Source organism: Apteryx rowi, unplaced genomic scaffold (genome assembly GCF_003343035.1).
Source record: "Apteryx rowi isolate R43461 unplaced genomic scaffold, aptRow1 scaffold_84, whole genome shotgun sequence".
Classification (NCBI taxonomy): domain Eukaryota; kingdom Metazoa; phylum Chordata; class Aves; order Apterygiformes; family Apterygidae; genus Apteryx; species Apteryx rowi.
In genome coordinates, this window is record NW_020451138.1 from 2442986 (window position 1) to 2587164 (window position 144179).

At 38.6% G+C, this 144179-nt stretch overlaps 3 protein-coding genes across 3 annotated transcripts in view; 2 read left to right on the forward strand and 1 right to left on the reverse strand.

Moving 5' to 3' along the window:
- The first annotated feature begins 26984 nt into the window (after positions 1-26984).
- On the forward strand, positions 26985-117649 carry KCNQ5 (potassium voltage-gated channel subfamily Q member 5). The gene is made up of 13 exons (XM_026090009.1): positions 26985-27069; positions 43499-43625; positions 64635-64810; positions 65233-65358; positions 73172-73282; positions 75080-75175; positions 79023-79117; positions 81341-81367; positions 90368-90588; positions 102684-102792; positions 109845-109976; positions 111604-111730; positions 112144-117649. Exons 2-13 carry the CDS (start codon positions 43508-43510, stop codon positions 113083-113085), a joined length of 2280 nt encoding a protein of 759 aa, XP_025945794.1. The 5' UTR covers positions 26985-27069; positions 43499-43507; the 3' UTR covers positions 113086-117649.
- A 2312-nt stretch (positions 117650-119961) lies between these two features.
- DDX43 (DEAD-box helicase 43) lies at positions 119962-140320 on the forward strand. Its single transcript, XM_026090013.1, has 16 exons — positions 119962-120313; positions 120997-121052; positions 121432-121549; positions 122969-123076; positions 123598-123679; positions 125336-125492; positions 125569-125687; positions 125970-126080; positions 128199-128340; positions 130845-130945; positions 131701-131788; positions 133151-133278; positions 134764-134873; positions 135547-135685; positions 136494-136581; positions 140207-140320. Exons 1-16 carry the CDS (start codon positions 119962-119964, stop codon positions 140318-140320), a joined length of 2013 nt encoding a protein of 670 aa, XP_025945798.1.
- A 3579-nt stretch (positions 140321-143899) lies between these two features.
- Positions 143900-144179, reverse strand: part of CGAS (cyclic GMP-AMP synthase) — a 5471-nt gene continuing 5191 nt past the window's right edge. Inside the window, exon 5 of the mRNA XM_026090014.1 lies at positions 143900-144179. This exon is cut by the window's right edge and continues 81 nt beyond it. Within this exon, the coding sequence (XP_025945799.1) occupies positions 143918-144179 (262 nt within the window). The 3' untranslated portion in view covers positions 143900-143917.

Below are 144179 nucleotides of genomic sequence, written 5' to 3' on the forward strand. Positions count from 1 at the left end.
CTGTATTTGCATTGTGTTTAGAAAAGTGTATGTAAAGGAAAGCAAGGGGAAAGAGAAAAATTTTGACGAAGAAGCTAATGAAGGAACACGGCAGAGAATTGAATGGACATCAGGCTCATGTTTGAAGTCCTGATGCACATGCATGAGGTCTCATATTTCTGTCTAGGCTTTCATAGAAATGGCACACCTTCTCAGAAGCTACACATCTATTCTGCCTGCATACAGCAAGTCAGATATATTTGGCACATGTCACATTTCTTGAATCCAGCACTGGGTGCACAATAGATCCACGCAGTATTTCCAGAAGCATCAAGCCTGCTGTAACTGGGTGATGCAGCACAGCACCTGAGTGCAATCTGATGGCTATTTCCATCCAGAAATCACAGATTTGACTGCAAAAAAGGTGGAGGTGTCTGAGCTGTCAGAGCTACCTGTTATCTATAAATCCTAGACCGGTTTATGAAGACCTCAGAATTTACATGCACATAATCTGGCAGTAAAGTGTTTGGTTCAGGTTTCTTAAAGTTCATAAAAACTTCGAAAGAGGTTTTGTAAGAGTTTATGCCTAGATGTATGTTTGACTAGACAGTATCTACTCTAGCAATGTTTTAAGAAGAATATAGCAGTTTACCATATTATTTCACCTCACTGAGTACTTCGGCAATGATGTATAGCCATATATATCATATTATATCACAGAAAATATGGTCAAAAGGGACACTGAGAGTCCATTCTCCTGCCCCCCCGGAACCTTAACAAAACATTTTTTCATGGTGTATTTTATATGTAGATGATTCGATTATTTTCTTACAGTATTTGAATGGAAAGCTACATTCGGAAGCTTAAAGTGCGAAATTTTGAAGGCACATCCAGCTGACCTAACTGGCATGAAACTCCCTTCAGTATAAGTTGTATCCCACCCTTCCCCACATTGAGAAATAGGTGGTTTCATCCATCTTTTCACTGCAACAATATCATGATAAATCTAGTCAGCTTTTGCTCAGAAAGCTGCAGAGCATGAAGAGGAAGTCCCAAAGGAAGGACAGCTCCCTCTTCTTTCTCTCCAGACACTCTGCCCTCCTCTCCTAGACTAGTTTGGGCCCTTCTGTCTTCAAAAGAATAATGGACTGCACTCACATTCGTAGACCTGAACCTGTTTATTTTTCTCTTTGTATTTCTGAGGAAGTACCTGTTAAAATGTCCATGAAATGGAGTGATATAAAAAGTCTGATCTCATAATATTTACATGAAGTAACATTGTAATAATAACACTAACTGGTGTTAAAAGAGAAATGGAAGCTTTTTAGTCAGTTATAGCAGGAAAAGTTTTATGACAGATGAAGAAAAAATTGTGCAATAATATTCAAGCAACCTGGAAACGTGTCTTTAACTGACTAATAAATCAGGGGCAGTTAAGCTTTGCATTTTAACAAAGCTTTGTTTTCTATATTTATATGTCTATGAAAATACACAAAGAATTAAAATACATGATGCCTAAACAGAAAAGAGTGATGCTTCAGACAGGATTTGATATCAATGACATAATGCAGTTCATTTCTGTAATGAAAATACCCACTGGCATAAAAGCCAGTGGTGCCAAACTGCAGTTAAAATTAGACCTTACAGATCTTGTTTCAAGTGTAACTGACTTGACCTGATGTGTGCTTTTGCATTATAATACATGGGTGAATGTTTTGCAATTGCTTTGGGAATAACAAGCTTTAAAGGAGGAGTGAAAAACTCAGGTTTGGGGTACAAAACCTCAGAAAAAACTGTTACGTTTATTTCTAAATTTAGCAGCTGCATGAGCATTTGAATGCTGCAGATGAACAACAAAGTATTCATTTGTTTCTAAACAGTTTGTTTTCAAGCTGTCATATGGTACTCCAATAAAATCCAGGATTTGTATTGATAGGATGAAGGCATTTAGATCATAGAAAAATATTTTAAATGACTGTTGAATGATCATTTTCAACTGGGCTATTGAGTCAATGATCCCACATTTGTTTCTTTCTTCTTTTCGTCTGCATATATTGAGTAATCCTGACTTTATTTTAGGCATAGGGAAGTTATCTTTCCTTGTGCATATTCAAAGATGGAACTGAAACAGCTGTTGTGTCTACAACCAGTTATTCTAAATGTTTCCAGCAATGAGAAGCGTTTTCTACCAATCATTTCTCCAAAGGCAGAATCAAAGTATGTGTGTTTTTAGGGAAAATCCATTATGGAAGTGATGAGAGATGAACAGTGCTTTCCCAAACATGTGTGTTGAGGTACGTGGGGCTGTACCACGCATATCCCCACAGTTGCATGAGACTCTGTCTCCCCATTTTTAAAGTTCTTCACAAGACAGGAACTTACCTTGCTATTTATACAGAGGGCCATCATCATCAATGCATGAATGCCGGTCACAAGTATAACTTCATGTTAAGCCTACGTGATAGGGGACAGTTATTCCCATTTTACAGAGTTGCACAAAGGGATTTACCCAAGAAGACGTAAAGAGCTTCTTTCAGGCAGATACTGAGATTGGACCAACTGGTGTATAATCCAATTACTTGAAAGATGAAACTGTTCTTCCCTTTCTCCTTTTTTAGATTATAAATTGAAGTATGCAGTTTGTGATGGTGTAATAGCTCAAATAAAAGCTGAAAAAAGATTACAGTATGCAGGTATATATCTTTGCAAGCAGCAGGCAAGTGAAGTCAGTGCTCACACACTTCTGTGCTAACACAGTTGCCACTACTTACTGCTACAGCTACAATAGTAAAATGGTTTTGATCTACACTCTTTTTGCATGTTTGCATTATCCCTGAGTACTTAGCTTTTGGACTGAAGTTTTCCCTTCTTGAGATCTGTTCAAAGACTAATCTATAAAGATTTTTTGTTTCTTTGTTATTGGCAGTGTTTTTCTGCAAGTAAGGAGGGGAGACATTTGTGTGATAGTTTTAAAAGAATTTTTCTGTTGGATTAGAAAAGTTTGATCACAATCCTTTTGATTAGGTTATTGTGGAAAGCAAATATAGTCCTCTGATTTTTTCCCATAATTCTCAGGGCCTAATTCTGATTTTTCTCTTAGGGTAAAATCAACCTCAATGAATTTAATTCTATTACTTCAGTCACAAAAGCAATGCTAATATCAGGCCTAAGGATGACTTTTCCTCAGGAATTTAGTTTTTATGGTCCTCAATCTTCTGAAAATTCTGATTTGACTTTTAACAGTGTGCTTAGCTCTATCACCCTAATGAGAAAAATTCTGTCACTGTGCAACTTGCTTTTGCAGTCAAATGTTTATAGCCCATCAGAAGCAACTTAGGGCACACAATTTTCTCTTTCAGTGTTGTACATATTTCAATTGGTATGAATTTCAGAGGGATAGTTTAAATGCTGGCATTATCAGAACTGATTTTTTTGTTGTTTTTCTTTAGGTTAATTATATACATTTAGAAGGTTATATATAGCATTCTGTCCCAATGGGAAGCTTAAAACTTCAAATATGAAAAAATATGTTCTCTTAGCAATCTCTTGACTCATCAGCAATGCACACATAGTATTTCCCATCTTTTTCTAGAGGTACAGTTTTCCATGGTTTATTGAATGATTTAGTACATGACAACCTATCCATTGGATAAATGCATACTTTAAACTTTAGCAGTGTCATAAAAGAGTTCTAATTTATTCATTCATCTTTCTTTAACTGATTACTATGTCTGTATTCAATTTTATTCATTTATCTAAAACGCTAGCAGGTTTGATCAAAATTAATTAAGATGATAGCTGCTCATTTCTCTGGACTGGAGTTTGTCGAGAGTAGCTAATGGAAAGAAAGCTTTTTACAGTTTTTAAAAAGTGGGTTCATGTGTACAGTATGTGCTATGTAGAAAAACCTTTAATAGTGCAATACAATGACAACATGCTGAATCATAGAAACAGAGTTAATGGGGGCAAAGATGTTCTGAACACTGTAATAATGGTGTTGGGCTGATCTTAAGGGGCATTTTTACTTGTAAATTAGTCCTTTTGTGTATATATGCTCACTCTATTGGTACACACAATACTTAATATCTTTCGCTCCTGCTGTTCAGAGTCATCAAAGTGAAAAGATAATGGACAATGAATTTTATTTTATTCTGTGCATGACCAAGATGTGTGCTTGCTTTATGGCATCTACTTAGATAATAAGGTCAAAGGAAATATAATTTGGTGGGTAAATTACTCTCCTGGAGTTAACATACAAGGCGAAGGGAACCTCTATTAACTTGCTGAGGCAAGTATGTACTGTCTGCATTGCCATTTAGAAATAACTAATCGCACTGGATCCAGACATAGAGAAAAATCTACAGTTTTATTTTGCATATATTTTTTCCCGAAAGTAAAAAGGTAATTACAAAATGAGGTAGTTAAGTGAGATCTGAAAGAAGTACAGGACTTGGCTCAAATTTAAAATACGTAACTTAGTAGTAGTATACATGTGAATGTCTGTAGGCACATTAAATACTTCATCAGCTGCCTAAAAATAGGTATCTTGTGACATTTGAAATATCCTAGAGTATCTTAAACATCTGTGTGACATTGGATGGTATGACTCATGACCTCCGGGAGACTTACAACCTTCTGGTGCAGCAGCTGGAGGCTGAGCATAGTTCATGCTATCTCACGTGACACTAGCACAGAATCTTGTCCAGGTGTCTCAGCTCCCAGTACAGTTACTAGACCTAGTCAACATAGTCAGTTAGCCTGAAGACCAATTTGGCACACCTGAAAGTCTACTTCTAGGTTGGAAGTTGTCTAAACATAAGCATCTAGTGCCATCTTAGATGCTCTAGGGTATCCAATACATTAGCATGGCACTAGCATGGGGGTCCTTGAGCGTAAAGATCAGCTCTGCATAATTTGGATCTTTTGCACATGCCTAACAAATTAGCATACATTTATAGTAATTGAGGTGACATCATTTTGTACTTTCATTGCCATATAACGATGATACCTGGATCATGCCTGTACCTTCTGATCTTAATCATACCATTCAAGGTCTTGATGGTTTATTTTTAAATTATGGGTCTGAATTGTCTCTCACTGACATACACAGAAAAGCCCTAAATTGAAATCTGACTAGATATGACAAATTCTGCCGCAAGATATATCTTTTTGCTGAGTCATCATTTTTGAACCATCTGTCAAAAAATCTTATGCTTAAGAAAATGGCCAGAAGGAATCTTTTTAAACTATATCAAATGCAAAGGATCATGATTAATAATAATAATTGTCAGACATATAAATTCCAATTTATATATCCACAGATATCCACTTATGAGTGAATAGTCAAGACAATAGTCAATAGAGAGGCTTCTCTACAGTAATTCTACACTGGCACAGGATTTAAAAAAAGGTGGGAGGAATTAGGAGAATTCAYAGAAAGATCTATCAATGGATATTAAGTACGAAAATACTATCCCTGGTGCTGGAAGTCCCTGAAGTGCAAGGGAGGCTAAGGACGTATTCTGCATCTTTCCCCTATCCTTACACTCTTGTGTAGACAGCTATTACTAAGAGCTTTCAGACCCAAAGGGCAGATGGACTTTGGCTGTGGCACACTATTGCTCTTATGCACAGCACAGTTCGTGTCCTGATTTCTAATTTTAATATCTAAAATTTGTCAAATGAATCTCATCCTAAAAGTAACTGCTCTTCAGAGGACCCTAGGCAGCTAACCTAGGTGTCTGTGTCATAGATGCATAAAGATACTTGAGCTGAACCCTACAGACACGAACAGAGAAAAACGTAGTTAAAATATGACTTCAAAATAATTGAATTGGACATTTTATATTTTAATTTGTGGCAATAAAAATCAAAACAGCTGCTAGTGAAGAGTGAAAGTTGCTGCAATAATAGGTGATTCCTATTTTTTGCATGCGTGGAGTAGTATGCCTATTGATTAGAGTCTTTATTCTATGAAACTTTATTCATTCAAGTACTCTATTGAGGTAATGGAACCATTTATATAAATGGTGGACCATGCCTCAATTAAATAAGAAAAAAATGTATTTAAAAAGCTCAAGAAAGCATTTGGTACAGACACCCATTATACAGTTACTGTGGTGTGTGTATAACCAAAGGTTTTCAGGCAGTAATATTTAGTGTCAGACATGTGGAAGCATTTGCTAAGTTTGTGACTAGCTTTATATTGATTTGCATATAGGACCATATTCAGTAATTCAGTGCATGTGAATCATTTTACACTTTAAACCAAAGTTCAATTTGTTCTGTATTTTTACATTTTTGTGGTGTAAACTCTTCCCTGCAGTTATATTTATTAGCTATCACAGCTGTGATGAATGATCAAGAAATTTCTTTATGGGTGCTTCAGGATAAAAACAGTATTGAATAAATCATTAATGTCCATGCTAAGTCCAAAAAAAGCAAACAGATGAAGTATTTAAGAGCCATATGAATGAAGCCTTGAATTATTTAAGTTAAATTTGTCATGTTGTCATCCTATCCTTTTTCTTTCTTCCTTCCTATCTACTTTTTGTAGGAAATACAGGCTTACCAGTGGTCTATGCTGCATTCATACAGTAGTGTGCACAGTTGGATGCAGCCCACTGGTGATGCTATTTCATGGGAGGTGCAACAGCAGAGCCCCTCTCTTGTCATGTAATCAAAAGCATGTCACATCTCCTGATGTTAGTGTGGGGTGGACAGTAGTCCCCTTACTATTGTGGATACATCTATTCCTGACGTGATGGATATGTCCAAGGCCTGTACTTTGCAATTACCATTGGCTTATTTCTAGCTCTAGCTGACGCTGGTGTAGGTGTAAGAGGACAGAATAAAGACAGTACTGGTGCAACAAAAAAATAACTCAGACTTTACTAAAGGAATGTACAATGCCAACTTATCTTCTAAAAGACATTGACTAAAATCTTAAAAAGAAGTGGCATACTGCAAATAAGCAAATGGGCAGATTTGCCTTAATGTCTATTCTTGTTTAACTACTTTTAAATCATACTTAATTACTGGTCTGTGTAATAGTATTTCTTCCTCTAAGCTCTTTTTCTTTGCTGTTTCCTAGCAATTTAATATGATGACAAACCTCCATTTTTTATTGGGCAGATTAAACTTTGCAGAATTTTATTTAAATTGACAAAGTTATTATATGTTATTATAAGAACTATATATAGAACTCACCAAATTATGGTTTGCATCAGTAATATAATAAGCTTCTGTTATGATCTGAAGCATTTAAGAGATGTTGTGATTTTCTGAGATGTCAATTGCTGAATAAACAAGCCAGTTAGGAGGGTTCCCTAGTCTAACAACTGTTATGAATTTCACACCATGCAAATAACTCTGCAGTTCAAAAGGGTATCTCCTCTTTGTAGGATCTTTCTTTTTTCCCAAAGACAGCTTTAAACTTTGTTGTGATTAATAAGGATTACCTATGTATGGAATTCTCACTTGTAGATTTGACATTATGAATAATGTGGAAATAATTCAGTGTTGTCATTTTTCAAAATTTTGCAYCTCAGAATGAGGGAAAATTCTAAATTGCTTCTATTAGAGTGGTTCCTCAAGGTGTAGAAGATTCTTTGGAATGGGACGAGGCAACATCAGTTTTTGCTAGAACAGAAATGGGTACCTAAGTAACATCAGGTGGAACCAAACCAGGTCAAAGAGGGTGTTAGCAATAATTGCATAGCCAAGAGCTACTTGGACTGGGACAATTCTGGCCTCGCACAGAAGCAAAACTGCTGCCATCTTTCAAATGATGAAGTAGGTACCTAATGACATTAAGCAGCCATGGATTAAAGCATTCTTAGATCAAAATTTTATACAAAGGCACTAAAACACCATGTGAGACATATTTTAGGTAGGGTCTTTTAGAGAGGGGGGAGGGGAATCTGTGGTCATCTGTGTTTTGAATGCTAGAGAAAAAATACATACTTTATCACTGAAATTTCTACAAATATTATATGTGCATACAATGCAAGGAATTAAATGTGATTGAGTGCTGATTACACCACACCATTCAGAGTGCTTTTTAAAATATGATAATATAATTGAATGTTAATCTGTGTAGAAGAGGAAAGGCACAAGTATGCCTGAAGTCATGGAGAAAGCATTCCTGGCCCTATAGACAACCACTGACATGTTTTTTTCTTCTCACTTCTCTAGAAAAAAAAGGGAACTCTAAATACATTTCTAAAATCTTTATTTTGCTGTATAAAAGATATCTTATGGGGAAAAATGTGATTTGCAAATGCCCTGGTATTTATTTTTACAAGTTTCATGCAGGGCTATTTGAGAGTCTCCCAGGAAATTGGCTAGAGAGCTAAGAAGTGCTGTATCAGTAGTACATGCTAGCTTGTGCATGATAGAAAGAGGGATTTCATAGGAAGTAGTAGTTTTTAGACCTTTTATCTGCAGTTTTGGTTATATGTTTGCTGTACTGCCTTGAAAAGTCAGCAATTCATTGGGAAGAATTTCTCAGGATTAGCAAACACAAGATATTATGTTTGTTCCATGTCTTTTGAAGCCTTTTTTTTCAAATTCTAGGCAGGCATAGGGAATGTGCTGCAGGATTTGAACTCCCATATCGTCACATTCTTTAGGTTTTCTAGATAGAGTTTTTCAGACCTTTTCTCACACACCACCACTGAACGTTTCTTTTAAAAGACACATGCAGTCACCTTCACGGTTGAAAGAAAACATATTTGACCAATGAGTATTTTGCCGACCTGCATCTAAAACAAGAAGTATGTACCACAGAAAGGGTTCTGTTAAAAGTACCTTAGCATAAAGGATGGCTTGGATGCTTGGCTCCACTAGTGCAGTAAAATTACGTCTGACATCTGTTTAATACAACTACATGGAGCTTAAAAGTGAAGGGCAAGCCTGAGGATTCAAGCTGACGGAAACCTGCTGCCAATGCAGTGTGTGTGCTCATGGAGTTTATTAGTCTTGTCAGTTGTTATTACCTTTTCATCTGGATCCTGTTAACTTAGGGTTTGTATTTAACTCATGGAAAAGATCCGCTTTTGTTTTCTTTGTCCAGATATGAGAAGTCTTTTGGCATGCATCTTCAAAGGCATTAAGTCAGTAGCATCATGGAAATTTGGCTATGTTTTGAGCACTTGAGTAACTCTAAAAATTAGACTAGGTTATTTTAACAGACTATTGTTCCACAATCTATCTTGTCTTTCTTTCTTTTTCTTTTTCTTTTTCTTTTTATAACTTTCAAGTCACTTAAAGCTACTTTGGTTTTATTCTGAAGTTCAGCAAAAGCTGGTTCTTGGTCTGTGGAACTTTGTGAGTAATTTCAATGTTATATATCAGCTAGTTACATAAACAGTACATGGAAACGCAATCCAAACAGCTGAGTTCTGTGCACATGGAAGAATACCACTCCATAACAGACAACTTCTCTTAGATTTATTTTCTTAGAACAAAATAAAATAATTAAATATGCTTATGTGATAGAGAACAAAATAGTAGAAGACATTGATTTAACCTCTATTTCTTTTTGTTGTTGTTTTGCTCTGATTCAGTTACACTTGGTTGTTTATATCTTGTTGGATGACTTCCTCGCCATGGACCATTGGCAAGTGCTCCTCCTGTCATCGAATCTTTTTGTTTCTTCCTTGACCTTCCTAGAATTCCTGACAGGAATAAATGGAGCTTCACCCAGATGCCCTAAATAAAAGTTATGATCAGCACCCACCCATGTTCCCAGAAAGCTCTTCCCTGCAGATTCTCGCTACATGTTGAGTATCTTTATGATTTCCCTTTCTGAGCCCTCCATTCTCTTCTTGTTATTATCTTTGTGATTGAAGTCACATCGTCTTCTCTTACTATCAAATATATTCTTAGGTTTTGCAATATGTGAAAGTTAGCTGTTGTTTCATTTATTATTGCTGTTATGCAATATTATATAAGAAGATTAGTAATGTTTCACTAAAGTACTTTTTACATATTTCCAAATGCATCTTTTTTATATTTTCTGTCAATAATCATTATCATTCATTCTTTATTACCACTACTATCTCACATAATGCACTGCCTTCAGTTTCCTTCAGTTCGTTTTCAAGACTGTCTTTACAAGAAAATGGCCTAGAGGCTTTCTAGGTTTTGATTTGTTGAGGTTTTTGAAGTGAAAAATGAAACTCTCCTTTTCACAGCCCACACAAGGGCTCAGTAAACAAAGTACTGAGCCCTCCCTGCACTCCTCCACCAGCTCAGCAGCACTGAGTATCCCCTCGTGGGGATCTCCTCTCCAGGAAGACACCCAGGTCTGGCGAATTAAGTCAATAGCCCCTCACCCACACTAATAATAACTTGGGCAGGAGCCTGCAAGATAGAAAATGAAATGGAGAAAACATTTATTTGATGTCATGAAATATTTTAGGATTGTTATTGGCTGTTAATGTCATATCCAGGCCTATGATACTCCATCGAGCACAGCTACATGTGCAACACTTTTCAGACACACTCAGAGAACCAGACCCTGCCTCCAAAAGATTACCATTTAAAGCCCGGTTTCTTTTCTTTGGCTTAATATTTTAAAATGCATTTTTTCAGTAATGGGAAGATATTTTAAACAGTACATGTCATTTCAATCATTCTTCTTAGAAGTTACAGTCTCTTAGTTATAACCAATGCCAATAATATATCACTACTTATATCATACATTATTTACTGGAGTGTTATTGAAGTGAACACTCCTATTTAACGGTAGTCAGACCACATTGTCTCTCATAATAACATTTCTTAAAGCATCTAAATGTCTTTCATGTCAAAGAGAAACTGTTCTCAAGTTACTTGGGCTAGATCTTTATGGATGTTCTAAAGTTGCAGCTAAAGGCAAGTAGGAAGATTATAGAGGACGTTTCAAAACTTGAGGAACTTCTGAAAAATCTTACTAAGTATGCAGTTGTATTTCTCATAGCTAAGCACCCTATGCTATAGGCACTTTGGAAAATGTTCCCTAAGGATCCTAGCATTTTTGCAGCCATCACAACAGGGAGTTGGCTGTTAGTTTCTGACTTGATTCTGCAGGGTTTCCATGCATGTGTTCCTTTGACTTCAAGGTTTATCTTTCATCCTTGGCCCTCACATACAGAAATATTTGCTATTTCAAACAGTGGAGGTTTCTCAGAAGAGACTGGAAGGGGTACTGAGGAAGTTTCTTCCTTTCATAAACAGAGCGGATCAGTGCTGTGCTATATTTAATGATAGGCCTGCAATGTCGTTCAAAGTAGTGTAGCAGAAGCGCTAATGCAAAGAGGGAGACATTTAGAAATGCTGGCTAAAATACTGGCCTCAGCATCTGCTTAAGACATTTATTCATTGAGCATCAAGATGTACATCGTATAATCCTCCATTTCTTTTGGATTCAGTTCTCTCTGTAGGCTTGCAAGGACCAACAGGAGGGAGAAATGGCTCCTCCGTGTTTTGGTATTCAACCGGTGTCATGTGACCTCATTGATTTTCAGTATATACCCTGAGCTTTGCTTATGGTGATGTGCAACATCTCCTGAGTTCACATTTCAGTGAAATTTCAATGCTTTTTCATAACAATTTTTAAAATGGAAGACATACTGGTATCTTTTTAAAATGCAGATTTCCTTAGGTCCGCAAAGAATTTCATTCTAGGTGTCATGATGAAAATAAACCTGATAATTGTTCTGTAACAAGTTCTTAGAGAACTTTATTTTTGATATTGTGCCATATCAAATTTTGATGCCTCCCARTTCCATGTCAGTTCTCTTCTTCTGCCTGAAAAATCTTTGATGAAGTCAGGAGCAGCTTTTGCAGACATATGTGAGCTAGCTTATATGCAGTTAGCTTGGGTAATGAGAGAAATATAGTTGTGCTGGGCTGGAGCTCAAGTATGAACTGCTCAGACTGTCTGGAAAGCTGGGTAAATTATTGGACAGTTAGCCTGAACTAACCTCTATGCTTCTTTGGCTGTATTTTGTCAGAACTCAAGCTAGCTAGTTTAAAGCTAACCTTGGCATGTCAACATACGTTACAGTCTCACCATGCCTTCACACCTTTAAATGAAGTGAAGGCACATCCTTGCTATGGCTTACTTCACCAAATACAACGTATTTCTCAAACACCAAATTTGTTGCAAAAAGTGATGAAAAAGGAACCCTTCCAGGAAGTCTTTGTCCTATTAATGTTGATAGCAAAGCCCTTATCCATTCCAGTAGGGATAGGATGTCACCCTAAAAATGCGTGACTCTCATTTCTGTGTGCCATGGCAAGTGCAATGCAACTGAGCAAACTTCACGTGAATCCTCTCTGTACCACAACAGCACTCAGAAGTGGATTTGCTTATGTTAAGCCACTTTTCTCACTAAACCTATGGGACTGAAAAAGCTTTTCTGTGCCCTCATGCTTGATAAGGAAATGAACTTTGAAATATGAATTTATGCGAAGCTAAAAGTTTGGCCATTTCCTATACCACTTTAAAGATGAAAGAGAAGAAAGAAAAATAGAGCGTTTCTGGCTGACAGATTAAACCATATTGATTAGGGTATTTTCACAGTTAAATGTTCAAGAACTTGCTATGAACTATGCTGTGTGTCTCAGTTACTGAAAATATGGAAATTGCTTCAAAGTGAATGCATCCAATTGCTGATTAGTTACAATACTAGAACTGATGGCTTGTTTATCCAAATGTTATAAATTCTCTGGTTTTCAGTTTTCGTTTTGCGGTAGCTTTTGCTTCTGCTATATAAATGTGGTTACCAAAATGTGGTAACTATATAAATGAGGGACAGAGCCTTTGGTGATACTGATGCAAAATATACAAACAACTTCAGCTAAACATAGCTTTACCATGGTTTTGTTATATAAATGTCAAATTGAAATTAAATGTTATGGAAACATTTCTTTTATCTTTATGAACTCAACCAGCTGCACAGTTACAGTATTCTCAAGTACAGTTTACATTTATGATGTTGTTTAAAACTATCACATACATTCAACATGCACAGAAGAATTTTTTAAAAGCAAGCTGTTTGCATTTGTTCAGTAATTACCTATGGTCCAGTTTCCGTCTTCTCATATGCAAGAGAAGTTTGTGCTAACCTTAGTGGGAGTAGGAATCACTGCAGGTGGTAGTAGTGGTCTGATTTTTCCAGGGTCTGAGGAGCTGAAGATTTCTTATGTATTGCTGTGTGTTGCACAGGACACACACTGCATCACCATTTTGTACACCGTGGCTGAGTTTCAGTATGGTACATTACAATATACTGTATGCAGTATATTACCCAACTGGGCAAATTTTTTTTCTCTTGGATATTTGACAGTGCACTTGCAAAGGTTTCATTTTTATCCCTTTATTTCTCCACAAATTTGGTTTGAGGCTTACCTAGTAGTTGAAATAATGAGAAAAACAGGAATTTTAAAATACGGTTGTATTGTCCCACTAAAATCCTCTTACTGTGCAGGTTGCTAATGAGTTTTTAAACAGTAGTATCCCTTTATGTTATCATATCAACTATACTGTCCCCGGAGGTGTGAAGTGTAAATATTAAGTACTTTATAGTTAAAGCATTGGACTAGCTCAGCCTCATAGTATAAACTGTCTCCAGTCAACAAGACCAGTTGTGAAGTTAAAGCAGACAGCCAGGGAGTACTGCAGACACGTCACCTGCTTGTGAGTCATGAAAAAGAAACACCAGTGTTCATCAGTGCTGCCAGCCTGCCTGGCCTGATGTGCACTGGGTTCAGTGGTCAGCAGAGGAGAATTTGGAAATCTGAGCTCATTATGTCTGTATCTTCCTTAGTTCCTGGAAAAGAAATAATTCTATATCTGTGTATAATAAGGATTTATAAAATCAAGACTTGAATGGAGAAGAAGAACAGAAGTGGCGATGRACTGCTTCTTAAAATACAAAACAGGCAGCATTGGTGCAAGTATTAAGTAGTAGGCTCAGACCAACAAAAAGATACATCTTCATACAGTACATATTTAAACTTTGGAAATCAGGGTATGTGTATGCTAAAAGTTYGCGTGGGCTCCAAAACTGTGATTAGGCAACCTGATAGCAGCAAAGTCTAACCAAATCGCCTTCCTCTGGTTCAAGAAGCCACTGAGTGCCAGCCCGCTGGGAACAGGTGCCCACCATGTCCTTATGGGCTTCTCTTGCCACTGCTGCAAAGACTAGATAGACTTTGGTCTGGTCCATTGTGATCATTCTTTCAGTGAATAGCAAAGTGTTTTTTGTAAAAGTTTGTTCCATGAGAAAGTAGACTTTCATAGACTTTCATTACAAAGTTTGCACTTTTCTGAAATTCTGAAAAAACAGATTGTTTAAAGAAGCTTTGAGGTGCTTTATTTAACTGTTAACTGTACTGATGCATATTCAATCAGTCACAGACTTCCTGAGGCAACAGGTGACAGACTGTAATATGACAGCACAACTGAAAACATGAGAACAAATCAAAATTGTCATTTTCCCTCAAGTCTTTTTTCTCTAAAGAAATTCTCATGTTATTTTTTCCTGCTATTGTGAAACTGAATTTTTCAGAAGAAACATTAATAATACTGTCACTTCCTTAGCAAGACAATTAGAAGTGAAACTCAAGCATCAGAGCTTCATCTGGCAGCAACTGAGAGGGTTTGGAGTTTTCTCATTCTGTCCATGAAGGAAAATTGGCTAGATATTTTTGGTCTCCTCCCCACTCCTTCCTCTGAAGCAAAGGATTGTGACAACAGCTAGGAACAGGTCACTAGATACGTGCAAGCCAGATCTCTAAAATAGTACTAAAAAAAGCTTTCTTAGATGCCTAACTTTTATTTCTTGTTACATACTGAGGATCAAATGGATCAACCTGGGGGTCAGGAAAAAAAATCTTTCTGCAGATCAAATTATCAAGGACTTGGAAGGTATTTCTGCCTCTGCTGGCAGCCGCGGGCATGGTTTGCCCATCGCAATCAGCTGGTCAGACATAGTGCCCGCAGCTGCAGCCCTTGTTCTCCCAGGTCACCAAGGCACAGGACAGCTTAGTCTCTGAAAGCACAGCAGCGGCCTGCACCCTTCAGAAGCCAGGCTAAGGGAGCTCATGGTCGTTTCCCTTCATAAGCTCTCAGAAATACGTGAATATTCATTTTTAACACTAAGTCTTTCTGCTTCCCTAAGTACTYACATAAGCACTATAGTTGCTGCTGGGTACGTGTGCATTACAGCATCCTGGCTAAGTGGCCATTTTTGTGTTTCAGAATGCTCTGCAGGTATCTCATTACAAATTCCCATTCTTCATCTAAAGCCAAAAAACCTGATAAGGTAGTCAGGTCCAGTGTGTGGCCTGCTGGCCCATGGCCACAGGTGAAAGAAACACATTTTGGAAAAACAAAACACAGCCTGGTAAAAGGGTGATAATTACATTTCCGAATGAAAATGTGCTACAACTGCATCTGAATCTGAAATTAGTTATTTAATTACTGGTTTGAATCTCAGAAGCGCTCCACAAGCAAACTGGGACACCTGAGTATGTGTCTCAAAATAGTTACCCAGGCCTTCTATGTTGGAAAATACCAGCTAATATTTGGAGAATATTTCAAAGTTGGACAAGAGATAATATTTTTATAATCAAGTTACTGTTAACATACATCCTATTTCTTAGCTCAGTGACCCAGGTTTGGTGGGATTTTTTGCATTTTATGTAATTTAAAATAAAACCCTCCAACAAATTAATAGGAATATGAACAAACAGTCAAGTTATATACAAAGTAAGCTATGTCTATTATCATAATTGTAAAATTGTAAAATGCTGGTGATGGAAATCATGGAGGTACAGCAGAGGGACAGCCGAGCCTTCTCCAGAGAAGGCATGTGCCCACTCCTGCCCCCTTCCAAAGGTGGCCCCATGTTCTGCACTCTGCACCTGACCCTTTCTGCAAAGGCACAGCATCACCTCAACCTGCCTTCTGCTACTAGGGTTGGTACCACAAAGCCTCTTGTGTCCTGTCCCTTGTGTCCTTGTGCTACAGTCTGATCCTGATATACACCTTATGTATAGAAATTCGTACCAGAAAATTGTGAGAGTTCACTAGGGCATCCCATACAACTACTGAAAACTCTTCATTTGTGTGCTGAAGCTCCAGTAAAATGACTTTACCTGTATAGTTAATGAAGGGATCTTCAGGGCTTTTTCTCCAACCTCGAACCATACAATCAGTGCTTGGAAGTACATACATTCAATCATCTATTAGACTATGCTTGTGAGTGCTGGCAGGATCAGCCTCTGTAAAAGGCAGAAAACTGATATGCTAAAGTATAAAAGTTTTAAAAAGTTATAAAGTTATTAAAAAATAAAAATATAAAAGTTATTTCTGTGTCTGTAATGTTTCTTAAAAATGCAAACTTGTTTCATGCTAATATCTGAGCATGGTGATTTTGGCAAGGAATGCAAGCCACTGTATGGTAAAATGTTGGAAAGTAAAAGCACCTTCATGTGGTGTTTCAAATAAGACAAGCAGCACCTTTAATGGGTTTAAGAAGTTCAAAGGGCAAGTTTTTCCCCGTATGGAAAATAAGTGATCACTTTGTATATTTAGCATTCTGTATAAGCATAACAGTTGTTTCAGAACCTATATTTGCTACACACCTCAGATTTTAATAAAAGAACTCAATTTTGAAACAGAAATATTATTGTTGCCAAAGGAAAGTAAAAGCATACCATTGGCACGTACCAAAGCCAGACATGTGAGCAGCAGCCGACTTCTTTGCAAACATCCCATGACAGGCAGGCCCTGCTGTAGGTGGAAAGGATGCTACAGATCCATCTTGCTGTCTGTGGTTGCTGCCGGCGTGCTTCATAGCTGTGTATCGTAGGGACTTCAGAATATTCTGTTTGATGCACAGAAGAGATTATATACCCCTCTTTGCAATCGCAGTGATTATGAGATAAAAGACCCTGAAAAATAGAGGAAAATGAGCCACATCATTGGGATTTGTCTGGAGATACTCTAACAAAGGAAGAAAAACTCATTTTGAAAATGTTTGCTACATCTTGCTTTGGTCACTCTGAGTGCTGTTCTATTGTCAGAAGAGCAGATAATAAAAAACCACAAGTTGCTTGTTGCGCCCACCTCAGTGAGGTCTAGTGCTCAACAAAGTGCATATTGCTGATTGCTTTTAGACATTAATAAAATTAAAGCATGCAAGGCAATAGGTGCAAACCCCCCCAAATTTGAGACATTTTGCTGCTTTCATGTTGATATCATATGTTTAAGCATAAAACTCCATGACAAGAGAAGATAATTGTTAAAACCAGGAATGTCTCATCATCAGTTGAACCCTTCAAGATGGAATTCCTTCTGTTAGTCCTTCCTTTTGCAATTTGAAATGCTTGTGCCATCAAGTCTGATTCTGTTAGTACTACTGCATAACAACAAGAAAGGGCACTTCAGATTCCAGGAAGCAAGGAACTTATTTAGATTAAGGAAGACAAGACTAATGATGTGGTATAAAACTGAACAACCTTGAGCTAAAGAGCAATGATTGATTTTTAGAAGTAAGTTTAATATTAAAAATGCATTATGTTGGAAAATTACTCTCCGTTCCATTTATATCCTTGTTTACTACTGGGAGAGAACTCTATGAAATTAACAGGATTTTCTTTGCACTGGTAATACTGAGTCAACTCATAATTCCCAACATGGGTCATACGTCCACTCAAGTCAATTGTAGGGTTTCAGTAAAGACTGACATGCAGCTATTAGTTAATAGGGATAAATTAAATTAGAGAATGAAGATATAGATCTTTGTACATTAAAGAAAATTTCAAAAAACATTTATTCTGGATACCATTATGACTTTTTTCTAAGTTTAATGAGCCCTTGCATCTGTGACTGCTTAGATTTCTGTGGTAGCCATGACAGTTGTTGGGGCTATAAAGTGGTATGGCCTTTTAAATACTGTTGTTATGCCTACCATTTTTAGAAATTCCATCATCAATATATGTTTTTGGTCAGGACAAATTTTCCCTTTTATCCTCATTCTCCTGAACAGTGTGTTTAAAAATATTATTATGTATTTCAGTACATTAAATAGGTGATTGACTGTTCCTTTCTTAATGAAGCTACAGAATGAAAGCATCATGAAGTGAGCAGATTAACTGGTATTTGTCATTCTAAATCTGATCAATGTATCATTTTGTATCATTACTCCCTCAGCCATCACTGACTGAGATATAGTGAAGTGTGGTACAATACACATCAGTTATATACAGGAATTTTGATGTTTCCGTTGGAAATACCTTTTTCTAACAAAAATGCATGGTTTATTGTCCTGTCCATTATTCTGGTAACATATGAAATTTCATGGCATTTACTGACAGCAAATAAAGTGGAATCCCCATACAAAGCCATGTATCCCATAGATTCTTCATCCCTATCACGAAAGTGAAAGTTGCTGCCATAATAACTGTGGGTTTTGCAGTCTGGAAAGGTAGTTTTGGAAGATTCATGTGTACTACTTTATTTACATGTCTGGAATTTTAAAAAATCATAGAAGTAACCAAGGGTTACTAAGAGGCCTTGTTGAGTGATACAATGAAAAGGACTTCCTTTCGCTCATGTACTGTATTGGTACATTTGCATGACTGTATTTGAGTGGTCCCCTCCACTGCAGAACTCCTTTAATTCTCTATACTACTGGCCATAGGACACTGAAAAATAAATTTAAAGCCAGCACTAGAGAAAAGCAAAATCCGTGATTCTACAAGAAAGAATTAGGAGAAATAAGGAGAGTAGTTTATGTTCTAGATCTCTTCAATAGGATGGCATATTTTAGATGAAAATGCACAGCTGATCCTTGGGTTATACCCACAGTATTCACCTACCATAGTCCCTGTTGGGTTCATTTAGAGAAAAATTCCTTTCTTAATCCCAAACATTGCAATTCATTCAATCCTGAGCATTTTATTAAAATATGCCAAGCAGGCACCAGAATTTGAATGATTAAATTTTCAATAGACTTGGCCTCCTTGTCCTTATCTTTAATGAAGATGTAAAATACTGCTGAAATACTCTAGCTGATCAGAACATTACAGCTCATATTTTAAATGCACTGTTTTGATAGTGTTTGGGTAAGGCCTTAAGTGTAATAATGACTTTCCATCACAGTAACTTGACATCCAGAAGTATCCTATCCTTAGTAAAAGATCTAGTAGCAAGATCTAGATCTAGAAAAAAGCTTAAGGTTACAAAAGAATTGCCAGCTTTTGACTACCGATGTATTCACATGCTTCATTGATCCTTGGATAAATTTACCTTGAAGTTTTATATTTTCTCTATGATGAAATAGATTATTAAATGTGCATTGAATGATGTGTTGCTTGGTGTCCCCTAGGTATTTAAGATATTTTATCTGTTTTTAAATACATCCTCTGTTTTAGCCATTTCACTGCTTTGTCAATGTAGGCCAAAGATAATCATTTAGCAGACACTGACTGTTCCTTTACTCCTTAAAAATATAATGGAAAAGATCAGTTTAGGTCTACAACACTTTTTTGACACTGCAGATTCAACCTCTTTCATACTTGATGTATAGCACTTATATTCTAATTTTTAGAATGAATAAATACCCAGTACAGGAATGAACAATAAAATATTGTCTGAATAAAATTTATGCAACAGAGCCTGACAAAACTCACCTTTTCAAACCAGTTGCAGCAGCAGCAAGCTCGGTTCATAAAAAAAAAAAAAAACAGTCTTGAAATTCAGCTCAAATTTCTCTATTTCTGAAAAAGGTAATGATTGGAAGACAGAACATCTAAAAAAATGGGTTTGCTACAACTTGATTATTTTATCTCAAAAATTATTCTTAAATTTTCCTACAATTTATTTTCACATTTTCAGACAAGGAGGTCACCTTATTCCATTTCTCCATAAACAGAGTTTTTGTGTTGGTTTCAGGATAGAAGGCAACACAGTATCAAGCCCTAATGTGTTACGCTCTTCCACTTGAAAAAGAGGTTGAAGTACAAGTCATTTTAAAGAAAGCTTACAGGAGAAATTTATGAGCTTTCTTCTATGGAAGAGCGCTTATTCTCCATGCAGCTTTTGTCAAACATTTTTAACAAATTGTAATAACCTTTGTCATATCTCATTTTCTTGCATAAACAAGTCACATTGAAACTATAAATGATGGAAAATTTAATCCACATGGCTTGCACTATCAAAACTGTTAAACTGGATTCTTTTCCACCATGTCAGCAGTGCATTATCTGCTTTATAGAAATGCTGAAAAGATTGCTTTTTAAGGGAGATATCATAGGACCTGCGTACATCTCCCCCTCAAGCCTGCACTAGCTGATGTTTTCACTTTCAGTTCTTTCTGAAGTTAGGAAAATGCTCTAGTGTTTGTCTTTCCATGTCCTATTGGTGAGGTTATTTCCACCCGCCTCTAGGAATTTGCTGCTCTGAGATCACAGGCAGCGTGTGGAGGTGCACTGGAGCTGTTTGGTTTCTGCCTGCAGTCCTGTCTTAGCCACGTACGTTTGCTCCACGACATAATGTGGTGTAGCAGCTCTCAGGCTGAGAGTAGGTATCCCTTCTCCCCTGCGAGAGTTTAGGGCCTTGCAAGTGGCATGTGTATGTTCCTGTATCTTGTAAAATGGTGCGGCTTCTGAAAATGACAAATTTCAGACAGGAAGGGAGACAGGATTCCTTTTAAAATACAATTTCTTCAAGTGATTGAAAAACCTGTTGAGCAAAATATTTTCCGTTAATACTGGCTCGCATTACTTATCAAGTTAGTGGTCAAAAACAGTATTTTGGGCAAGGCCTCACAGCTTTTATTCTTCTGCAGGCATGTACTCCTGCATCTCATAACCTGGTAGTCCAGCAGACATTCTTTTTCTCTGTCCCCATCAGCCTCACGACACACTGAAGCCATAAAGTCTCCCCTTCCCACAAACTCAGAGGGGTRAGAGTACCAATAGCCTGTAGCAGGGATCTTGTGTAGGGCAACCCACTTACCAAAAATCTTTCACTGTGCTTTTTGTGAGAGCTCTTCACCCAAATTATTAGTTCCAATGAAAAGTAAAACAGTGCTATGGATGACCACCTGCTTCCTTCCTTCCTTTCCAGTTCTTCCTTCCAGTTTTCACTGGAGAGTGCATCCACTTACCTGAAGCTTTAATTTGTATTGCAGCAGATGAATTTATTGATGCCATACATTCAGTATAATCTGGAGCATATTTACTTRCCTAGTGCCTCCCACAAATTTTATGTATTTAACAATTAAAAATAATTTAAAGGTGGTACATGGTATTCAACCCAGCAAGATCCTGAGCACTGGGAACAAAACATCTCCAGGACTGTTTCTGGCTGTCAGAGGGATTACGGAGGAGCTCTGCCTGCTTCGTTGTAGACTCAGATCTCCCGAATGTAATCAGCTTTCTGTAGGTTTGCAGCCATCTCATTAGTTCTGACTTTGTACCAGTGGGAAGAGAAAAAGCTACTTTCTGGGCATAGTCAAGAATAGCAAAAGCTTTCAAACACTTGTTCCCCTTACATACAAATACCAGGACAATGGCACTGCGAGTGGTTTACAAACAGCTATGGTTATAATCCTAAATAGCCTTGCTTTTATGGGGATTAAATTAGAGCTCAAATAATACTGGAACATAACTCTGGTGGTCTAATTGCCTAATTATGCCATTTTAACAGTGATACACTTTTATTATTTACAAAAGAGGTCACAAAACTGTTTGCAGATGTTTAACTTCCAATTATTTTAATTCTAGCACTAAATAATGTAGCAAAATAGCTTTTAAAGATCTTCACTGGTACATATTTTATGCTTATGATGATATTCCCTGGGTAATGTTTTAACAGTTTTTTTAAACTGAACATTTTCTGCCATATGACCATCCCTGAAATCATAAACTATAGTAAAACTCTGTTGAAAATTAAATAAATGAAGAATTGGTACTTCCTAATTAGCTAGTAAGAAAAGTTTATGAGAGGTGGATTGAATAAATATCAAAGCTTCTGAGTTATATTATCTTTCATAAATTGGCTTTTCTCCAATTAGTGTATGCTTTCAGAAGCAGGGGAATAAGATGAAAGGAGCTGCATCAAAATTGATTACTGTTGAAACAAAATGGAAGTTGCTGCTTTTGATAAAATATAAGACTATGGCAGTGCTCGAATAATTTTATGGAAACTTGCTGCCTAAGGCATATGTTTTACTKTCTGATACTGAACGCATGAGAAAAGACCATCTGTTTTTTTGAGCCTGAACAAATATATGATCCAGATTGAACCACTAGAGGCCAAATATAATTGCATTGTGTTTTGCCTTGTACTGTTGTGTACCTACAGCAGCATCCTCTTGTATAGCATGTATTATAGCACACAGTTCAAATGCTGGCATTTGAAAATACTTCCTCCTCTTTTAAGGAGCATCAGATGACTATACAGGGCTTAATAAAATCCTCTACACTTCATCCATCATCATAGAAATAGTCTGAGATAGCAAGGAACAAGTTTTGGTGCACTTGGACGACTGCGGCATTTGAACCTTAGCCTTACTGTTTTGCTTCTGCGGCRCCCCAGCAGTCTGCTCGGATCCTGGCTAGCGGCCAGCCAGGGAATAAGCGTTGCGTGCATCCTCCCTGCCTTCAGATCTTGCCGTGGAAATGGAGAGGCACTTTCACTTCATTGCCCAAGTAGCAGATTAAAATTAAAAAAGGTAGAAGGTGAATCCTGGCTATTAGTTTAATTTGAAGGAAAGCGCATCAGTGGTAAATAAACTACAGAAAATATTCCAGAACAGTTAAATCTTTTACTTTTGTTGCTAGTGTTGTGTTTTACAGCACCCAAAAGTATGCTTTTAGCTTTGCAAGGCTAATAGAAGGACTGAGCTTCTCCCCTCCTCCAAAGTGCTGACAGTCTAATTTTAGACATAATGTGCTGAATGGCAGTAAAAAAAAGTGTGTGGTGGTGGAGGGAGGAATGAGGGATAGAGGGGCAAGATTTGAAGGCGTGGGTGGATAAATGCAAACATTTTTCTTCTGTTCTTTGATAATAATTAATAACAATGCCCCATTTCTTGTAAAGCTTCTGGAAAAAATGAGAACAAAAGGTTATAGAGGTTTGGAAAAATATCTTTCCAAGACTATTCTTAGGTATTACTGTGGGGACTGTTTCTGCTTTTCTTGGATAATCTGCAAAACTTTGCCTACCCAGGTGCTAATCTAAACTGTGCACCTGGCTTTCCTGAACATGTACTTTATTTTGATTAATGCACTGCCTAACTGTACTGGTTCTCTCTCTTGACTCACTTTTCCAATTTAACAAGACTTTGCCCACACTGATCTTCTAAATCACAGCCCTGAGGAAGTGTGGCAATTCATCCTAAGCGCTTAAGGGGGAGGATGGTTTTGTGACAGCAGGACTGGGCTAGGAAAGAAAAAGGTTCAGGTTTATTCCACAGTTCTGCCAAAGACTTTCTGGGTAGCCTTAGGCTAGTCGCTTACCTTTTCTGTGCAGTGGTCTCCAGCTATGGAGACCAGCTATATGGGAACAACAAGCTTTCTTTTTTTTCTACAGCGTCTGTTTTCTATAATTGTGCTATAAGAGATCTCTTCCAAATGAAAACTTGCTTGGACAAGATCCAGTACAACTGGGCCTCAATTTTGATTGGTATTATTGGAATACAACTAAACAAGAGCAATTTTTAGTTCCTAAATGCAAAAGAGGCAAGAAAATATTATTTTAACTGATTCAGAACTAAAAAACTTCGTCAAAGGAAATGACATCCTTTTACTGTAGATTCTCAGTCACTTCTCCATTTTATTTTGCCCTCCATGTAAGCCTTAACTGGGAGAAACTGCATTTATGTCTGTACCAGTAGGACTTAATTATAGGTCTGAAGCCCTTGAGCAGCTGAAACTGTATTCTGGGAGATTTTCCATAAAAAAAAAAAGGGGGAGAGGGAGGGGTAAGATTGGTCACAAGGTGAATCATAGTCACTTGAATGAGGCTTTTATGAAAACTTTAAGCATATATCTGCTGATCTTTACCTTTCTGTGGTCTTGAAGAAAGACTTGTCAATGGCATGTAAAAGACACTGCTTTACCCTCCTAGGTACTATGAAACCATTGCTGGTTTATCTTTATCTATCTTTAGTTTTTAATAGAGCTTATATGCAAGCTCCTTTTGGATTTGCTTTTCAGGCAGGAACGTCTTTCCAGTGGTTAAGTGGTATGCGACAAAATTTGCTTCCAATATCTTATCATGGTGCACATCAAATTTTGTAATAAAAATGGACTTACATTTTCATTGAATGTAACAGATATATTACACTAAGGCACTATTGTCTTGTTGAAAAGTCCATATGTTATAAGGAGAAGTTCAATTTTAGCTCCTGAAGTGAAAGTGTGGGCTGATGCAATAATATGATACTGAAGATGATTAGGGGACACAAAGATGATTAGGGGACTGGAGCATCTCTCTTATGAGGAAAGGCTGAGAGAGCTGGGCCTGTTTAGCTTGGAGAAGAGAAGGCTGAGAGGAGATCTTATCAGTGTGTACAAGTATCTGAAGGGAGGGTGTCAAGAGGATGGGGCCAGACTCTTTTCAGTGGTGCCCAGCGACAGGACAAGAGGCAACGGGCACAAACTGAAACACAGACGCTTCCACCTGAACATGAGGAAAAACTTTTTCACTGTGAGGGTGACAGAGCACTGGAACAGGTTGCCCAGAGAGGTTGTGGAGTCTCCTTCTCTGGAGATATTCAAAACGCGCCTGGATGCAATCCTGTGCAATGTGCTCTAGGTGACCCTGCTTGAGCAGGGGGGTTGGACTAGATGATCTCCAGAGGTCCCTTCCAACCTCAGCGATTCTGTGATTCTGTGATTCTGTGATTCTGTGAAGTCTGTTTCTAGTCGTTAAAATCAGAGAAGAATTTAGGTTGGGAAGGATCTCTCTAGATTATCTAGTCCAACCTTCCGCTCAAAGCAGAGCTAATTCCCAAGTTAAATCAGGGCCTTTTCCAGCTGAGTTCTGCACATCTCCAAGGACAGAGATTTACAGCTTCTCTTTGGGAACTTGTTCCAGTGCTGAACCCCCTTCACTGTGAAATTTTTTCCTTATAGCTAGTCATAATTTTCCTTCCTGCAAATTGTGCCTTGTCTCTCTTCGCTGTAACCAAAATTAGATAGTTGAAGACAACAATCACATGTCGTGGCCTCCTCTCAAAACAAACTCAGCTCCGTCAGCCTCTCCTGTCCGTCATGAGCTCCAGCCCCTGAACATCTTGGTGGCCCTCCAATGGGCTCGCGTCAGTTTGTCTCTTGTATTGGGGAGCCCAAAACTGGACGCAGCACTCCAGACATCGTTGCTTGATCTGATGACAACATTCTTGCTAATACAACTCACTATGTGGTTAGCTTGCTTTGCCACAAGGGCACACTGCTGACTGATGCTCAGCTTGTCCACCAGGACCCCAAGGCATTTTTCTGAAAAGCTGCTTGCTTTGTCTTCAGAATAACGATTGTGTTCGTTAATGGAAATGCATCAGATTGAAGAATGTATGCATCATCTATATAGAACAGTAATTTATACACTTCTTCCCTTTATCCCTGGAAGAGATTTCAACCTCCTTCTTATCATGAAGGAGCCATTTGTACTTTATTGCAGGTATATTTCTACATTAGTTGCAATGCATATTTGTGTTGAGTTAGAGCATCTACTATCAATTCAGCAATTCAGGTTCCCAGCAATTCAGGCAGGATCCAAAGATCTGTCCTTTTGTGACTGATTGATTGGCAGCATGACTGACAAGTGTTTGAAGAAGGAAATAGCAAAAAAATTGATAGAATCAATTATTACCACTTACAAAAACTAGTACAAGTGCTAGAATATAAACTGTAGAATATACACTGCCTTGCACATTAGATGATCTTATTCGGTGTGCTGTTTGACTACTGATTATAGTCAGTTCATGGTATCGTTGGTGATACGAACTTCTCTTCTGATGCATTTCGTAGACAACAGGTTTTCACCAGCACAGTGGCAAAGCAGTACAACAGCAAAGGAACTTCCTTATCATCCTTGATATAGGCCTCAGGGCGATACCAGCTCTTCAGGCTCACATCTGTAAATACCATGTATGTGATGTATGCTGTAAGGGTCAGACATGGGATATGCAAAAATTTCTGCAGTGACACCAGCTGTTTGCATCTTCCTTGTAAAGAGATTGAGCAATGTGTCCATGCATTGCTTTGCCTGCATGTATCTGTCAGTCCCATGAAACAAGCAAGCTCATCCACACGGCCAAAATTGCAGGCATGTTTCCCAATTGGGATCCCGTGACTTGTGTAAGATCATCTAGCTTCACTCCTTTGTTTTAATTTCCTTAATTGATTGGATGATTTTAAGTTTGCTCCCAAAATGGAACTTGGTCGTTGAGGACAATGATGCCATAACTCAGCTACCTTTGAATCTCTGCTAGTTTGCACATGAAGTCTGTTGTTCAGAAGGAAATTGTTTAAGATGGTAAAAATGAAAAGCACTTGTTGTGTATGGCAGTTAGATGCAACATGAGCTTTGATAAGCTTATACAGCAGATATCTGTAGTCGCTTGTGGGGGAAATGATTTTTCAGACTGAGGAGAGATCTCTCCTATTGATGATCTTTTCTTAGAGCCACTAAGAGTAGTTGAACTGGATAAATGTACCAAAAATAACTGTGTAAACTGGGTCATTTCATGAAGAAAATCTTGGTTCTTGTGTTTTAGTTTCCATTAAGTCTACCAGAGATTGTTCCGGTGCAGCCCAGAAGTATGTAGTTTTATGAATAGGCTATTCTAATGTCCTTAATGAACTAAGTAGTAATTGAATTTCTTTTTATTAATGAAGACTGTTGGTGAAGCAGGATCAATATACATATTGAGTCAGTGTCCTAAAAAAGATACTAACAATTTTTAATGTTCTTTCTTTTTCAGTTTTCTCCTTGTGTTTGGTTGCTTGATTTTGTCTGTGTTTTCTACTATTCCTGAACACACAAAACTTGCCTCTGGTTGTCTCTTCATTTTGGTAAGTGAAACTTCTAAAGGCAGTTTTACAGATATGTTAATATACACACAAATTCTCTTCCTCACCATGAAGAGAATAGTGTAATTACTGAATGCTTTAAGAAACCAAACTTTTCATAAGTGTGGTGGAAAGTAGTAAAATAGAGGATTCCACCATATTGTTCTTTAAAAATAAGTCTGAGATGATATGAAAGCATTAATAAAACACTGAATTTCATCTTGTTCTCTGCTTGAGAATTTGCTTGAGAATTGCTGTGTTTTGTTACTAATAGTTTTTCTACTGCATTTTGGCAGTGACTGAGCATGAGAGACCTTTGATACTGCTGCTGCCATTTATAAAGTCAGTATGTAGTAAGAGGCACTTATACTTAAAATAGGAAATAATTTTGGTATCTTAGATACCAATTTGTGCTAGCTATTGGTAGATACTGACTTCTTATTGGCAGTTGCTGCAGTAGGATGTGGTAGTTTCATTATTTCTTCATAATACATGCTTTTGTAATATGTTTATCTCTCCTTTTTTCCCCTCTGAGGTAGTTGTAAATGGCTTTAATCCGTAAAAGTGCTTAACATTTTTCATGCATTGTATAAATGCCACTTTATTCATCTGCTGCTTGATGTGCCATTTAGTTCAGCAAGTGATGGCCTGAGGATAAGCAGTGGTCATTAAAATGTCACTAGATACCCAGAGTTACCATGGTTATTTCAGTTCCAAGTATACAGCAGACTGTGGCTTGTTAGGTAGTGCCTCTGCTGAAGTAACTGTTGACAAATGCCAACATTTTAATTGTCATCACTGTATATATCCAAAAGTCCTACTCATTAGAACAACTCCCTAATTAGTTATGGAGCAAGCAGGCCGACAGGATAATTGCAGTGCATGGTACGTCTCTATGGCACAGTGTGGTACTGCATCGAGGTACCTGAACCAAATGTCCCAAGAGGGTTTGGTGCAGAAGCGTGGTGCTCTGCTCCATCTCATGATCTGTTTCTTAGCAGGGCTCATTAATACAGGGAGAAGCATGCAAAATGTGGTATTCTGTTTCCTGTATCCACATTAGCCCTTCCAGAAAAGATCAAGTGGCGTTAAGCCAGCTAAAAGCAGTCAGATTTAATCCTGTAGTCGTATCTAGTTCTATTATTAATGCATTTGAACAACACTTTGCAAATAGAAGTTTGTCTGAATGTTCCATAACTAATTCTATTATCGTAATTATTATACTAATTGCTAAGATTTTCTGGTATATGAAATATGAAAATTTGATTAGTCCAAAAATACCTTACTTATAACAGAAGGTGCTTTGTGACAAGTAATCTGTTTCCCTGTACACTTATGCAAATTTCTTGAAGATAAGCCATTTGTTCTCACATAAAATCCGAATTTCCCATGAGCCGCATTTTTGTTGACTGTTTGCATGCTTACTGCTGATTTCTCAGATGGCTGATAAGCGCATTCCCCGTGGTTTGCCATGGCTTGCGCAGGAGCCTGGCTGCGGAGGAGCTTTGGGGAGTCCTGGCGTCACTCTGGGCGCCCGGTCCAGGCGCAGCAAGCCCCTTTGGGAGCCCTGAGCTGCTGCGTCAGTCTTTCCACTGGTGCCCCCAGCGGGGCTGCGCCGATGGGGAGAGGGGCTCCGGGAAATGGCGACTCTTCCTACTGCCGGCACTTGAGAAGCTACTCAGTGACTTTGTCCTTCTTAGCAATTCTGCCTGCACGTGCCACCCTTTGAATACGGAAATGACCCTGAGGAGGAAGAAGGTGGATAGTTAATCCTCAAAGCATCAATACCAGTTTTAGTAGCTTGGCCCAACATTTCTATGCTATATCCTAGTGCATTCAACAAGCCTTGGCAGGAATAGATCTGGCAATGACGAATTTTACAGCTCCTGCTGTGGGTCTCTAATGGAGAAAAACATAAACAAAGCAAAGTATGAAGTTCCAGAAGCATGCTAAAACTGACTGGTTTATTCCAGTTTGCCAATGCATGATTTACTCTCTTCTCTGCATACTGAACCCTTAGCTGATATTAGCAATGTTATCAAAACAGGCTTTTGCAAACACATACTAATAAAATACTACAATTTTACATTAACTCAGGAACAGTTGTTTGGCTGTGCCAACACATAATTGCCGTCACTAAAGTTTTCACAACCTTTTACTTGCGGTAATTTGTGCAATTCTTGCAAATGTGTCATTTAGTAGAGACAGTTGTATTAACTATCAGAGATCTATCTTAGCACTGTTTTGCTTYGTGCTTGAGATGGAAGCTATATGTTTATTTTCTAACGAAGTACAGTAGAAATGCAACAATCTCTGGAGCTGCCTGCTGGGTTTCTGTGAACTGTTTGCTTCAGAGATTTATTCCAGATGATGTCCCCTAGAGCCATGCTAATTGACTAAAAAGCTAATGTAATGCCCCTTCAGCTTGCTACCTGAGCTGCTGCCTGCACTGGAACCGGTAGCTTTTGACATATTGCAGCTATTCACAATTACACGGGAAGGTTAAAGAGAAAAGTGTAAATGAGGTAAGTAAACCTTTCCCTCCTTCTCAGAAAGGCCAGAGGAGCTGAGATTATTCTTCTGCAGTCAACCAGTTCCATGAATTTCCCTGAGCCTCACCTTACAAGAGAGCAGGAAAAATATCTCCTAAACACCACATCGTAAATACTCTTTCAGAAAAATACAACTTTGTGCAGTAACTCAATGAAAATAATTGGTTAGGCAAAACAGTATTGGCTGAGGACTTCTGAGTGTCAGCGTAGGTTAATGGACTCCTCTGGACTGCAGAAACTCCTGAGTGCTGCTCCCAGCACCAAGCCAACTCTGCCACACTGCATTTTCCTGTAGGCAGCTAGGGTTTTGGTTTTGTCGTCTGAACAAGTACTACTGTATTCCTAGTCACCTTCTGCTTGTCAGGGGGCCTGTCAAGGGAAATGCATAATATTGGCATTTCACCCTGAAAATGAAAGTTCCACAGATAGATACATTAAATATATGCTAACTATTGTTATATCAGTAATGAACTTTGTTAGATTTGTTCCCAGAAATAATAAGAAGTCTAACCAGAGGGAGAGCATCAGATAACTCCTTATACCTACTAATTACAATTATCCCTTAGCCTCATCTGTGCGCACAACTTCTGGCACTCAAGCTGTAACAGTGATATATCCCAGACAGACAGTAGAATAAAATCTACTACAACATCAAAAAAGCCACAAGCAGCTTAAGAATCCAACTAACACAGCAAGAAAATAATCTTTGGTGTATTGCTGATCTCCTACAAGTTCATTTGCTGGCACTTTATCAAATAATAAACACTAGGGAAGTAAAACTTAGGGTGGGAAGGCAGAAATCAAATCTTTTGGGGAAGATAGCCAAGAAGGAGTATATCTGGAATGGGAGGTCATTCACTCTCATGACCAAACTCTCTATATTTTAAGAACACTTGCAACTAGAGCTGTCTGAATAACTAGTTCACTTCTGTTTGTCTGCTGTCAATTCAAGAAAATAAATAAAATAATGTTGGGTTGACCCACAAAGTTGGCAAACTGAAAAGTCCAAAAAAAATCTTGGATCAGATGAAATATATCATTTGACCTGGTATAAAACATTCTTTGTGTATTTGAACATTTTAGAAGCTTTGGCTTAAAAGTAAAATTGAGACTGTGGAAAAGAAATGTAATTTTTATTTGAAGTGACAGAGCATTTCATTTTTTTTCATAATTTTCATTTTTAATCAAGATGAAGAGTTTGCAAAACTCCTGTGAATTTCTGCAGGACTGATTTTGTCAAATCTGTTTTGTGTTTTTCTCCAAGAAGGCTGGGGTAGAAAACTTTGCCCAGTTCTGTAGGATAAAGGCCTCTGAAAATGTACTCTAGGAACACATTCTTCAGGCAGAAATAGCTCCCAAGCAGATAGTGTACTGTAGGTGAAAGTAGCTTCTACATGTATTGTGGTCACTTACATGATTCCCAAAGGATAGTGTAGTAAGTGCATCTAGTAATTAAGTTCTTCCTAAGTTCATCTTTTCTATTATTATCCTGTAAAAGAAACATAGAAACACCGATTAAAAAAACATAGGGTATAGGTACCCAGTAGCAGGCAAACACATATTCAATTTCTCTGCTCTATGACAGTGAATGTGCAACTGTCTTCATCCATCTGCAGAGATATAATCGTATAAATCCTAGCTACAAAATTTTAAGGCTGGGCAGAGTGGATAAAAAAAGGGAGATGGATAGTGCTCTATTCAAAAAAGTAACATTTTTTGGTTTAAATTTATTGGCCCATAAAAAGCTCTGGAGCTTAAATCATCATACGACACATGGATAAAAGACCACCAGACCTGATCAGAGAAATGGATGACTGGCTCTGTAGGACAAGCTAGCAGTGCATGTAAGGAAAAACAGGATGATCTTGAGAGATTTCAATTATAGATATATTTCTAACAAAGAAAGTACTATATAGACCACATGTTATTGCAGCATCATTGAGTCTTCTCCTGAGAGAAACAGATGAAATGATCCCTGAGCTAAAAATCAGTGATTTTTGAGTTCACTAGAGCTTGTCAAAGCTCAAAATCAGTGTTTCTCAGGAATATATTTTCTTTCATCCCAAATCAAAACAAGGAGTTGAAATTTCAGAATTTCCACATGGAAATCTCTGAAAAATTACATCAGTCAGATATGTGAAACTGATGTTATCAAAGTCAGACTAAGAGAGGGGAATTTAATTTTACTAAGGTCAATGCCTTCATATTTCCAATCTTATTTGGATTCATATACACTAGTAATAATAAGGTGATAACATGAGAATGAAACAATTCAACCATACCATAATAAACTACTTGTTAGCTTTGAAAGAATATATTTTAACCTTATCAAAATAATCGATTTCATGTGTTCACTGATGAAACTGATACCCTCCTATTATGTATTTCGATTTCCTCAAATCAGAGTTGGCCATTGTTATAAAATTTTGGACCAGATCTCATTACAACTACATGAGAATCTTTGTTTGCAAACAGAAGACTTCTCACTTGAAATGTAAGTGCTGGATGCGCTTTCCCAAAACTAAAAATTATTAGGAGGAGCTTGTGTTGGCACTCCAAGCGAACCAACCAACCTCTAAAACAAATAGGCACACACCATAGCTATGGAGAGAGATGGAAGTACCAATGAAAATGTTTTCATAACAAAGGAACATGGCACAGCTTACAAAACTGTAGAGGTAGCTATGAAAAATCTGTTGTCAACAGTGCTGAGAATGATAAAATATACTTAAAACATATCAGAGAACAAAAGAAGTCTCAATACTGGCATAAAACTCTTAGTGATATGGTTCTGGGCTTGATTACATCATCCAAACATTTTGTCCTTTCTTTTCTTCTATTTTTCTGTGTGAAGCACAAACAAGCTTTGTAAAGAGAAGAATGAAAAATCACACATTTGAATGGGATCATTTTTCTCTTATAATTAAAAAAATGCAATCTATTATAGTTCTACTGGGAAAGTTTAAATGTTTGATGGCTGAAGATGACTAAACAGCATTAATATACATGTTCTGCAATCAGTGCAATGAAAAATCTCCTAACTGAATCACTTAAAGAAGGTAGGATAACTGTGAACAGCTACCTCAGGTGCCATAGCCTTCACCAGGAAATGCAGTAGGAGGCAAGATGGAATTTCTGAGTAACTGTCAGAGCATTTTCCAGGCAGACAGAACTACCACCGAGTTATCCTTCAGTAAGAAATCTCCATTTTTTGCATACTGTTAAGATCACTGGAGTTGTCACAATTCATTGACTGTAGGGTGAAATACCGTCCATGAAATTTTTTCTCATTCCCTCTAAATGAACAGAGTATGTGTAGAGAAAAGGGTGATACTGTGCAATGAAAAAAGATGGATGGAAACAAGAAAACCACAAGCAGTGGTGTACATAATAACATAGTACAACTCATGACCTGCTACACTTTTAACATTAAAATGACTAAATTGTAGTAAGAAAGCCAGTGTTGATTTTTTTAAACAGGCACAATATACTTTCCTGTATTTCTGTTATCTCTTTCTATATAAGAGATGTCACTTAGCTTATCTTGTCCATGAAATTTTATGGCTATATGCAGAAAGTCAGGAGAGGGGGTATTAGTTCTGTTAAGGATCACGTTCTGATTCCTTTTTCTCAGCACAGGAAGGAGTAGCATTGCTTCAGAGACAGAGAACACATTCCTAAGAGGGAGAGGAGTCTACCTTATTCAGACAAGAGCCTTCTAGCCATTCAAGAGGCCATTTTGTCTGGGAGAATACTCATGACTTGAGGATTTGGAGATTTAAGAGTGAAAAATGGGGAGGATTTGATGGTAGTGATGGGGTGTCAGGATCCAGATTAGTATGGAAATAATTCTTTGAGGAGGGGAGAGCATGTCTCCTTTTAGACTAATCAACTCATCATGCTAAAGAAGCAAGCCAGCTGTCCTTGACCTCCTTTAAGGACAAATGAGCAACATTCCTCGCACAACTGTTCTTCCATGACATGTCTTCCTTCTTTTTTTGTCAGTTTAAGTGATAACAAGGTAGCATGGGAAACCACTTCCAAGTTGTAAGTGTAATGTTTTCCATCATACTAGATGCTGCTACAATGAATTTTATTGGCTTTATGCCAAAGTTTGATAAGGATCCAAACTTGTAATAGAGATAACAAGAACTACCTTGTTAGAGTGGCCAACAAACAGATAGTTTAGATTGCAACAGTAAAAAAGGATAGATATCAAACTCTATTAGAAATTCAGACCTGACCCTTGTAAAGGCAATATTGATTTGCCAAATGGAAATGCAGCGTATGTCTCTAGAGAGAAGCCAAAGTACATGGTTATAAATAATATGTAAGGGAAAAGTCTACAAAAGATTAAATTACAAAAGGAAAAGAATGCTGAAAAAGGCAGAACATCAGTGATACAAAAGCTGTCTGGAAGTCCAGAAAATGCCCACCATCTAAGTAACTTACAGAAACTATAATCCACTCAGTCACTTTGCAAACACAGATATGACAAGCATGTAAAGACAGAAGTCACTGCAGTCTAAATGTGATGTTTCTTCAAGTGAGAGAAGAAACCTGCTCACAAGACTCAGTTTAAAAGCTGTGAAGTCAAGCAAAGAGGTAACAAAATATAGACAAATATCAAAACTATCTATAAGGATCAAGAACAGAAATACCTATAACAGAAAAATCCAAAGAGCGTTTAAAGTGCAGGTGATGGTAAATACAGAGACACAGGCATGCGCACATGCACACTCTGGAGCTGAGCCCAGTCCTGAGGACTGTGAACCGTGGGTGAGATACAGAGATGGATTAGCAAAACAAGCACTGCTCATTTTAAACTGTTAGGCCTCCATGGAGTGCCTAAGGAAAGGGTGTATGTCATGGGCAGGATAATAACTTGGGTATCAAACCTGAACCAGACAGGAATTGGCTGATTGCACCATATGAAGATATGATCGCAGGAAATGAATGTGTCGTGAAGATATATGTATATGCTTTTGAGAGGATGTGGAGGTGTTGTTGTTTTTTTTCCCCAGGAGGCCAAAATTCCATAAGCCTTGAAAAAAGGTGATAGGAAAAGCTGCAAAACTCAGCAAATGGCATCATTTGTAAAACATAAGACTTGGTAGACTGGATTTCACAGTTTAGTTACTGGAGTGAAAAGAGGAGACCATGTCAAGTTTTTCACTAAACCCAAGAAATTGAATAAAAATATCATAAGTGAACACTTGTACAAGTAACAGAAATGTTTGCTGAGATGACAGGAGTGAATTTCTTCAAGAAACTAGATGCCCAAGCAGGATTTTGACAGACTGGATAAAGTGCACTCTAAGTCCAGTTTGTCAAAATTTACCAATTGGCAGATAGTGCTTTCTTGAAATTACTTTCTGAATGTGTTTGGTGCTGGAAACATTTCAGTGTATCTCATCCCAGATGCCAGTAGGTCTCCCAGTAGTCGCAGCGCACACTGGTATACTCCTAGGGAAACCTTGTTAATGGGCTTTCTGAACTAGGAAATTGCAGCTTGAAATAACTTAAAAATAAAGAAAGCAAATAACATTTTCAAAACACATGAAAATAACTAGTGATGGCAGAARCAGACCTGGAAGAAAATAGGTTTGAAATCTCTCAGATTAAACAACTCTAAAATGCTAAGAACAAAGACTTAAAAAATATATATATATCTTATCCCCCTCCACTTTCTAGGATGTTGAATGTTACCAGTTAATTCACCTACATGTGTTCAGCAATAACAATTTGCCTAAACTCCTTGCATAGATACAAAATTAGTACCATTGCCAGAGCATAAAAGGATTCAAAGCCTGTACTGGTTCTGGCACCCATTCTGCATTTCTTTTAGACACAGCAAAAGATACCAAATTTTTCGCAAACATTTCAGGAGGAAGATTTGGGAATTGTGTTGCTACAGAGACATGTGCTTGATCATCTGCCYGTAACATGTGACATCAGAAATTTGACTACAGCAGAAAAAAATGCGTGAACAAATCACAAAGGAAATGCAAGGCTTGAATATAGCTGTGCAGAGTTTCATTGTTTTCAATACGCATAATATTTTAAAACCAAAATGAGACCATTCACAGCTGATCTCATTACAGAAAAAATGTGAAAAAGCACAAACCAGAATACAAAGATGTGTTTGGAAAGTAGAAAATTATTCTATAGTGTGTGTTTTAGTGATGTCATCTCCTTTCAGGAATTCTCTCAAAAGAATAGTTGTCCTTGACACATAAACAAATGATCTGGAGCAGAGCAGTGAATGTAAATGAGATGAGCTGGAAAGCACCATATTTAAGGATGATGCTGTAGCTGGAGAAGAGCAGGACAGAAGGAATGGGTGGAGAAATCAACACTTCCCATTGCCATTTTCGCAGTCTGAAAGAGTGTCCAGTGATCACCAGGGTGTTCCTACAAGATTCATGTCTGCCAAAATTCAAAAGCCAAAAGGAGTTTTTGGATATATTTGCCTATGTGTACATTCACATGGTAAACTGGTAACCTCCTGGTTACCTGGTAAACTGGCTCCATTTTTGTAACCTTTGTGCTTTTGAAGCTTTTTGCGTAGAACTACATGAGCTGTGCAGAAATGATTCAGATGATGATCCAGTTCCTTTGGAAAACCACAAATTCTCGATAGTATTTCTGCAGCTCGCCAAGCCAGGGATCCCCTTCATGATGCAGTACTAATTCAGTGGCTGTGCCCACCGGCACGGCTCTGCACTGGCAGGTGTCCTCGCCGACCCGGGGAACCAAGCAGCGCCAGCACTCGCCGACGAATCCCAGCCCCTTTCCAAAGCGCTGGGAGCATTTGGCATTGGAGCCATTTGCCAAACGGGCCCTTGGCAGCATGGCTGCTGGGAAAGAGGACAGGTAGGACGCAAAATCCCACCGGCGCACGGCCCCCACAACCCAGAAAGGGCTGGTGGCAGCTTGCGGGTGTCAGTCCCAGACTGAGCCAAACCTTGCACCTTCCTTCCTTAAGATACCTCCTCCTGTTGGCAAGCACCATGGTTAGCCTACGGGGCACACGCGCAGGAAGGGATGAGCTTTCGACGACTGACCCAGGAGGTTACGTGGCCGTCAGCATCACAGGTCCCCAGCTGCTGGGCCACAGTAGCTATGTGAGGAAGTGCTGCCCATGTGCTGTGGCCTGATCTGGGGAGGCAGGAGGATTTCTGTCCTCCTTCATGACCGCTGAGGAAGGCTAGCTCAGTCCCAATGCTAGGAATCAGATACTTGTTCTAATATGGTAAATACTTGTGTTTATAAGAGACGTTGAAATACATAATTAAATAGCAGCTACCTAACTCTGGTGCATCTTCTTACTGTCTGATTCAAAACTGCTGTTACTTGTTAAAAAAAATTCTGGGTTTTTTTTTCAGTAAGTGAATGAAAAAACATGACTGATATGTGCCATTTCAGGTAATAAAAACAAAAAGCTAAGGGAGAATTGGATAGCAAAAGTCCTATATAACATGTGTGGCTAATTCAAACTAAGCATGTCATTGGGATTTTTAATATTATATGAATACACTTGTACCTGTGTATTAGATTAAAAGGCACAAAATTGATCTCTCAACAATCCTCTATTAACGTAGAATCAACATGGGAAACCTTAATCATAATTTTAAAAAGCAAGTGTTGTAAAACTATCACATTCATCATAAAACTGATAAATGACAAAAATGTGCATAAGTTTCATTTCATGCTTATTGGATATTGCACTGGGAGCTGAACTGAAATCTCTGGTTGTGATTTATAGACCACTAATAGGATCTGTTCTAGGTTATGTTTTCAGATTTATGGCTGCCTCTCCCACTGTTAAACTGTAATTGGAAAGAATTAAAACATTATGTAGTTCTTAAAGTGTACATATACATGCGTAGGTATACTTGTTAGCTGCTTTCTTCAAAAATCTTAGCTTCTAATGTTAGAGCAAGGATAATGCAAATATGTCCGAATTATACTGTTATTTTGAGCAGCAAAGTATGCCCATATTACTGTCTGCTGATTTTAATCGGGAACCTGGCCAGTGTAACAGAAGTGTCCCTAGTCCTTCACCAACTTCTGCCCCACAACTATTTAAAGCTCAAACCTTCCTCAGGTTTCTCTGAGACGGAGTAGTGTTACACTTCCCCTTAGTTAATGGGCATCCTGATGATATCTGTTCAGAATAGTATCAACTATTAATCATGTTAACACGGTGACATTGTTAAATGAGTCATCCATAAATTAAAAGATGAAAAAATGTTTATTCTCCCTTTTTTCCAACTGATGTGGAAGCAATAGACACTCCTGTTTATGAGTTTTTAGGGAGAGGTGACAGTTCCTGAGCTGATATCAAATGACATTGTTCCTTCTATTCCTCCTATTGTTCTATTCCTCCTATTGTTCTCTTGTAGTGAATCTATGCTAATTTACACTAGATGAGTGTCTGCAGTGCAGCTACACTACACAGGTGCTGACTTCAGTATGGAAGCATTTGTGGGTTTATTAAAGCTTATTTCAGAGGACTCATTTGATATGTTCTAGGCCATTTACTGGGCTCCTGAAAATGTCATGTATAGACCCAGTTCTGCTGTGAGCTCAAGGCAGCAGCTCTTTACATCAGTGTGAAGCTTGTCCTGCTTTACTAGCCTTCAGAGTACATAACAATATAACTTCCATACAAGATGTACAAATAAAATAACAGCAGAGCTATTTTCTTGCGGGCAAGTTTCTAATATACAACCCTAGGCTCATATATGCATTGCATATTAACCAGGAGCCTTCTATCTCTAAGCAGAACAGTACAGAGTGCTCAGTTTTAGTCTTTTTCTCGTCACTAAAATAGAACTAATTCCGTGAAGTGATGGCCTAGAACCAGAGAAACTGATTTTAGCAGTAGAAGTGCAGCAAATTATCCATGGATTATTTTATGTTTTAATAAGCAATTATATTAATTAATGAGGAAGCTATGATAAAAAGTTTTTAGCTGTTTTAGTGTTATGCCTGAGGAAATCCTTATCATTGAAAACTACCTGAGAAGCATACTAATATAGACAATTTCAACAACTCGTGATTTTTATCCTAATTAGATAGGCAAGAAATAAAAAGTACTCACAGCAACTGGATTGTAGAAAGTATGCTTTATTTAATTAACTATCAACCCTGTACATTAGAGTCCTCCAGGACCTTTTGTTAATACAAACCTTGATCTGGATGACCTCTCATTTTCCTTTCCTGCCATGTATATAACCCTAGATTGCTCCAGTGGCAGAGCAACTAAGGCACTTGCCAATGTAAAAAGAGCTGAGGAACACACTGGCATCTGTGTTCCTTATGTCAAAAGCAACTGAATCTTTGAACGCGTGTGTTTCAGCCTTGCTTCTCCTGCGTATGCATAGCTCCCAGTGCTAACAGGAGCTGTGTGTGCAGAAATGTTTCAGAGTGAGATCAGGCTGGATGGACAGTGCTTCAGGAAGGAGGAAAGACTTTCCCTTTCTGAACCGACAACAGATGCGCCATATCAGTTATTGAGGGGAGCTACCTGTGAGCTTAAATCCCCCAAAAAGTTACAGATTGTGGTGACTGTACAAATCAGGGTGCAGGGCCAGATGCAGCTCTGACTGGAAAGGGCTGACAGTAGAGGGGAAGAAGGAAGAACTGGCAAAGGCCAGGGCATCCCTACAGTGCCTGGTGATGTTCATAGGAAGGGAAGGGTTAGGCTTTCAGTAAATCTAAATTCACTTATTAGCTCAACATGCCTTGCTGAATTTTTAAAGGAAGGTGTATTTATCAACCGTGGAGGATTTCCCCATTCTGAAGTAAATGTTGTTATTCTATATCTCATGAATAATCAAAGATTAATGTGGTTCCGTCTCATTAAACATAGGACAAAGATACTTGGAATGTATCACTTCTACAGCAAGCCTAAAAATCATATGAAGTCTAATAATTTATTCTGTTGCATATATTTTCAGTTGTGTGCCTTTTCTGTTTCAATTTCTAAGGATCTAAAAACAAGGTATTTAAAGGCCTAGATTTATGTTTACTTTTGTAATAAGCCATTCCAAATTTTTTTTTTTTTTTTAATCCTGATGTTTGGGATGAACCCTTTCAATTTTTCTCCATGGAAAACCAAGAAAATGTGGCTAGGAACTTGTGATTGTGCAGCTGCCATAGGAAAAAATAATGTCATTCTCTGGCCTGAACTAACCTTGACAGAGATTTGATGTTACATCGTGACTGAGTGCACTGATTACCAACACATTACTTATTTCACAGTGGTGGAGAATTCTATGTGTCTCTCTGGCTTCAACCTGAACCAGCCCAAAATACCAGAACAAAACTGGCACATATACATCTACAAAGAGTTTCTGTTTCAATGCATTCACATTTTCTGGGAAGAATATATTTCAAGAAAGCATTTGACCAGCTCAGACGATGAGAAGTCAGAATTTATTTCAGAATCATAATTCTATCATTTTAACAATAACCTGAAAGTCCAGATCTTACATGTTTTACATGTTTTACACAGACAAAACACCTTTGACATCAGGAAAGTTGAGTTCAAATTGATAGTGCTATCAGCGGAGTCAGAATCAGGTGAATTATCAGTGAATTGAATCCTTACCAATAATTCACAGAAATCCTACAGTGAAGCATCAAAACCAGCCTAATCCTGTGGACTTTATTCATGGTGACATTCCCTTTAAAATCAGTTGTTCTTTGTGGAAGTAAGGATGGCCAGGATATAAAAGATCATCTTGAAACATCACTATTTCAGAAAATGCAAAAATAAGTGTGAAATCCCATCTCCATTTTATTCAGTGGCTTTCCTGTTATTATACCTTATACCGTATTTTAAAGCCTTCGAGAAATTTGATATATGTAGAAAAAAATCCTGTGTAGAAAAATAAGGGTTTTTTTAAATCAGGGTAGAGAGACCATGCAATTTTTTGTAGCATTTCAGTGCACAGAGCCATATTTAATGTATCTGAGCTCACCTGCTATAGTAAGTGCCTAGTATAACTGTAGTAAACCTACAATGGTTATTTTTAAATTTTACTTAATTAGTAGAAACTTCAGTTAGTTTTGAGAGACTATCACTATGCATAAATTGTTTTAAAAAAAAAAAGTTGCTAGGAATGGTAACTGTTTTTCTCAAGGAATGAGCAAAGACATTTCACATTGTTTCTCCCAGAAAAATCTTATATTCTTCCCTCCACCCCTCGAAAAAGGATAAAATATCCTTTTGCTCTTTTTCTTCCTCTGAATATGTATCTCCATGAATTTTCCTTGGAGTACATGTATATGCTTGGGGGCGGGGGAGAGAAATAGAATTTCTGCCTGACCATATACTACAAGAGATTTTCAAATACAAGCTTCGAGCATACAGTGACTTTTTCATCTTTGTATAACTGAGCAAGCATAGAAAATAGCACTGGCTAATGGTAGTGCAGATAATGAATATCAAACTGAGTAGCGCTAATAGGAACCAGAACATTAAACTACCAAAAAATTAACACTTTTCAACTTCTATCAGCAATTTTGTGGTATTAATTTAACTCAAGTGAGGCTGTAAAATAGCCCTTCCATAATCATTAAATACTTTACGGTCTTGCCCGTTCTCCATCAGAGGCGGTCCAGCGGGCCCGCAATATAGCGGAGGATGTGCTCTTGCTGGGGTGAGTCGGCTCCAGCGCAGAGCACTTCCCAGGGTGGATGAAAGGCGCCTGTGACAATTTCAGGGCACTTGCTATGCAGGAGGTGTCCCTTAGGCACCTGTACATGCAGCATGTTTTCAGGGAAACTAGAAACTTGTAGCCAAATGAAACGTGAAGAGGTTTTAACAAGGAAAAGGTTCTATTGGCAGCAAGAAAATGTTTTGTGCTTCACCGTCTTCCCATTCTGTCTCTCTTAACCCCTGCCCCAAAGAAGTAATTTCTTTAAGAGAATCAGATGTCAAAAGGCCTGGATGCCTGCCATGAACCCCTGTAAATTCAGAGACATCATCTAATRATGTGTAATCCAGATTTAACAATTCACGCTGTGAAAGTGGTAGGTAAATGACTGAAATGCACGTTCTTTCTTTTTTTCCAGTTGGCTTCTTCTCCATTTTATTCTTGGCCTACAGAGAATTTCCTACAAGGAAATGTACCACATGGTAACCTACTAGTAAGAATTATTGGTGCTATATGCAGAACTTTTTCAATTTTACGCATAATCCTTTCTAAAATTGTGCAATAACTCTGTCCATGGAATTAAGTTGAAGTTTGCTGAAGTAGAATGAATAAAAAACCTCTAAACAATCACAGTCATTTTTCCATGTGTTCTTTTTCCAACAAAAAATACAACCAACCTTTTATTTAGGTGCATTTTAGCAAAGCGATCTCATTTTGCTTTTGTGATTTATGAATTCAATATAGGATTTACAAAATTGGAAATGAATATACTGAAGAAGATTCTAAAAACACTATCAGTGTGATGTAGTTATAACAAGCTGACATGTTTTAGGACAGAATACTATGTTTTCAAATTGTTCTGTGAAAGGAAAAGCAAATTAAGTTCTCAATGTTTCAGTGTACAGCCATTAATCATAAGCTAGTAAGGCGTCATTACATGACACAATATTAATAATACCCTTAGTCCAGGTAAATTAATGCCTGAATTGACATATGTCATATTTACAGGTTTATTGGCTTCCAGAGTTTTAGTCTCATACAGGCTAAAAACATGCAAATTATTTATTGGGAACAAATTGCAAATATTTCTCAATTTATTTGCAATGCTTTCTTACCAGCACCGCACTAGTCCTCATCCTGTAGGAATAACAAATTAATTGGCTGACAAGGAACAGCTTTCTCCTAGACATGGAAATGCATTCAGCTGCCAGATAAAACACAACTTTCATCCTCTTCTTTTTGATGAGCTGCTTAATAAGCTCCTTCAAGTACTTTTCTACTTCTTTTAGTTAACACACAAATTTTTGTTTCAGCATTCCAAAATCTGTAACGTTATGATGGCATTCCAGAATCTCTGAATTAAGTTTATAGCTCCATACCAGTATGTATGTACTATTTCACAGCATATTATAGAGATTCAGATTTCCTTAAGATGTGGAGAAGCTGAATTCTGCTCCAAACTCTATTGCTGCAACTCACTGACCTCACTGTTGTACTGAAAACAGAATTTATTCCAATAAAAATGGCATAAATACAAATAGACATTTTTGAAATGAACAGTCTTTAAAAAGTTTCCGATGTGAAAGAAAGGAAAGTCGGACAAACAAGACGAGATTTTTAGATGTTTTCATTTGCACAGGTGTCCAGGGAAAGTCGCACCTAGTTTGGACRTTCACTTGTCTTAGAAGCAATTACATACAATTGAATATAACAACAAGAGCATRCACCTTAACCTACTTTGGGAAATAAATTATTTCCTAACTGCTGCTTCTGCATTGTCACAATCTCTTTAGCTATGTATTGTTACCGGGGAGTACAATGCGGATAAATCTATAAAAACACTCAGCCTTTGGAGTAAGAACTAATTTTACAGCTGTAGATACATAACACCTTTGGTAATTCTCTAAATCACCTGTGGTCTGATCCTCAGTATCCGAAGTCACTGAGTATTTTGCTTTGATATTGGTTGTGTAGGAATCAGCCCTCTGGTCTTTCACATTAAGTAGCTGATTTTAGCAAATATTTAGTGTTGTTGACTTGGGCCCTTCACCAGGAAGCTCTGGGACCTGTTTTTACCAGGTGGACACGCAACCATTCTAGAGAACGGCAGCTCAGCACAGGCTGCTAGACACACACAGTTGTCAAATGTTTCTTGGTGCTTGAATGTTGGCTATCTGTAACAGATATTTTTCTTTTTTGCCTTTCTAGGAGTTTGTCATGATTGTTGTCTTTGGTTTGGAATTTATTATTCGTATTTGGTCTGCTGGATGCTGTTGTCGATACCGAGGATGGCAAGGAAGACTGCGCTTTGCAAGGAAACCATTCTGTGTGATAGGTGAGTGTCCCAGCTCTAGTTTATTTTAAGGTAAAAAGGTAAAAAAGGTAAAAGGTAAAAAAAGATTTAAGGTTAAAAAAAAAAAAGAAGTTCACATCCCACTGTCCATTTTGCTTCTAAATGGAAAAAAAAAAGGGAGCAGATTCTGTTCACAGTTACCCTGGTATAAATCCAGAATAGTTGTGTGACAGTGTCAACTGTCATCTGCCCAAGGCTTCTCTAGATACAAAAACAGACCCTTAATACTGGTCAGTTCATTATTCTCATATTCTCCAAAGGACATTTTTCTAAGCAGGTCATACAGCTGACATGTATATTGGAAAAATGAGAGGTTGAGAGCTGATGTCCTTGAAAATCACAGCCTCCTTGAGAATCACAGGAGCTGTATGCATTTAATGGCCATGAGTATTAGACAACTTGTATATACCTATGTAAATACCACATATATATGTGCATATATTACATGTTCTCCTTATTTAACCTTCTGTGGTCACAGATAAGATGTATGTACACTTCATTACATTTGAAAACCTACCTCGGAGCATGTATCATGCTGTCATCTGACAACTTTACTTCTTCCTCTTATCTCTGCATGAGAGTCCGGGTAGCAGCTCTGCCAGTGAGTCCGGCATAGGAGATAACAAATTGCTTCTAGAACTGTTTCAAGAGTCTCTTCCTCCTTTTCCTTGCTCTAGACATTCTCTCTGTGAATGGATAAATAAGCCCACAACCACTCAAATCCCTATTTTTAAAAAGAATCTGTAAGAAATCAGTTTCCCAGTAACAGCAGAAATCAAGGATGGCTAACCAAATTCATCTGATAATTTATTATTTTTCTAATGATTTGGGGCAAATGCTTTGTAGAGGACATCTGTGGAACTTCAGGATCTCAACTTTCCACCTTCTGTCTCAACCTCCTTCCTCTCTCCAGCCTTTAATTTCATCTGCTTGTATCTTAAATTAAATTATGAAATGGTTGGGGCAGGAGACTCATTTCCCCATGCATCTATACAGCAGGTAGMACAACGGAGTCTCACGCTCATAGCAGTAATACCCAAAGGTCTCCATGTAAACAAGGAATAACAATAACCTCGTCAAGATGAATGCAGCCCTGATCTGAAAAGAGTTGTGCAGTGCCTGGTGACGTAGCAGGCTGGCATGATGGGTAGTGCTAATATCTGAAGCACACTTTATGCCTTCTGTCTCATTCCCCAGTAAGTCCACACCTTGTCTCATGGAGGAATTCCTGTTTTGGAGAAAGGGTCTTTAGCAAGAGGTGCATGGGTAGGTGGAAAGGAGGCGCAGACTGTCTCCCCCACAGAAAGAATCATCCCACCAAAGCTATTTTGTGGCACTTCAGAAGAGTAGCATGTATCAGGGTTGGCACATGTTTTTTTCAGGAATAATGGGATATCTGTAAGTATCTTACCCAGACCCAGCCAGGCCTACGGTCGCATACTTGCCCCAACGTTCCCACACCTGGCTGAAAAGAAAGCAGAAAGGAGAGTCAAAAATCTTCCCAGCCTTTACCCGGCAACATGTCAAGGGAAAGCTAGAAATTCAGACATTCACTTTTCCTGGCATCAACAAACATGGCTACCCTTCTTAACTAAACTTGCAATTACTTCAAGATTTTTGTGGTGCACGTGAAGCTTTCCAGTAATCAGTTTTTTTTCAGCACATAATCATAAGAAAGGACCAGACTGTTAATTTAATAAAATTAACCTACATTGAACATTTAGAACTTACTGGAAGCATATGAAACATTTAAGCATTTGAACTTATTAGAAACATTGGAAACACCAGACTGTTTTGCTGCTCTCCTGAAATGCTTTTGTGTGGAAACACTAACAGTTCGTTCAGTTCAGCTTTCATTTCTCCTCCATTTCCTGTCTCTGTTCAACTGGCAAGTTTTCTGACAGTGATTTACTTCAGTCTTAGGTGTTAATTCCCAGCAAAAATGAATGAAGGTTCTTTCTTGTTCAAAACTCTGTATGTTATCACAGGGCGACTGACGTAGATTTTTCCCCTTTCCTTTAAACAGCTCATAGCTACCCTCCTACTATTTGTGTAAGAGTTCAGGCAGATTTCCTGGCACAGGCCTCAGTGAGCATTGGGGTTTACTTGACTCAATTATAGTTTTTCCTCCTTGCTCTGGAGTCCGTCTACTCTCCTGGTTGCTCCTGTGTTTATGTAGGCCATCTCTAGCCTTAAAAGCGTCTTCTCTCCACTGCCCCCCTTGAGACTCTGGTATTTGCTCGCAGAACGAACTAGCAGCCAACAGGCCTTTGCTCATGGACATCTTCCTGGGGAACTTTGTTCTGCAATACGCTATAAAGCCCCTAGTGCAACTTCTGGAAACAAACCCACTAGCTTGAATTTCTCGCCCTTAATGGCATTTCTTGCCATTACTCTGTGTCTCTCTTCTTTTACTGGTTGTTTTTTGTCCATTTCTGGACTGTAGCATCTCTGAAGGGAGTTTCAGATGTTCAGTGTCTCTCCAGATTTGATCTTTTAAGGAAGAGCCTTTAGCAAGTTATCTTGCAACTCTTGCTGCATAGGCTAAATATTTGCCTGACACCCAGACTTTCCGGTTGTTGTAGAGTGTGCCCTAGCAGCAAAGCAGGCCAGCAGCATCCTGGGCTGCATTAACCAGCCAGTTGGTTGAGGGAAATCATTATTCCCTTCCACCCAGCAATCACTGAACCATGCCTGGGATACTGCAGCCTGTTTTAGGCCCCACAGTATAGAAAGGACATCAATAAACTGGCGTGATTTCAGGGGATAGCCACCAAGATGGTCAGGGCTGGAGCACTTGCCTGGTGAAGAGAGACTGAGGGAGACTCTGGGCTTGTCCAGCCTGGCGAAAAGGCAGCTTTGAGGGGACGCAGTGAGCTCAGTGGTGAGGTCTCCTTAAAAGCATATGGCCAGTTTCAGCCTTTTTTTKTGTGTATTTGTTGAATTGTTTATTTATTCATCCATTTACTTATTCATTCTGCTTATTTTTACAGTGAAACAATAATATTTTAAAAGACTTAGTCGTTTACTATTAATTAAATTTGCCTATATATCCACAGCAGATCTGTTCACTGATTATTTTTGTGGTCAAACACAAGTCACACAGGGGAATGGCCTAAGAGCTAGAAATAATAAATTTGAGGATTACCTCAAGGGTCACATTCAGAGAGCCTTTATTTTTTTCCATTAATAACCTACCAGAAAAGCATTATTCAGGGCCAAAGCTCTGTGCTTAGGTTAGTGTGCCTGCAGTGTCACTACCCTGACAAATTAGTTCATCAAGCAACTCTGTGTGCTACTAGGTAAGGAAAGATATCTATCAAGACTATTTGTCAGTTTTGTATCCTTGTTTACCTCTGTGAAAATGGGAATAATACTGCAGTATTAAACCTTGATTGGTATTTTGTTTTAGTTCAGGATCAAGGGTTGCCTGCCTTCCCTCATTTTCTCTGTTTCTGTATGAGCCTGTGTATATAAGGCATAGAGCATACCAACATACTCTCCCACGGATACTGATGTACTTAAAGATGTATTTATTTCTGTAAGATTCTAATTTTCCATAAATCCCAGGCATATCAGTCTGAAGCTTGGATGTTAGCACTAGAGAGCAATGTTGCTGTGTTATAATGCAGACATCAGGGCTCCCTCTGGGGTCTCAGTAACTCAGATGCTGGTGGAGGAGCCCTATCCCTCAGGAGGAGCCATGCTTGCTGAAGATCCCTGGGACAAAAGGGGACATGTCTGCTGATCAGGAAGAAAGCATGGCACCCCCTTACTGCAAAGCCAGCCAGGGACACAGAAATCAATGATGAGTCCTTTATCCTTTCTCTATTGGCAATGGTTCTCCTACCATTACATGTGACCTGAAAAAATTAAACTTCTGGCCACTGTCATGTGCATTCAGTTTGGGAGGCTTCACCATCACAAAACTGAGCCATGAAAGGTCCTGCAGCTTTAAAAGCCACAAGAACATGTCTGGTTTTGTACAGCACCTAGCATCAATGAAATACTAGTATGTGACATGGGCTCCCATGCAGTGGCATGATATAAAAATAATTAGGAGTAATAAATAACAAACTGTGGGTCAGAAGTGTAAGATCCTCACTTGCATGTCTGACCTCTGCCAGGCAGGATCTCTTCATTAGGCTTTCAGAGGTCCTTCTTTCTATCCACTGTCCATGTAAGAGACTTGGGGGCTTACTGTTTGCATGAGAAAGCCCAGCAAGGGTGAGTGAACAGCAGACAAGTGCTCCTCCCTACAAATACTGGAGATTATTAGCACCAGCTAACTGCTTCCAGTGACAACAGAACAGAGGTGCTGCAGTGCATGGACTGGATCCCATTGCATAAGACCATGACACAGTTCATTAGTATTTCAAGCCAATGCAGCAAAGATGTGTCTTCTTTCATGAAGGCAGCAGCTTTGGAAATGGTGAAGAGAAGGATGGCGAGTTACCCTCAGGGGCAGGCAGAGGTGAGCGTGAGGGTGTTTTCTTGAACCAGAGGCCAGCATATGCAGGAAGACTAGTCTTCAGGTCAGCTGTGGAGGCGGGCTGGAGTGGTGAGCATGTGCTTCATAGCTGTAAAGGTGACTGCTGGAGCCAGGGCAGCAGGGGAGCTCAACCCTTGTAACGTGTAGTACAAAGCAGAACATTCCAAAGAGAGCATCATTCAGGAAAAAGAAATTTAAAAGAGTATCAAGAGTCAGACCCATGTAAGGAATAAGTAATGAAAACCCAGTGAGGTAACTCAGTAATAACAACATACTATGCTATTTAAAAACCAAGTGAAGAGGAAGAAGGTACTTGCTGGTTTGGCTAAAGATTGTTGTGTTGTGACCTTCTTCAGTGCAGGTACAGGATGGGGAAGCAGTGGAGAGGTAGAATGAACAGTGTCCAGAGGTTTAACAGTGAAGAAACCAGTGAATCTACAAAGATTAGAGAGTAGCTGGAGAGGCAAGAGGGGCTAAATGAGAATTTGCAGAGCAGAGTAAAGCCTTTTTTATGGAAAAAGACAAAGGAATCAGAGAAGAAACAGACTGCAAATGATTTGGAAGAAAGAAAATTAATGTCAGAGGGGAGATCATGAAGAAAAAGCAAAGTATATGGATAACAAAATAATTATTTCAGCATGTTCCTTTCTATTTTCAACACCCACTACCAGCTTGCACATTCCAGACCACACCTTATCATAGTGCACATATATTCCATTACAGACAACACACAATAGAAATACACTAAGAAACTATCTCTACTTTGGGGAGGAAAAGGGATATTTTAAAGGACTGAGCATTAGTTATAGCTACATTAAGCTTAACAACACACTTGGTTCTACTTAGATATCTAAGTTGATCCACCCATTTTCCTTTCCTAGGTGAAAGTATTGGATAGACCTGTCCACACTTATATTTCTATTTTCAATAGAAGGTATGGGGTTATTGTTTTTAAGTATTCTTGTAATGGGAGTAAATATTCATTTATTTGTTTTATGGGTAAGGTTTTCCTCTGTGGTCCCTGATACTGAGAGGGGTTTTAAGTTTAGCTGAAGTTTAATATTACTGTAATTTGTCATAAGTCTGGGTGGTTTAGGTGTTTGAGTTGTGAAAGGTACATTTTCCATCCAGATTACCACACCTATGTGCCTGTCTTGACATTTGGGGGGAAAGGGAGTTAATCAGTAGATTTGTTTGGGACAGTTTCCCAGACTTCTCCCTCTGTTCCTGTTACCAACTTTCCTCTTTGTCGTGGTCTTCAGTGACCTAATTCCCTTGAAATATCTCACTCATGTGACTGAAGTTATCAGCTGATCAGTTAATATTTTGTATAGCCCTTTCTAAAAAGCTTTTAAATGCCTTTTCTGAGAGTGGTTCTTGTAAGCAGCAATATAGCAATGCCCCTCTGGTACATCTGGTATCAAGCAGCAATCAGATACCTGGCTCAGCTCTGACTTTCCTTCATGTTTTTGCTGATTTATCAAGTCCAGTGAAGTTCATTTCTAATTGTGCTTCAGTAATGTGTCATATCTCATTATTTTGTAACCAGAATGCACTAACCACTGAGAAAGGGCTTCCCACATCATAGGAAGTCAACAGAGTCGTCTTTCCAGTCAAACATTTTTTTCCTATTATTCTTTATCCTCCAAATTCACTTTAATAAGGTAGTTATACCAAATGTGTTCTTTATTTTCCTGGGTTGTAAGAATCCTGCATTCCTGTGCATATCCAACAAATAGCCTTGATTCTCCCTTTTAGATTACAATAGTATTTGCTTAGCAAGCTCTGTGTTCTCACTAACTTCTGGCTGTATTATGGCCACTATTACATGTGATTTAAGAGGGAAAGAAGTTCTTCCTTGCTTTACATTGTATTTGCCCATCTTCAGTAGTCATTTAGTTGCCCTTCCACTATTGCTGTTTCCTTTATTGTGGGCAGAATTCTCTAGTCCATACATCTAGTGGGATGGACTTGAGCACACAATTTTAGTGCCTAAGCAGTATGTAAATTCTATATTCAATTTGGGGTTTTGAAACTCCCATTTGGGAGTGATTTCACCTTAAATTTGAGCCCTTAAATTTAGTAATATAACATTTTTTTCCAGGGCAACTAGACTTACTGATGGTCCAGTCCAGTGAAACGTTTCATGGATTTCAGTTAGTCCATTAGTAGTTTCCCCACAGCTGCTGCTATTTTACCTCTCATCAAGCTACAGCGTGATGGAAATGTCACAAGTTCAAATTCTGTTGAGGCTGCAAAATGAACAAATTCCTAACAGGAAGCTTAAGTCCACTATCTGTAATCAGGCTCTTGAACTTCATGGCTGGCAAACTGTTTCAGAGCATTAAGTGATAGCAGCAGCTGTTGCATATTACTGGATCTATTTTTCATTAATTAGAGTAGTAATGAACTGTCATAGAGTATTTCTGTTAAACCTTCACCAACAAATCCATATATAGTGTGTTACAAGGTCAGCTGAACCATTAATTTGTTTTAATTCAATATATTTATGCAGTGATATGTTGTGTGTCCATCACCTTAGTATTTGAACACATTATAAAGTTCAAATACAGCTAGATAGCAAAACTCTTGTCCATGATAAACAATATAAAAAGCCCCTTTCCAGTATAATTTGAACTCTGAACAACCTAATGCTGGTCTGGAATTAAGTATATGCTTGACCAAAGAGACACATCTTATCACATCTCATAATAAATCCCAGCAAAATCAAGTTCCAGCAGGAAGAAATTCCTTATTGGGGCGCTATTCTGGCAACATTCTCCTGTCAGCCTTAGTTAAACTCATTTTTTAGCCACACACTTTATTCCATAAAATACTCCAATTATCACCAGTAGAATTATCCACTAGTGTATTCTTACACTAGTGTCACAATCATTATTTTGAGTAGAGGAGCACCTACCATGAATCGGGCAACCTGACTAACATGTGTCTAACGTTTTCTCTTTTCCTACTGGGGAGGAGTTGTGGGTAGTGTCATGTTTCATTTTCACGAGGCTCGGGGTTTGAGGTTTTGGTTTGGGGGTTGAAGTTTTTTTACATCCATGTTATGTGTATCCGCTGAGATCTCTGGATCAGGGAAGTCAATAAAGCTGGTGAAGAATTTCTGATGAAATGATTTTTCATTGAAAAATATTGATTAATGGAAATCAAAAACATTCACAGAAACATATCAATGCCCTTTTTCTGAAGAAAGGTATTTTAGATTCAAGCTGGAATTTTTTTTCTTTTTTGTCAAAATTAGAAGCACTCTTTCTTCCAAACGTATAGATTAGCTGGTAATCCAGTTTCTGGTTTCTGGATAAAGTATGGTTAAATTCTGGCTCTGTGAGATTTGGAGCACGAAATTACCATCTTTCAGCCCTGTTGAAACTATTCAAACATCAATAAATAATTCTTAACTGGTCTAGAGAGAGATGCTGATTTACCCTATTACCTGGTGTTAACAGTACTCATCTGCTATGTGAGAAACTCTAATTTTGTTCATTCAATGAATTATCAGTCATTTGTAAATAGAGAATTCCTGTAGTACACATTAGAAGAGATCCACACCAGAATGGATGAAATGGCTTAGAGCACTGCAGTGTGAAGGACAGAACTGATTCAGAAAATGAAGACAGTTTGTGACTGAGAATCTGTTAAAAGCCAGCGACCTTTTGCTATAAAGAATTTATTTGTGATATTAGAATTACTTTCTTTGAAGCCTATTTAGGAAACTATTGAAGATTATCTTCCCAAACATTATGTAGTTATGTCCATCCCAGATCAGACTGATAAAGCTTAGTACATGCATTAAAATGGTTAGCAATTCTTAGTTCAGTTCAGCTTTGATGAGAAAATCTCCTGAAGTCAAATGTCACAGTCTAATAATTTAGAAATAATGAGGTTCTCTGTCCATGCTCTGTCTGCACTCATGTCCATATTCTGTAAATGAGTTACAGAGTCTTTCAAATGATTGATCATCTCTAATATTTGAATCTCAGAAAATATATTGATTGTAGAATTTCCAGTGCTGCTTATGAGCCACAAGGTTTCAGTGACATGGAAAGGTACAGTAAGAATCAGGTAAGCAGCTGACAGACCAAGAAACATTTAACATTTTCTGGTTTTAGACTTGATACATTTGATTTTTAGAGACTGGCTCTAAACTCATTGCTACTGGAGGTGCCCAGTACACAAAGATGCTCACAGAAATAGTACCTCTTTTCACTACCTTTCTTTATTTGATTTGAGATGCTCAGATCCTGCCTTACTAATCTGAATTCTCATCATATCTGTAGATAGCATAGGTGCTCATAATATCCAGAGATATATGTCAATGTTTCTCCATTCCAAAATTAAGTAGTTGTTAACATGTAGCACTAGTGTGGAAGGTGAGGAGGTAGACAGGATTGTGCCAAATATACATATCTACCTACCTCAGCATAATGGAGTCCCAAAAGCAGTACGATACTGATTTGTTCTTCAAGTTTTATCATTCTTGGCATCTAAATATATATATATATATATATATATATATATATATTTGATGATGTAAGAGAATAACATTTCAGAACCTAATTGATATGCAAAGAAATATTCTATTTTCTTGGATTCTTTTCCAGTATCAGGCTGCTGACAAATGCATTGGTTGTGTGATGTTCTTCATAACTCCCATCTCAAATAATTGTTGGCTCTTCTCCTTAGCCTGTCTTTGAAAAGAATTGCTACTGCATTGGCTGTGCAAATTTTCCTTCAGTGTAGTAGTGAATTATACTCTCCAGGCAGAAATATGAATCATTTAAAAACGTTTTCATATAGGTCCATAATAGCGTCCTATGTTAGATGTTTGTTATTTTGGACTTTTGCAACCACCTGTTACTCTGTCCTCAGCATATATACAACCTCTCATGAGATTGTGATATCACTAGCTTGTGGTATCACTTTATTTCAAAAATCAGTTTTAGTATGTCTTCTATTTTACTAGCATGCCTATACTTACTTTCCTTAGGGGTGCTGTTGCAGAATGTTGACATAAATTTCAATGTTAATGCCTTGGTTTCATACATCATACAACACTGAGTTCCAGATCTGACTATCTGAGCCATAATTACCTACACTGGCAGGTTTTAGGCGATCAAATCATGTTTTCTCTTGTGGTGTCCCAGCCACACCCCCACGAACACTGATGCAGAAATCTGAAGATGTCTAAGTGAGTTATCTGCTTGGTGTATATTGAAGGAATCTTTCTAGAATGGTTTGAAAGTCCTAGGGGAAAAGGGGAAATTTAGTGAGAGTGTTCACAGTAGGTATTGCATTGTGGGCAACTGCCTCATTCATGTTTTTCTGTAATAATTACGTTTTTACTAATCCTTGTTCACAGATTACTTTGTTCCCTTTACATTCATCCTGCAATATATGAAAGCCCTCAACATGCTGCTATCTTATAGCTGCTTTATGTCTTTCAGTCTCTTTGCTGCTTTTAGTTTAACTAGCATTATTATAATTATTAGTTATGCTTGTTTTATGTTGTGACTTTATTGCTATCTTTACAGAAGACTAGTTTATTTCTATTCGGGTCATTTGTATGTGAGCAAGTTCTCCAGGAAAAGGGTCCTAGGTACAGTCAGGTTAATAATAATTGCTTCATTTTGATTGGATGTGTTGTCATTTAGCAAAATAGGCATTTTCTTTTTTGGGGGGGATATAACATTGGTTTCTTCAAATGTAGCTTTATCTAGATAACAGCCAAGAAGCTGTTTTCTATTCAGCCTTAATTTGTTAGCTGACAGTGCTGACAGGTTAAAATACAAGTTTTGCCCGTTGTTGTGCTCAGTACAGTCAAACTGATTGCTATGTCTCTTCATCCAGCCTTGCAGCCAGCTTATGACTGATCATAAGGCTTGAAGAAATTCAGTTTTCATGGACATTTCTGTTCTTTTACATCACTGCAGAGAACTACACGTTGCCACCAGCATTACTTAAGCGACTGAAAGCCCAGTCGGCAGAATCTGATCCAAATCCCATCCAGTTTAGTGGGAATTACAGGCAATCTCTGTTTTTATGATCATGCCCCAAATGGTTACCCTCAAACTGTTTCACTAGAAAAAAAAATTGTATGTTAGAAGAAAAAGTACCTTTTTAATTCCTCATTTTTACAGATGCTGCATTAAATGCAGTAGTTAAGAAGGATTTTACAATGTAATGACATTGTTACATTGTGTAACAGTGCTACAGTATTTATATCTCAAGTTTAATACAGCTATATAGAAATATTGGCATATTTCTAGATAGCAAATATTATCTGTATTTTAACTTCCTCCCTTCCCTTCCCTTCCCACCCCCAGCACCTAAGCAGTAGGCTCCTAGAAGCTGTAATCTCCTCTTAAAGAAAGATTACATTTTTTACCTTTAGGATGGTGCTGATAACCTTCAAAAGTGAAGATCTGACTTTACACTGACTGTGTTTAAGATCTCACTTTGGGATTGCCTCCTGTTGGGCTTGGGAAAGCATTACCAGATCATGTGTTTTCCCTCTCTGGCAGGCACTGAGCAGTGCTCGTGTCTCCTTCTTSACGTCGCTCACATCAGGAAGTCCCAGAGGTGGTCACAGGGTGGGCTGTGCATGGGCCATGGATCACCACCTGGAATAAACAATATAGAGAATAGCACTGGTCTTCCCTGAGACATAGAGAGCTTCCTGCTGGCACCGCAGCCCCTCGTAGGCTAAGATAAGAAGTGCAGGTGGGCTGGTAGCTGAGGGTGAAGTGGCCAGAAAGCTCTGGTTCTGAACTGTCTGTGTAAATTCCAGATTTACCAAAACAGGAGAGTCCCAGGAGGTATTCACACTGATTGCGTAGACATCCAAAATAGTTGCGTAGGTTAGGAATGCAAGTGCTGTGTTTAGTCAACAGAGAGAGGCACATGCTCCTGGAGATGGTTCAGAAAACTTAAGGTAAGAGTACATCTCTTTCAATTAACATTTCCTTCCTTAGGCACCTACGTTAGGTACCTCAAGCAGACACTGGATATTGCTTTTTTTCCCCCTCAATGAATTTGAGAGCAGACCCTCTCTTTTCTCCTCTGCTCTGCTCTGCTCTGCTCTCCTCTCCTACAAGCAGGCTTTTCTTTTCCCTCAGAGGTATGCTCTTCTCTCCCCTACCCTTTTCAGCATCATCACTTAGTAGTTTTCCCTGCCTTCCTGTCATGTACCTCTTCACATTTACATTTTGTCTGTGCACTTCCACCCCATCCCAGGTTTTCTCTGTTCCCAGCCTTTCTGGCCTTTCCACCCCTGCACTGCTGTGTTGCCTGCTGGTGCGGGTAACATAGGAGCCCACTTTGGTGTCTCTCTGTACCCTGCCTAGTGCCAGACACCTCTGAGAAGGTTATTAAAACCTGTAGCTCAAATGACCAATTATGCAACTTTTTTGTTCATATGTTGGATAATCAGTGACTGACTTATATGGGGGACTGGAACCCATGAAAAATCTAATTCCAGCAGTTCAGGGAGAAACATCCAGTCTTGCCTTTAATTTTCTCTAGTTATTCTTTTACATCCTGTGGCAAYGAATTTTACAAGGTAATTGCATGTTGTATTTCTTTTTATCAGATTTAAATTGTCTTTTGATCTCATTTTTTATAAGGAAGGGTAAATAGGAGGCATCCAACAGGCCTTCTTATCTTTCACTAGTTTGCATACCTCTATCATGCCATCTCATATTTGTCTTCTGACTAACCACTCCTAAATTATTCAGATCGTTCCCAATACGCAAGTCTTGCCATGCCTGTAGTTATTTTGTTTTTTCTTGCTAGTAACTTTATATTTTTTTACAGCATGATCTGATGAGCATCTGTGTTTATCAGATGTGTATGAGAGAGAATCCATCCTGCTGTCTTTCCCTCCAGCTATCCTGAGGTATTTTTTTCTCCACAACACCAGCCACTTTTTTGCACAGGTCTAGTATCATCCAGCAAAAAACCTCAGATATAGCAAAGCGACTAGCAAGCACTAGTTTCCCAGTGCTTGTAAGGCTTGTTTTCCCTTGCATAAAACATTCATTGGACAGTGTAAATGAAGATTTTTGAGAAGGATCTGCTTGTTTTACTTGTGGTTTGTTTCTTAGCTGCCTTAGGGCCAAAAATAGCCTTACAGAATAAACAGTGGGTTTTTTTATTCTGGTAGATGCATATTAGTAATGTTAAAGATCAATTATTGGAAAAAGCTATTAAAGTATAAATTCATGAAAGACTTGTAATTGAACTTAATCTTAGGTTGCAGACGGTCTTTAGTTTTTTAAGATTTATTGAGATAGCTGTTAACAATGTAAAGATGTTTTCCAAGGTCTTGTTCAGTCCTCAGGAAGAGTGTGTACTCAATGGGCCTGTGAACCTTAACTGCGAACAGTACAAACAAAGGTGGAATGTGCCTGTTAATGTCATTATTCTTGTCTGAACTAAATCAAAAATGCTGACCATAACTACAATTTAAATTTCRGTGTTGGTTGAACTATTGCGATTCTCAGCCAACTGAGAAATATTTTAGCTATGTAAAGCAAAAGGTAAATAACATTATTTTGATATAATGTTTATCATCATGGCTTGACAATGTGCTGCTTGTATGCAGGAACAGCGTACGTATGCTTCTAGTTCATGGAAATATCGATGAGTAACATTACTGATCCATACTCGGGGATGAAATTATTGCTGTCATATGAACCTGGATTCAAAAATGACAAAAACGAAAACCTGACCCATCTTCCTCATTCTAAAATTTTATAAGGGAATATTAGTTGTCATGCCTAAACAATTTCCCATATTGGCTTTTCGAAAATATTCCTTATTTTTCTGTCTCCAAAATTCTTTGATGTACAGATTCCAAATTTGTTGTATTTGGTTACTAAAAAGCGCCTTTGAGTTGTTTCAAAATTAGTTTTGTTTTGTTTTCAGGGAACATATGATTACATTGTAAGGTAAAGAGCTTTACTCAGGGTGTACCAAAGGCAGACTAAGGCACCTACAAAGAATTCGATTCACTTGGAGCTGATAAAGGAGTATTCATATTTAGAGGAAGCATGGGGTAGTTCTTCTCAGCTTGGAAAGACTATACAGCTCTTTTTCTGTGGTTGAGGCATGAAATCTTCAGCCAATTTACTCTTTTTCATTAGAAGAGGCTGAAGCAATGCCACATGATGACTCTCTGAACACTGAACCAGCTTAAAAACAAATGTTTAGCAGAGGAGTGCATGTATTCATTTTTAGGTGACAGATTTTATGTTCCCACAGGCACACTTCGCTCAGTGTTTTTGGTTACCTACATGTGCCCCACAGTCTGAAATGAAATGGAGATAGGAGCCTCCAAGGAATTTTGGAAAGAAGGAATCAAAGAGAGATGTGTGCGATGAAGGGCTTTAGAAATTGGAGGGGCTGAGCCATCCAGACAGCATGGTGCGTCTTTATTTTAGGATTTAGAGGACAGGCAACAGAATGACCCAGCTGAGGGTGGGAAATAACATTACTAGATGGCTGCATGGTGAGAAGGGGCATATAGAGGATATACAACATACAGGAGGTGAAGAGAGCGGCACGCAGATGGGTTGTGGCGATAGGGGGAAAAGTTTTAGATAGCTGGGTGGTACAAAGATAGTAAGTAAATCTTGAAGGATAAATTCTCTGGACTGTCGTTTTTGACTCTTGGGATGGTGCAAAGTGGACTGAAGCCACTGGCAGTCTCTCAGGAGAATTTGCAGTGTGTGTGTGTGTGTGTGTGTGTGTGTGTGTATGCACATTAGTAGTGAGGAGCAGGGATTTCCCTCCTTGGTCACCTTTTGATGTACTATGGAGGCAGCTACCCCCAGACGGCATTTCAGGAGCTGCTGCCGACTTGCCCCCAGCGCGTGCCCCCTCGCAGGGACAGGCTCACCTCTTGGGCTCTGTGGGCTGAGGCCACCTTTGTTCACAGCTGCTTGGCAGAGCCATCCTTGCCCCTGCACTGGAGTCCAGGCAATACTCCAAATATTCCAGATCTGGAATTTCAGTATCGGGACACAGTGCTGTAACTAATCCTCACAGCATTTGCAATTTTAAAGCCCTCGAATGGATCTCTTGTGACATACTTGCTATTTGATGTAGCACTTATTTGTCATGGAATTGAAATTAACTGAAACATAACACATTTCACATTGTATTATTACATTTTATAATATTTTATATAGATTTTCTACATCATAGATAATATTATATATTATTTTATATGTATATTTTATATTTTACTTTAATTTATCTTAAACATTTTTTATCTCTTCTATTTTCTCTTTGCCAGAAGAGATAGCTTTGCGTGTTGATGAACTGCCTTTTTAAATAGACCCACTTTGGCTATGTAAAAATAAGATGTATACCAGAGAGAAGATGTCTGTATTTGCAGGAAGTCACTTTCACTTCACATTAAAATCATTTTCTTACTCAGATGATTCCAGTACATTGCAAATGAAGACTAGGGAAGGAAAGAAGGGTTCAAGAGAGTTCATCTCTTTTGATCTTTTCACCGGAGTATTGCTCAACTGATGAGTAAGAAAATCCAAGTTCCTATGCAAAGATCACTTTTAGTGGACTCTTTAGAACTGAAATCGGTGACTAACATAGCCATTTTCCATTGTTAGAAGAAAAAAAATCTATAGAGTGGAAGTAAAATCTGTGCATTTGTTTTTTTATTCATTTCAGACAGTGTACACATTTTTGTATAACTTTTTTTTTCCCTATGTGCCACTACCCTGCAGCCCCATCTTCGTGGTCTTTGACAGCAATTAAATTCAATTTTCACACTCATCTGTGTTTATCTCTGAGAATTATCTTGATACACAAAACTACTCCATTTTCTTATTGCTAAAAATATCACATTGTTTTGCATCTTGAAAAAAGATTACAAAAGCAAGGGAAACCACTGATTCTTGTTTTGCCTGCAGTGACAGTTAATATGGTTTCCATCCAGAGGGTGTTAGATATTTGGAAATGCAAAGACCTCTTGGCTAGAGTGACAACAACATCTGCAAAAATCAAACAGTGTCATGTATCCCAAGAATTTCCTGAAGATACCCTGCCAATTACTTTTACTAGTAGGTGATGATTAATCATAACCTGTCTGGCATCTGAGTAGAGAGATCAGGTTCCAGACCAGAAAGAAAAGCTATATTGAGACATTGCAGAAAGCAAATTTTGCTCAGGATCCTGAGCATCATTATTTTTGGTATATGCAAAACACAATGTATCTTGTTTTGCTTCGTGTTTTTGTTGTTGATGATGTTGTTGTTTAGGCTTTTTTTTTCCTGCAAAATTGAGTCCTTCTTCCTGTAAAGTAACTCGGCTTTTTGTGGGAGGTGCAGAACTCAGTTTCCTGCCTCTCCCAAATTGCACTAGAGATGGACAGGTGATATAATTCACTGGATGACTTTAAAATGTTTTTTTAAAGACATAGGCTAATGCTTGAGCATATCACATTTCAGAGGGTGAATTCAGGTGATCTCAAAACACTGTATGTTCCTTGAGTAGTTTGTAAAAATYGAGTTTGCAGACTTTGACAATCTTGCACATACTGAATAGTACTTTATCAACGAATAGTTCCAGTTTTTCCAATGGGACAAATTACAAAATATGATATCATCTGTCATCTCTCTAAGTATGGTAACATCCATTAGCTCTCTAAGCAGAGATTTCATTATAGGTTTAATCATAAAAGACTTTTTTTTAATTAAGATTCTGGACATTTTTAACATAAAAATATTGAAAATTCTTGATTTCTGAGGTAAATATGAATGCAAAGTCACTGGAAGTTCAGCCCATATTAGACCAAATTTTGCTGCCATAACTATGTGAAATATCCCGCTGAATTCATAGCAGTGGGACTATTGACAGAGCAAAGGAACTGCCACCTGGTAAAAACATTACAATTTGCCTCTTTTAAAATTAACTATTACAATGTGCTCTAATCATGTATTTTGTTCTTTGCCTTCTTGAACCAGTAGAGGGAGGTGGTTAATCCGTTGTTTGAAGCTAAAAGCATTTTTGCAGCCAGTTATGATGAAATGACCTTTTCCATTCTATGACCTTTCTCAACAGTGCTCAGTGGATAATGATACAATTATTTCCCTCTCTGAATAACCCTCTATTAGGGTGTTCAGAAGCTTTAAACTCTGTGAAAGTCTTTTTTTGGCTAACCTACAGGAACATGAAATACACCAAGGCCAAATAACTTAGCAGGCTGTGTAAAAAGGCTGCTGCTCCTATAGATAAGTTTGTGTAACCAGACCTTTTCTTTTAGGAGTCTGAAAAAAAGGAATCTTATTTTGAGGTACTGTTGCATGACTTAAGTCAGGTGTCAGTCTTTAGGCTCTACCTTAAACTGCTTTAAACTGCTGATTTTCATCAGCTTAGGATAGAGCCCATTGAATACACTGTTGTTATTATGAAGTTTTTACAGTGTGGCGTGCTCAAATATAGTGCTCTGGGATGTGTTAACTATATCATAACCGATGATGAGCCATCTATATAGTAGCCAAAGGCATTTTAAAATGTCAGAACATAAAACAGATGGAAGGTCCAAGTAAAGTTTCTGTGTTCAACCTTTTATCTGTTCTTGTCAGGTTCTTTAACGGGGCCCATGAGCACTTGGCATTGACACACAAACAGTGTTAACACAGTGTTTGTCAACTAAAAAACCTTCTGCTAAGATGCAATTAACAAAACTTTCATGTAATCTCAGGGGTTTTCTTGAGTCATACTAGATGAAAGATCTGAAATGGAAGAATTCATTGTTTGAAATTTAATTTGAAATGAAGTGTTCAAAACGAACATTGCACAGAGCTGCCTAGAAGATCTGCAATCTCAGATTGGAGTTAATGAGGGAGGATGCTATCTGCAAGGCAAGTAAAATGAAAAAACATTTCTAAAGACTGAATAGCATCAGTTTCATCACTGAGGAGATGCTTGACATTTTGGAAGATCATACACAAGATTTTACCTGGAAAACATCAAAGAAGTAAATGTGCTTCAGAAAATTCTGCCTTCTAATGCGTTATTGTAAAGAAGTTTGGAATTACATTGCCCTCGACTGCCATTACTTACAAAGTTTCCCAGTGCTRTGTAGCAAGTGTGGAGTAAAATCTTAGTCCCAGTTAAATTCATTGGAGTATTACTGTTTACTTCAATAAACCTGGGATTTCACCCAGAACTCTCTGGGTTTGCTTTTTTTTTCCTCATGGTTTAAGTTTTGCCATTAAAAGGGAAATATTGATAGATATTTGTTAAAGCCTTTTTAAAATACAGAAATACCATGGAGATCTTAGCCAAATTCAGGTGGAATATAGAAGGAAGTTCAGGAGAGTATTCTACTTTCTTAAAACAGGGAAAAAGGCATCTGAGGTATGGTAGATAAAAATGTGATGGAGAGAGAATCATGAAGTCCTTAACTTTTATATTTTCCAGTACAGGTATGCTTACATAAGAAAACTAAGCCAGTTTAACTTATTCAGAAGCAACTTTTAACTGGTGCAAGCTTTCCTTTGGATTCTTTGATTCCTTGCCAAGAGAGCTTTATTTTGATTTATCTTACACCTGTTCCTGGCAAGTTAAACCACACTGAAATAATTGCCTGCCTGTCTTCCCTAGCTCCAAGGGAAGCAAAGCCAAGGAGGGCTGCGGGAGGAAGGGACAGGACTGTGCTGTCAGAGCACCTGGAACGGGAAGGAGTAAGGGAAGGGGCAAATCACTGGCTTTTTTTAAAAAAAAGAGTCACACAGGGTGTTTGAGGGGAACCAAAGAAATCAAAAGGGCCAAGACCATCAGTATGAACTTTAATCATTTCTGGACCAGACTCCTAATGCTTGGGTGATCTTACTCTTTTTAAGTTCCAAGACTGATTAGCAGGAGTGCACACTGTTTTTCTAAAGGTATCTATGTTGCTGACTAGCCAGTCACCACCAGCTGAAAATAGCAGTTGCATTGCTGCTCCGATCAGAGTCAAACCCAAGCCAAACTGTCTTTGTGGTAGCAACCGGGGATATTCTTTGTTCAGCACAGTCCATGTTGCTCACAGCTATCTAGCGCACTCTGTGTGAGGTTCAGATCCAGATAAACACACCTAAATTTAGAAGTTTGCCTGTAGGTGTCTACATATGTGATATGTGTCTGTACTTCCTGTATTGCCGGTCAGGACCTAGGGCTTAGTGCAGCTGAGTAAACAGAGGTGCCCGCGGTTACATGATATGCCCTGCTCTTCAGCTACTTCTCCTGAAGGGCACAGGCCCCCACGTCTGTTAGCGTATCTGCCAGCCCTAGTGGATGTCTCAGATACCTTAGGCCATCTCAAATGGCACTGTACAAATTCAGGCAACTGAATCAAGCCATTTTCTATATCAGGCCTAGAGAGCAAGCCAGCTGAGCAGCCAGCAGGAGTCTTCCTGAGGGGTAGCTGCACTACATTTGGTTGACTTGACTTGACCTCCTTGTGCTGCACAGGGAGTTTAGACACCTGGTTCACGTGTGGATGCCTAAGTTTAAATGTCTTAATATGGAGCTGAATCCCACCCCATGTCTTTTTCTGATCTCCACTGGAATTTGTGACATCTTTAACTTCTCCTGATTGATTAGGTTATTTCTGAATTCCTACACAGACCCCAATAAGCGTTCTGCCTCCTCTGTTGGAGGGGGATTTCTTCTGTTCCACCTCCGTGGACCCATGGCTGTGGGAGCTGCAAGGCACTGGTCACTTTACGTCTAGAAGCAAATCTAGCTTTATAGTAGCCAACTATATCGTAGCCAACTCTGAGCCATCTATGTAGTAGCCAAAGGCATTTTAAAATGTCAGAATATAAAACAGATGGAAGGTCAATCTAGCCTAATATACTGTGTCTGACAGTGACACTAGCCAATAATGAAGAGTTAGGGAAGACTGTAACAACAGGACAAGCACACAGCTGTATTTCTCCACAATATTCTCTCGGCTGCCAATGATCTCTTACTTGGGGACTCCCTGAGCCAGAAATGGCATCTTTGTATTAATTAATCCTGAATTAAATTTTCTTTCATGAGTTTGTCCAGTTGGTTTTAAACCCATGGAGACTTTTAGCATTTTGTGACAAGGATTTCCACAGGTTAACATGACACTCTTTGAAGTACAGGTTATTTGCACCCTTAATAATATAGTTAGAGGGCGAAGTTGTCCATAGGTGAGTTCAGAGAAAGCCATGATGTTTGCAAGCATGGATATTTGGACCTCAGCTTACTTGGGTGGCTAAGCAGAATGAAACAAGGCTATTTCCTACTGTTTTGGAACATACTAGGGAAACGGTGTCCTGCTTGTAGGTACAACAGGTCTCTCTCACTGCTCGCTTGTGTGGGCCTATTCACTTACTGGGGCAGTCCTCATTTTCAGGAACTTCTCTTGGAGCAAAATGAGCATTTATACCCTTCACAAAAGTAGCAAAACTCACATCAGCATGAACTTGCTTTCACGAAGTTCTCCACTGGCAAATGTGGGTTTAGAATATACTTGCATATAAACATTAAAAAAAAMCCAAAATCCTAAGAATTAAACCACGTATTTCTTATAAAGGCTCTCTAGGGTTTGAAAGAAGGTCAGGAAATTAGTGATGAGGTGATGAGGAGCTTTTTCTGTCCTTTTCCACTTTCTGTATACCAGTATGTCTGCCCCAGTCATCATGAAAGATTATTATGCCTTCTCACAGTGTTCATGGGCCATCACTCTTTCTTCTTTTCGTCTCCCATTAAATGCTGGTCTGACTTAGAGGGCAGTTGGCTGATTAGTTCATGCAGAACACTCAGGCTCACAGTTTGAAGCTATGGCCTGAAGAAATAAATCCTAACACTTGCTGGACTGGAGAAAACTTTCCAGGCTGCCAGCGAGAAGAATGCATCTGAGTATCCAGCACTATATTTTTCCTTTCCAGGAAATGGTACCTAAAAGGAGTTGTGTCCAGAAACTCATTACTACATGCCTGAACCACATAGCGTTTGTTCTTGTAGGAAATTAATATGTGTGTTTGTAAGTCCAAATTCTTTTACAGGACTCTGGTCACTGAGGCAGCTTTGTTTTTTCTTACCTTTCTTTTCTTTCTTTTTTTTTTTCCTTTTCATAGGAAAGATGCTATGAGAAAAGATGTGAAGGGGAAACATTCTAGTCCATCTACTGATTTGTACAGTTTGATACATAAGACTTCAAAGTTTCTAGATGAGGCATGACAGATCCTTCAATATTGCTCCTCTTATCCATATCTTTTTAAAATTACTACCCTTGGTTCCCACCCTGGAGGCTCCCAAGGCAGTTTTAAACACCAGTCCTGACTCCTAACTCAACCAGGATTCCCAGTGCCTAGGATTCCTGCCCGCTGCAGGAGGAGTCTCTTCTTCATCCCTTCATTCAGCTCATGTACATATATGTGTTACTGATTGGTGCAAGGACATTAATGTTTTCTGTAATATATTTTTTTCAGACATCATTGTTCTCATCGCTTCAATAGCAGTTGTTTCTGCAAAAACTCAGGGTAACATTTTTGCAACATCAGCACTGAGAAGTCTTCGTTTCCTACAGATCCTTCGTATGGTGCGCATGGACCGAAGAGGAGGCACTTGGAAATTATTAGGTTCAGTAGTTTATGCACATAGCAAGGTATGTAATCCTAGCTGCTGGGTTTGTCTGGTTGACTTCTTCACGAGATTCAACATGAGTCCAAGGAAACAAATATTTAGCAGTTTTGAGTAGAATACCTAAAATTTCCTGCAGTAACATCCATTATAATAGGCATTAACACAGATATGTCAGGCCATGTTAAACAYTAACAGTTTTTAGAATATGTTGAAAATGTTGGGCTTGATATGCTGCTGTAATTATATAGACATTGGTGGAATTGCTAGAGTGTCAAGCTATAGGAGTAGATTTGGTCCATTTTTAGAGAAAATTTTCATCAGCTTCAGGGAAGCATTTGACTTTTAACTGCTCAGAATATATAGACCTTTTAAGTGCATCTTCCTTGAAATGGCATTCTGTTTAGTCTTTTAAATGGATATTGATCTCTGATTTCTTTTCTCTAGGAATTAATCACAGCCTGGTACATAGGATTTTTAGTACTCATCTTTTCATCTTTCCTGGTTTATCTGGTGGAAAAAGATGCAAACAACCAGTTCTCTACGTATGCAGATGCTCTCTGGTGGGGCACAGTAAGTATAGAAAAACAATACGCACTGGTTAACCAATATGCTACAATGCTTTGCATTTCATCCACTGTTCAGCGAATTGTTTTCTCTGGCAGAAAACTGGTCTGAGAAGTTATCTCCTCCAGCTATTCTTTTGCACATCCATATTTCATTTTTACCCATCATGCAGAGTAGCTGTTTATGAGTTTCTGCTGCAGACCAGATCACTGAACTTCCATGAAAAGAAAACATTTTGGTTTCGACCCAGATCCTTTTAATAATACAGTTTATAATATGATCCCACAAAGAGTTGCCTTGATCCAAGTGAGAGGGCTGTAAGCTGCAGTGCAGGAGGAGGAACAAGCATCAGGAAAGAAAGAGGAACAGAAAATTCTTAAATCAGCTTTGCAGTGAAAGAAAATGTATCATCAGACTATACCCTCAGGGTGATGTTGATTCTCCCTCCCCTGTACCTTGAGCACAAAAAACAAGAATAAATACTCCCATTCTGGTTCAGCAGTGTTCTCTGACCACTTTTACAGGTGTTAAGCCCTAATTTAGTTGACTATTTAAGCTCATGATTAACTTTCAAATCAATTGCATTTACTTTGTCGAAGTCTGTGGGATCTAAGCACATGCCTGACTGGTTTTTTTGAAAGAAGGAGGATTATATGAATGCTTACATGTTGAAATAAACTAGGCTTTAAATGAACAATGAGGAACTAGGTGCGAGTGTTTGATTTTTTTTATGTCATAATATATAGGTTTTTTGTTTTCATGGAAATAAAAATGCCCTATAGTGAGCTAGACCCTTGTCCCATGCTGCACTATGTGGGAGTCACTTAGGCAGCTTGGGAAATCTGCCACAACAAAGCCTGTTGCGAGGTGGCATAAAACTGCATTTTTTCCACCTCTGATGCAGTATAACAAACACCATGAGCTCTGACAATGTCTGGGGAGTGAAATGATGCCCATGAGATCATTAATGCTGACATAACCTAGAGCACTCATTAGTTTTCCTGGGACAAGTGCAAGAGCCAAACCAGCTTTTGCCACCCGTCGTCATGAGAAATGAAGCTTTCTCACCTCAGACCTCTGCTGACAAGACTTCAGCTGGACTTAGTAGTATTTGCAGATTCAGACCATGTGAAGAGATACTGTGCAAAAGCATTTCTCAAAATGCTTTGAATCCTTAAGAAATACTTTTAATGTGTTTTGTTTATATTTTGGGCAAAGGTGAAGGTCATTTCCTACTATTAGAACTTGTTTATTTATTTGAAATTTGTTCACTTAAGGGTTAATAATTTGTGACTCATCTTCCCTTGAGAGTGTGTTTTTGAGTTATCAGTGGGAGCTTAGAAAAGCTAGGCCAAGTAGCTCTTACTTGCACATCTAGAAAAATACAGAAATATTTTTGCTGAAGCTTGTTTCTTTAGAGCATCAAGGCAGACCTCTAATAAAATACATGTACTTATCCTGCAATCCAAATGCTTGTGAGATTCATATTGACTTAAGCCATCAGAGCAGGTTTTGCCCTCAGTTACACCACTGCAATTTATTCTGTGGTTTCTCTATCCCTAACTGATAGTAGAATTTGGCTCATCCAGGAGGAGTTTCACTTCCCTGAAAAAGCGGAGGTCCAGGTTTGGCCTAAAGCTTTCGTCAGCCTAAAGCAGCCGTCGTTGCGCAGCTGGTGGCTTGGGACCCCGTGGACAGGGCACTGGCTCAGGCAGCCTGAGGACGCGTGTTTTCAGCCTCTCTGTTCCCCAGGAAACACCCTTTTGTCCCCGCAGAGCACTGTAAAGATGGGGAGTTTGGGCTAAGCATGGGATCGGGCCCCCCTGGCAGCCGGCAGCAGTGAGGGGACACGTACGCGCGAGGAGTGGCAAAGTCTCAGGAAATTCAGACCTCGATTCAGGCTTGTGTCAGAGCCAAGTCCTGCTCCCTGAGCAGATCTAGCCATAGGAACGAGATCTTTGTTTGATAATTTGTTTCTCCACTCCCTGCTGACTGCTGTTTTTTAAAGAAAAACCCTGCTAAGAAATAATCACTGTATAAAATGGTGCTTAAAATATTTTGTATATTTTGAAGTGAAAATGTATGACTCATAGGTCAGATAAGTTGTGCAAACTGAGAAAATAGGAATCTTTTCTTAACATCAACAGGAAAAACAACAAATTATAATCAAAAACCTGAAAATAATCTGTATCATACATTTCTTATATTTTTTCTTCTTTTCCCCAGTGTGTGACATGAATACATTTAAATTCTTAATGTGCTTAAGTGCACAAAGTCACTGAAAATCAGTGTTCTTCCTTACCTGTTATCTTTGCCATTTTAATAATAGTATTTTTTTGTATAATATGTAAAACAGTATGTGGGAAATGCTTAACGTGCTTCTTAGTCATGGTTGTTTTTACTGCCAGAGTAACCCACATACAGATTTTGAAAAGGTCAGATTGTATGGCATTCTAGGGGAAATCAATGCTTCGTCTCATTGATTTGTTTATTTGCAAAAGTTGCTCTAACTTAAATCACAGAGTGTCTACCAAATCTCAGACTGAATTATGTGAAATTTCTGTGGAAAAAACAATGCATTGAAGTCGGTCATAAATAGCCATCTTAAATTTCATGCTTTTACAAACACTTATGCCCCCCTTGTAAGACCAGACCCAGCATGCAGTATTTAACCCATTCATTAATTCAGATTATTTGAGAGCCATATCTTGCTATGGTCATTTCACTGACTCTGTTTTTGAAGCCCATAGTTTTACACTGAAACTAAAGGCAGGATATGGTATACTAATCTGCATATGAATACAGCACTGTATTTGCAATTGCACATTGTACTGTGCAACTTGCAATTTCAACATCATGTTAATGTTACTATTGGGTATATTCTGATGGCTGGAGTTCCCCAGTGCTGCTCAACACAGCTTAAAGTGTTATATGAAGAGTTCAAGTTCAGAATTTATTTAGATAGGGAAGCTAAATTCATTTAATAGAATAAAGTAAGAAAACTATATGTGAACAAAAAGTCCATTCAAAGACTTAAGCATTTCATAACCAAGCTATGCATGATTTTTTGAGACCTGTTAGATTAGCTAGGACTGAGTGTGCCTATAGCAACATTTAGTTTGTATGTTAATTAGTTCTACCTGAAAATGTAGTTTAGATTCCTGTCTGTCTGACACATTTGATAGGATTTTTCTTAATATGTCACCATTTTCTAGTAGTTTCCAGCAGTTACAATTGGATAAAGAATGGCTGTGGCATTCCACAGTGACCTGTAAGTGAACAAAACAACTTACCATGATTAATATTGCTACAATTACTAGCTCAAATGAGTTAATACCGATGATATATTTCCCATGTAATGTGATGATACTAGGAGCAAACTTAATATTTTCAGTTAATTAATGTCAGGTAAAGATTCAAAAGGTAAGTACTGCTAACAGAACATTCAACTACATCAGAAAAAAGTATTGGAGTATCCTGGGTCCTATCTCATCTGATTGGAGGCAATTAGGTTATATAATCTCACTCATTATTGTATTATCTCACTTATTAGCATATTTATTAGCTCTAGCAATGAGATATAATAGAATAACAGTTCTGCCTTTGTGATTTTTGAGTCTAGCTAGGTGACACTGCCTTTCTTGGCTGATTTGTCCAGACAACTCATTTACAGAAACAACCCAAATGGAGCATTTTGCATCTGATATGGAAGACAGGAGTCCTCTAACCCATTTAGCTATGTAGGAGTTAGCAGTGTGATTCAGTTGCTCAAGCACAGGCATACAGCACCATGGAAGATCAGTTGGACTTCCAACCAACTGGAGAGCTGCGTATCTCCTGCCACTGGTCCCTACTGAGATGCCTGAGGGCATCTCAGATGGCACTCGAAATCTGTTTTGAGACTAGCCAGGGTGAAGTGCTAGGTTTTAGGACAGGATGTTACCTGCTGGAGGAATCTCCTTCTTCCTTGTGCAAGTCTGGATGACCGGGTCAGGCTAAAACCTAAGCATTTAAATGCTTCAAGTTAGGCAGATGAATCCTAGGCAAAGAAATTCCAACAGTTGCTTTCAACTTGTCGAGGTGTTCTGTTGCCAGCCTAGCCTAGGGAACTTGTGAAGATGTGATGGGTAGATACCAGTGCTGTCAGGCCTGCAGCAGACACTGACACAGAGCTACGAGATGCTTGATCCATGCGTTGGGGTGTTTCTCTGGTTAGCCAGGGAAAGCACCCTGCCACCCCCAGTCACCCCGGCCACAGAAGCAGGCTTCACTGGCGTGGTGTGGTCAGAACAACAGGTTTGTTTTATTGTCCTGATTTAGGCTGCAATGATCAGAGACATGGCTGCCCAGCAGGTATCCCCAGAAAGACATGATTTGCACAGTTTATTATCCCTTTTCCCATTTCTATATCCTCCTTTTCACTACCTTCCTTTTCCCCACCGCAGTCTCCTTCCAGATAATCAACCTGCCCCAAGTTACTTTTTCCCTGTTTGTCCCAGTTTTGCTACATCCATACCCAGATTTCGTATTTCTGATACTTGGCCTTACATGGTATTACTGATGCAGTTGCCTAGGTGCTGTTGGCCTTGCAAGATTGTACTCCCCAAAAGGTCCCCAATATTCTCCTCCAATTATCTTTGAACTTTGGCCATTTCTCCCTTAACCACCTGTGAGATCCAGCCATCCCTCATAATGCTATCTGTAACTTTTGTCAGCTTCTCACATTACCTGTCATGTCTGGCAATTTCTCAGGTTGCCATGGTCTCATGTCCAGTAGTTTTCCACACCCAGTTAGCTTAACCCCAGGGTTATGCCAGTCAAGGCCTAGTCAGTGGCTTAGTCATTTGCCTGCAGCCCTAACAAAGATGCTGAGGTTTATTCCTGAACCAGACCTTGAAGTTGAGTGGGAAAATGCTTTCTTAGTTGTGGACCAGAGAAATATAACAGGAAAATCAAATCTGTTTGTCTAGTGTTGAGTAAGATGATATGGCACAGTGCTGACGGCTGTATGCCTACATGAAGACTATCTTGGTCTGCTTGGATAAAATAGCTCAAAGTGAGCAGGGACCCACTGATATTCTTAATCATAGACTGATACTATCAAGTCTTCAGGACCTGAAAAGAATGGGAAAAAAAGGCTTTAATATGGTCTTACTATTTTTGTGGAGAGATTCCAAAGATATAGCCTGTGTGGCTCTTGTTTCTGGATTGATCTCAGATGTCAGATCCCAAAGGCTCAAGTTTATCTGTGATTTCTTTGGAAGATTGGTAGGTGGCAATATCATTAATATGCAGACGACACTTAGTTCTGTTTCCTTCTTGTCAACCCAAGCAGGTTGTACTGTACTTTGCAGCGTCTGGCAGAGATAGGGAGCTGGATGGAAGCCAAGGAACTGGGCTCATTCCAGAGCTTCAAACTGCTTCACAATGATTGGCCTGGAAATGAGTTTTGAGGAACTTTTATTCAGGGATTCATTTATTCAAATACTTCATTACTCTCTGGGTCTTAATAGCTTAAAACTGTTCTGCACTTGCCCTATAATGAGAAGAGCTGGGAATACCCTGTTGAGAAAACAAAAGAAAACCAAACCAAACCCTTTTGCCAGGCCGAGAGTGTGGTTGCACAAGCTCACCTCTGCCAAAAAAAAAAGGGAGATGCATTCCCATCTCCCTTCCTTACTACCCAGTCTCAGCAATGCGTTTGCTCTGACTACCTTGTGTAGGCTCTGGTGCTTGTTAGACACCTCCGTGAACCCATTCAACTCACTAAGATGGCAGAAACGAACCACACAAAAACATGGATAATTCTCACCACTTTACTGGGTTACGCTGGCTCCCTGAAGGATCCTGCAAAATCCAGGAAAAGGAGGTAGGGCAGGGAAGCAGAGAGGAGCAAGGAGAGAGAGTGACAGCTGATGTGGCAACTGGAGGCTAGTTGGCTTGGGTGCCTTGGAGCCACCAAAAATGGCCTTTATTACAGGTGAGAGCTGTGATGCCTCCAGGCTAACATTGCTAAACTTGAGACTTGTCAGCCACTTGAAATTGAAGCTACAGCCTTAATTCAGCTGATTCTCTTTTAGTCACTATGGTTTTCTCAGGATAAATTCCACCCGCAGTTTGTTCCCAACAATGCGAGCAATTAAAGGCACTGTTTACTATCTACAAAGCCCTAAATGGTTGAAATCTAATTACCTCCAGAAGACTTTGATTCTTTTGTCCTGTGGTGACCCCTGCATTAAATAGAATTGCTTTGGCCATCTTTCCTAGGAATGAACTTTGAGGAAGCTGGAAACAAAGTATTGTCTCTAGAAGGCATTTTTCTGAAGAATTCATTTCTGCCAGAATATTTGCTGAGCCTGAACTTGCCCACATTTGGTGCATTATGTAAAATAATTCTCTTTGCCCAAGTTCTGCATGAATAACAGGCCCTGGAATCCTTGGCATTTGGCCTATTGTTGTCTGTCTTTGTCCTTTAATATTGTGTGCTTGCGTCTGGGCATGTGCCATTTGGCGTTCCAGCCGGACTTCAGAAATCCACAGCTCAGTGTCTGTGCTYGTGCTGCTTGCATGAGGCGTGAGGATTTGAACTCCCCAAGAGGGAGGTACAGAGAAGTGAATTTCTTCTGCTGGACCAGTCCCAGAGTTTGGGACTACCACACTTTTCAGGCCAGGAGGTGCAGAACTTGTCTGAAGGACATTTCCTTGGGTTGGTGAAGACCCCCAGCCACATGCAAACATGAAGCCATAATTGTTTGGCTTGTTTTGCCTTTGATAAACTCAATAACAGCAACCAAACAATGTAATCCCAGTGGCATTCGGATTACGTGCAGCACTTCCGTGTGGCCTGTGTTCAATGAATTGTTAATAATAACAGGTCTCTTTTCTGGAGAACCCTCCCACACATACTGAATTCTGCCATAATCTATAATGTTGCTGTACCACAGTGGTGCTGTACAGTTTTTGAAAAATCTATATGCTGTATGCCTTTGGTTACACTCTCCACATACGAAGGAGCGATGGAGGGCTTACAGGTGCCCCCCTGTTTCTTTTTGACCCTTCCTCACACACATCTGAGCTAATATCGTCCAACAGCCTGAGGTCCTGTCTGGTGCTGTGTAGTATTCTTTGAATCTTCATGACAGTAGTGGTATAGGTGTATCTGACCTTGTCAGAAGGAAGGGGAAGGGACCAGGAACTTCTTAAGGTTCCCTCCAGCTTTTGATTAGGGTCTTTTTGTGTTTCAGAAGAGGATCAAACTGTTACAATGTGTTTATAGAAAATGCAGCTTCTTCTTGCAGTTCCTTTGACTTTGTCTTGTCTGTCAACTTCAACTTCCTTTTAGCCCTATTATATTTTTGCAGTATGATCTTTGTAAAATTTCGTATTTGTGTAGTTGTGCAAATACCTACAGTTTGTTACATGTTTTTGCTGAAAATAGGTGGAACACCTTTATAGGTACTGAAAAGGACATTTTTTCTGCCTGATTCACTTCGTTTCCATTCATTTGCCTAGACTTTGAGATCCCAGACCTTCTGTTTTATTATTTTCTAAAATTTATTGATTGCTTATTTGGGTATTTATCTCATATTTATTATTTATCTCAGTTTTATTTAGTCACAGACAGTATTGAGTCTTCATAGAAAAACGTATTCATATCAATATATTGATGTATTTTTTTCTTTTAGAAACAATTTTGTATATTTCATGTGTTGTGGTGAATGATTACTTAGTGGAAATGGTGTTTCTTGCAATGTATTTTATCTCCAGCTAATCTAACAATCACGGACTTCAGTAATTCATGATGTTCATTTGGTTTTAGATCACCTTGACAACCATTGGCTATGGAGACAAAACTCCTCTTACTTGGCTTGGAAGGTTGCTTTCTGCAGGATTTGCTCTCCTTGGCATTTCTTTCTTTGCGCTACCTGCTGTGAGTATCCTTACAAAATTTGTAAAATCTAATAGAAACTTTAGTAGCTCCTACTGCTGTTGCGATACAAAAAGCTGTCCGCACAAAGAGCAACCGTTTAATGCTCTTTTCTCTGTGACAACATTGGTGAAGTCCAAATGAAAGAGCTCTAGCTGTTGCTGTCATTGCCTGACATTTTGTGAGTCTGGCAAGAACAAAACTGGGAAATAATCCTAAATTAGATAGCATACCACTGTATAAGGATGAAATTCCTATCTTTTCTTATGAATTGTGGCTCATATATCACTGCTTTCCTTTTAGAATTTTGAAATAATTCAGCTGATATGTTTTTCTGAATTAGATTCTGCTGAAAAAAGTGGAATATTTCTAACAGGTTGCCTAGTATGACCATGTTCAGGCTACCAATTTACAGCAGCAGAAAGCATTAAATCAAGCAAAATTTAGCACAATTGAATGCAAAAATGCAATTATTGCTTTCTGTGAATGATAATAAATAGACATGACAGTTTATTTTTAATACTTTTATTAATATTAAAGAGACTTTAATGCAAATGGGAATCATCTGATGACTAAGCTCCAGAAATAACATTTCATTTTTGTGAGTGTAGTATCCAACTGTGAAAGACTGAATTTCCTTTCTTTTTTAAGTGAGTATTGAATAAGCATGAAATCAGAAGTGACATTTCTATTTTGTTGTATTACATCCAGCACAATACATGTGGAAAATCAGTATTTTAATACTGAGATTCATTATCTATAGATCATTATAAAATATGTGTGTTACAATAATACATTTGTTTTTAACCATATAGACAAACCAACATTAAAAGTCAGCATTTGCCAACAGTACTGAATCATCTAGATTGCTACATTCATTTCTTACTTTAAGTACAGAGAGTATTTTAGTATCTCTGACATATCACAATGTATTATAATTATAATACATTACCTGTTTGTGAATCTTGACATTTAATGGCAGCTACTGTAATTAATTCTCTTTGTTACCTAGTCACCACTAACAGGAAAGGTAGTTTTAGCAGTTCTACTAGGGAGTAAATCTATTGAACATGTGAAAAACAAATAACTTTGCATATTAGAGATGTCAGAACTTTTATTCCTCATGTCATATCTATATACAGGTATTCATTTTCCTAACACACACTTCTGTGTTGAATCAGTTTATTAAAAAGAGATATGTGTAAATCTTTTGTGAATTTCTAATATTACTTTATCCTGATTAAGAATCAAGTGAAAGTATACTTGCTTATAATGCAGACATGTCCAGTAGAAGTATTACACTCCTTGCAAGCTATGGAGGGAAACATTCTCAGCCTTTGGGTCTGTTCAGCAGGAGTCCAATTTATCTGAGGTATTCAATGGTTAAAAAAAAGCCAAAAGGGGAGAGGTTTCATTGTCAGCTTTTTTTCATACCCTGTAGAATGAACAAGGGTGATTATTTAGAGGGAAGTGAGAGGAAATGGTCTTAACCTGTTAAGCAAGGCATATTCTAACTTTTCTAAAAGCAAAAGCAAAAGACTGAGCACCAACATTGTGTAGCACAAATCCAAGCGATGGTTAGGATGAGCTGCCAGCTGTAGCACCACAGATGGGCTTGCTTCCATGGGGAGTCTCCTGTCTGGCTATGAACTGGCCCTCCCATTAAGCCCTGTACTGTAATAAATGTGTTTTCTGAAGTAATCATATCAAACATCATCTTCACGAAGCCTTTGCAATTGATGATGGGCATGGGTTGAAAAAGCTACCTACATAACGATAAAATGGTGTATTGTATTGCAGGGCATCCTTGGCTCAGGATTTGCGTTAAAAGTGCAGGAACAGCATCGTCAGAAACACTTTGAGAAAAGAAGAAATCCGGCTGCCAGTTTAATTCAGGTAAATATGAAATCAATGAGAAGATAATAGCAGGTGATTTAAAGTACATATGAGAGCAAGTTTTATCATTTCAAGTTGGAAAGTTTTGTGGAAATAATGTTTGATGGATTGAATAGTTTCATGAAATAACTTTGTTCAGTAATTGCCATGTGTTTCTATAATTCTGTATACAGCATTTCTGTGTGTGATTCATGAGTCCTATCCATGCCCAAGAGACCAAGTAAAGGATGTCAACTGCATGCCTTCTTGCTCACCGCAGTTAGCAAATTACTTGGAAATATAGAATTGATCCCTAGACAACCAGACTGACAGCAGAACGCTCTTGCCTATGTTACATTACTTTTCACTACTAGAGTGTTGAGAGTGCTCCAGTGAGTGATACATCTAGTGAAAATGAAGTGTCCTGTACAGAGAATTGCTTTCAATAACATTCAAATCAGAAGGTAGAAATGTAGGCTCTAGCAATTCCGAAATGTCTGAAACTGTCTGAAATGGTTTCAGCTACAATATTGACAGAATGGTGCAGATCAATGTTTTAGAAAAAAAAAATTAAGTAAAAGTGACATGGTATTTGCTAGTTTAAACAGCTGCTTTGTAGCATTTATTTTCCTTAACTTACAGTTATAGTTAATTTAGAAGGGAATTTAGATAATTGAATTTAGTAGTTAATAGTTAGTTTACTAGGTAATAGCTAGTTAATGGTTAATTTATAAGGAAAATAATCTTCTAACATCTTGATTTATTTTCTTGGGGTAGAGAGTGCTTTATATGTGCCACATATGCTGGTTTTTTTATTCTGAAAAAATAAATCCAAATAAAGTAGCCGAGCATGAATATACTAGAGTTCCATTATAAGTTCAGGATAGATGCCAATCTGTCTTTGAAGCACTCTTGGAGTTAATAAATGTTTCCAGTATTTCTTTTCGTGATTATTAAACATTTAATATTTATTAGAATAATTAATAAATACAGATCAATTCCTTTTGTATCTATTATACCGTAGAATTAATGAAACAGATCTTTTCTGACACATATACTCTAATTCTTTTATGAGATTAAAGTTTAGTGGACAGAGGAATCAGATATAACAGATTTAAGCTTTGATAAGTAGCTCATTTTATTATCATATGACAGTCCAACCGAAATATTTGTAAGACAACCTCCTAAATAGGTTAAGAGTAGCAGCTTGACCAACTAATCTCTGAAAGTGCCTCTTAGTGGGAAGAATCATCATGAACGGAAGACATTCGTGGTGGGATCCCAGGAGTGTGAAAGGTGAAGGTTGTTCAACATATTCATTAGTGATCTTGAAATTAATGTGAAATTGTTGCTGGAAATATTTGCTGATGGCAGAAGGCCTGGCAGAGTGTTGAACATGAGGTGGGGATYTGGGAATCCAAGTGTGGTCTGGATGGATCAGGCTGGAAGGATTCCAAACAAATGACTTAGTATACCGAATACAAAACTGTAGATCAAAGAAGAGTGAATTCAGGCTATCAGTACAAGGCTATATCCTAGTATTAGTGACTCTGGAAAGGATTTGGCCAAAGGTGAGAAGGACAGAGGAGAAGGAGTAAGGGGGGAAGGATCAAGAGCTTCATAAAAGTCCCCAGCATGTTACTCTAACAAGTCTTATTACAGTCCTTAGGTAAAGAACCAGAAGTGCAGTAAGTAGAAGGTGGCTGATAAATGATGATGTTGGTACAGAAATGCTACATATTAACTCAGCATCCACACTTTGTAAATGAGGCTGGGTAATTGGAGAAAGCAAGAAAACAATTGGAAAAAATGAGCCCAGGACTGGAGAAAATACTTCATGTTCGGAAATGCAGGAGGGGTCTGAACTGCGTATCATAACAATCTGTATCAGTGCCCAAGTTTTTCTAAAGGGGCTACTGTGGATATTGGTAAGAAGGTACCATAGAAATTAGTACATTGAAGTTTATCAGGATAATACCTATTTTCTGATCATTTACTCTGTAGAATTACTCCATGTTAACTCCATGTTGCCATAGATCAGCTGTTTGCCAGAGCCTAAATCTAGCTTAAAGGTAGCTAAGGTATCACTGTAGAATACTGAACTGCATAATACAGACATACTTTCCTCAGTTTGTTTAGGTCATAAGAAATATTTAGTGTGAATATTATTTGAACATAAAAGTCCAGAGAGAAAGTGCTGGAAACTGCAGGACTACTTAATGTAGCAGATGGAAACATAAAAAATATCTCTGGCTATAAGCCAAAACCAAACTGTTTCATATTAAAAATAATACACAGTGAGAATAATTAACCAGTGGAACAGCTTACAAAGTAAGTGGCACATTCTTTGTCTGCTGCTGAAGACTAGATGTATTTCTACAGGTATTTCTGAGGTGTTAGGCTCAATAGAAGAATATTTGGGTGAAATGTAATAGTTGGCAGTATACAGGAAGCCAGACTAACTGACTTAACTCGTCATTCTAGCCTGAAACATCCTGCATAACATGGTAATACATGTGATATTTCTTCATTTTATTGCAAGTTCAACAGCAGCAACAGAATGTGCCTGCTTGCAACTGAACAGTTTTTAAACCTATTGTCAGTTCAAGGAGTCTAAATTTTTAAAATACATTGGGATTAGGATTAGTATAGAATGGGGACAATACTGAGACTACTCTGGCTTTTCCATGCTGTAATTTTTGCATATATCTATTTGATGTTAACATTGCTAAATGAGAACTGGACTTTTTTTTCTCTTCATACAAATATAAATCACTAGATGGAGTGAAAAAATGGAGAATCAGGCCTAAAATTTCCATCCTTTCATCTGGGATGATACCACAAATATCAGAGCAAAGGGCCCGGAGAGACCTTTCAAGAAATACTTGACCAAGATCACTGCCTGACATCTGTTGGGTTTTGCCCCGCTGAAGTTTGTGGTTGATACTTGCCAATGTCTATGCCTATATAGCATCACTACAGCAGGACAGTGTGTTATGGGAAGGAAGGAAGAAAGGAAAGAAATCTAGGAAACTTTAAAAGGTGTCAGTGCAGATATTCAGCTAGTACATATTAATATAGTGATGCTGACATCAGGGAAACTGTACCCGTTTGTTGAACTGAGGATATGTCTTACTATCTACATGCAGTTATAAATCTAAATGGTGAAATCTAAATTCAATGCTCTGCTTTGGTCTCTCACCTTTGAGATGATTTATTTCGTAGTTTTAAACATTCAGAATGTTTCAAACCTCAGAGAATACTTCACTTTTCTTCTAAATGCTTTTTGTCTGGTTTTTAGTATTGTTTACAAAATGTATTATGACACTTTCTTTACTTCAGACTGCAAGTGTGTGGGGGTTTCCCCTATGGGATTTTCACAAATAAATCACTGCTTTGCTTATTGAGCACCTTTATGGGCTGAATATCTTTTAGTACTTCCACAAAGCTAGTAACTCTTACTTTACCATGTTATGATTCTCAGAAGTCTTGCTAGGTTTTTACTGGTAGCAATATTTACTTAGTCAATGTGATAGATCACATCCCACTCTGAGCAAAATCGGCTCTCTCCATGATCAGTGCGGTGGCATTGTCACTTCATGTTCTTGGTTCCTTTGTGCTTTTCTATTGTTTTCCCATACCAGGCTACTTGGCGGTTTTATTCTACAGATGCCAGCCGAACAAACCTGACAGCCACCTGGCGATATTATGAAAGTATTCTTCCTCCCCTCAGGCATGTATCAGTGCTATGAATGATAAAAGAAAGCCATGACTTGTATTGGTTACTAATCTGCTTTTCAATTTTTTGTTTCATCCCCTGCTCCCTCTTGCCTTGTTTTTCTTTTTTTATCATATATCCTGCACGTAGTGTGTATGGCGTAGTTATGCGGCTGATGAGAAATCGGTTTCCATTGCTACCTGGAAGCCTCATTTGAAGGCCTTGCATACCTGCAGCCCTACAAAGTAGGTACAAATATGGCAGCTGGTGCTGTTCTTGATGTCTGTTCAAGCTTTTAGAGAATTAGTATTTGTCTGTTTTGTCTTGTTTTGTCTTCTCAAGTCCTCTCATTAAAAATTTCAACTAACAAATCAGACCAGTATTATCTAGGAGCCTAGTACAGTGGGACAAATACAAATCATTTCCATTTATCTGTGAAATATATCATTGAACACAGACATTAGAAACATTTCTGCCCCCAAAATTCATATATCAAGGTTAGTATTTTACTGCTATCCGTGTTCTATACCAGCTGTGCTTTAGCAGCAATCAGTACTCACTAGTAATCACACTTTCCATTTTGAAGTTATGCTAATTCCTCCTACATGCCCTTGGTAAAGATGTATTGTTATTTGTAACAGACTTGTAGAAGAACACACCTCCTGGAGAATGCTACTTACTGCCTGAGTAAAAAAGGCTCCCTTCAATCTTGAAACTTCAGATCCTGAATCAAATTCTGGTATAAATCCACATCACTCCGTGTAAAACACCAGTTTGTCCCAGTTGAAGTTCGAAGCCGAAAGGCTGTGCCTGATCTGAGGGACCAGAGAGCCCGTCTCACTGCCACTGCACATCCCGAGAGCGCCCCGGAGCACCCCTGTGTGTCCCCCTTTCGCCTCTCCCCCAAGCCCTGGTTTCCATGGGACAAAAAACGCCGGCTGCTCTTCTGCTGCATGTGCTTGATGGGGGACCTGGGCTGGGGGGAGGGCAATGAAAAGTGCACTTTCCTCCCACTCTAGAAGTGTCCTGAGTGACTAAAAATGGACTTACTTGGAGGCTTAGTCCCTAATCATTTGCCCCATGGCACACACATCTCTTTGTCCAGTCACTTTTGTGTTAAAGATCCACAATCTTTTGAGCAAATAGACATTTGAATGGGATTTTTCCTTTTATCAATTCAAATCAATATATTTTTTAGCCCCATTCCAAATTGTCTCTAAGGGGGAAATGACAAGATTAATACAGAGCTCATTCCTTAAGTTCATTGGTATTTTTATATTCTTTGCCCAGCCTGTACCTATGTGTAAGGCCAGAGCAGCAGCTCTACCTTTCCAAGGAGGAGAAAACCCTATGGCATTCGGTATTTCCTTAGGGGAAAGGACACCTCCATTATACACACAGCCAGTGGAAGATAACCAAAAAGACCTAATGCCACAGATTGACAAACAAAAAAATACATTGATGTATTTTTTTTAATTTGTAGTTTGGGTGAGGATTCACAGAGCATTGGCAGTCCAAGACACTTCATTAGTTCAGAAGAAGATTTACCAGAAGGTAGTAAATTGATTGATCCAATACAGGGCACAAATCAGGGAATAAACAATATTAGATAAAGATCAAAAAGGAATGCAAGGAGAGCCTTATAGGAAAGCTGTGATAAGCATCCTAACTGTTGTTATTGCAGACAGTGCAAGAGAATTAGTGGTTTCTCTCAAAACTGGGTGATGAACATCCACATGACAGTAAAAAGGTAATTGTGTGCCAAAAACTCAGCCAAAAAAAGGTTTGGCTGGGTACCCAAAGCAAATCTTTGAATTTCAAAGAGTTGACAAGAACAGAGCCATAAGTAATCCATTACCATAAGTATAATTCCAAAATGCTTCAAACTAAAAGGAGCTTTTAGATTAAAAGTTACATGGAGTATTGATTTTAATAAGTGTGCAATTCTTTTGCCATATACAAACAGGTTGAAGGCAACATTTGTATAAATAAATGGATATGAAATTACGTAAATAATGAAGCTGTATCCCACCTAAAAATCTAAAACATGACTGTCCCTCAAAAAGTGCATCTAACTGTTATTTCAAATAAGCATATTGCTATGATACCCTAAAATTAAACCTTTTTATTTACTAGAAATAACTTTATCTAATAAGAGTCTACAGCTTTCTGTTATATATGTGTCAGCAATGCATTTTGCCTAAGTGCTTTGCCAACTCAGTCTGCAGTGGTATGTACTAAGCATGTTATGCATGTGTTAAAACAACTGAAAAGTTTATTTTTCAAAAGCATTGTAGTTATGAATCTTGCTTGAATGTTTTTGTGGTTGCCCTGTAATGTGTGTATTGTACATGACTTTAACATATCCACTTCCAGTTTAGTATATATCTAACATCATCTGTAACTAAGTAATGTGATTACTATCTGCATAACAAATATGTTTTTCCCTCCCACTCCCTGACCTGAAGAAAAGAACAAGGGGAAGCTTCTAGCAGGTTTGTAGTTTCTTTTATTTCTTATATCTTTTAAATCTTTCCTTCTTAAAGGGTTTTAAATGGTTCTGTACAATAGGCTCAATAAATTGTAACGCTTTACTGATAATAATGACAGATCCCATTTGTATTTAGCTTACATTGATAGGATAGCGTTGCTGAGATTTGCTTCTTTGTCTCAGTTTTTGTATGGGAAAACTAGGTGTTTTTTTATTTTTTTAGCCATGTGTTTTAGCGTTGTGGGGGAGATCTCAGGTGCAGCAGTGGCAGATAAGGAGCGATGCAGTCTGCGCAGACTCCAGCTCTGGGGAAGGACGAGGGCGCTGGGTGCTGCCGTAAAGTGGATGCCTGCAGTTCCCAGCCATTGCAGGGGAGGCTACAGGCATGTTGTTTAATCTGGGTTTGCAAACCAGCCCATCAACAGGGTCTTGAGAGCGCCACTGGGCTGCCATGTCCCAGAGTGTGGCTTGCTGGGTAAATATAGTTCTGGAGATGCATGGTCTTACGGGCACTAAGTGGCGGTGCTGTTCCCTTCCTTACTAGTAGCTCGAAGGACCGATCCTTAAGGACAGGAAAGGACGGTCTGGCTGCAAGAGAAATTACACTGCCTCCAAAACCGGAGGGGGAGTAGGCAGGAGTCTGTGCTCCAGGATGATCGTGATCAGAGAACAGTGAATACCTGTAAGGGACAAAAATCAAAAACCCAAGAAAAATTGTCAGTGAAGCGTCAGCCCCTGAAATGCAGCTGCCCCTGAGTTGTACTGCGGCTCATGCACTGCTTTTAGTTATGGCGTCATCTGCGAGGAGTCTGACACCAAAGTCCACAAAACAGGCAGTGAACATATTTATATTAAATTCGCCGTGTCCCGCCTCACTTTTCAAATCGCTGCTCTCTCGTCTGCTATTACCCTTTTTCTTGGCGTGCCTGCGGCTGTTGCTAGCGCAGCAGCCTCTCGAGGTTGCTGGCTTTGCTCCGGGCAGCAGCTCACCTGCTCTGTCTTTCGCAACGAGCAGTCATTGTCATCCTGTGATTTCTCATATACGTCGCCTCCATAAGCTTGCTAGTGAGTACCCACCTCATAAAATTATTACGGCTTGATCGAACCTTTTTGTATTCACCAGCCATATTCCCTATGCCTCCAACAATAACATTCAAAGTTACCTTCAGCTTTTTTAAAGGAGAGACTGAAGTTGGCAGTAAGCGGTTGTGCATCTCCATACATTACTGTCTCCAAAACAGTGCTTGTGAAAGGACAGTTTATTCCCAGCTTTGCCTGTGAGCACTTACAGAGACAAATTTACTTATAAGAAGTAGAAGCTAGATGCAAGAAACACCCAACTATCAAAATTACATTTCAGGCTCTCTGTTAGTGATAACTATTGTGTTTTTAAAAGAAGTCAACGATTTAGCAAGTTTTTTTCACTTTATTTTCACTGAATGGAAGACAGTTGTCTCTTCAGAAAATCTTACCTATTATGTGCTTTTACTGCTGTGTATTAGGATAGGTATAAAAATGAACTTGTTAACACAATATTAAAGATTTTTTCCAGCGATTTCTACCAAATAGCATATTAAAAACTGAATTTATAAAGTCAAGATGAACCTATGCTTTTGCAAGAGAAATACAACTGTACATTTTTCAAGAAAATCCACAATTTTAACCTTTTTCTGAGATCTTGGTCTACAGTAAACAACCTACAGACCACTCAGTGCTTTTTAAAAAGGTGTGTTTTTGTCAATGGCTGTTTATAGTTCTTRTGCTGATATATTGCTATATGTTTGCATCATTTAAAATACATGTGATGTATGTGGTCTTTTGTGGTAAAAGTGTAAATGCAAACTGCTGCAATGTACTTAGAGGTAACTGTCCTCGACTATTTAACTTGTTTCTTACTGCAATGCTGAGTGACTTGCATGGGATGCTATGTGAACTAAGTAAGCTGCCTCTTGTTTCACTCTTTAAATTGAGATGTGTTTATACTAGCAGTGCATTGGAGTGCTTTCTGAATATGCTCTTTGCTCTTTACTCCATTTTAATAACAGTGGAGAAAAACATTTCTTGCTTTAGGTAAAAGATAGTTTTTATTGCCTATTAAAATGAATTTTGTGTTTACAAACACTAATTTTTGTATTTCATCATCTATAGAGACCTACAGCCTTTCATTAGGTAACTAAATGTTGCTGGGTATTTGAGAAAGAGCTGTGCTGATGAGGCTGTAGCTTCATGCTCATTTTAATAAACACATTATATTTTCTGTTTCTCAAAATATCACATGTGTTCTAGTTAATCATTTATCAAAGTAATGGTAGGCATCTTTTTGGTGTTTTCCATGCTGCAGCTGGGATGGTTCTATAAACCAGTGTTAGAGTTCTGCAACACTGAGTGCAAGTAATATTTATTTCTGCTCAATTATACATTGTGGCTGAAGTTCTTCCTGTGCAGGGAATGAGCTCAAGACTGATGAATCTTACAACATACTGAGAGCATAAACAGTTTTAAGTTGTGTGTAGGCCACACATTGGTTCTCTGCAAAGAATGAATTTCATCCATATAGTGTAGGCTTCTTTTACCATTTTAAATAATGTGCCTGAATAAGGATTCCCTACTCAGGCAACTTTCTCTGGTGCAATATGATTGAGTTTTGCTAGCATAGGAGCTTGGGGAAAAAAGTGTATCATCTTTCCCTGCTCTGAGACACACAAATACATTATACTCTGGAATTCTCTCCATATGCTTCTATATCATATCTGTTTCTAAGAGTAGATTTAATGTAAATTGTTATCTTTGCATGCACCATGTGAAAAAGAAACAGCCAGCGATCAAGAATCTAACTTGATTTGGAAAACCTAACCCCTACCTCATAGCAGAATGCTTAGTAACATGGTCCTCTATTTCCCCTCACTCCTAGTAAGCTTTGTAGTAATAAACAGAAGCTCTTCAGGATGTACACCCCTCGGAAACATAGGTACTCAGCATCCTGCCTATTCACACTATGTTTGAGAATGCCAGCTAACATCAGGTGCATGATTCATTGACTTCCCCTTCTCAGTGCTTTAAAGTTCCTTACTTCTCCAAAGGACATCTCTTGATTTTTTTAAGTGCTTGTAATTCCCCTCCTTGCTTGTTGCCTGCAATGACATTAATACAGTGGCAATAATACCCGTTCTTTGAAGTTCATCTGGTCAGACAGTTGCAGTGTGCAGCACGCCATGGTTTGCTCAGCCCAGTTTCCCTCCTCTGCCCGGGACTTAGACTTTTGGAATGTATTATCCTGCCGAGACCTACGACAGTTGTTGAATGTTTGGGTAACGACATTTCCCCAAGTCCAAGAGGATTTTTATAGCCAAAGCAGTTGAGTTCTCTGTCACATAACTAATAATCAGCAGGGAATATTAAGATATAACATGCTAGGCAATATCAACTGTTAAAACATATAGTTGTTATTGAGAAGAATCCCCTTGGACACAGCTTTTAGAAGCTGTGCCTGCATCCTATATCTATAAGGTAGAGAAATGCGTGTGAAAACAACCATCTGCTTCAGTTGAATTCTGTTGAAACTGTCTCTTACCAAAAATGGTAATTCCTAGATCTTAAGGAGATCTTAAGGGATCTTAAGGGAGGAATCCCTTGATTTATAACTAAAGCTTATTACAATTTTTCCACATTAAAAAAAAAAATTAAAAATCAATAAAAGCACAAACTGATGATAAAAATGAAAAAAATAGTTTCTATTCATCAGAAACTGTTTTGAAAAAGAAAAAATACACAAAAAACTGAAATTCATTTTTTTCTATTTGAAAATTAAGACTATGTCTTGAAATTCTTGTTATTACTCATTGAAGGTATGAGATATAACACCATATTTCTTGGGTTCATGCTTCTAGCATGAGACTGGTGGAGAACACTTAAACATTTGAACTTCAGATGTTAGACTTTACTGTCCTATCCATTGCACTTGCATTTGTTCAATTTAGCTTAATTKCAGTAAAGTCATCTGTTGGCTTGGTAAGAATCAACATTCACGTTGATTGAAAATTATTTGCTGAAAATTGATATTTATGTTTGATTGCTGATATTGAAAGGCTGAAAAACAGATCATAAATTGCAAGTGGTGGGAAGGTGCTGCAGGGTCTGAGGCTGAAGCATGGCAGAGGATGAACTTGACCACAAATGTAATGGAAGGTAGGAGGGGAAATAGGAGAGTGGAACAGGGAGCCAAAGAGATGTTCAGCTAACCAAAAATTATAGTAAGATGGTCCATGGAAGATAGACAGAGCTATAAGTACAGGCAAGAAAAACAAAAGTTCGTCAGCACTTATCAATTAAAATAAAATCTTATCAAGTCTAGTCATTTGATCCGTTGCAGAATAGTGTTCTTTGCCCCTGCAGTGAAGCTACAGTGACCTCTAGTGTCGGTAAACACCTATTCTTTCATAAATCAATGATGGAAAAACAAAATTTAGAAAAGAAAAAAAGAGCTATAAAGTCCTTCGCTGTCAGAGGGAAGTGAATGGTTCGTGCATGTACTGATCAGGAAGAATGAGTGGTCGGATCCTACAGCTAATCTTTCAGAAGACAAAAGGTTCAGAGAGAAATCATTTGCATTCTTCCCAGAGGTTCCAGCTGTAACTGTTCTCCACTAAAACATGCTTCAAAGCTCCAGCATTATCTATATGAATATATATCAAAACCTGCAGCCTTCCAGAGAAGATTAACAATTGGTCCAAAGAGATTGCCATTGCCAAGGAAGATTGCAATAGAAAGTTACTGTGTATATAAACTAGCTGGAAAAAACTGCCAATCATATAAGATATAACAAATGATAGACAGACACAAATCTAAAATTATATATAGAGGACTGGTGACAGTTGTGGTTCTCTCAAATCCTTGTCATTTAGGTTTGATTCAGGAATCCCTGTGTTTCAGAAAGCATTTAGACATCCATTTTCCAGATTCTGTGTTTCTGCCTTCTGGACCAATATTCAAGTTAAGTTTTGGGATTTTCAGGAATTTGTGAATTTCCCATGGGATTAACAGGCTGTTAACTCAAGGCATTTCCTTTGAATACTTTGTAAAAAGAGAGGAGAAAAGGGGAAGAGAAAAAATGTAATTGGCTAAGTTCTGCAGGAGGTGAAGGATTTTTAGTGGGACACTGAAAGGTGCTAAACCAACCAACACTAAATTCAGAGTAAAGGGCCCCAAAAGCTTCAGTGGCCACTAGTTCAAGTGAAAAAAAGGCCCAAAGATGTTTGAAATGGCATAGAAGTGGTCTACAATCTCCACCTCTATTGCAACACGGCATCTTTCACTGCAAGAGAAAGCCGGGCCAGGATGCCCAAAAAATGCTTAGATTCAGTGATTCCTCCATGATTTGTTATCTGCCATGTATAGGAGAGTCTTGTGACAGTGTGCTTCCAAGGACAGTGATTTATTTCTCCTGGGCATGAATTCCCCACTGCTGCAAGCAGTGCAGGTTATGCCTGTGCCTGGGGAGTTGAGTGGGACCCAGTGACTTCGGAAACAGTCTTCAGAGCATTTCCCGCCAGTCTCAGAATAGGAACAGGGGCCCAAGAGCAAGAAACTGCTACAGCTGGTGTCTTTGGAGAAACTCAAGAGCCAAAACAGTTTCTAAAACACCCATTCTCCAGCTGCTCCATGGCTGTTTGTGGTTCAGCRCTCTCAGCATGGGTCCTTAGCATGCCATTACATTGCCATTACTACAAAGCAGGAGGTTTCAGGTGTGAGGTCAGCATTTTCAATTATTATTTTCATTCTCAGTGTTGCACTTTTGCAAATGTCTCTAGTACAGATGAAGTGTCTACTGTTCCTTTCACCATTGCCTCATTGCTTTGATTTGGAGAACTAAAGATATTCAGGCTAAGTAGCCATTGTGTATCACTCAGTTTTTATAAATGAAATGATCCTATAACCATGTGCCCAAATCATTTAAAGGCAGACATTGTTTACATCAGTACAAATTAATTGACATAAGAACATGTGTGCTTTTTTCATTTTTCTGTTTTCATTTTTAGTTTGGAGTTACTGGGATAATAAAAGAAAAATTATGACCCATACTGATCTTAATTATGGCTAGTTTATCAATTTTCCTTTCATTCTAATTAGTGCAAGAGGAAGAGAGCTGTCCAGAAAATTTTTTACTTTTAAGATTTGTCAAGAAAATAATAATTTGATTTCATGCTTGATTTGCTGTTCCTGAAATTTGAGCCCTAAGACAAGTAAATACAGCATGTGGGACACATGCATAGAGATAATACCTATAAGAAGTGCATTTTGATTGTCTTGCTCATGCTGTATAGTATGCAACAATGTAGCTAATAAATGTTTCCCTGATTATATTTTCATGAAATCATACAATTCAAAAGATTTCTGAACTGAAGTGTAATTAAGTCATAAAATGTAATTTTCATTGAAAATTAAATTTTAGAACTTGCTTTTCTTTCAAATAATAGGTTCTGAGGGTCTTTTGCATTGAATACACAACAGGATTTAGTCCTGCAGGTGTGGGTAACAATTTGCAATGGAAAGAGATGACATTTCCAGCACCATCATGTGTTTGTTTCAGCAATTGCTTACTTTGGACAAGGGAGGAAGGGGGTTAGACTGAGAAATTATACTAAAGGTATTCTTTCAGGTGATTCAACATGCCATATAGAAACACTTTTATCTAATAATCCTTCTGTTGTTGTGCTTATTTTATAGCATTCTTGAAACTTATCTTATTATAAGCGTCTCTGCATGTGCTTTGCCTACAACAAACTGCATCCTTTCTAGTCTCAGTGATGTCCGTATTCAGATTGAAATGCTCTGCTCTGCTATGCATGGAAAAGATATCTGATTATCTCAACATTTCACAACCACAGAAGTTTATAATTACATTCCATTTCATATAATTACATATTACCACTGTATTTTCGTAGTGCAGTTGGTTAAACATCTAAGAACTAAATAATACATTTTAGCATTAGTTAATTAGCTGCAGAATTCATTTCTGTGGAAAACATCTCTTAGTGACCTGCCAAAATTAAATGCAAAGACTGTGAGGGAACTAGAAAGTGTCTTAACTTAAGGTACAATTATAATTTACAGGTAGACTGTCTTTGCCATAGGTGTTCTAAAAGAATCCCCCAAATCCTACTCCAGTGCAGTAAGACTAGTGCATTGCCTACTCCGTCTCTTCCCTTGCAAGAGTAGGGTTAACCTTTGATCAAGAAGACCCTTCCCTTGTACATGTGATTGAACTTAACCTTGTAAATAAAACGTGTTTGCTTCCAAACCAAGTATCAGAGCTAATTTTTGTTTTCCCTTTGTGCCTTCTGCTTCAAGAAGAGCCAGACAAAAGCAAAAGGGCTAGATAATGAAAAATATATGCAGATAGTTGGGGTGACCACAACGGGTCCATCGTATATTTTCAGATGTGAACAAAGGTAATTTAAGCACTGAGAAGCAGAAACTACACATGCCACATTCAGCTGACTGGTAGGGGAAGGTCATAAGCACAGGAAGGAAAAAATCAGCTTACTGTTGGCCAACTTTAAGTATAGAGGCCACCTTTGATCAAGCAATTACAATCATTAGCTTGGCTGGGCTGTTGTAACTGCCTTAAAGTAGTGCCTGCTGCAAGTGATAAGCTCCTAGCTTAATCTCAGATAATGACTTTATTGAGCACACAGTGCAACATTACTTTTTTAATCAGTCATCACACTGATCACGATCGTCTCTTGGATATTTTGTTACTCCTGTTTTTGTCTTGTCCAAATAAGTGCTGTAACAAGGGATTCGGAATATGAGTGTTCACTAACAATGCATATGAAGTGTTGGAAAGTGCCACATCATGTAAAAGCACGAGTAAACTAACAGCAATATTCTTGCCTGCTTTAAAAAAAAAAAAAAAACCTACATGGCATGCAGTAATAATAAATACATTTTTTTTTGTTTATCTGTAGAGATGGTCAGAAATGCACTGAGCTGGGCCAACTAACATGGAAATAAACCTGATAAAAATTCAACGAATAAAAAGAACATTTTAGAGATTAATCTGTAATAAATGGCTTAATTTTGTTTCTATTTGTTAATTTTAATTTCCATTACAAGGTTATTTTGTCCTGTAAGATCACAGAATCACAGAATCACAGAATCGCTGAGGTTGGAAGGGACCTCTGGAGATCATCTAGTCCAACCACCCTGTTCAAGCAGGGTCACCTAGAGCACATTGCACAGGATTGCATCCAGGCGCGTTTTGAATATCTCCAGAGAAGGAGACTCCACAACCTCTCTGGGCAACCTGTTCCAGTGCTCTGTCACCCTCACAGTGAAAAAGTTTTTCCTCATGTTCAGATGGAAGCGTCTGTGTTTCAGTTTGTGCCCGTTGCCTCACGTCCTGTCACTGGGCACCACTGAARAGAGTCTGGYCCCATCCTCTTGGCACCCTCCCTTCAGATACTTGTACACATTGATAAGATCTCCTCTCAGCCTTCTCTTCTCCAAGCTAAACAGGCCCAGCTCTCTCAGTCTTTCCTCATAAGAGAGATGCTCCAGTCCCCTAATCATCTTTGTGGCCCTTCGCTGGACTTGCTCCAGTAGTGCCACATCCCTCTTGTACTGGGGAGCCCAGAACTGGAYGCAGTACTCCAGATGTGGCCTCACCAGGGCTGAGTAGAGGGGGAGAATCACCTCCCTTGACCTGCTGGCAACACTCTTCCTGATGCACCCCAGGACACCATTGGCCTTCTTGGCCACAAGGGCACATTGCTGCCTCATGCTTAACTTGGTGTCCACTAAGATAGACAGTCATTGATAATGCCTCTATCAAAGAACAATTATTTCAAATCAGTTTCATTCCCAGATGAAATAGATTCTATGAAAATAAAAGCTTGTAAGAAACTGATTCATACTGCTTAGAATTTTTAGAAATTATTTGCATATGATAGAAGAAAACAGAGTGCAGGAACTATGAAATAAAATATATTTCTCTTCTTCTCAGTCAAAAGTTAAGTTTCAAAGAGCGGGTCCGGATGGCCAGCCCACGAGGTCAAAGTATTAAGAATAGGCAGTCTTCAGTTGGGGATCGCCGGTCRCCGAGCACCGACATTGCTACAGAAGGGAGCCCGACCAAGGTTCAGAAGAGCTGGAGCTTCAATGATCGGACCCGTTTCAGGCCATCACTGCGGCTGAAGAGCTCCCAGCCAAAACCAGTGGTTGATGGTAGGAATTTTTAATGCTTTATTTTCCACTGCACACTTCCCAGGCTGCTCATGCTCTCAAACACCAGGGCTTTGAATGCGACCCATTTGGTACACATCTGGAAAACAGCACAATACTCACATTGAGGGACTAGAGTGTCAGAGAAGGAAAAGATATTAGAAAGCTTCAAACAGGATGCTGAGGTGGGTTTTTTTATATGAAATGTTGCATGGTAGCCAGCCAGTGGTGAGTAGGGAGTGACTGAGTGGAAAAGAGCATGTTGTTTGGGGTGTTACTTCTGCCCCAGACTTCCCCAGGCATTTGGATTTCTATAGCCACATTTTTCTCCACTTAGGAATGTTTTATTCTTTCCTATGGGACCCACCAACAAAAAATAGGGGGAACTGTCTATGGAAGGAGGGAGTGACACTGACAGTGTGTGAAAGGTACAAAGTGAATCAGCTGATCAAAGTAAGAAGTGGAACTTTAAACCCTTTTTATGATAGCAGTCATGCATGTTACTTCTAACAATTGTTGGTAAAAATATTCAGACAAGAGTGTAATTTAGGTATCTGCTTCCTTTTTACAGCACATATTATCACAGATGTGTAGGTTGGCAAAATACCTGTAGAACTGAAATACCCCATCCCTCATCTAAGAAAATCTTACACAACACCTCTCTTCAGGAAAAGCCTGGGTAAATAAACATTTCCTGGAGGGCTAACAAGACAAACCACCCGCGTTTGCTAAGGTCAGCGTTCCAGGCTAGCCCACCCTTGGGATAGCCTTGCAAATCCCAAGTTTGTCTGTGTTACAGCAAGCCACTGGGATGTACCATGCCATCCATCTCTTGAGGTCCTGGTTATCCAGGTGGCTCACCATCCCTTGCTCCTTTCAGGGGCAAATGGCCTGGCTTGTCTTCCAGGGAAACTGCAGCGTACAGGGTATGTGGTGCCTGCCTCACACCAATGTAGGGTCAGGACAAGGCCTTTTGCCCAGAAATGGGAAGTCAGAGACGCGGTAGGTACGAGAGTGTAGTTGAAGTAACGCTGTCTAAATGAAGGCTTCCTGTGTAATCAGTTAGATAGTATGCATATCTCCCCAAAAGACAAGCCAGAAATGACTTCATAGGTTAAACCCCTGTAACTTGCACAGCCTCTGGAAGTGAACTAACAGCAGAGCAGTTTGTTGAGCACACTGCCAGTGCCTCAGCAGTTCACATGTGTTCCAGTCTCTCAGCCTATACCTCACTCAGGAGCACATTTACTTTTTCATCAGCCCATTTGTCATAGAAGCATTTTGTAAGTGTTGGCCTGGATTTCGTGTTGTACATATTGTCATTTATAGGAACCATCTGCATGAGAAGATCATGTTCCCTGTTATTGTCTCTGCTTGATGGAAAAGGTGGCATAAATGGCATCTTGGGTATTTCTGTAGATAAAAGATAATAATAACAGTAACAAGTTCATTCCTGTTCATAAACCCTTAAAGATCTTCCAGCTCCTCAGAGCGAGTGCAAGCTGTTTCCATGTCAGCAGTTTCCAGCTATGAGTCCACCCTTATGAAAAAGGGCCAACAGATACGACCAATTTCTCATCAGTGGCAGGAGGAACAGCTTCCATTGTCCTCAGCATGTAGGTGAATGCCAAGTTTCCACTCTGGGACCCAGTCCAGCTACTTCTAGGACTGGTATCATCAAATGGATGTCCAGTATGCTCACTGCTGAGAGGCAACTCCCTGCTACTTCATGCAATACATTTGCAGCGAAAGACAGGCACTATCAACCTTGATACATTCTTTTTTCTCCATGTTTGTTACCAGTTTCACAGTTTTTATGCTTTCTGCAATTGACAGCTTAATGGAAAGGATCTGGAGACTACATATTTAGTTTAGAACATCTCACATTTTTCACTGGGTGAAAATACAGCATTTTCAGCACTTTATTCATATCTCTCAGTTGTCAGGTCCTCTAGTTTCCATCCTTGAGGTATTCTCAGGCTGAAGGATTAATTATTTTAGCATGCCGACATTCCAGCCGAACTAGAAGCCACTCTTTTCTAGATGAAGGTCTGGACTCAAAACAATACTCTTGAACCGCTCCTTCTTCTGGTGATTCTTATCTCTTTGTAGTGTGTTTGAGGGGAGAAAAAATGATACTTACAATGGACCCTTCTGACCCGAGGCTTATGTTGGGTAAGGCTGACTGGGCAGAACTTAGAGCTGTGCCAGATGCCCTGCCTAGCACGTGGGGCTGGGGAGAAGCAAGATAGTGAAATATGGACGTTAAGAACAACGCCATCAGATGTCCCATCAGAGTAAAACTCTGGAAATGCTCTGAATTATTCAAAGAAGCACAGAGTGTTTCACTTCATGCATTGGAAGGAAAGAATCTGAAGTGCCAAAAGATTATGTTAGTTATCTCATGAAAAAATAATAGCCTTTCTCCATGAACTTCACTTTCCAAAAGAGAAGACAGATATTTGCTTTGGTTTTGGTTAACTGTGTGAAATTTGGGGTTCTGAATGATTTTCAGTTAGCTCAGGTAGAGGAGGAACTACCTTGCTATTTAGGTGAGGTGCACAGCACTCTGTATAAAATAAAACAAAGGAACAAATGTACRTTATGAGCAGAGGGTTCAGAAAGAAAGCGAAATTATTGAAGTCTGTGAGAATGATCTACAGCAGATGAGTCAATGAAGCAATTTTGCAGCCTTGACTAAGTTCTGATATAGGACATGATTGGAATCTGGTCCAAAACAATCAGAAAGAGACTGCTAGAAAACCTCAATGTTAGCAGTTAGAGTTTGTCATGTAAAGGAAGATTTCTAATCCAGACAGGAGCTTATGGAAGGCAGCTAATAGGCTAACATGATGGAAAAGTCTTACTTTTAGGCTAGACATTAAGAAAAGCTTACTAACACTCCCCTGCTGCAGATTAAGATCATTGAAGGAGGCACCTTGGCAGTGATTAAAACACACAGGTATCTCCCAAAAGGATATTGGCATAGCTATCTTAGAGCAGCATGACTGAAACTGTTGCATAAATGTCTTTATTTATGGGAAGCGACAGTGCTCTGAAACTGCCTATAAACCATTTATTGTTATTGCCAAAATGGTCCTGGCAACTGCAGCAATTATTTCAGCTACATATATGCATTTGCAAATTGAATCCAAACCTGAGAAAGCTTTGATGGCTGCAGAGAGCTTTGATGGCACGGCTGCAGACACTCTCTAGAGCTTTAGAAACAGTGTAGGGGAGCTAAATAGAAACTAAGACTTACACAATCTGATTTTAAATATATGTCCACTCTCAGCTCAAATGTGGCTTACAACGGCCAGAACTCTTGTTGAAGATGAGACCTGAAAAAATTAGTGGCAATGCTACCAGGATGCTGAATTTCCAATCCCTGTTATAAATTTTAAAGGGAATTATCAGTACTAAACAGATAAAATGGAATTCTTCACCACTAGATCTGTGAAGGCATTAGGAATGGTAAATTGTTAGGTGTTACAATGTGCACACTCAGAAGGATACAAGAATCATTTACAAATGTTTTACTGAATGATGAAGAGATAAGGAACTGTGTTGTTAATAGGATTGTGCATTCCCTGTGGGGAATGGTCCCCGGCACATCCCGTCAACTGTGGCCGGGACTGTCCGGGAGAGGGAGAGTTGGCCCAAGACAAACCTGTGCTGGAGGCTGTGCAGACAGTTAAACAGTACAGGTGATCTCACGCTGTTGCCTAAGGCACTGTGCCTGTGCCTTCTTGTATTTTCTAGTGTAAATCTGACTGCAGAGACTCATCTCTCAAAATCTTTCATTTGCGGACACCTACAGTCCAGGGCTTCTTTTTTTCTGCTTGCTTCTTTTTCTAGGGAATACAGCTTTTTCTGCTTAAATCCTGTTCCAGTCTTGTACTGCCACAGTTAAAATAAAGAATAGATAGTATATTGTACATGCAGTTCTCACTAAGGGACAAAAGTGCCCTATTACACTTGTATTCTACCATCCTCTACCTCCAAGCTTTTTTTGCATTAGTTATTATGCATTTATTGCAGCCTAGAGCCATTGTGTGGCTTTTTGAATAAAACGTCAGAAGTGTTCAGCACAGGAGATATTACAAACATATTTCATTTGATTAATTAAAAAGAACTCTCTAAGGAAATATTTGATTTCTGCACCATCTCTGAACGTTGTATGCTCACATGAACTCTAGCCTTTCATTCCCTACAGAGTACTTGCATAAAATCCTCAGGGTAGAGTATATTATAAAAACCATGGAAAGAATGTAGTTGTGCATTTCAGCCCCCATGTCCTCAGTTACTACCATGTTATTTATGTATTGCAAAAATGGCAGGTTTTCCTTTCAGTAGCACAAACATCTTGACCTCGTATAAGGTTCACTTGATGTGGCAAAAGTCCTTAGTTTGRTTGCTTTTATATCTTGGTTAGCTTAAATTTGCCGATTCAAAATGAAGCTGCATGATGTCAAAATCAAGCTGCTCAATTTGTACAACATCATATGTGATGGGATAAAAAGACTTTTTATTAGCAATATATCAATTTGTGCTAGACAGGAGATTTATGTTCTTGTGATTGTTTAACTTGATTGTAGAGCTCTCATTTATTACAGTTGTCACTGTAATTAATTAGTAAGATCTTATAAAAATAATCTAACATTCTGATCAAAGCTCCAAGTCATTTTTTCATTTTGTGTAAATAGTACAGTCCATTGGTTTTGAGGAGTTATTTCAGTTTATTCCAACCGAGGACCTGGCCACATGAGTCTGTAATTTAGTCTCTGTCTTTATGGTCTGTCCTGGTGTGACTTTGTTCTCTTAACTGAGCGCTTACTCAGGGGTCACAAGTGAGCTGAGCTTCTCAGCTTCTCAGTGAGGGAGAAGAGCAGAGAGCCACAGAGAGGTATTGTTTGCATGAGTTTTCAGGTAACCTCATCAGTACTGAGTAGAGAACGCGAGTTACGAAGTCATTCTGAAAGGATACTCATAAAACTTTCCAACCACCATGTAACCCACTTGCACCAAATCTGAGATATTTTAGCAATGCTCTCATTTTTATGAAATGTTGTTGGTGAAATCCTGCCCGGCTTTGTAAAGTGCCAGACTGTTCTGTAGCTCTCCGAAGCTAATGCTGGCATCCTCCCCTCTCACCCAGAAACCTTCGCCTTTTCCAAGGGTGGGCAAGGGAGAGAGCCAAAGAGCAGAGCTGGCCTTCAGGGAACAAATGCCTTTGCCTTCAACTAAAATCCCCTTCAAACAACAGGACCTGGAAATTTCCCAGTGCTTAGGGCCTGCGTGAGTCCTTATATCAGACATCACATCAACTGACATGTGCTGTAAGGACATGTAAAGAGACAGTCAATTAGGCATGACATTTAGCCCATTAGTCCCTAGTTTAAATTTTATCATATATATCCACAGTTTTACAGATGTAACTTCCTGTATGTGGTGTGTGTAAAATAGCAGAGGTGTACATGTACATATACACTAAAAGCATACATACATGCATGAAAAATCGCTTTAGAGCAACCCATCATTTTTCTTTCTTATTCTTCTCATATGGTCAGCTACACTTGTTGGCTAATGTGCCACTATTTATAATAAGATCAGCAATTTTAACTGCAGAATTATTGTGCATATAATGAATTGTTTTTAGAAAGTCTCCTGGTTCTCCATATCATCACTCAAAATGAAAAGGACTCCTTTTTAATTAAGTAGTGGGAGCTGTTCCATGAAATATTGCCAGTACCGAAAATTTTTGAGAAGTTAAATAATAACTAAAGATAATTGAGAATTATTAGCAGGGAATGCTAAAATTTTAGATATTTGGAACTTGCATGTGTTATTTGATAACTAATACAAAATAAGCTTCTGACCTTAAAATAATTGCACATGTAAAAAAAGAGACTAGACATATCCACAATATGGAAAAAACTCTCCACCCATCCTATCCTCTATCTTTGCCAAATCTGAGCTGTTTTAGAAATATGTTTCACATATAAAATGTTGTTGGTGATATTCTTTATAATATTCTGTTTGTAAAGCTCCATACTGCACTATAGCTACAAATTCCAGTTCTGATGTCCTCTTCTGCCCCTCATCTGGAAATCTGCCTTTTTCAGGAGAAAGGAAAGGGTAAAGGGAATAGGACATGCATAGAGTACTGTCCCACTCTCCATAGATACCATCTGTATGGTGGAGGCTCAGGTTGTGCTTCACAGCCATGCACAAAGCAGATGGAGTTTTTAAGAGTCCATGCAGTAAAGCCCTGCACTTCCTATCAGAGAGGCATCAGTTTCTTTCCTGTCCTGTAAGATTTCTTTCAAACATGGAAATGGCAAATATTTTATAAAAGCTTCTTGGAGAAAGTGTCTTCAAATGCTGTCACCCTATTTTCTCCTCTCTGAATTTTACAAACACTGTCCTATACTACCAGTGATTTTTGTGTCGGTTTCTAGACAAACATTAAACATCTAATGTGAAGAGTATCTGACGAAAGTTTACTTGTCCTGTCTCCTGCCTTCCTTTATGGTTAAAAGAAAGCCTTTTCTTGCTTGCTTGCTTTCAGGACTGAGAAAAAAATACCTAATTCACTCCCTTGGGCCTCCTTCCACTGGCCTCTGTTCTGGAAAGCACGTAAACACGTGCTGCTGCATTTCTCTGTTTGCGGGAGCTTTGGATATTCTTATCATTAAATATGTGCTGAAGTTCCAACCCAATTAGTGTTGCTTTTTTCAGTTGATTTTTCCTATGGAGCTTAGCAAACAATCATGACTAAAACAATTTATGTGAACTGTTTCTTGAAAGACAGTCAGCTTGTTGCTGCTTTAAAGCAGAGGAAAATTTGAAAGGAAACCATCACTAGGAGCAGTTAAGGAAATTTGGATTCGTGGCTCAACAAACAGGAAAATAGCAAAAGTTTGTGAGCAGGTGAGAAGTTTCATGAAAGAAATTTAAGTTACTAGGCTGAGACACATTTTATTTTGATATTTTATTTTGATAAAGGGAAATTGTATGAATTATATGAACTTAAAACATGAAGATGTTTATACTTAAAATAATTTTTTGAAGGAGAAACATAATTGAGATTTTGTGTAACATTCTGTAGATTATGACATTTGGGGAATGCTATAAAATACATCCAGGATATCTCCATTTTTTTACAGGATATGGACTAAATTCCTAAATCTTGAAAACAAACACTCAGAGTGAAGAAAGGTATTTCAAAGGCAATGTAAAGCTGAGTGAAACGTGTCTATCTTGCGGGCATCCTACGCCTAGCCAGGCTGCACAGCTGACTACCTAGAGCAGCATAATAGGTGCTCTAAATTGCTTTCAAAGGAGACTAAAAGAACAAAATAATGGGAGTATTAAGTTTCCAGCATCCCTTCTTGAACAGGAGACGTCCTCTGACCTCAGTGTGGCTGTTTGCAGAGAGGCAGTTTGGAGTTTAAGACTGCACTAGTATCTGGGCACCTCTCCTATCTGACCTGTCTGAATGCACCTCCCAAAGGCTTCTGCTTCCCTTCTGCCTTAAGGTGGGATGAGCAGTCCTCCAACAGCTTTGAATTTATGGCTAATTTTACTTGCCCAGAAGTTAGCTACGCTGAATTCTCCACTCCTTTTCTTTCTGGCCACTCATGCAGAAAAAGAATACAGAAATGAGTATGCCCCCTCGGGGCATACATGGGGTGTTCTTCGCTGTGATCTTTGATGGCCAAGAGCTGCTCTGTGCTCAGACTAGACTGTGGAGCAGACTGGAGAGTTGCATTATGAATTGCTTGAACTTCACTTCTCATTTTGAACTCTGGATTTTGAATGGTAGTAATAAATTATGGCTTGGTGTAACTCAGCACCTGTGAAAACTAGGCCACCATTCATTTTTCATCTTGAGTCATGCATTATGATGACAATCAGATATGCTTTTTTTTTACCAAGTTGAAACAGTACTGTGCTGTAACATGAATAATCAGGAGTTATATGCAGACTGTCAACTTTAGGCACCTGTGTTAGTCTGCTGTGTCTAAAAGGTGGGTACTTTTCCTCAGCAGAATGATTTTTTTTTGTCCATATGATCACCCACAGCTTAAACTGTCTTCTGTACAGTCAGTGGAAGATCTAAGCACATCTGTAGGCTTCCAAGAAACCAGCCAAAGGGTCTGTATTAGGAATCATTTTACTGTTGACTATGTTAGGAGCATTTCTGTAGGCCTGTTCATGGTACCTGCACTCGTACTTATTCAATGCTAGATCATGGTTGCTAGCATATGGCAGTTCCCAGAAAACAAACTAAAGAGAAGAATATAAAATCTTTTCTATTTTGTTGAACAGGCATATAATTACTTTGTTACTAACATTGAAAGTATGGAACTACAATCAGAACAGTGTCACAGTTTTACTGAAGCCAAAGTATGTTGTTAAACAGAAAACACTTCTAAGAAATGACGTGATATTTGCAAAAATAATAAATCAAGCCTTGTGCATAAGTTTTGCACAGAGCCATATGAAATGCTGCTATGAACTTGTAAATTTTTTGTCAGTGACATACAGTGTTTCAGAACAGGGTAATTTTTAGCCGATTCGTTTGGGAGAGTCATAAACGCTTGGAGTTTGTAGAAAGAATGCATGCACACTGAGACAAACTGGGAAATATCAGCATGGACCATCATCGAGATGGGATTCCCAAGCTGTCCAAGCAACCAGCTGGAAAGGCATGGCAGGGCAGCTYTCGACCCCTCACTGTGCTGAGCTGTTCTCCAAAACATTGTGCTCACTGTGGGAATTAAGAGCTGTGTTGTCCGAAGTGGGTGCTTTGAGTTGCTCTGTTTGGCTAGTGGTAGAGGCTCCCAGAGAAGAAAGGGTCAATTGATGCTAAAGCCAGGGGGGCCGGTGAGGTTGGCGGGGCTCGGGCAGAGCACCTGCTGCCTACGGCTGCCTCTGGAGCTTGCGCACAAATAAACTGCCCCTGGAGAAATTCATCAGCACGTGAACTTTGATTTCAGTGAGTATTTAAGCTGGAGTTTTTCCCAAATTCTCACTATGTGTTTCCCAGACTTTTTCCCAAGTTGGCTCGGTATTGCAAAGAAATGTGAATGTTTCCCCTGTGAGTCAAACGAGATTTATGGCTTTTCCTCACAAGTTTTGTTGACATGTGATACTGAGTACCTGCTCAGTACTGATGTAAATTCATGTGGGAAATTGATATCAGTGGAAATCTTAGAAAGAAAAAAAAGGTGATTTATTAAGAGCAGTATCTCAGTTTGATGCTGGCTTAAATTTAAAAGAATTTTCCTATGTCTGTCTAAAAATTTTGCCAATTGTCTATCCACATGTGAGCAACATGGAAAACAACACAGATTGCACCATTCTGTTCTCCAAAGGGTTCTGCAATGATATACTACATTAAAGAAGCCCTTTCATTAATGACAATGTATTTGGCAAAGGAGCCAGGAACTGTATCAGCAAGAGAAGCGTTTAGAAACATGTTTATTTTAAACTTTCAGGTTGGAGTCTTCTGTTTCACTGGGGTTACACAGTTGTAGCTCCTGTGACCTCGGCAGAACTATTCCTAATTTACACCAGCATAACTGAGTAGAATCAAACCTGAGAGCACCACTGAAACTATCACTAGTGTAAAAAAACCTCTGTCTTTAGTATGGCATTTAAAAATGAGCTGGGAGATTTCAGCACTGCAAGAGGTTCCTGGAGAGGCTAATCAAACATAACGCCTGGGAAATTAGTTGAGTGAAATCCTTAGCACCTTTGGAGATGGACTTTTAGGTAGTTTTAGACCTAACAAAGTAATTACATAGTTTATTTTAGCTAATCACATTTTTGGGCAGGGGTCCAAACATTTGTTAGGCAGGACAGATGGAGAGACATATACATTTTATGTACTGTATAAGATAAGTAGAGTCAGTAGCAAAGCTTTTAGAATGCCAGAAGAAAAGCACTTGTATCATCATTGTAGGCATGACTTACAATACTAGTGTGGCAGGGGAGATTCCAAAGGTTTAATACAGAGAATTTCACTTTTAAAATGTAAAAATTCTTATTTTTAAGCTTAAACTTGGTTGTTTCATGTGTTACATGAAGACATTATTAACTTGAATGAAGACATTATCATTTCTCTTCCTACACTGTGTTAAGCTGATGTGTCAAAGATAAAACCTCCAGCTCTTCACAGCTACAGTAGATGTTCCTCATGGACGTACCAGCTCAGCAACAGTCAAAAAAGCAAAGATTTCCTAGAGGGTTATCTAGAAACCAGAGGAGGTTCACTTCTCCGTTTTGCCACAGACACACGGGCTTAACCAAACCACTTACTGTCAATATCTCTTTTTCTTTCTGTACAATAGTAAAAACTGCCCTTGGGCTGCTCTGAGTTGTGTCAGGGGTAGTCTTAGTTCATGAATCATGGAAAGTATAAAAGGATCTTTGCTGCCTTTTCCTGTCAGATCTGTGCCAACTGTGAACCCATTTCAACATAAGATTAAGGTCTTATAAGGAAAAAAATCAATGCCACAACTTTATTTTTCAGTTCCTGTCCAAAAATGGTGTTCAAACTAATGACCTTTAAATTTTAAAGACTCTGTTAACATTTGAGGCCATGACTTTACAAGTCATGTCTCATCAAAATAAACTATTATGGCCAAATATTAAATCTATGAAGACAGCAATGCAGCAATACCTATTCCTGAACATGTAGCTTAGTACAGTTTTGTTTATTCTAAGATAATAGTCTTTTTAGATTAAAAATATATGAAATTTGAGGCCCTTTTAACTGATAAAGTATGTTTTTCATCTTTATTTACAATCTTTGTGAAAAAGAAACTTGCAAAAAATGCACCCCAAAACATTTGTATGTGATTTTGCTTCACATTTACTTATCATAAAGCTCCCCTAAGGCGGTTTACTTGCAGTGTTTCTGGATGACTAAGCCTATGTTTTAAATAACAGCATGAATATAGGGAGAAACATAGGACTGGGAAGAAATCTCCGTTACTGAGGGTTACGGAATCCCATCTTTTTTCTCTATTATTTCGTGTGTCACTTTTTCATTTTACAAGCTCTTCCTTAGCAAGTAGAGACATTTACAAGTTGAAATACACCTCCCGTGAGTCAGAGCCACTCCATCTGGGCACCTGGGCTTTATGCAGGTGAAGGGAGGCTGGTTAGGAGAAAAAACACCTCCCCTTAAGACAGGTTTGCTATACTTCCCGTACCTTCAAGACATATGTGACATACTGGCATGTAATGTCCCTGTCCTCCTTCCTGTGTTCCCACTCCAGGGCATTTGAGGTTTGTAAGCCTTTTTGGTTGTGCATCCATCCCTGTTTCCTGCATTTGTTGAGGTACCCAGGGCACTGCTGGGAACTCTGGTTAATTTGCAAATGGTAGCGCTGTAGAGGCAGTGTTAGGAAAGGATAGAGGATCAATTTCTTTCCGGCAAATAGATTCAGTAACTTGGCTTAAGCTCCTATTGCAAAGGCAAACTGCAATATTTACATGGCTCAGAAGTTTAAGGGGGGCAGTTGATCCATGGTGGATGTCATTTTCTATTGATTTCTGCCAAAAAGATATTTCACTTATTCTACCCATATTAAAATGTTGGATCATTCCACTGCCTCCTCAGTAAACAAAATGGATCTTCTGCTTTGTCTTAAATGTCATGTTCATTCATGGTAGTAAAAAAATTACAATACAACTTCAATGTCTTTTGATTCTGCCACTACATCTATTAGCTCAGCACTTTCCCTTAAAACAGTGACTGTGATGAAAGCAAAGTTAGAGGCCAGGAAGGTACGCACTGGTACTACACTACTCATTTGGGCTGAAGAATAACAGGGCCTTTCTTCATTTCTACTGTCTACCAGCCTGCTTGGTGTATGATTCTCCTGTCTGGGCTATCCAGTCCTTTCATGACATAAGTGCAGACACAGAGAAGTGCATCATATAATTCATAAACTCATCAAGCTCTGTCTTATTTTGATTTGTAATGCCCATTTTTCCAGAGCTACTATTCAGACAGTTAGAAAAAAATAAGGAAAAGTTTTTTAAATGCTTGTTGTTTAGTCTGCTCTTGTATTTTGCAGCTGACACAACTCTGGGAACAGATGATATTTATGATGATAAAGGGTGCCAGTGCGATGTATCAGTAGAAGATCTGACCCCTGCTCTTAAAACTGTCATCCGAGCAATCAGGTGAGTGAAAAATATTGAGTGAATAAATATTTGAGATTTCTGTAGTTAATGTATTAATTACATATCAATTAATAACATGTTAAATAATTGAACTTATATAGCTATATTTGTTACATCATTAGTAGGTTTGCTAGTATAGTTAATTTATCCTTCCTTTTCATCAGTATTTTTATTAAGAGTTGAAATATTTTAACAGTTCTGTTATCATCTTTCAATGTCTAAAAAAATGCCATATGATTTGACTCAGAAGAGAAGAAGAATAATGAATCGTGATATCCAGTATATTTCCTGTAATCCAAAATACTGTAATTCATTTTGATGTAGTTTTACTGAATGTATACCACCTTGCCTGGAAAAGTTATTTCCTATTATTTGATAAGTTTGCATTTTTATTTCATTCTCATATTTCTGAAACTATCTGTCATATGACTTCTGTTATGTTGCAACTTTTTTCTGCAGGATAGTTCTATTCTTCCAGTTGTGTAAAGCCTTACCTACCACTATCCATTGAACTAAATATTACTGCAATAATTTAAAACTAATAGTTTCTTTCTCTTTCAAGAAAGTAGCAAACTGCATTGAAACTTATGAAATTAACCTGTATCAAAAGCTTAAACTTAGCATTCACACTCCAGAGACTGCCAAGGCTCTTAATCTTCCTAAATATTTTGAAGTGCAAGTCTTGACAGGCAAAATTTCCACAGTAAAAGTATAAATCAACAAGCAAAGAGAGCTCTGTCACTCCCTCTCTGCTGACAGTGAGCTTGATGTTATTACTGGGGGCCACCTCACTGGCTCTATATCGCAGTTGCATCAGTGACCTGGCACTCCTCTTAAGCAGGCAGGCAGGCAGCAACCACAAGGGATTTCGGCAGAAATCCATGGGAAAGATGATGTTTTCCTGAAGGGAGACTCTTGCATTAGTTCTCTCAGCGCAATAGGAAGAACAAACTAGCTCGTTATCAAATAATTGCATATGGTGATGACTACAGACTACTTGTATTTCCTTCCCCTTTTTCCACTGATTGCTAATGAAGTCAGATAGTAAGGCTGTTTCTAAAGTTTTCTGCTAGGCAGGACAGCTTGACAGATCATTTGCCCATGTCCATTCCAACCACCTTTCCAATCTGCCTGGAAACGAGCCCAAAGGACGTGTCAGATGTTAGGTCCGTATGCACAGTCATTGCAACTGACAACTCGAATGTCACTGCTGAGAACCATCTCTTGTCAACAGTGCTTCAACAGGTGAAAGAAATCCTTCTGCGCATTGGACACCCATCTGTGAGGCAGACCTCTTCCTTCAAATGGAAAATACTCAAATTAGGAACATCAGCCTAATCTGTTGGCTCTGATACCAAAGATCCTTGTCTGTGATGTTGCAATTTTAAACAGACTGGTTGACTCTTGGCTCAAAGGTCACCTTGCCACTATATTAGCAAGTGACACCAATAGTCATCTCATTCTTAATACTGTCCAAGTTCCTCGAGACCTCCTACTTGACATTTTAATATTAACTAAATTCATGGAGCCTCTTATCAAAGGCACTGCTAGATCATTCAATCACCTTAATCTCTTGTTGGCTCTCTTGGTAATTATCAGCTCAAATGGAAAGTCACTGAATTTGAAGGTCCTCATTGGTAAACTTCCTCCACAGAGTCCTCCATAGAAATGTTCTAATAAGAAGACCAATTTTGCAACAGCCTTTGTGTCAGACATGCACTATTGAACTGATAAGAGTAAACTTTTTAGATAATCTCCAACTTTTTCTCTGTGCACCTGATTTACCAAAGAACAATCCATTTCATCACTGAGGTTGAGAATATGAGTTTTGCATTGCCGCTTGCTATCAGTTAGCAGTGAATGTCTCCCATCTCTCTCTCCAAATGTTACGGTGTGCTTCACTAGATTGTGAGCACACATACATCCTGCTTCAGAAACATACCTTTGTTTGAGGTCTGTAAAGCAGTAATACGCAGTAACCTCCAAACTTTTGTTAAAAGCTGTGCCTTTATCTCTCAAATTTAAGAGACTGATAATTCGGTTCCTGAGATAGCTGATACTCTTCTTTCTTGTTATTCAGAGTGTCTGTTACCTGACTACACTGAGATCTATGCAAGCATCTGAAGAAGGATCTGGGACACTATATAGTAACTGTAGAATTTCAAGATGATAACATCTGTCTATATGGAAACTTTGTCCTCTGTTCCTCATTTTGAAGTTTGTTTTTAGCAAGGGCTTTGAATTGCAAAGGAATTGGGGGAGGGTTGAGGCTGCTTCTCTTTGCATGCTGGTGTACAGGAGGAGCTGGAGACAGAAGGTACACGAACAGCTTCATGGGTTTTGAATGGTGATTCAAAAGACCCAAAACATGTGAAAAGCACACACGGTTGAATCCATTCTGGCTACATCACCTTGAAAGCTGCACTAAGGGAAACTAATCATTTTTTTCCTGCTCAGAATGGAGTCCAAACTGTTTTACAATGATACAAATCTTCCTTTTGTTTGGGGGGAAAAATGAAATTAGCAGAATTAGTTCATGCCTGTGGCTTACAGAGGCAAGGCCTCTCACAATTTTGGAATGAGAAAGAACTGCTGTTTCTCTGAAAGAAGCTCAGCATATGCCCATTTCTCCCAGGTTGGGCAGCCTCAAAATAGCACAAGACAAAAATTGGGTAAGTTGTAATGTTTCATTTCAGTAATTTTAGTGAGGCACTTTAATTTTGACCTTATTTATTTACTTAATTTTTTCTTAGGACTACCTTATTGTTCAAAACAGCCTTTTGATTTTAAACAACCCCCCCCCAAACTTTCATTCTGAAATGATCAAAATGGGAAATGGAGAAAATAGCCCTTTGCTGCACACCTTTGCAATTTTCTTAATACATTGGCACTTTCCAGGAGTCGAGCTCCCAACCATCCCTGCAGCAGAACATAGTTATTGTTTGATACTAACTCAGGTTGGTATCAAAGAGCTGTTCACAAAACTCTTGCTAGCAGTATAGCAAGAGCAGAAAACATATGACAAATATGCCAAAAGCTTATGGTATATTGAGCCTTTGTGTCAGCAGCTTTTGTAATACTAGCCAGCTGGCCCTAGTCTTGTTGTGAAAAAAAGCTCTTAACATCCTGCAGTCAGAGTTCCTGAAGCCTAACAAAAAAATCACATTTTTCAGCTATCTGTGTTAGTTTGCAATTATGAAGGTATATAAAAGAGACTAAAAAGAAGGGTACCTTGTTTCCATATATTATCTCTGATCATTTTTGATAGCAAGAGGCACTAAATTCTGTAATATTCACCACAATGGAAATGATGGAATTATTTCATTACTTACAGAATATAAAATTAAATTTGAGAAGCATAAGTAAATATGCAATAGGGAATAACTGCAATGGCAGGAAGATGAACTTGCTGACCTAAGAAGTCTTTTCCATCCTTAACTCTAGTGATTGCTTAGATATATTTTCATTTGCTGTTAATAAGAAATAATAATAACGTAGCTAAATATAATGACACCTCAGAATTCCTGAGCTGATAAGTTATGCAGTAATATAGTCATACATATTTAATAGCCAAAGAAGAAAAATATAATTTGTTATTTATGTCCAGTTTTGTTTTCTTTGAAATCTGTTTCTGCTGTGTTATAAAATGTATTTTTCTTTTATCGGCCAGCATGAATTTGTTCTACGGTGCTGTTTCAGAATCCTCTATTTGTTTTAAATCATAGTATATTGGGCATTTTCCATCCAGATGGTCTTTAGTGCTTAGGCGAGGCTATTAGATGTGTCTTTGGCTACAATAGCACCACACTTGGGAGAATAGTTTGGCTTTGGCTCCTAGGCTATGAGTTAGACTCATAGCCTAGGAGAGGCTTTGGAGAGAAGACAATATTGACCAGTCTCCCTACACTTAGTGGAAATAACTCTCAACCGCCTTTGTCTGTCTTGTCTTTATACTGGATATTGGATACTGATCTCTTTTGCCTGTTGCAGTTCAACAGGAAGAAGGGTTGTTTGGGGTGAAGGGAGGGCAGGGGCAGCACAGCTCAAGCTGCGTGCTCCTGCTCCTGCCCTCCCAGAGCAGTAAGTGAGCAAACCAGCAACGGGCACCTCCTCCAGCTGTGGGGAAAGAACCCATGAAGCACTTTGATATGCTACTGTTTTCATTCAGCACAAAAGAATTTTCTTCTGCTCTCCTCTGGATGCATCCCTAAAACAGGCTACTATTTATGGCTAATTCAAACTAGAAAATTGCTTTGCACTTGTGACTTGGGTACGTTTAGAACACGGTACATCTTCTATCACATTATATTTGAGTTAGTAAACAAGATCCTGATACATGGAATACAGCGATATAAAAATATTGTTTCAAAAAATCTTGGGCAATAAACCGTTTTGTTTTTTTGAGTTAATTTTTACTTTACATTTTTGCTGTTTGGTCAGTACTAGCAGGTAAGTATTTCTAGTGGCGACTCAGTTTAGTTTAGGATGAGTCTTTTTCGCCCCCTTGTGGTATAATTAGGAAAGACATGCCAGGCGTGTTTTGTTTGCTATACRCTTGCTCTTTGTGTTAAGGGCTAGTATTTCAGATACTCGAGATATGAATAACTTTGTGCTCATTTTTTGAACATTCTCTATATAGTTGTAATAATCTTTCATGATGGGTCTTCAGGCCCATTAAGCTCAATCGCATAGTTATTTCAAGATACAGAAAGAAGATTGAGCTTTTGAGAGTAAATAACTATGAAGAATAAACAAAATGTAGTATCTATAAAGCAGTTGCTGAGTCCCATCGCTGAAAGAATTGAGATTTTATATTTTTTAGTAACTTACAGGCTTTTATAATGCCAGTCTTTTTTAACTCTTCATTTTTTGCACAGTTTATGTAAAATGTTATATATTTGAAGCAAAAAGAAGTAAGCAACAAGGGTCTGTTCCAAACCCCACTGAAGTTAATTAAGATGGTATCATGAGCTAATACCTGTAACAGAAGGAGCATAGTTACACCTCACTGATATAGCCAGGCTACTTTCAGCCCTGTGTTTGTCTTCCGAACATTATGAACAAACTGCCCTGACAACCAAAAACCTGTTATAAAGCTGCAAAACAACAATAAAGATTTTTGTGTACGCTGATTAAGAAGTTTCTATGGCTGTTGATAAAAATTAGTTTTGTGTCTCATCTCTTGTAAAAGCACCTGGTTGTGGGAAATTCATTTATGCTACTAATTCTCTGGCTCCACTTTTCTAATTGAGTTTCATGTTTTTACTTTATCAAGAGTATGGAATAAGAAATTGTGACCACCAAAATAGAGAAAATTATAATTAAAGACCAATACTTTCTTGTATGTCAACTACGTTCATTTATTCTTCATAACCTGAATAAAGAACTAGATTCCCAGGAGACTGTCTGAGCTACCAGACTATTATGAACAGAACATCTTGGCATCATTTGACAGCTAAAAGGAAAAAAATCCATATCACAGCTTCAGAGGCCTTCGGATTACAAAAGCTATTAGTCTGTGGAACTGTCTCACAAAGGAAAAGAGGAAAGTGTATCATYTGGCATATTTAAAACTTCATGGAGATAGGTCCTGAACTGTCAAGGTGATGGAATATTCCTAACAGGTCCTTTCCATTTTTATTTTTATAATCAAAATCACATTTCAAGCTCTATACCAGTGACAAGCATTCRCATTTTACACTGGAAGTTATCAGAATGGGACAAATTAACAACTTAAAGGCTGTGGCAAAAGACTGATATTATTTGGAAGAACATTTGTATATAATACAGAACTCAGTAGAGGATCAGTATACACTATTAATCTGACTCTACATAATTATTATCATAATGTACTAACTATATAAAGTATGTTTTTCCTGACATTCCACTAAAACACTGCTAATCTACCTTTATCATAGAGTGAGAACCATGTTCTGGGGTTTTTATTATCATTCATTGTCTTACAGCTGCTAAATACATAGTATAATAAACTTTTGGATGTGGAACAGGCTACCAATTTATTGTCTCTGCTTTTTTTAACAACAATAGATAGCAAATATTACCAGTTTGTGCCTGATGGGTATTCATAAGTTCTGTAACACAAACAAGAATGGCCACCATACTTGCTCTCGTGAGGTGCTGAACCTTCTCCAGTTCTCATTTAAATGAATAAGAGTCGCAGATGTTACTGGCTGACTTGGAAAATCTGGTCACTGTCATTTGCTTTCAAAATTTGTGACTGCTATTATTTCAAATTTGTGATTTAATATCAAGCTTTTAATTCTAAAAAAAGCTTCTCAGTGGACATTATATTTCCACATAAGTGTTACAGAAAATGTGTACAAGTCTCACATAAAAAATATATGCCATTCATCAATTTTGGATATTTACTATTATACCATTCCTACTACTTTGCAGTAAAATTCAATTCACATTTATCTTTACGGGAAGGTCTGTGAATAACATGTCAGGCTTTATCATTGTAGTTATTCAGAACAAGAAAACCAGATACGCAAAATACGAGGGTCATTTACTAACCAAAAACACAGCTTTCAAAGGAAGCAGATCAGCAACAAAGAAAAGGTGCATTCATTCCAAGCTTGTGAATGACATGAGAAAGCACGTGATACTAATGTTTTGGTTTAGAAAGTGGCTTAAGCACAAATGTAACTTAAAGGATATGGAGAGTCTCACTCAGGTCAGTGGGACTAATCACAGGCTTTGGTTAATTATGTACCTCGATACCTTTCAAATCAGGCACTGAGCATAAAAAAGCAAGATAGGTGCATAGTGATAAATTAAACATACTCTGCATTCTTCAAAATCATGTTACCTGATCTCTCTTACATAACAATCCAAAGGGATAACTACAATGTATTTGTACGTACAAAAACAAATTTTGTAAAAGGAATATTTCACTTGTATAAATTATTCCTGTTCTGAAGAAAATCACTGTTAAAAGAAATCAGCTGTCAATATTTTGACATTTGAATCTATTGCATTGTTTCACACCTGTTCTGAAGATTAATCTGGGAAATGCTTTTTCCCTGCAGAATTATGAAATTTCATGTTGCAAAGAGAAAGTTTAAGGAAACACTTCGCCCATATGATGTCAAAGATGTCATTGAACAGTACTCAGCAGGTCATCTAGATATGTTATGCAGGATTAAAAGCCTTCAGTCACGGTAAGGAAAGAATCATCTTTGGTCTGCTCTGCATAAGCATGCTGTTATGTCATTCACTGCACGATGAATATTGGTAACATTTAACATTTCTGTGTCATATTTGGGTACAAATTCCCATCCATGCTTCAGCCAAGCCTCTCTTTCTGTGAACACAACTGAGTCAAAAATTAAATTGTCGGTGAAAACAAGCAAAAAACCATGCATCTAAGTTGTCCCCAGAAAATGAAAGTCTGAACATAGACTATAGAAAAGGTAATCCTTTATGTATGAAATTCATTCATAAAGAAGGAATTTAGCTAGGAGGTTGCCAAAAGGCTGAGGTCAACATTGATAGCTGACCTGTCTGTTCCCCCCAACATCAGCTAATGGAGAAGCCACTACCTCTCCTGCCCTCAGTAAATCTAGCCCTGGCTTTGCCAGATGATGGCTCAGTTTTGGCCTCCARTTAGTGCCAATGTAAAAAAATGCTGTCTGTGAGCTGTGGTTGGGACCATGGAGAAACTGCAGGTGTTGGAACAAACCCTGTATTTCCACTGCTTCTCCCACTCAGCCCTTTATCAATACTCTCTGGATGCTGAATGTCTCACTTACTTTGGGAGATGAAAAATATTAAAATAATTCTTCCTCTCTATAAGGAAACAGATGAGAAGATCCAAGGGAAACATGGGATGGAACAAATACCCTCTTTAAAGCTTTTTCTTAAATTCTTTTCCTTGTTTCATGCCATTAATTTGAAATGGGCCCTATTGATATAACTTTAGTTGTGCCAGGTCTTTGTGTGCAGTCAGCAGAGGCTGTGTCTGCACTGAGAAGCAGGAACTCCCTGCACCATGCCCAATATCTTGTCCAGACTGAGGGTTTAGTCAGTGTGCGATGGTCTTAAATTCCTAATCTTCCTTTCAACGGGAAGCATGGGGCCAGCCTGTGCTCGCGGATGCAGCCCAGCCATGGTGCAGCCCTGGCTGCACAGCCCGTTTATCCACCCGGAGCCCAGGAGACCTCGGTGGCTGCTGAGGGCTGCTGGCTACAGGTGGCCCAGACGGGACACAAGTGGGAACGAAATAGGGACCCCAAATAGGAACAGCCAGGCTCCCAAACCTAGGGGGACTTTGCACTGTCTCAGCATGACTTGTTAAATAAACTGCCTTTATGCTATTCCTCCTTTTTTACTATCTGCATGTTTTTAAATGTTTATCTAGAGGCAGAGAATCTAAGTTAGATAAATCCTTTAAACACTTGATCATAATTGCCTATTGGAACTATAATGAATGGTAACCAGAACAATGAGAAGTGTTTTCAGGCTAAAACTTATTAGTTTTTGATTAAAGAGCTCCCCACAATTTTGGATTTATTACCTCATTTATTTGTTTAACATAGTTCACTAGGATGAGTGGATATAACTTTATTTTCACATAATTTCCTGCTTGATAATCTCCAAATGCTCAAAAAACATTCCATATTTTCTTTTTAATTTTTTTAATTTAATTTTTTAATAAAATTAAGTTTATACTCTTTCTCAGGTCCTCTTCTGACATACTATGATTCTAATTTTTAATGTATATATATAGTGACACTTCCATAGTATCTCAGTTTTCAGAAATCATAGCAGCCTTTAATTCTCTTACAGCGTCGACCAAATTCTTGGAAAAGGACAAATCACAGCAGATAAAAGAAGTAGAGAAAAGAATACTGCAGAGAATGAGACAACTGATGACCTTAGCATGTTAGGGCGTGTAGTCAAGGTGGAGAAGCAGGTAATTACCTTTTGTCTTGTTCTGTTGCTCATACTTTCTGTGTATTTTATTGACAGTTTCAGATGTTGAACAGGTAAAATATTTTCTTCTGATATCTGCACCATTTACATGTTGAAATAAAACATATACAAATTGTTTTACCCTGTGTTCTATGTACAGAAATGCAAGAAAGGAAATATCACGTTACTAAATTTTTCCCCCCGTTTTAGCTTGCTTATGAAAAATCTATAGCTCCAAGGTTTTCAAAGCATTATTTTTTGAGAGTCACTAGCTTCTATTTATAGAAAAATAATTATCTGATTAAGTGCCTAACTATTTTTCTCTTCAGCAGTTACATTTTCTCTTCGCTTGGATTCCAAATATTTTAAATTAGTATTTTGCATTAATGCTAACCTTTTCCTCTCCACCCGTAGGTTCAATCCATTGAGTCAAAACTGGACTGTCTGTTAGATATTTATCAACAAGTTTTACGAAAAGGATCTGCATCAGCACTCACTTTGGCTTCACTTCAAATGCCAGCTTTTGACTGTGAGCAGACTTCTGATTATCAAAGTCCAGCAGACAGCAAAGATTTGTCTAATTCTGCACAAATTAGTGGATGTGTATCCAGATCAGCTAGTGCCAATCTGCCTCGTGGCCTACAGCTTATACTGACACCAAATGAATTTAGCACTCAGGCTTACTATGCTTTTAGTCCAGCTATGCATAGTCAAGCGACGCAAGTGCCAAATGATGGACCTACAACAGTTAGTAACACATCAAACCAAATAAACCAGGCATCTAAGCCAGCAACTCCCACAACATTACAGATACCACCTTTCTCATCAATGAAGCATATCAATAGGCCTGAGCCCGTTCATATAATTCCTGTAACCACACAGGAAAATATTTCTGATGTCACCGCTTGCCTTGTTGCATCAAAGGATAACGGACAAGTTGCGCAGCCCAGTGCACCAAAGGATCTCCCATGGAGAAAAAGTTTCGATACAGAGGGAGAACCTTTGCTCTCAGTTAAACCTGTGGTGCAAATGGATTTAGGAAAATCTTTATCTGTACAAAACCTTATACAGTCCTCAGAAGAACTGAATGTACAGATTGCTGGTAGTGACTCCAGCGGTTCGAGAGGTAGCCAAGACATATACTCCAAATGGAGGGAGTCAAAATTATTTATAACTGATGAAGAGTTGGAAACAGAGGCAGGAACAGAGACTACTGAAGCCATCTCTCGCCCGTTAGTGGAAACAACTCTCTCTACTGACTCTCTAAGGACTGGAATATCAAGATCATCTCAAAGCATTTGCAAGCCAGGGGACGGTACAGAAGCACTCAGTCTGCTCCACGTCAAACTCAAATAACAGCTTGTGGGCTTTCTTCATTGGCTGGGTAATTCCTCTAGTCATACATATCATAGCATGAACTATTTTGAAAGCCTTTTTAATAAGATAAAGTCACAAAAATCAGGATGAATCTGAAAGGCAGTTGAATGAGCCCATATCTTCTAGTTGCATGAAAATGCATGTTTAAGTGATGGCTAAAATTCAAATTTATACCTACAGTACAGCAGCCTTTCATGTAGTACAGTAGGTTTAAATAATGAGTTATCAACAAAGCTAATGCTGCAGGATATATCAAAAAACAAAAATTTGAGCATTTAGACCTAGTGCCGTTTCTACAGGGCAGAAGTAAAAATCATAAGTTTTAAAGCACTTTGCTTCTGAACTAATTAAAAAATATATATATGTCCTGATTTAGATGATAGTTTATGTTTACAACAAAAAAAAATATCTACAGCTGCTAGCAAGGTACCAAGGAAACCAGTAATATGGGATTAGAAATGGCTGCCAGTTGCAAGATATACACATTAGCTCATCAGTAATCAGTTATTTTAACTCTGAAAAACAGAATGTTAATATCTGTCTAATTTTTGGTGATTTAGTGTTGTGGCAGAAGTACTTGACACACTACTTTCAGGTTGTTCTTTAAAATGAGAGCATTCTTTTGCTATGAAAAGCTCATATTCTAAAGATTGGGGCTGGCCTCAGAAGTAGATAATTTGGGTAACTGCACTAGAAATTCATGGGAACCTCTCCTTCTTCCAGTCTTATTGAAGAGCCATCATATGCATCTGAAATATTCTGGCAGGAGCATGTCAGGGAGAGGAGCAGGCACTGCCTTTATTGTAGAAACAATATTTCCTTCTGTGGCAATTTTGGCAGTTTTCCTCACTGCCACAACCTGATACCATGACAGCACTTCATAAGTCTGGGAAAGGAGGGAAAATGAGGAACTGCAATGCAGTTCCTCTGAAATGCAGTGGAAAAGAGGATAGGGCAGGGAGGAGAGAAAGGCAACACAATCAGTGATGAAAAAAAAAAGAAAAGAATATGGATTTAGATGGGCAGGAAGGGAAATGATCCCAGAGAATAAAAGACGGGAAGTAAAGATGGAAAAAGATCTTTTAAATTCCAGCCTGTCAGTCACAGATACCAAGTGCTATTTCCAAAAAGGCCATGTAGGCATTCGGAAATGGAAGCAGTGATAGGGAAAAACATCTTAAATGAACAAACTGAAGGCGGCTGTGTGTTTCGTTTTGTTTTTTTATAATAAAAGAGGAAGAGGAGAGAGGAAAAGTGTTCACACTCTTATAGCCCAACACTATAACCCAACTGTAGTCATTTCTTATGAACTTTCCAAGAAAGGACCATCAGACTCCTTCCTCCTAATACCCAAGTTTCAAAATTCAAAGCCTACACCAGACTGAGCATTGCTGCTTCATGCATCCTCTTTCTTTCTTATGCTACCTACCCTGTGCTGAGATGCAGGAGACGTGTCCATGCCTCCCTGCCCGTCCCCAGCAAGGCTTCGCCACTCAAAGAGCCCCTGGGGAGCCGAAACAGGCTTTAGCTCTTCCCAACTACACAAGGTTTCTGTTTGTTTCTTCCCCCAAATTCATACCCTACCTGCACTGCAGGCTTGTTGTAGACAACCTGACTCGGGCTCATCTTCCCTCTAGCGACAAGAGCGCCGAACATATGGGGGTGCCAGTGCCAGCTCACTCAGGGCAGTGTTTCCTCAAGGCCCAGGCCTGCTGGGAGCTTATGGTATACATCAAAAACGTCACTCCAGTCTTATTAATGGCTAAATGCTATAGATTGTATCATGAAGGACTTGATCTGTTTACTATGAAACCATTGTAATTTCTGCTTCCATATCTCTTTTACAGAAGTATTCCTGGATGTTACATGATAACCTTATTATGTAAAAGTAGATGCAAACTGCGGAGTGTGTATAGCGTGCGGTTACAGGGGGCCATGGACAGTACGCTGCACACTGTGGCTTACGCTGGAGCAAAGCTCAGCTGTTAAATTCTGAAAGACACCTTAAAGCACAGTTTCCTCACCACTAATTTGCCATGTCATTTACCACACTCGGCCTTTGCTGTTTTCTTTAACGTGCAGGCTGATCATGCTAAAGTCTGATTGCAACAGTCATTTTGTGTGGATAAAAAGGGGGTTTTCTTCCACATCTCAGTTCATTTAACTTACCTGAATGCCTGCCGTTTATCCAGACAAATCTGTATATTTAAAGTATTATACAAAATTTTAAAACTTAAAAGGTTTAGGGCTTCTTTTTCTTTTTCCTAACAGTTTTTGGTGCCTTTCTTTTCTCTTATACGAAGCCTCATGCTGGCCTAAGCATAAACCCACACTTAGGTTCAGTTAAGGAGCAAGAGATGAGGCACATGGTACCTAGATGTCAGTAATGGAACTCACCCCCCCTCTCTCATTAGGTAGAAAAATAAAGGCATCACAAATTGGACTCCAATCTTCCACCTTCATCTGCATGAGCGGATCGTTGCACCCCCATTGAGCCTGGAAGGAGTCAATGGGAGAACTTAGTATTGGCTCTGACTTTACCAGAAGCAGGGCCTTAGGTTTTGCTGATAATTTATCTCACTGAACTTGGTATTTTTGCCTTAAATGACATGCTTGAGTCCTTCTAATTTTAAGTTAATTTATTTAATACAATTTTGTGCACAAAAAAAATTAATTCTATAAATTATGTATGAAAATGTTAGTGTCTTTACAAAATCCAGAAGATCATATCTCTTCAAGTTATGATTTAAATTCCTATTTTTTTCTTTTATGCTCACCATTATTATTTTTGTAGCTGCAAGTCTTATCATATAGAAATTTGTTAACATTATATTGATAGAAAATAGAAAGAGTAGTGAATATATGAAATTCTGGAGAGGAAGAATTGTTTGTTTGGATTTTTTATGAGCTTTGCTCATATTTCCTCAAGAGTTTCCTGTTTCCGTGCTCTCTAACTACAGTGTCATGACTGTCAGTCATTCATTGGTTTCACAAAAGAAGGACCTGTCTGGCTTTTCAAGTCTTGTCTGGAGCTGCTTAATAAACTCAAGCTCATGATAGCTAATAGGAATTTTTCATGAGTAGGGACAGAAGACAACATTTTGCTCTTATTTACACTCCACTGGAGGATTGTTGAAGAGAGAATTGAACCTAAGTAAGAGCTTCAGGAATTAAGCCTTATCCAAATAACTGTTTTCTGATCAGTGTGTTTCTTGTACCTGACTGAAGAGAGAACTTAAAAGAATAGTTTTGATGATGATTATTTGTTGAAAAATTTGTATTTGCTCCTGGCTTATATGATCTATACTTTTTATTTAAATATGAATATAGTGTTTTAGCCTAGGGTTCAAGATTGCAAAGATCATACACTTTTACTCACAGTGCCCACAGTTGTTATATATGTTTTTGAGATAATCCTACTTAAAGTGACTGCTCTCATTATAGTATGGTGATGAGTAATTCACCTGCTCTTCTGTGATAAGTCAAATCATACTGAATTGCTAATGTATAGTAGAACACCTGATGTACAGTAGTATCTCTGGATTGGGACTTGCATTCCTTACTCAAGCAAAAATTCTACTGACTGAAGTAAGAATATTGCTTGAATCGGGAGCTCAGATTCAAATCCTGATTTTGTTGGGCATCTGTTTAAAGTGAAAATGGTAATATTCCAGTTATTTCCTGAGGAAACTTAATATTTAGCTGAATTTACCCATGTCACATTGACTATATAAAAAATAACGCACAAAATACTAAGGTAAAAAGGGAAGAAGGGACATTTTTTAAAAAAGCACAGAGAAAAAAAGAGAACAGTCAGAAAAGAGGAGTAAGCAGGAAAAGAAAATGTAAGAGCGAAGTGAAAAACACTGAAAAAAGTGTTTAAACACCTGAGGCTAAATTCATCCTTGGATGGCTTCACTGATTTCAATGAATTGACTACGCAATTGGGTGAAGTTCAGCCTTCATTGGGATAATCAGGCTCAGTTCCACTAATCTTATAGGAACTGAACCCACCTATACCAGGAATGAACTTGCCTCTCTGGGCCAACTTTATACTGACTCATATGTCATGCAATCCTTTTGGTTTCATTAGGTTTGAATGAGATACAGGTCAGAAGAGAATTTGTCCCAGATATTTCTGCTTCACATTTTTTTTCAAGTGTGTTAATCGACTTAATTCAAATTGATTACAACATCACACAAAGTGCTGTCRCTGTCTAAAAAGGTTAATTGGTTTTTGAAATCAGAATTGTCCACTGCAGCGTCAGTGGAAGCATGTAATATTTTCCTGTTCATTAATTTGGATTCAAATGTGGCCATTCTTTCAGCTACACATAGGACAATTCCAGACATATCCAATATCGTCTGTTATTGGAAGCATTTTACACTTCTTTGAATGTTAAAAAGCCAGTTTCGTAACAGGTTCAGAAAGTATGAAGGCTGCTTCCACTGACACTGCAATGGCATTAGCCTATACATTACAATGTTAATTGTAACTTCTTGACAAAGTTGAATCCATATTGTTGTTAATAAAAATGATTTGAAAAGTACCTACCATGTTTACTGTTTTTTTCTCTACGTTTAAAAATTGTGTGGTGTGAACACATACCAGGCAAAAGTGTTTAAGGCTTGCTCATTTTCTTCTCTTGAAGTTTTGTAAATTTTTTTATTATTTGGACCAAAATATCACAAAGGAAATTTATTAGAATAAAATGCGCACAAACCAGTCTGATAGGTTGTTTCTAATGACTGTTTACAGCAGAGTTTACTTTAACTTCAGATGCTTTAATTTCAGAGGTTTCAGCACCTCTATGAAAATTATTTTGGAAGTTATTATTAGCTTTCCTGTTAGATAAACAGGAATTTATACAGGATAGGAAATCAGGGGCCTGTGTGAGACTACCCAGGAGCAGGATTCCTAAGATAATCAACCATCTCAATCTTACTTGAGCCATAGATGAAGTCTTTTCCTCTGCACAGTCATGAAAGTGGTTCTACAACGCTACTGCACCAAAACAACAGCATTCTTCCCTCACTTTGTGGAGTCCTAATCCTACTGAGGATAAGCTTTAGTATTTGACTGCAAAGCATTAAATATACAGAGCCCGCTTCTCTGATGAATTCACTGGCTCTTTGGAGGCTTCAAAATCAGAACATGCTTCCATGTGCAAGTACAGATGACCGCTACCTCTCCTACATATGTAATCTTAGACACTGAAATTTGGAGATGCAGTCTCTAGAAAGGCAGATTTTCTATGTCAGCCATGTGTGCCCATAGGCTACATGAGTACAGCCAAGCTCTGCCTAAGAAAAAGCGCAAGATGGAGAAAAAGGCAAACGTAGGCATACTCTCCTTTTGTAAAATCAGGCAGTTTTGCTTCATCTATACATACAGATTGCATGTATCCAGTCAGTGCAATGTAAATTCCTTCCTTCCTGTTGAGTTACTCTGCTGATCACAATGGTCAGACACAGATGGCAACCCAGTAAGACACATATATAGATATTCAGCGTTCCTCTCAGAGGGCCTATAGTTACTCCTCTAGACACTGTACAACTGGAGTACAGGACTGTGCCTACAATTGTAGCAAATTTAAACCTTCAATCATTTAGCAGATTTTCAGCATAACTGAAGGTTTTTATTATTGAGTCGGCTTTGGTACATCCGGCCATGTTGAAATCTTCATTAAAGGATCATTAAAGCTTAATTCAAGATTAAATATTAAGACTCCCCTACAAAATTCGCACTACGCTGTATCAGCGCGATTAGTGCAGACACCTGACAAAATCCATCAGTGCTACTGATGTTCCCCAGCCACTCTGGGCTTCACCATCCCTGCCCAGCTCCCTCCTTCCCGCCGAACAGGTGCTGCCGCTCCCCACATGCTCAGGACCCAGTTCCTGCCTCTTCTCACCCAAAAAAGCCTCCTGCACAGCGGGAGACAGAGTGGGACATGCGGGAGGGAGGCCACGGCTTAGAAGAAGCCATCTCCTGCACACACAGGGCAGAAAGACCTTCAGGAGCTCTGCAAGAGCAACCTGACAGGCCAGAAATCACCTTTCCCCCCTTAGCTGCCTCCGTGTTGTCAGTCCTTTCGAGGGCCCCCTCCGGCTGCGGCCTCTGCACCTCCCCAGCACCTCCCTCTCCGTCAGCCTTCCGGCTGCTCCCAGGTATGGTTGCTGGGCGGTGGGCAGCCGCCCCGGGCCGGGCGCCATCCTTGCCCAACCCGCACCTCACTGCAACGCTCGTTTTTCCTTAAACTCCCCGTTTTTTCTGAAACTCCCGTACTCTGCAAGAAGGTGGTGCCAGAAACCTGGCGCATAGCTGAACAGGGTAAGGCACAGTGCTAACTCCAGCCTTCCCTCAAAACCCTTCCCAGTTTCCCTCATACCAGCCAGCCCAAGCAAGGAACCGGTGAGTGAAGAGGGCGAGCCTGGCTGTGCGTGTGGAGACTGTAAAACAGGGGAAATAATACACGTGCTGGAATATGAATGTTTCTTTAGAAGCCGTTAGGGCAGCGGGACAGGGGGGAAGACACGGCACGGCGTCGCTGGGATCCTGACCCGGACTGTTTCAGCCAGGAGGGTCGGCACCACCGGCGGCCCGAGGCTACGGCTCCCCTCCGCCACGGCCGCCCCGCGGCCAGGGCGCGGCCGGGCCCGGGTGAGCCGCGCGGTCCCGGCACAACTGCCCAGCGGCGGGGGCGGCTGCAGGCTCGCCCGCCCCTGGGCGGCCTCGACGAGGCAGCCAATCGCTGCCCAGTGAGTGATCACGCTGGCCAATCAGCGCGTCCGTTAGCCTAAAGCACGTCGAGGCCCGCCACGTGGGCCGGGGCGCTGGATGGGGGAGCCGCCATGTCTGACTGGGAGGCGAGCAGCGACGAGGACTCCGGCGCCGCGGGCCGGCCGCCATTTTCTGTGGCCGCCGCTCCGCTCCTGTGGCAGCCGCCGGTGGCCCCTTCGCGGAGTCACGCCTCAGCGGAGGACGGCAGAGGGCGAAGGGGCTCTGAGAAGTGGCGGGAGGCGGCGGCGGGCAGCCTCCAGGGGRAGGAGTGGGAGCCTCGAGGCGCGGGAGGCTCCTGGGGCTCGGTGGAGGTGGCGGGGCAATGGCCGCCCCGCGCCGCCGCTGCCGCCGTCCGCCACGCTCGGGACCCCGCGGCGCCCCTCTGCCTCCACCTCGACAGTGCCTTGGTCGGGGCTCTCATAGGTAATAACGCCCGCTAACCCCCCCCCCCCCGTACCTGTCCCGCTGAGGTAAGTGGGTGGGGAGGGAGGCGAGGGCCCGGCCTTGGGGCGCGGAGAGGTTTGTCAGTGCGGGTCCCTTCCCGTTCCCCTCAGCTCCTTGTACCGAAGGGGACTGTCACGGCGCGGTGCTTCGCTGCCGCCCCCCCCTCCCCCCAACCGCCTGGCCGGGGAGGCCCGAGGCCCCGGCTCGCCGCCGGCCTCTGCCGCACGGGGGCCGCAGGATGCTTTTGCGGAGCACCGGCTGAAGCGGGGAGCTTCCGCCGCTAACTGGGATAATTGAGTTTTCCCTTCCTAAATCGGTTGACGACTTATGTTTCTGGCGGCCAGTGGACTGCAAGTGTGTTGATGCTCCTCCCTATTCCTGTGGCACAAGGGTGACTCTCTTTTGAGCTCATTTTGCTGCTCTGTCTCTTCATCTAACACACTTCTCCCCCCCCCCCGCCCACACACATTTGGCTACTTGCCAAAAGAGCTACCTGCCTTTTTCTGGCTTTTCCATGTCGCAAGTTCTTTTATTTAGGGATTGGTCTCTCTGGTGAAAGTATCACTATTTTGGTTGTCACCAAAAAACCTAGAGTTGCAATGGGTAGTTTTTGACAGTTTGGCCTAAATATTTATACTACTTATGATGTATCTTTATAACAGATCGGGGCGGAGCTAAAATAAGAGAACTTGAGGAGTCTTCAGGTGCTAGGATACAGGTACTGTGTGCGCTGCATCTCCTCCAGGCCAAGACTCTGTCGGGAAGACGGTTTTGGTTCTACTTCTGTGTAAACCAGGGTTACTGAAGCAACTTGTTGCCCCGTAATAATTCTGGTCTTCTGTAAGAATAGCTAAAAAGGAGGAGGAATCAAGGGTATGACTTGACTTGTATGTGAAGGTAGGGAAAGTTCGCTGTTTGGGRTTTTTTTTTCTTCTTCTCTTCCTGGAGTATGCGTTTAATTCCTTTCCTTTTTGAAAGGGAACTAGAGGGCCTTTCCTAGAAGGGAAGTTCAAACACAGGAAAAAATGCAGTGCATATTCTAGTATAATGTCTGTCTTTGCAGCACAGCAAAGTTCAGTAAGGTTTTATAAACATAGGTTTTAAAGGGAACATATGAAGCTGAAGTAAAGATTTTTGGCAGCATCACTGTGCAAAACAAAGCCAAGATGTTGATTGAAGATACTGTTACAAGACTCGGGCAAAACTACATTAGAGGTGGGACTGAGAAAGGTAAGAAGTGTGTTTTAAAAAAAACAATGATTGTAGATCGTTTCTGTGTRTTTGGTACTTTTGCAGGAGTGTTTGTATTTTACCAAAATGAATAGACTTTCACCTTTTTGGGGACAATGCAACACCTCCTAAAACAGAAATATCTAGACATCTTCTATCACCTGTGAACAGTTCTCCCCCTCAAACTGTCAGACTTCCTGTGAACCTCTATTCCTGAGTGTTTCCAACAACTTAACAAATAAAAAAAAAAAAGTCATATTACTTGATTTCTTGCAGTATCAGTCTGATCCCCTAGAAATACCAAGTTTGTTTCCATTGTATGTTCTAATGTAGTATCTGTGCAGTATTAAAATTCACTAAGGTTGCATAAACATAGATTATAAAGTGAACAGGTACTGATTACMGCATGGATGGGGCTGACTTCTTAACTCTTTTCATGGTAAGTTAGTATTTACGGTTTAATTTTACACATCATGTCTCACTTTATTATGCTTTATTGTGTTAACTCTGTTACRTGGTTATCTAAGTAATGACTGTATTTTGAGATACTGCTTATGTTATTGCTATTTGTCTTGTTTGCCTGTACAATAAGCCCTTAGGGGCAAGGACCATCTACAGAGTCATGCTTGAACTGAGATGTTGTTGAGGAAGAAAGGATCCGAGCTATGTTCCAGCCTTAGAATGAGGATTAGATTAGTTGCCAGTTGCTTGTGATTTTTTTTTTGTTTGTTTTGTTTTAAGGGCCCCAGAAAGTAGACTAGTATGTATCTTTCAAGAAGCCAGGAATACCTGATCTGTATTACATGTGTGTGACTGTGTTGTTTTTGCCCCACAATTCCTGTTTTTTCCACTCATAACTAAATGTGTTGCCATTTATATCTTCAGCGTAAAATCTTTTTTCCTGAAGAAATATTAGCCTTATCAAAAAGGGCATAGAGCATAATTACATTGAGATTTTATTATGATGGTACTTTAGAAATAAACCTTGCTGTTGTAGCTGATTTAAAAACAACAACAACAACAAAAAACTTCCTGTCTGCTTATCATAAGGTCTGGTTCACTTCCCCCCCCACCCCAACCCCTGCTGCATAACAAGCCTTCTTTGTAGCTGAAGAAACAGCATTTCAGAACCTGTCATTAGCTTCCTTTAAGCAGCTAAAGATATTGAAATGTTTTTCTTCTTTTCTTGCACAAATGGTTTTGTACAGCCTTTACTGATGGTTTCAGGATAATGCTTAAGAAAAAACTTTCTGTTTAAATGCTTCATGTCTGTTCAAAAATAATAAGAGGTCTTTTAATATTAAAAAAGTATGGAAGATAAAGGTGTTTTGTTTTGGGGAGGGGTTCTTCCTCACCCCCCAACAGATTCCATCAAACAGCAGCACTTTGGTAGTAATTCTGCAGCAAAACACTTGGATCTTATCAAGCCCGAAAACACCCTGCAGAAATCTGTGATTAACTGGGCCTCCATTCGAGAAAATAAAGCTAGATATGAAGCTATGAAGTGGGCAGGTTAGTTTTAAAATTCTGATTGTATTTTGCTGGTCTTCATCTGATAAATCTGTTGAATGTGTAAACATTTTTAGTTTTTGCTCTGAGATGACTTTCAGCATCTGAATCAATTAAGTATATACAGTGAAGYGACCCACTTCAGGATTTCTCAGGGGTGATCATGGAGAACGGTATAGTCGCTGTGTGAAGACTTAAATGCAGTACTCTGTATTTCAGCTTCTGCATTTGAAAATGCTGTGGTTGTATATGTGGCTGCAGCAAAAATTTGAGAATTGTTAAATGTAATACAGTGTATTAGTAAAAATATTTTAGAACTTGAAATGTAGGGAAGTAGTTGTTTTACATGTGCTTAAGTGTATGTCTCGTGAATGCAACAGTAGTCTCCCACTGCTTTTGACTAGTTTTCTAGTACAAGGCACAGTCTGCTTGGGTTTGGGGTTTCCATCTTAAGCTTTAGCAGCCTTGCCCTGAATCTGCAGCATCTTTTACTGACTCAAGCTCACTTTTTCTGATTGTTTAAGACTTGCCTCCAGTTGAGAAAAACTTTTATAAAGAATCATCAAGGACTGCATCTATGTCACAAGAAGAAGTGGAACTGTGGCGGTAAGATCATTTTGCCAAGCAGATGATTCCCCGTAGAAAATAAATAACTATTAAGGTATAAAGCATTTAAATGGGAGATGAAATACTGAAACAGAAGTATTAATGTTTATGTCTTGTAGTAACTTAGCAGATCTTTCTTAGGAATTGAACAATTACTAGTAGATGAGGTATTATTAGTTGCTTGGAAAACTAACTTCAGGAATTAACTGCTTCCCTAAAAAGTGTTTGATCAGTTTGACTTTCAAAAGGGAAAAAATCAAGACTGTTCATTGGCTTTTGGTTCTTTCTTTGCCTTTTATTAGACAGTACGTTCAAGGTTTCTAGGTCCTTCCAAATAAACCTGAATATTATTCACATGCTAAATACCTCTTGGCAGCCATTGTTTTTCATTATATGTTTTAGTCAAACATCCTCTTTGAAGCAGGTTTCAACTTTGATTACTGTTATTTTTTCCATCTATCTTGTCTTTACAAGTGCATCCTGGTGAGTACATGCCTCAGTTAATTGTATCCATTCATCTTGACTTAGCAGTCTACATCATTACTTTGCAAGAAAAACAGATCATCTGTTTCAAATGATTCTGTTCAGACCCTGTTAATAGTTTCAGTCCTTTTCAGTAGTTCTAATGGAATTGGTAAGCATTTCTTGAAGCCTTACCTTTTATTACTTGTCTTTTTGCATGATGTCTTTTTTTGTTGTTGTTGCATGCCCACCAGAAAACCTTGCCACTGTGAGTGAAGCTTGGAATTGACACCTGTTTCCTTAAAATACATGTTACTGTTGGAGCTAGCCAAGAGTAACTGAATATTGTTTTTTACACAAGTGTTATTCCTCAGTATGTGTTCTGAGCCTACGAAACAATGAAGTGTTTTTCCTTTTTCGTCTTATCTGTTCACCTTTTAACAAAACAAAAACAGATTGAAAATACCTTTTTTATGGAAAGAGGTTGAATTCTTTTCCTAGCCTACTCCCTGCTTGAAGTAAAAATTTGTGGAATGGAATCTTCAGAACAGAAGAGGATTGGAATAAAGATAAACTACTGCATATTTATACCTCCTGATTGGGCAGAGGGTGGGTGGAGGATGACCCAAAACCTTGGTGTTTATATAGTTTTTCGTGTGCCTTTTTTGTAGCTTGTCTTACTTATTCACCTCCTGCTTTTGTTCTAAACTATTTTGTTTGTATTTTCTAGGGCATCCAGAGATCTACTCTGAAAATATTTTAGGAGAGCTTTTATCAGAATATAGAATTCTGACAAATAAGTCCAAATCCATTCTTACAAGTTTTAGGTTGCCTTTGAGTGTAAAAACTACAACAGTTCTGTAATTTATGATAGAGTATAATTGAAGTCTGGTATGACAGTGGTGTGGTGCATGTATAACTTTAGATTAGTCATTGATAAAATTTTAAAGAGGAAATAATAATAGAGGAATACAGGAGAAGTTTTTCTATAGTAAGGCTTTCCTGGAAGTTAGAAGCATGGTTATAACTCTAATCCAGGAGCCTGAATTTGTTTGTTGTGCTCGAAACTCCTTTTTTTTTTTTTTTTTTTTTTTTTCCTTTTTAAAGTCAGAAAGATGTAGTCTTGTGTATTTTAGTTTCACGTTTTCAGATTCTGTGGTTTTAAAGCTGTTGCACTACTTCAATTCTACACAGGAAAGAAAATAATAATATAATTTGTAATGACTTGAAAGAAGGTGAAAAGCGCTGCATTCCCAATCCTGTTTGTAAATTTGAAGATGTGTTTGAGCATTATCCTGATGTTATGGCTAATATCAGAAAAGCGGGTTTTGAAAAGCCTACACCAATTCAGGTATTTCTTCAATTCTGGTCGATGTTTAACTGAAACTTGAGAGACGTACATTTAAGTATGCGTTGTTCTATGTTAGTCCCAGGCATGGCCAATCATACTCCAAGGAATTGATCTTATTGGCATAGCACAGACGGGTACCGGGAAGACGTTAGCTTACTTAATGCCTGGATTCATTCATTTGGATTCACAACCAATGTAAGGACTGTTTGTATCTCTGAGTTGCTTAGCTGTGCATACTTCTATTTTATTTTTTACCCCCTCAAGTGGTGATTTTCTAGTAAAAAAGGTAAATCATAAATTGAAAAAATTCATAAGCCTGGGGGAAAACATTGTATTTGTTACAGAAACTGTAAGTTCTAGTGGGTTTCAGCGATGGGAACTGAGAAACTCCAGAACAGTAAAAAAAAATTGTAATATCAAATGTGATGGACTTTGTGTATGCTCATATAACCACATTGTAAAGGTGCTTTATTGCAGACCCAGAGATCAGCGTGGGGGACCGGGGATGTTAGTCCTTGCTCCCACTCGAGAACTGGCACTTCAAGTTGAGGCAGAGTGTTCAAAGTACACATACAAAGGAATTAAAAGGTAATCTTCCCTCTCACTTGTTTCTTAAATAATCTTTTTCTACCACTTTTGGCTTCATTAACCTACTAATATAACTGCATTTGTTAAGGAGGGAGGAGGAAAGGTGCTAAATGAACAGTTCATATTTTCTTGATTTAAGGATGTCTTGTATTCTGTTTGTATTGTGTGGAAGGTGTTCCATGAACTGTGAGGTCGTATGCATACTGTGCCTCCATTGGGGGGAAGAGGCTCAGATGTATTATTTTTGTTTCTACCCAGAGAGAGGGAACTTCATCTAAAAGAGTGAAATTTTTAGAAGAAGCTCTTATGTAGTCTTGTGACAGTATGTCTGTGGGTATCATGTTTAAGGAGCTTGTATGGTGTTTCGGGGTTTCTTTTTTGTTTGTTTTCTTCAGGATGTAGTCTTTTTGTGGGGTCTTATCCCATGAATGTTCATATTCTTCATATATGCAGCTTCAGCCTGCTGTCAGATCACTTTCTCTAGAATAAGGCCATGTTAACAAGCTTGCTTTCAGAAGTTTTAATTTGTGTTCTGCTGCCTCAAAAGTGCAGTGAACTTCTTAAGGATGATCTCTTATAAATAAACTGATTGTCAGTAGCTGCTCTTCTTTGCTGTATCACTGTTTGTATCAGAATATTTTATTCATATAATTATAGGCTCACATACGTTAGAAAGGACCTTCAGATGTCATCTAATCCATGCTCTTGTCCAATGCAAGTCCGTTTAGAGTAGGCTGCTCAGGGCCTTGTCTAGTCAAGTTTTAAGCATCTCCAGGGATGGAGATTTAGCAGCCTCTCTGGGCAACCTGTTCTAGTGCTAAATCACCCTCATGGTGAAAATCTGTATCTTATATATGCTTGGAATTTTCAGTGTTGGACCTTTGTTGCCTTTTCTTCTTCCAGTGTGGATATCTGATCTGTCTTCTCTACACCCTGCTGCTAGGTAGCTGTAGACAGCAATGGGATCTCCTGTGAGCCTTCTCCTCTTCAGGCTGAACAAGCCCGGTTCCCCCATTTCTCATGTCACATACTCCAGCCCCTTGACCATCTTGGTAGCTATCTGCTGGACTTGTTCCAGACTGACAGTGCTTTTCTTGCAGTTGAACAGGGGAATGCAAAAACTGGATATGGTACTCGAGGTATGGTCTCACGAGTGCCAAATAGGGGGGAGTAATCACTTCTGTTAATCTGCTGGCTACACTGTTCCTAGTACAGCCCAGTATGCAGCTTGCTTTCTCTGCTGTGTGGGGCACAGTGCTGACTGATGCTTAGCTGCTTGTCCACCCAAGTCTTTCTGCAAAGCTGTCTTCTAGCTTGTTGTCCCCCAGCCTTCATTGTTGCATCRGACTGTTTCATTCCAGACACAAGCCTTTGCTTTTGCTAAACTTCATGAGATTCCTGTCAGCCCATCTCTGCAGCTTGTTAAGGCTGAATAACAGCCTGGCCCTACAGTGTACTGACTGCTCCCCCAATTCGGCATCATTCACAAACCTACTGAGAATGCACTCTGTCCCATCGTGCACATCTTCGTTAAAACTATTAAACAGACATTATTGTATTCTAAAACTTACAAGGTTACTAGAGAGTCGTCTAAGTATAGCATTCAGAATTAGTTTAATAGTCATCAAATGATGCAGTGTATTTTCTGCTTCCCTCCCCAAAATACTTGAGTTTTACAAAAAGTGATAAGTTTTTGTGTAGGTCTAAAATCTTATGAGTACATTGGTTGGTTTAATAGCAAAAAAATATGACTTTTGAAGGTACGCCTTAGAAAATCATGCATCCTGTTTTGGGTTCATCTATTTGGTATGAATATTTTAAAAACAATTCAAAATATACTTGTAGCTTAATAACCATCTTTCCTTCCTCTCATGATTATTTTCGTTGCAACTTCAGCAGAGAACTATTGCTGTACAGTTCAGGGGGGGAGGGGAATCATTCAGTGTTAAGCTATTATTTACTATGATTCTAGCAGTCACACTTGCATTATACTTCTTCCTTTGGGTAATACCAGATGATACCTTTTTAAAGTAAAGCAACATGGTGATGTTCGTTTGAAAAAGATTGATTTTAGTTGAACTTTAATACTCTGCTTCTGGAAAACATTTTATTTTTTAGTATTTGCATATACGGTGGTGGGGACCGAAAAGGACAGATAAACGAGGTTACCAAAGGTGTGGATATTGTTATTGCTACTCCTGGCAGACTGAATGATCTTCAAATGAACAGCTTCATAAATCTGAAGAGCATAACATATTTGGCAAGTAGTTGATATGAAAAAATAATGCACCAGTTGGGAAATAGTTGACTTAGTCTGAACTCAAGCTTTACTTTAGCTTTCTTTTAAATTTTAAGTCTCAGTTACAATATCTTAAGGCTAACATTGGAGTTGGAGGAGGAGGTTCATTGCTATCATAACCACACTGCACACAGGAAAAAATAAGGCTTCTAGCAGAATAAGCGTTTTAAAGATCATAAATTTTTGTTTCATAATAGTAATTTTTGCTATTTCAAACTTAGTTATGCAAAGACCAGTTATTAATGGATCAAGTGTCTTCCCTGAGTCATCTTTCCCTTTTCTTTTAAAGGTTACTAATAAGTTCTTATTAGTACTTGTGCAGTAAGGACCAGAGGAATAGAGGTACAGCTGTTGTAGCTGTTTGTAAGAGACTCATCCTCTGGTGAGAAAACAGACTTTGCCCATTTTATGGAGATTGCCGATTATATTTCAATACACCAGGTGAACTGACAGCATGAGAAAATCTGTCTTCCTGCTTGACAGAACCATCGAGTTAACTGCAGTCATGGCTTGTCTCAGACTTTTACTAAATCATTCACTCCAGAAGGGCTTCTCTTCTTCATGATTTCAGAAGAAACACTGGTTATTTCTGTCACATATGACCTTTTAATTGTTTAGAATGGACATATCATTTGGGGGGAGAATTTAACTTAAAAAGCCAGCACCTGCATATGAGGAGTTTGGGAAAAAATGCTGATATCTGTCTTAAATCTGTTACAGACTTGGTTTTGGGGTTTGTTTTGTTTTTTAATCAAGCATTTAGCAGAAATAAGGAAAGTAAACTTAAACTACTGGTCTGATTCATCTAATATGCATACTTATATGCCTTCCTCTCCATTTCCAGTGAAGTACCAGTGTGCTTACTAGCCTAGAAAATTTCTGTTGTTGGAAGGGGCATCGTAACCAATCTCTGTTCAAAATTGTGAAGCTTCAGCCTTGCCATTTTACTAGAATATGGGTAGTTTAATGAAGCCTCTATGAATCCTTTGAACATAGAGAGTGAAACCAGAAAMCAGAATTCCTGTCTTCTGCGTCTCCTGAGGATTTATTATTGGTCCAGAAAATTCCAGAGATTCTATACTAAAAGTCTTTCTTTTTGGGTGCATTATTCTACACTAAAGAAACTACAAAACAATGACGACAGAAAAGGATTAGCATCCAAGTCTTACGTTTSCACATAAGTGAGTGGAAAATGTTGATACTTAAAATACATGATCCATATAACTGGTTGATTTAGATAAACTATTTGAAACTTAAGGGAGAAAAACTGGTTCTGGATGGCAGCCTTCTTTCATTGTATAAGAGACTGAAAACACTCACAAGTGTGCTTGTGTTAGAAGAAGGATGGATCCTGAATGGTTGTATTCAGAGTTTCAGTTCACCTGTTCTCTTTTGCAATCTTATTCCCCCCAAAGAAAGGGGGGGGGTGGATTTTTTTCTTTTTATAATTCAGTTAACAGAAAAGAATTGAATGGGTGGTGCCACTCTTGGATTGGCCAAAATAATTGCTGTTATTGTGAATGGACCCGAAGGGCTTTAAAAGTTTAAAGAAGTGCTAAAAATCACCTTAATGGCTACGTGTTGAAAGCTTGTATTCTTTAACTTTGCAGTCTTTACCAGAGATGACAAAGTAGCAAGTGCCAGCATTATTGCTTTCATATGCACTTGACAAAAATCTATGCCTCCATGGCAATACTGGTATCAGTCAGATTTTTACTTCTAACCTGACAGATACCTAAGGTATCATTTTGCTTTAATTTGCATGTTGGTTTTGTGCACATCTGTCCTCTGCAAGGAGTCAAAATTATCTTGCTTGCCCTTTACCCCTCCGCCCCCCCCCCTTTTTTTTTTTTAAATGATAGGGAAGCAATCCCTTTTTACCTGATAAAAGAAGTTTGAATTTAAGTCAGAGAGAATTTAAGTTTCCTAATGAAAACCAGAATGTACAAAATCTAGGTGGTTGGTTTTTGAGGTTTTTTTTTTCCCCCTCCCTTACTGATGAGGAACTAAATTGATAATTGATATTTTGGTCTAGTATGAAATCTTTAACAGGTTAGCAGTGAGATTTCCCATTTAAATTTCTAAAACTGTCATCAAAAGGGTGCTGTGTGGATTTTTTTTTTGTAAGGTTTGGGTGTTTCTTTTTTGTTATTTTTCTTAGTTGTGTGCTTAACTGTAGGCACCAACCAAATTAGAGTGAAAAAAGAAAAATTAAAGCACTCCAAAGYATGCTGTTTCTTCTTCAGTGACTTTAGATGTTCTTAAAGATGATGTGGGCTTTCTTGTGATGCCTGCAAATGTACTACATAAGGGAAATTGAAGAGGTGAAAGAAAAAGTTGAACAGGTTTTGCAATAAACTACAGAGCGGGTTCTGAAATTAAAATCATTTTTTAAAATGGTCTGCTATGTCAAGTCTTGCTGAAACTCTTCTAAGGAAATTAGACACTAATCCTATTCTAAGCAGGTTTTAGATGAGGCTGACAGAATGTTGGATATGGGATTTGAACCTCAGATAATGAAGATCCTAATAGATGTGCGGCCTGATAGACAAACTGTGATGACAAGGTATGTAAACATAGCAGTGCTCAGTATTTGAATGAGTTAACTTCAAAATGGGTGTGTCAGTTTTAGTAAAGGTTTTACTAGCGTAAATRACAATGACATTTTTTTCCTGTCTAGTCAGTCCTAATGAGGTTTTTTGTTTGTTTTGACAAGATAGTTTACACTTCTGCCTTTTCTGAAGTTTTATATGCAGCTATGCAAACATCTGTGTTCCTTCCAAAAAGGAAGGTGTGTTGGGAGTGCTGGGAACTACCATATTGATATGAAAGACTAACTTATGTTTTTGCATCTGGGACCAAACATGTATCCAAGCTTGTGATTAGTACCTGTGCTAGTCTGTACCTGGACTCATTTTGAAATTGTGCAGTTTTCAGGAGTTAAGTAACAATGTCCCAACAATAACTCTTACAATCACGAGTATTTTGGATTGGTGCTACTGTTTAAAAAAAAGTTAGGAAGTAGGAGAAGCTTGCTTATTAGAAGTCATTAAATTACTAAACTCACTCTTTGGCTTCATTAGGCTCCATAATTGTTGCATAACTTTCTAGGTTTAAAGTATGGTTATCTTGAAAGGAAGAGAGCTGTTAACTTTTAATTTGTTAGGACGATTTCTAAATGTTGTGGAAGTTGACTACTGTTGTTGAACATTCAGGTGCCTCTGGTGTGTAAGAGGAAAGAAAGAAGAATGTGATTAATGTATTAGAGAAGACTTTGCACTCTTTTCTTGTATGTTTGTTTTCCTCTTCACTTCCCATTAGTGCTACTTGGCCTGATGGTGTTCGTCGCCTAGCAAAATCCTATTTGAAAAATCCTATGATTGTATATGTTGGCACTCTTGATTTAGCAGTAAGTTGCTCTTTCTCTTTTTTCTTTTTTTTTTGTTCTAGAAGAACCTACAGATAAACCAGAAATTTTATTTTACTTTTAACTATGTATAAAGTAAATGCTTGTAACTAAAATCAATATGAACTTCCAACAAACTCTGTCAGTCTTTCTAAACTTTTAATGAAGCTTTTAACGAGCTTAAAAAGAGAATGGAAAAGAACTTTGTTCTAATGTTTATGAGCAAGCTCTTGAAGTCCTAAACTTTTAGAAGAAGACATGACAAGCAATTATATCAACCAAATCTGAAAGTTTACTGAATGTCGTACTCTATAAGCACGTTCCTGCAGTTTCAGTAATATTGACTTGGCTGAAAGTTTTATAATGGCCAGATACTTATGATATTGTCAGTAATTACTATTTTGAATTTGTTTTGTAATTCTTTTGATTCAGATTTGAATTCCAGATAAAAATAGGAAAGAATTGTTCAGAGCATGTAGATGACTTGTAACTGTAGATGACATAAGACAGCAGAAGCTCTATTTTGGAAGAGTGTTCATTCTGAAGCTTACTAGATTTACTGCTTAACTACTGATCGTTTTATCAGTTACTTCAAACTTAAGTATTTTGTATATCCGACAGTAGTATTTGATAAGAGAATATGGTTGAAATAGCAAACTGCAGTGTTCTGAGGTGGCTCATGAGAAGAATTTCAACCATTGATTTGTATAAGCACTGGGTAACTTGCTTGCAGAGGAAGATAGACAAGAGAAAGATCATTTCCTATCCAGCATGGAAAACTTAATCTCTTCATATGGATGACTTAAAAAAATTTAAGTGCTTTGCTTTTGCTGCTTAGCTGTATATTTATACTAGAAGAACTTAATGATGTCAGTTAGTGTTGAAATGTCTGTGCCATATGATGATTTTAAAAAAAAAAAAATTTTTTTTTTTTTTTTAATCATCTAACTTTGTTAAACCTTAACCTCTCTGTGTTTTCCCATGTGGAGAAGGAATCTTCCTGAGTACCTGACCAGTTTCTCAACTCTTGCCTTAAGATGTGGCTTACGATGCATTGTCAGGAGAATGTCTAGACTACCCAGAACAAACTACTTCAAACTGCTTTTCACTAATATTGAGAATCTTTATTTCATTTCACCTCACTAATCTGCAGATCTCTACCTTTTAAATCACTGAAAATAYATGATTAACAGACTGCTTAAAGATAAATTTTACTACTCTCCTAAGGCAACTAGAAAACAACAGATCTGTGCTGTTTGAATTCTAATATATATTCTATTTATTAATTTTATAACTTGGGAATTAACAGAAAAATATTATTCAAATCTGTTTCTATATAACATGTTGTTGTTGTTTGTTTAACAGGCAGTAGACACAGTAAAACAGAGAGTTGTTGTTATCCCAGAAGAAGAAAAGAGAACTTTCACACGGTACTTCATTGACTCTATGAAGCCAAAAGATAAGGTCATCATTTTTGTGGGAAAGAAACTTACGTATGTAATCACTTCCAAGTATTACATCTGTTCTTTTTCGTTTGTTTGTTTTTCCCTTCCCCTCCCAGAAATGCTTAATAGTTTCTTATGTTCAGATAATAAAGTGTGATAGCAACTTTCAACAGTGTGCTGGTAATATTGATGGCTGTGGTGTCCTTCCCCAYTTCCACCTAACCCCTCACCCCAGAAGATTGCTTGCCTGGTACTTCATATACTTCTTAATTTCAGAACCACTAATAATGGTGGTGGGAAATCTCAATTTCACATAATTAAAATGGGTGTTAATGTTCTTAGGGATATATTAATCTAACTTACTCTTTACTTGCATATCCAACTGGTGTGCACAAAACTGGTTTTTTTTTGTCTATCATTGTACCATACCTGAGCCTTTCAGGTGCTATGGCGAACAACATAAATAATGGACTCTTTTTGTTTCTTCTTTTGATGCAAGGAAGTGAGACAAAACTTTGTAGTTTGCCAACCTTTAGCTTCTTGAATATTTGAAACTAATTATGCTGTATGATGCATGCAGTATTTTTTTTTCTAGTTTGTGGGTGGAGGGCAGAGGTAGAGCCTGACATGAGCTGCCCTTGAAGCGGTATTGTGGGGATTTTTCCTTTAAATGGATCTAAACTGTTTTCTGAAAACTTTTCTTGAGCAGTTAGTGTGGGGAGCTTCTGACTCCTGATCAAATACCTTTCAGCTGATAAACTTTGTTGCCTGTAGCACATAGCTTAATCTTGACATCTGCCTGGAAGGGCTTCAGACTTCTTTCCAGAAATGTAAGAACTGAGGCTTCTTTGGCAACRTCAGAAACACTGTTCTGAGATACAAATACTCAACCAATGTCAAAAGACTTTTTTTTTTTTTTTTTTGGTAAGGAAATGTCAACTTATTAAGACAAATCCTTTGTGGGAGGGGATTTTTTGGGGGATGTGTACAAAAATAAAACCCTATTAACTGCTAAAGTACTACATTTTAACAATTCCAAAACTATTCAAGTGAATACATACATGCCATATGATCATGGTGTGCTGGTGTCCATGTAAAACAAGAAAGCTTTCCTTTGCACTGTCCACAGAGTGAATTTTTTTTTACTTCTTTATTTTCCCTTTCTTTGTGTATATATAAGGCACATGATACCCAGTGCCATCTTCTCAACTGTTCCCATTAAGGTAGAGTGCTTTTGGGGTTGATAATTTTTTGCTGCATGGCTGTCTTTCTTTGCTTTGTGGATTCATTGTTTTCATAGAAGACCTATTCTGGTGTGAGAGGAAGAGAAGGGCTCAAAAAAACATACATTTTTTTATGTTGGGAATTTTCTGTGCTTTCTTCCCTACTGTTAGAATAAATATCAGCTGGCCTTGGTAGGATTTTGCCTCATTAGACCCATGCTTAGCTGTTGGCAGCACATTATTATCTCTGCATGTTTAATCTAGATGCTGTATTTTATTTTTAAAGAACCATTGTTTTATTTCATCTTAGAGCTGATGACTTAGCAAGTGACTTTGGTCTCCAAGGAATTCCAGTTCAGTCACTTCATGGTAACAGAGAGCAGTGTGATCGAGAACAGGCTTTAGATGACTTCAAGAAAGGTAGGTTGGTACCCGAATACTGCTTTGTTTAGCCCAGGTTTTTAAAGCATATTCTGTGCAACTTGGTGTCTATTTATAAGTGCAGTGACTCTTTAGTGCATTAGAAATGAAAATGTTAAATGTATAGGTTTGAAGCTCTGAACGATACATGTGTACTTTGTTAATCTGACAAACAGCAAACAAAGAGTTTGTTCTTTGTTCAATAAAAATTGAAATGGTTAAGAGTTAAATAACTTAAGGTAAGGCCTATTTGAAGTCTTTGTGCAGCGGTCAATATTGTACTGGTCTACAGAACCATTAACTTCAGTGTCAGATGATGGTGCTTGCAGTGAAACAGTTCTTTGATTATGCTAGGAGGATTGTACTTTGGGATTATGTGACCCAATGTTAGTAAAACAAAAAACAGTCCTGTGGTAAGGATGCCAGCTCAGGTGATAGTTGTTACTTGGTTCTGCTGCACCTTGTTGTTCTACCTATGAAATAAAATAGTAAAATGATAATATGAATATTTACCTGCCACTTAGTATCTGAAGTTAAGTCAGTGTGAGACACAGCAAACGTTTCCTTTAAGTACCGAGGATAGGTGTGTTATATACTAGCAAACCAGTAGGCTAGAATAGATCTTCTGTGTATGCCATAAACTCCTGTTGGTTTTTTGTTGTACTTATTTTAGGCAGGGTCAGAATACTGATAGCTACTGACTTGGCATCCCGTGGTCTTGATGTGCATGATATTACTCATGTTTTTAACTTTGACTTCCCTCGAAACATTGAAGAATACATTCATAGAGTAGGTCGTACTGGACGAGCAGGGTAAGTATTTTCAAGAAAATAGCAATATTTGTAATTAATTAATACCAGTATTTTATGCACTGTGTTGGTGTTTTCTCTATCAAATGCTAGAGCTACAGGTGGTGCAGAATGGAGGAGTGATGCTTCCAGAGTATACCCGAGTATGCTTCAGATAATGACACGTTGCTTTGTGTTTTGAAATTTGTCAGCTGTTAAATTGAAGGCAAACAAGTTTTATATTTTTCTGTTATTTCATTGAAATAGTTGGGGGAAGAGATGTTTGAAAACTGTTTTAATGTGAGGAGGAATTATAATTCTGTATAATTATAAACTTCTGTATAGATGTTCTAAAATGTCATTTCTTGTTTAAGTCTGTCTGTTCATGAACTGCTGAAATGCTTAGTTTCCTAAACAGTCCATTGGTAAAACAGTTAAGTTCAGAGTTTTCTGCCTGTAATAGTGGTATAACTTGGTGTTAGGAGTTTTGAATACTGCTTTCCCAGGCTGACACAAATCTCTTTCTTTTCTTGAGATATTAATGCATGACTTTTCATATTTATATATGTTGTCTTTATGCTAGATTTGTTGTTTAAAAGTCTAAATTATCTGTGCTTTTGCTCCATTTTAGCTGAATTGCCTTATTCTGGCCTTCTCAAAAACAAAAAGTTGTTTTCTGCCACATGCATAGCAAGTACTCCAACCTGCTTTATTTAAAAGTTCAGAAATACTGCCTGTAGTCCAATTTATTACTAATTGAAGTATACTTTGGTAGGAAAAGTCTAACAGTATAGTATTTTGAAGATCAACGTTTATTTTGTTCCTTGTTTAGACGTACTGGGGAGGCAGTAACACTTGTCACTAAGAATGATTGGAGAGTTGCATCTGAGCTGATTGACATTCTGGAAAGAGCAAACCAAGTAAGAAAGTATACCTTACTGGGTTAGGCTTATATTGATTATGGGTTACCATCTGAACCAGGTTGTGAATGTGAGAGCCTGCTTATATCTTTCTTGATGATAGTATGTAGTGTCTCAGCAAAAAATCAGTACTTAAATCYCTCTTGTCCTGAATATCCTTAGCTTGGACCTTTTCACAGTTGTATTTTACCTTACTACAGATGAGTCCCAGAAAAGAATCTCCAACTTTGATTAAAGCCTTCAACATCCCAAGAAAAAGCAATTATCTAGCACATGCATGTATGCTCATATGCACACACATGCATCCTGCAGAGGAATAATGATATGTTTTATTCCTTGCTATTTAATTCCACTCATTTCACTTCTGAACACATGTACCACTGATCATCTTTAACAGTATAAAGATCAGAAGAAGCTCAGCCATCCTTTAGTTTCTAATGTCTGATGCTCATGATATCTGCACATACTTTTCCCAGCTATTTTTCTTATAGATGTTTGTAAATAGTGGAGAAGTAGGACTAGAACATGTAACTTATCTTCTTATTTAAATGAAATGTTTTTTCTTACTACCATGTCTGAGAACACAGAAACAATTACGTTGCTGTTTCTTGTTCTAGCAAGAAACAGTATTTTGCCTTATTTATAGTAAATACCCAGTTCATGCCCTGACTGAGTTGTGTGGGGTCTCTTTTTTGATGAGTTTCTTTGTTGTTGATGAATGCAAACTAACTTGCATTTACCGAGGGCCAGGAGGGTGCTTATAGTTGTTATTGTGGACATTTACTCAAACTTTAAACTCTGAGCTGGAACTTGACCTAAATCTTCTGATTTTTGCAACTCTTCTTTGAAAGATGTTATGCCACCAACTGCAAACCTGATAAAATCCTTTTGAGGGAGGAAGAGAAGAGATTTGCCTCCTAAAAACTACTTAAAGCTGCAGCACTTTTTCAGGAAAAAAACAAGAGGTGAAGCCCCTAGCAATTCATGTCCACTTGATTAGAACTTAGACATGCCCTGTTGTGTATTCTGAATCAGCCACTACCATCCATGCATGGTCTCCTGCTTCAGGCTGAAGTTCCCAAAGCTTATTAAGATGCAGTAGTTTAGCTGGGAATGGTTCCTGAGTTCGAAGGAGAAAACACTTCTGCACCCATACCTTCAAGGGTAACTACTAGTCATATCTTTCTCAAGCTTTAGTTACAGCTGTTAGAGAAACAGCTATACAAGGCAGTTTTTTCTTCAGTCACAGCAATGAAAATATCATGACTTTAGGCATCATGTGAAAGGGAAGGAGAACAATTGATGACATCAAGGTCCACAGCGCTTCAGTATCAAAACAAGTAAGGTGCATTTGTTAGCCACCCAGATGTTGTCCATGATTCTGAATACACAGATCAACTCTCTAAAGAAAAACAGGTACAAGAGAAAGATTGCCTGTTTTTTATATCATGTTGCAGGAATCTTACTTGATGAAATTGCTCATTAAGAAGCATGGACAGGTTTATGAGGGAATTTGGTAGAAAAGCACAGGAAAACACTTCTTCACTGTGAGGGCAGCCAAACACTGGAACAGGTTGCCTGGGGGGGTTGTGGAGTCTCCGTCCTTGGAGATACTCAAAACCTGACCGGACACAGTCCTAGGCAACCTGCTCTAGGTGACCCTGCTTGAGCAGGGGACCAGATGATATCCAGAGGTCCATTCCAACCCCATGTATTCTGTGATCTCTGTAATGCCATAATTTTTATGTAACACTGTTCTTGGTATCTTTAGTCTTCCTTGTTTTCTCATTTGGACTACCATATCTAGGGTATATGTTTAGCATATATATAAACTGTCTGTGTAAAATCTTACAAAATCAAACCATTCCATGAAGTGCTGGATGTTACCTCAATGAGACTTTTCTATGTTCCATATTCTAGCTCCTTCCCACTCTTTCCTTAACCTCTTCAAAAACCAATCTGACAAGGAACTGTTGCAATTTGAGGTGGAATAAATTCTATTCCATGCTGCCAGAGAGGGTCTGCTGTGATACAGGGGAAGAAAATTATACACTGCTTCAACTGGAAATCTAACTCTGTCTCACTATTTCTCTATCTAGTGATAAGTCTCTGACTTTCAGCTGGAGAGATGCATCATTTTTTTCACTCTTTTTCTTTTAAACAACATCTAAAACTTCAGATAGAATAGACTGTTTCTATAGGCAGCCTGTTTTGTGGGCTCCTGGCTGCTGGGTAGATGTTTACCAATGAGAGCAATTCAGAACATAAAATGCATACTAGCAATCTGACTCATCCCAGTTTAAGAAAAGTTGCTGATAGCAAAGGGTGAGCATCACTGAATTATGCAGCCTGACAAAAGAAGTTGAAGCTGGAGGGATGCCATCTTGCTCTGCCATGACCTTTGTTCTGGCTGTTTCCTTCACCTGGTAAAGCATTGTCTGGTCTAGGAATTTCTAAGGAGACTTAACAGCATGTAAATTCACTAAATTTCAGAGCAGTCCTCCAAGCTTGTGTTGCCTTTTTGCCTCTTACTGAGGGACAAAACCATTCAGACTGAGCAATCTAAGAAATACCATCATGCACTGGAGGGGCTTGTGTTTTCACTCCAAACTCGGGGAAACTGGACACATCCTACCTGCTATATGACTCTGTGCTGTAGCAGGTTGTCTAAGCAGGCTGTTTTTGATAGATTAGTAATCTGAAACCTGTTCTGAGAATGCAATGAACAATTAGTAGTCATTAATGTCTGCATGATGTCTGATCCAGTTTAAGAACTTACCAGACACTGCCTTTGTTTCATGATCTATGGGAATGGGATGTGCTTATTGTCCCATTTCTTCTATTCGGTAGTATTAATCAATGTCACTCAACCTAATAAAGTCTGTCTGTAACTCTTTGCAGCTGGCCTCAGTCTTTACTAACTTGAGTAATTTTGAGGGGGACATACTATTTACTTCCTTTTCCACAAAACTGCAAACATGCTAAAAAGCGCATACACTAGTACGGATCTCTGTTAGATGTTCTGGTGACCTGCCACTGGTGTGAGAACTGACCACTTACTCCTGCCCTTCTGTTTCTATCTTTTAACTGTTTATTTTATCCATGTGAGGATGCTTCCCTCTTAGCCAATGACAACATTTTTACTTTAAGAGCCTTTTGGAAGGGGAACTCTTGTACTTAATGCTTCCAAAAGGAATTTTGTATCAATCATAATTGTATAACATTCAAATATATATATATAGCATGTGTCACATTTTACTCGAAAATATTACAAGTGCCATTTGTTCATTATCACTAAATTTATTTTTATCTGAAATGCAACTGTTTTAATTAGCTGCTTATATGTTGTCATCAGATATAGTGATATTAGTGTACATGTAATTGAAAATGCATGGATGCTGTGCTGAATATTTTCACTCAGGCTATGGTATAGTTTTATTTAAAAAGGTTAGACTGTGCATCAGTAGATCTACAGAAAAGCAAATCTGCAAAGTGACAGGAGCCAGATGAATAACAAGATCTAGTTTAGGAACACTCAAGTCAGTTATGTTTTTGTAAAATAGATGTCTAAAAGCTTATAGAATTACTTAAAACTGACCATGTTCTTGTGCTGCTTTCTTGCCAGGCAGTTCCTAATGAGCTTATCTCAATGGCAGAAAGATACAAACAATTTCAGCTCAAAAAAGAAATTGAAAGGGATGTTAGAAGACCTCAGAGACGGCCCCCAAAAGAATTGTAATCGCCTTGAAGTTACTGAAACAAAGTAAGTGATTATAGGTAGTGTTAGCACCTATGGGCTTGAATTTAGAAGTGAATTTTCTTGATTCATTGTATTTTGTACCTGTCACAGTTAAATAATGCAGGCATGTACACTAGTTTAAAAAAAAAAATCTGGATTACTTTTACATAAACTCAAAATAATGCCTGGACAGAAAGCCAGTTTTGTTTTGTAACTTAAGAAAAGTTAATTTCAGTACTATTTTCTTAATGCATCTAACTTCTAAAGCCATTATGTACTGGTTAAAAGCAAATACTTTTTTTGCTTTTTAAAATAAATCGCAGTATTAACATATGAGAATGTAAAAGATAACTTTTCCTTTTTATCTTCAGAGAGCTGATTAGTGAATGTAAGCAATGCTTGTCAACGTAGTTTCAAAATACTGTACTTCTCTGTTGATATGCCATGTCAGTGGCATGCAGGAGTAGTTCTGATGTTAACCTAAAGTTATTTGAAAACTGCTTTGTTTGCAGTAACAGATGTTTGCTGAAGCAAGTATTTCATACTTTAACAAAAATGGCTTTCAATGTTAGTTTTAACACTTATGTCTCAGACTTTTTTGAAAGAAGTCTGCATTTCCTCTCAATGGAGAGGAGCACATAAGAGGTCTGTGTTCATGGCTGAGAAAAGGAACTTCTATTTCTGCACGCAGGGATGTAATGTTTTAGCTTTTGGGTGTGTGTGTGGGGGGGAGTAGTTTACCAGAGCGATATTAACAAAGTCATGAAGAGCAGCTTGGAAAAATACATTTGAAGGTCAACTTTATTTCTTTCAGATAAAGTTGATTCAAATCTTACGCTTGGATGTCATGTTCTTTCATGCAGATGACTAATGGTAATGGAGTATCCTTTTACTCTTCAGAAGTTTAGAAAGAAAGGGGCTGTTTCTATACAAATGACATTGGTCTGAACTTGTGTTTACTTGTGTGTGTCTCATGAGTAAATGGAAAACTAATAAACTAAATCTAGTGAATGAGAATATTTTAGTAAGATAATCCTCTGAAGTTTTTTCTGGCTTTTTTTTATGACTGAGGTGAAATATGGGGATTATTTAAGGTGATAGGTATTTTGCCTTCAAAAAGTAGGCTAAAAATATGGACTTCCTATGTCTTCCCCCTTAAGAAAAGCAAAAGACGTAGTTTTGTRCAGCACAGCAGTTCTCAAATGCTGTATATTTATCAACTGCAAAATTTTAAAAGTAGGGAATGTCATAATTATTCTTTTTTTCCTAAYGCTCTTCAGTGTAAGAAAAAGTGAGCTGAATTCTATCTGGGCACATTAATGAAGAGTTGTCTAAACTATAGCCATCAATGCTATTCAGACAAAGCAGGATGAACTAAAGTGTAACTGTGCCCAAGTTCCTCTCTTGCAATATAGTAAATTTTGAGTTTTGCAAATGAAGGTGAACAAAAATCTAGAGAATTTCAGCATTGTGCTACATTTTGATTTTTGGTGAGCTCTTAGGTGGAAATTCTTTGATACAGATGGAAATGATGTGCGTTTTTCTACAGGGATCTCCACACAAATGCTGATTGCCACAATAACTGGCATTACTGGATTTCCAGCGCAAAAACATGGCTAATACTAATGATGCACTAGGAAGCAGCAGGCCTTCATAATGTTTCTATATCAAATCCCTTGATATTGTGGCACTAATGTTGATCTGTGCTATCTTCTCCTTGCGTTTTTTTTCATATCCTAACCTCAGGTGTAGCACACTGGATAATGATTGCTTCCTTTGCAAAGTCTAGTGAAAAGACTAATTTCCAATGCAATTGTGAAGACTCAGAAAAGAAAATAAGCTACTTGAGGAACATAATATCTTGTTACCCTATTCTGTCTGTGCTCAGTGGTGCTGGTGACTGTTCTCTGCGAATGTTTCCGTTATGAGATGTTAAAAGGGCTGCTGCCTCTGGTGGCTCTGAGACCTGGGGATTGCTCTGGGGAGCCCGGCCCAGTGCATGTGGGGACCTTGAGGTCTCTCTGTCCCAGGCTGATGCATGCAGAAGCTGCTCTTCCATGTGCAGGTTCAACCAGTAATGAGGCCAACTGTATATCCCAGAGACATGCACACAAAGAGGATGCTAATGTGGCTGGCTGTGCAGACTGTCATGGATGAGGCACTACCTTTGACAGGACCTATATGTAACACTAACTCACGTAAACAGAATGCTCCCTTACCCATTATGCAGGCCTCCTACCTGCCGGCTAGTCCAGCTTGATGCTTGCTAGCAAACAGATGCACGCGCTCTTCTCACAAGCACTCCCACACTTGCAGAACCCTCAAATACCAGCATGGGCCCTCTGCCCATCTAACATCTCTGCCCAGACTCTGGGCCTCCTACTTGACACACACATGGTTAAGGGAAAGCACACAGGCATGCATGCAAGCATACATGCACAGACACAGTTAAGGGAAAATACAAACTCCAGTGACTGATGCTAGGACCCTCTCCTGCTCCAGTTGCTGGCACCAGATGCAGGGGCCTCTGTTACCTGTGGTCTGATGCCAGTTCCTGGCCCCAACTTCCCTCTTGTGTTTCCAGTTGCTGTCACCTAAACTTTACAGCACTTACACAGGATAGAGAGTCAGATTACACAGAAAGATGGTTAAGAAGGGATTTAATAAGATAGGACAGACTGCAGTGATCAAGCAAGGGTACTGACTGGCAACTGCTTACACACATCCGAACCTTTATATATCCCCTCTTCTCTGTTGCCCCCTTTGTTCCGCACCAATCCCCTTCTCCCAAACATTTCTTAGTAAATTTTGCATAGTGCCACAAGCCCCCTCAAGTATCCTGAATTCTTATGTTTGTCTTGTTTTCCCCTATCAGTTACAAAGTCCAGGTTGGTCCTCTCCAAACTATGCCTGTAGTCTTCTAATGGCCCATCGGTTAGTGACTGGAGGCTTTAGGTCTTGGTCATTGTCCCAGTTATCCCTTCTGGGGTTTGTGTGTCTGTGTGTTTTGTTTATCGCTTTCCCTGATGCTCATGACTCCCCTTGAACTGAAAAAGTCCTTGATCTGATACCTTTAATGAAGCAGATGTTCTTACACTCCACATATCCTTACAGCTTCCCTCTACCCACTTGATGCTGAAGTTCTGTTTTATGTCAAAAGAATTGACTTTTACAATCCAGTGGTGGTTTTTTTTCTTTGTAAAAGAGTATTTTGGATATTCTGCAGTGAATTTTCATTTTAAATAAAACTGTTTTTCACTTTGACTGCCATGTCACTGGTGCCTTAATATTTGGAGTTGTAGAAATTGCACCTAGCAAATTGATTCTTGCAAGTTCTATACGTTTTAGGGTACCCTGAAGATATTTTGCAGGTGACATCTTAATTTGGACAGGGGAAGATAAAATATTACTTAAAACATTGTATTTCTTCTAAGGGTTGTGGCTGAGTAGTAGTGTGATTGAAATACACAGTTAACTGTGTTCTTGATTGTTACTGTTTTCCATAGTACCAGACTACTAAGAAATAACTTATGCTGCTAGTCTTCTATTTTTAAATATGCAAATTTGAGGGCTTTCATGTAGATATTGTAAACATTTTTAATTGTCCCGCTGAAATATTGGGAATCTGTTGTTAATCTGATAGTTTATTTCCCTTGAAAGGAAGTCATTGCTTGCTTTGTCCTTCAGGCTGAGTAAGTTGTACTGGGGAATAAAAAAGTGTGGAAGTTGAGAACTTTGCAGGCAATCCAGAAAATATCCCAGATATTGATGAAAGCAGTGATCCAGGTCTGCCCACTGCCAATCTTTGTCATGTGGCCAAATGACACATGAGTGGAAAAATGCAGTTTTGACATGATAA